The sequence below is a fragment of the Amblyraja radiata genome, chromosome 26 (genome assembly GCF_010909765.2).
Source record: "Amblyraja radiata isolate CabotCenter1 chromosome 26, sAmbRad1.1.pri, whole genome shotgun sequence".
Classification (NCBI taxonomy): Eukaryota; Metazoa; Chordata; class Chondrichthyes; order Rajiformes; family Rajidae; genus Amblyraja; species Amblyraja radiata.
Window position 1 is genome coordinate 19,111,902 of NC_045981.1, and position 144,179 is coordinate 19,256,080.

Here is a 144,179-nt window from a genome sequence, read left to right on the forward strand (position 1 = left end):
TGAAGGAGATGGAAGATCGGTTGGGCCAGTTGCCAAAGAGCATGTCCTCGCTCTTCCTGCGGTTCATCCTGGCTCCTGTGGCCGACTCAAACTGGTCGCAGACGCTGATCAATCTGCGGACCGACCCTGGATCCGGGCAGACGATAGCGACATTGTCCATGTACAGGGAGGTTTTGACCCGAGTCTGGCAATGTCACTCCTCTTATGCTCGCATCCTTCCTGATGGACTCGGCAAAAAGTTCAATACAACAGACGAACAAGACAGGGGAGAGAGGGCAACCCTGCCTGACTCCAGACCTGACGGGTAAGCTGTCTGATTCCCACCCATTGATTTGGACTGCACTACAGATATCGGTGTAGAACAGTTGGATCCAATTTCTGATTCCCTCACCAAACCCCATTTTGGAGAGCACGTCCCTCATGTACGTGTGCGATATCTTGTCGAAGGCCTTCTCCTGGTCCAAACTGACTAGGCAGGCATCCACCTGTCTGTCCTGCACGTAGGCAATGGTATCTCTCAGCTGCGCCAGGCTGTCTGAGATTTTCCTGCCAGGAACAGCACAGGTTTGGTCCCAGCACAGTGTTGGGGAACTGGAGCAGCAGTTGGATGACCTCAGGGCCATCCGGGAAAACAAGTTTCCTGGACTGGACCTACAGTGAGGTTGTCACAGCAAGGATACTGGAAGAGCGAAGGTGGGTGACTATGAGAAAGAGGAGTAAAGGTGGCGTGCAGGAGACTCCGGTGGCTGTATCTAATGACAACAGGTACACCCTCCTGGGAGCTGTCCGGGCAGATGATGCTTCCAGTCTGAGCGGTGGAAAGGTCAGTAGCTCCAGTCCCAGCGATGAGACTCCACCGGCGAGACCGACGTCGGGCAGAGCCATAGTGGTCGGTCACTCCATTCTCCGAGGCGCAGACAGGAGATCCTGTGGCGGCAGGTGAGACTCGAGGATGGTCTGTTGCCTCCCTGGTGCAAGGGTTCAAGATGTCACCGACTGACTTCAGAACATCCTCGAGAGGGAAGGTGAGCAGCCGGAAGCAGTCGTGCAGGTGGGCATAAACGACGTCGGGAATAAGAGGAAGGAGGTTCTGCAACATGAGTTTAGAGAGTTAGAAAGAAGGCTGAAAAGCAGGACTTCTAGGGTGGTTATGGCTGGATTGCTTCCAGTACCTCGTGCTAGTGTGGGATAGAACAGGGTGTTAGTGGATGTGAATGTGTGGCTGAGGGGCTGAGGGGCTGGTGCAGGGAACAGGGATTTAGATTTATCGACCACTAGGCTCGCTTCTAGGGTAGGGGTGACCTGTACAAAAATGGACGGGTTACACATTAACTGGAGGGGAAACAACATTCTGGTAGGCAGGTTTGCTAGTGCTACATGGGCGTGTTTAAACTAAGTAGCGCGGGAGAGTGGTTGACAAATTGGGAGTATAAGGGTGGAGATAAAGGGTAAAGGGCCTGTCCCACTTGGGCCGTCACTTACGCGACTGGCCGGTAATGACGGTCGCGCGACAGTCCCGCGAGAGTCGCGTGCTTCATCATGCGCCAGCACAGCCGTCTGGAGCGCGTGACGTCATTTGAAGATGGACACAAAATGCAGGAGGAACTCAGCGAGACCGGCAGCATCTCTGGAGAGAAGCAATGGATGATGTTTCGGGTCGAGACTCTTCTTCAGCCTGAAAGAAGGGTCTTGACCCGAAACGTCATCCATTCCTTCTCCCCAGAGATTCTGCCGGTCCCGCTGAGTTACTCCTGCATTTTGTGTCTATCTACAATTTTCTTGGCCCCGCTCTGGGAGTAGGAGTGGGGGCGGATCCGGATCTGCAACGGCCGTGAGCCCCAGGCCGAGATCGGCGATCGTTTGCCTGCTTCTGCTGCTGTTGGAGGTGAGACGTTGCGTCGCGCCAGGGTCTTGGGCCTGTCCCACTTTGGCCGTCATTTTGCGCGACAGACCGGTGGCGGGCGTAGATTTTGTGCAGAACGAAGACCACACTCCTCCACACCATTCCATGTGCCCGTCCCCACGCTACCCACACGCTACCCACACACTACCCACACGCTAGCAGGTCGCGTAAATGGCACGTGAAAGACAGCCAAGTGGGACAGGCCCTTATGAGAGTACAGGAAAAGTTATGAAAGACACCCGAATTAATGGGACAGAAAGTTCAACAACGGATAAGAGAGTATGGTCAGGTGAAATAGGAACCGGTGTGAGAGGGGAGGTGAATGCAGAATTAAAAGTGTTACATATGAATGCGCAAAGTATAGGTAATAAAGAGGATGAGGTTGAGGCTCAGTTAGAAATTGGTAAGTATAATGTTGTGGGAATTACAGAGACATGGCTGCAAGAGGATCAGAGCTGGGAACTGAATATTCAGGGGTATACATCCTATCGAAAAGACATAGACAGGTGGGCAGAGGAGGTGGGGTGGCTCTGTTGATAAGGAATTAAATTCAGTCCCTTGCGAGGGGTGATATAGAATCAGAAGATGTCGTCATTGTGGATAGAACTGAGAAATTGTAAGGGCAAAAAGACCCTAATGGGAGTTATCCACAGGCCCCCAAACAGTAGCCTGGAGATAGGGTACAAGTTGCATCAGGAGTTAAAATTAGCATGTAACAAAGGTAATGCTACCTTGGTTATGGGAGATTTCAACATGCAGGTAGACTGGGAAAATCAGGTTGGTACTGGACCCCAAGCAAGGGAGTTTGTGGAGTGCCTCCGAGATGGATTCATAGAAAACATAGAAAACATAGATTCTTAGAGCAGTTTGTACTGGAGCCTACCAGGGAGAAGGCAATTCTGGATTTAGTGTCATGTAATTAACCAGATTTGATAAGGAAACTCAAGGTGAAGGACCCATTAGGAGGTAGTGACCATAATATGATAAGGTTTAATCTGCAATTTGAGAGGGAGAAGGTAAAGTCGGAAGTGTCAGTATTGCAGTTGAACAAAGGGGATTATGGAGGCATGAGGGAGGAGCTGGCCAAAGTTGACTGGAAAGGGACCCTAGCAGGGATGACTGTGGACCAGCAATGGCAGGAGAGAAGTAAATGGGTATGGTGGTGAAGGAAATTGGTTCAGTTCAGTTCAGTTTAGTTGGGTGTCCACTAAAGAAATGATTAAAGGCTCATCAGATCATTCTGGCATGGGATGGGGGTGTAGAGAAGTTGAACATTCATGGTGAAAATTAACCAGTTAGAATGAGGTGACAGGAAACTGTAAAGAGGTGGAGGGCATCAGATGTATTTTGAATGTAGACACAAAATGATGAAGTAACTCAGCGGGTCTGGCAGCTCCAGAGATGCTACCTGACCCGCTGAGTAACTCTAGCATTTTGTGTCTATCTTTGGCAAAAAACAGCATCTGCAGTTCCTTCCTGCACATATATTCGATGTATGTGGGAAGAAACTGGCCAGGAGAAAGAAGAGCAACAAGGTGTGAAGAGCGGGGCCTAACATCGCCCGGCGCGGCTTAAACAGCCGCGGGACTAGCTAGTGACCGCCGGGGGCTCCAACATCAAGACCCGGAGCAGGGCCTTACATCGCCCGGCGCGGCTTTAAATGGCCGCGGACTTGCTAGCGCCCGCTGGGGGCTTTGACTTCGACTTTGACATCGGGAGAAGAATGGAGAGCTGGGGAGAGACAAGACTTTGCCTTCCATCACAGTGAGGAGGAGATTCACTGTGATGGATGTTTGTGTAAATTGTGTTGGTGTGTGTCTTGGTTCTTTTCTTGTATGACTGCAGAAACCAAATTTCGTTTGAACATCATGTGAGGTTCAAATGACAGATAAATGGTATGGTATTGTAAATAAAGAGAGGATATTGTTTAGTGCATTTCTGTGCTTCCCCATAACTTTACTGGCATTGAGTTTCTTTTGCATCTGAGTTGCTTTTGTAATTATAGTATATGGATGAGTAGAACGGATGAGCTGTGTAGTTTTCCTTGCACAGTTCCAAACTGTGGAGGGAATGTTAATTATGCAAATCATTTTACGATGACAAAGATTTTTTTTAAATCACTATGTAACTTCAGCAAATAATTGGACCTAGAAAGGCCCTAGAAATTCATCAATCCAAAGAATGGCCTACACTAAAATGACTGCACAGCCGACTGTTTCTTTTTCTTTTGGAGCCATTGAGGATGGATTTTCCAAGGTGTACAACGTAAAAGGAGTTGTCTGCTTAAGTGCCATAATTCCAGAGGTTCAGTACACAATTACACAGTAATCATGTCACACACAAAGAAAGCTATGTCAATCACATTCAAATCTATCATATAGTACGTAAAAACATGCTGCATAATAGACATTATAGCCTTTTTTTTCTGAACTCTCTATTTTCAAAGTGCCTTAACCTTCACTGTTCCATTTGCTACCTCTGAAATTTCTTCCTGCACATTGAAATGAACCTTGGAACATACCTATGTTCAGGTCCAGACCAAAGTAATAAGGGAATATGTTAGGCCTGCATTGATTGTGTGCCTGATGAAATTTTCAATACCTTGTAGGTTATTATGCCTTCAGGGCTGGATCTATGGTCTGGACTGGTTTTTTAACATGCAACACTAGCTGAATGGAGAAAATTCTCCATTGACTATAATGTACTATGGGATGACCCGAGGCCATGAAAGACACTATATACTGTAAATGCAAGTCTTGCTTTGTTTAGCACTTCATGCCCCTTGGGCTCCATCTTTGATCTTGGCTGTTCCTTTAGACAAACCTGTTTATGCATGGGAGATTATATGCACAATAACATTCACAGGCACACATGTTCTAATAAATGTTACTTTAAAAAGTACCAATCATGTGCACGTACAAATCGTACAAGATATTGATGTTTTAAACTCGGGCTTAGTACAAATGTTTACAAAATGATAAAAGTCAGCCTTGCATTCATTTCAAAAGCCTGTTTGAAGCTAACTTGAAACCTCCAGCATTTTTATCTTCCGAGCGCAAAAAAAAATAGTCACCTGCATAAGAAATGTTTTAGGCATTTAATTCTCACAAAGGAGAGATATGATAGGTGACAGTGGTCTTGGGAAGGCCGCCATCCTTGTGAAGGACTTGGTGACACTTTAGACTTAAGGAATGGCGAGATCACGGAAGTTAGAAGTTGTGTGGTTGAGGTAAATAAGTCAAGAGCAAGATTGCATATGTTAGTTCTCATTTTTAACTCACAATTTATATGCTTATTGTGCTGTGACACATTTAACAGGTATCAAATTTGAATAGGTGAAAGATGTCAATGTTGGTGCTGACAAATAATATTTTTTAGGAATTTCGAGTAGAAAATTGTTTAAGAAAGGAGTAATGATCTAAGAAAGGTACCTTCCGATTGATTGTCGGAGACAAACATTGCAATTATGCAAGTATTGTCTACGACCTCTAAAAACATGAATATTTTATAGGCTAAACACCAGTTCAAACATTTATAATTCTGTTAAATGACAATTTCCAGTTCTAGCAACTGTTTTTAGATGCCATCATTTTAAAGAAATAAAATACGAGATATATTAAGTGGATCATTCTCATTTAAGTTCACTAGCTAACTGATGGAATAAGAACCATGATTGGTTATACTTAGCCATGTCATTTAACATTATTTGTATGGCTGCATTACACTCCACTTATAAATATTATACAGCTTTAGTAGGCAAACGTAATCAGTATTTATTATACTTTGTTTATGTGCATTCCAGAGTATTGGGGAAAGTTGATTAGTGAGGGCACTTTGTCATTGTGTTAATGTACTTATTGATTTTCTAAATACTCACGATTCTCCCGGGCTTTACTGAAATTGTTCGCTAGAGCTTTGAAAGAACTGGCTTTATGAGCAGTATATAGTTAAATTATGAAATTATACTATTTCATTTGCTTGTTGTGAAGACTGGGATTTGTTTAGGAATTAAATCAATTAGAGTCAACGTTTGATAAATAATTTTAAAACTCCAGTCAGTTCTACAGAAAGATTGATTCAGTGTAAAAAAATGAAGATTAGAAATGTCTGATCTAAGTTTGCTTAAGTTAAGTTAAGTTTGCTTAAGTTAAGTTAAGTTAAGTTAAGTTAAGTTAAGTTTGCTTTTGCTCAAACCCCTCAAAGGAAAGGACAAATTTACATATATATGGTGCTTTCATGCTGCTGAGGTACTTCAAGAACTGGAAAAAAACTTTGCAAACAGTGAAGAATATTGGCCACACCGTCACATCTAACAGTATTGCTGCTTCACAACTCCATTAATCTCGATGCAATCCTGAGCTCCAGTGCCGTTTATGAAGGAATTTGCACATTCTCCTTGTGACGTCGTGAGTTTCCTCTGGGTGCTCTGGTTTCCTCTCACATTCCAAAGACCTGCAGGTTAGTCGGTTAATTGGCTTCTGTAAATTGTCTCAGTTGTGTCACTGAATGGTAGAATCTGGGTGTGGAGGCGGAACGTTGTGGGAATGTGGGGAGAATAAATTATAGGGAAAATTAGCGTTGAGTAGGAGGCAACATTGACTCCATGGGTGAAAGGGCTTTGTTCAATATCTTACAGAAATATAGACATTTGCCACTGAAGTCTTGCATGAACAGTAACTGTGTAGTACTTTAGAGAAATCATATCTCATTCACACTTACTTTGTTACTAGGAGATATGTGAGAACACAGAAATAGAAGAAGGAGCAGCCCCTTAACCTGCTCGATATGAGCTACTTTTGAAAAACATGATTGATTTTTCACCCACTGGCATGGACATTATCGGAGAAGATTCTTAGGGGCAGGATTCATTTGTATTGGGCAGAACATGGCATTATTAGGGAAAGTCAGTATGCCTTTGTGCGGGGGAAGTTCGGTCTCACAACATAGAACATAGAACAATACAACACAGTAACAGGCCCTTCAGCCCACAATGTCTGTGCCGAACATGACGCCATGTTAAACTAACCTCCACTGTCTGCATGTGATCCATATCCCCCAATTTTCTGCAAATTCATGTTCCTATCTAAAAGCTTCTTGTGTAAACGTAACTATTATATCAGATTCCACCACCACTCCAGGCACCCACTGCTTTTAGTATGAAAAACTTGGCACAGCCACTGATACTCCATAGAAAAGAATCCAAGTTTGTCCGACCTCTCCTTACAGCGAATAGCCTCTAATCAGGGCAAATCTCTTCTGCACCCTCTCCAAAGCTGCCACATCCTTCCGACAATGGGAAGTCTAAATAAGATTGAATTTTTTGAGGAAGCAACAAAGATGATTGAGAAGTGTTGGGCAATGGACATTATCTACATGAACTTTAGTTAAATACTTGACAAGGCTCAACAGGTATTCTGACACAGAGGGTTAAGTTGCATAGGATCCACAATGAGTTAAGTTAGATACAAAATTGGTTTGGCCATAGAAGACATGAGTGGTGGTGGTGGGGTGTTTCTCTGACTGGAGACCTGTGACCAGTGGTGCTCCACAAGGATCTCTGCTGGGACCTGTTGAAAATCTGGACAGAGGAAAGGTGGATAGAGTTTATTTTTGTGTTGTGTGCAAATTTACTAATCAGCCCACCTCCATTTTCATCTCATATATATCAACAGAGCTCAAAATACTGATGTCCGCAGAACACTATTGATCACAGACCTTCATATCCATCACCACTACCATCTGTTTTCCGTGACCAAGCCAGTTTTGAATCCTATCTTATACCGTGCACCTTAATTTTTTTCATAATCCTATCATGTAGGATGTCGTCAAACGCTTTACTAAAGTCTATGTATACAACATCCAGTGTCCTACCCTCATCAAACACCATCATCGCCGGCTCAAAAGCTCACATGTTTGTAAGACATGAGATAGATACAAAATGCTGGAGTAACTCAGGCAGCATCTCTGGAGAGAAGGAATGGGTGACGTTTTGGGTCGAAACCCTTCTTAACCTAGTCACCTAGACCTGTTCCTAATAAATCTATGCTTCTCCAGATGTGAGTAGATCCGATCCCTTAGAGTTTTCTTTAATAATAAGCCACCACTGATGTAACGCTCACTGGCCTTTAATAAGCAGGTTTGTCCCTATTGCCCTTCTTAAATAAACGTACCACATTGTCAAGACCCCAGCAAACTCCACTCTAGCCTCTCCCATTAATCTGATATAGGTCTCATCAGATCCTTACGGACATCCTCCTTAATCTTCTTCAAGAGACCAACACCTCCTTCTTTCTATCAACATGGTATTGGGGGTTCAGTATTGATGTGGATTGAGAACTGGCTGGCAGACAGGAAGCAAAGAGTAGGAGTAAACGGGTCCTTTTCAGAATGGCAGGCAGTGACTAGTGGGGTACCGCAAGGCTCAGTGCTGGGACCCCAGCTATTTACAATCTATATATATGATCTGGATGAGGGAATTGAATGCAACATCTCCAAGTTTGCGGATGACACGAAGCTGGGGGGCAGTGTTAGCTGTGAGGACGATGCTAGGAGTCTGCAAGGTGACTTGGATAGGTTGGGCGAGTGGGCAAATGCATGGCAGATGTAGTGTAATGTGGATAAATGTGAGGTTATCCACTTTGGTGGCAAAAACAGGAAAGTAGACTTTTATCTGAATGGTGGCCGATTAGGAAAAGGGGAGATGCAACGAGACTTGGGTGTCATGGTACACCAGCCATTGAAAGTAGGAATGCAGGTGCAGCAGGCAGTGAAGAAAGCAAATGGTATGTTAGCATTCATAGCAAAAGGATTTGAGTATAAGAGCAGGGAGGTTCTTTTTTTTTTTTTTTTTTTTGAAAATATTTTTTATTGGAGATAGGTACATAACCTATTTACATCATTACAGTCTTACATTTTTAAATTGATAATATTGTCAATTATTATTACATTGTCTCCAATACCTTTTGCCTTTTTTTTTTTTAAACTAGATAGAACTAAAGAGATAGATGAAGTAAAGAAAGAAAAGAAAGAGAAGAAAAACAAAAACAAAAACAAACAAAACAACAACAAAAAAAAGAAGAAGAAAAAAAAAAAAAGGAAAAAGATAGTTAAAGAAGAATGGAAAAATTTATTAAAATAAAAAAAACTTCATTCGAGATATATTCGTACATTTCAGAGTATAGCATTTCATCCATTCTTTAGCCCGAGTGCTAGTCAGGTTCCTGTGCTGAACTATTCTGACCCTTTAAGTAATCAATAAAAGGAGACCATGTTCCAACGAATAATTCCTGTTTGTCCAACAGGGAAAATCTGATTCTTTCCATGATCATATCTAATGGCGGTGCAGGCTCGAAGGGCCGAATGGCCTACTCCTGCACCTATTTTCTATGTTTCTATGTAACATCCAAGAGCATTTGCATACTCTTCCCTTATCTCACTCTCTTCATGTCATTCTTTTGGAACTTTATACTTCTCCAGTGTCTCAAAATGATTGTGATGCATTTGAGACTGCATAGAGGTTATGCGAGATGGTGTTACTGAGGTAGGGAAGGGAGTTGTCCACAAACAGAAACATTGGAAATTGTGCTTCGATAGATCCTTGGGAACTGCTCGAGCTTATAGAAACATAGAAAATAGGTGCAGGAGTAGGCCATTCAGCCCTTCGAGCCTGCACCGCCATTCAATATGATCATGGCTGATCATCCAACTCAGTATCCCATCCCTGCCTTCTCTCCATACCCCCTGATCCCTTTAGCCACAAGGGCCACATCTAACTCCCTCTTAAGTATAGCCAATGAACTGGCCTCAACTACCTTCTGTGGCAGAGAATTCCACAGATTCACCACTCTCTGTGTAAAAAATGATTTTCTCGTCTCGGTACTAAAAGACTTCCCTCTTATCCTTAAACTGTGAAATGGGTCTTAGGATGGAAACAAGTGCAGGTAATGAAGAAACGAATGACTGCAGACTCTCGCGGCAGAATGATGGTGGTGAGATGCTTGTACAACCTCCAGCAACCACCTTCAACTAGCATCGCAACCGGCTTCGACTAAAAAATCACCGATTTTTAAAACGGCAGCCTATTTTTAGTCGCGGCAGGTTTTGAATTTTTTGAAATAATCGCCGGAACATGGAAGAGGCGGAAACCATTTTCCACCATTAGGTAGACTGACAAAAACCTCCGGGAACCGCACGGAAACCTTGGGTGGGGCGCAAAGTCTCCAGAGGTTTCCGTTCAGGTTTCCTAAGTGGGACAGGGGCATTAACAGCACAGCGGCAGCAGGCAGTTGATAGGACTGAGTCTGAAGAAGGGTTTCGGCCCGAAACGTCGCCTATTTCCTTCGCTCCATAGATGCTGCTGCACCCGCTGAGTTTCCCCAGCAATTTTGTGTACCAGTTGATAGGACTGTTGGGTTCTTTTGTAACTTTGTCAGCGCCAACAAAGTGTTTCACTGTACCTAGGTACCCTAGATGCACGTGACAATAAAGTATCATTCATTCATGTTTGGGTGGGACCAAAGATTATAGAGGAGCTCCTCTATAATCTTTGGGTGGGACCATCAGTAGGCGTCACAAGTCCTCCCGTCCACCAGGGCGGCGTTGTAGGTGCTGGAGCTGGGGGGGCAGCCCATCCCATCCCATGCTTGTTGTTAGTCGGGGACTTCCTGGAGACGGGAGTTGGGGGGGGAGGCGGCAGTGGAGTCATTAGGCGGTAACCCGGCGGTGGGCAGAAGTCTCCCGGTACTGGAGGGAGCAGGACCATTGTGGGCCGCAGAGGCTGGCGTTGAATCAGAGCGGCGCGATTGAGTGAGAGCTGTCGGTGTTGCCGAGGCGTCCGGGGCAGGTGAAGGTTGGCCCAGGTTGCGGCGGCGGCAGCGGCGGCGGCAACAGGCGCTGTCACTGGGGAGCTGAGCTGAGCCAGACCAGGCCGGGCCGGGCAGAGCTGAGCGACTGTTTGTAAACACAGAGCCGAGCTGCCGTGGCCAAGTCCACGCTGAGCTACCGCCACGTCACGGAAAGTCCTGCCAGCCGCCCCTCCACACCCCTTCCTGTTCCACATTTGCGTTTATTTTGCATACTTTTTATTTTCTAATTTGCTTATTGAAAAGAAACTTTCATATTTTTCCTTTGGCGAGCTTCACAGTCTTTATTTTATCTTTTTTTCAGTAGCTACTCATGATTGAATTATTTGGTATTTGCCACGTTATTTCCATCATGTTTTGACTAGTAAACCACTTTTACTGTTTGTGTAAAAGGCCAAAGCTGCAGGATTTGATGTCACAGTGCCGATGCTGTTCTAACTGAGGTTTTTGGGTGGAGTACCATCATTTATTTCCCTTCATGTCAAGTAGTTTTTTCTTTACGTCTCAGTAAGTTTTTTGAGAGCTATACAAGTTGTAATTATTTCAACTTATAGTTTGGACACTAGAATATTTTGTATCCCAATTTGTCTTAATATTTCAATATGGACATGATAGGCTGTTCTTTCCCCTTTGACACTTACTGACGCTCAACACGAATAATTTTGTCAGTAAAGGGAGGAATAATCTATAGTGGGTCAGCTTTTTTTTTCTTCAAATCTTGAGATTTTGTGTTACCTTCCCTGCACAAAACGAATTAAACATGACAGCGTCGAACTGGGGCCTCATCATGAACGTTGTGAACAGTATTGTGGGAGTCAGTGTACTCACCATGCCATTCTGCTTTAAACAGGTGAGTGGTGACGTGTTCTGTTCCAGCAGAGACATTATTCCTTTAGTTTGTTGAATATTAATAAAATGTGACAAACCATTCATAATTTAATTGTATATGATAGCAAATATGTTTCAGTCAGATGGCTGAGGTTTCATGATGGATTTGCAGATAGACACGCTGCAATACTTAAGCATTGTGCTGGAAGGAACTCCAGATGCTGGTTTACACCGAAGACAGACACAATGCTGGAGTAATTCAGCGGGTCAGGCAGCATATCTGGAAAAAAGGAATAGGTGGCGTTTCGGGTCGAGGCCATTCTTCAGACTCGACCTTGGTCTCGACCCGAAACGTCACCTAATTCTTTTCTCAGGGGATGCTGCCTGGCCTGCTGAGTTACTCCAACATTGTTTGTCTATCTTCGGTGTAAACCAACGATTGCAGTTCCTTTGTACACAAGTTTTGTAGATGATTTGCCCATATATGTTGAGGATCAGAAGAGGTCAATATGCCTTCATACACCCACACAAATCTTGTTTCCACCTATCACATGGCAGCCTCATCTCAACATTTCCCTGTGCCCTATTGTTGAATAATGAAGGACCCTGAAATATTGTTTAAATTGTTCAGTACATATAATTACTAGCAGTTTTTATTTGTTGTATTGTTACTGTAAATGTGAAAATTTGAAATTGTTGAAGTTACATAATTTAAATCCTGTGTTTATTGTTAACAGGGATGTTAGTTTCTAAAAACAATATGGTTTTTATCAGTGGCTGCATCAACTTAAAGTTGCCAGTCAGGTATCATGCCAACATTATCATATCAATGATTGCACTTTTCTTTTATCCATTCTTGTAAAAGTGAATGAATTGCTTTTTTTTTTAAACCAGAGTTAAGTTTAGTAATTGACCCAGGCCATTGGGCCCACCAAGTCCATGCTGATCATCAATCACCTCTTCACACTAGCTCTATGTTTTCCCACTTCTGCATTGATCAACTCCCTACATACTTGGAACAATTTACAGAGACCAATTAACCTACAAACCTGAGGGGTAACTTTTCACTCAGAGGAAAGGTGTTACATGGAACGAGTTGCCGGTGGAGATAGTTGAGGCCGATACTTTAATTCCATTTAAAAGACACTTGGGCAGATAAAATAAGTGGGTGCAAACTCCACACAGGATAGCTAGCATCCAAGGTCAGGATTGAACCCAGATCTCTGGCGCCATGAGGCAGTTGCTCTCCCAGCTGTGGCACTGCATGATGCAGAAGGGGCATTATTTAAAACAGGTGATTGTATTAAATTGCAATGTTTAAAGAATGCAGAAATATTTTTTTGAAATAATGATTTCTACTTAATGCAAAGAAAATTAATTGCATGGAATAAGTGGAATTATTGAGCCTAATTCAGATAAGTGTGAAAATCAGCTTTTTTTAATGTCAAACTAGGGCAGGACCTTCTCATTGAATAGGTAGGGCCCTGAGGAGCGTTGTAGAGTAGAGGAATCGAGAAAAACTAGTACACAAATTCCTGAAATTGTTGTCGTGGGAAGATAGGATAGTGAAGAAGGATTTTGGCTTGCTTGCCATCAGTCAGGGAATTGGGTGTAGAAGTTTGATATGTTACAGTTGACAAGATTGTGGTGGTGAGGCCACACGCGGTATTGTGATCAGTTTTGGTCACCCTACTACTATATGAAAGATGCCATTAAGCGGGAAAATTGCAGATAATTCATCTACCCTGGGAAGAGTCTGTACATTCACCTTATCTATTCCCCTTATGATTTTATACACTTCAGAGGTCATCTTTCAGTCTCTTGTGCTCTAAAGAATAAAGTCCGAGCTTAGCAAACTTTTGCCCGATAACTTGGGGTCTCGAGTCTTGGCAACGTCCTCAAAATTACTTGCCTTGGAGCACAAGAGACTGAAAGATGACCTTATGAAAGCACAAAATCTTGAGGGGAGTAAATAGGGTGAATGTACAGATGTTTTCCCAGGGTAGGGGAATCAAGAGCGAAGGAGTTTAGGGGAAAGGGAAGGGGAAAGGTTTCATAGGAATCTGATGGGAAACTTTTTCACACAGATGGTGATGGGTATATGGAACAAGCTGCCATGGGAAGTTGAAGCAAGTACAATATAAACTTTTAAAGGACATGAATAGTAAAGGGGTCTTAAGGGGTTGGACAGGCTAGATGCAGGAAGATTGTTCCCGATGTTGGGGAAGTTCAGAATAAGGGGTCACAGTTTAAGGATAAGGAGGAAATCTTTTAGGACCGAGATGAGGAAAACATTTTTCACACAGAGTGGTGAATCTGTGGAATTCTCTGCCACAGAAGGTAGTTGAGGCCAGTTAATTGGCTATATTTAAGAGGGAGTTAGATGTGGCCCTTGTGGCTAAAGGGATCAGGGGGTATAGAGAGAAGGCAGGTACAGGATACTAGTTGGATGATCAGCCATGATCATATTGAATGGCGGTGCAGGCTCGAAGGGCCGAATGGCCTACTACTGCACCTATTTTCTATGTTTCTATGTTTGTTTGTAAAGGTTTACAGGGATGCGGGCCAGGCATGGGCAAATGGGACATCTTAGTCAGCATGGACGAGTTGAGACGAAGAGCCTGTTTCTGTGCTCTATCACTCTATGATTATGACTCCAAGTGGTCAGGAACTGCAAGAGGGAATGTGAGAAATCGTAGAATTTGCTTACAACCCACTGTGGTCCAGTGGCTTTGGAGCAGCATTAAATAACAATAAAATAATTCAGCTAAACATCTGTAAGATTTGAATCCAATCTGTGTTTTTGAAGCCAGTCGCATTCTTATTTTGTGTGTACAGAAAGCTTAAAGGGCCTGTCCCACTGCAGGGACCTAATTTGCGAGTTTAGAAGAGTTTGCGCTCGACTCAAACTCGCAGCATGGTCGACACGTGGTCCTAGGAGGTCTATGTAACTCTCCTTCATGCTCGAGAGAAGTTCCCGCATATTCGAGGCCTCAGTTTGGTTGAGGAATATTTTTTAGCTTGCTTAAAACTGTCCGCAAGTAAAAATTGGTCGGCATGGAAAAAAATCGATATTTTTTACTTGTAGGTTTAGTCGAAGTAGGTCGGCATGTTATTCAAAGGCAGTCGAAGGTAGTCAGAGATAGTGATAGTATAGTCGAAGGTGGTCGGCTTCACTCTCCACTATTCTGTGTCCAATTTTCCCGAAGCTAGTCGAAGCTAGTCTTCAACATAGTCGAAGGAGGTCTTCAACATAGTCGAAGGAGGTCTTCAACATAGTCGAAGGAGGTCTTCAACATAGTCGAAGGAGGTCTTCAACATAGCCGAAGGAGGTCTTCAACATAGTCGAAGGAGGTCTTCAACATAGTCGAAGGAGGTCTTCAACATAGTCGAAGGAGGTCTTCAACATAGTCGAAGGAGGTCTTCTACATATTCGTAGGAGGTTCTCTATATAGTCGAAGGAGGTCCTAGGAGGTGTTCTACTTCGGCGATACAACAAGACCATGACACTTTTTTAAACTCTTCTAAACTCCCAAATTAGGTCCCCGCAGTGGGACAGGCCCTTAAAGCAGCAAATAAGGATTTGTACCTATTATCAGTAGTGTGGGACGGGGAACACCAGGTGAAATGGGCTCTTCAGGTTAGGAGAGAAGGGAGAATGAAGGTCACAATACAGTATAGTTAAAGACTTGGATAAAGTACATTCAGGGCAGTGCTTTGAGTTAATTACCACAAATTGAAAGGGGTGTTGGTTCAAACTAGTCAGTATTTTTCAGTTTGTTCACACGAAAAGAGCTTGGATGAGAAAATTAAGATTAAACTTGGTACATTTGTGATAATGTGAGTCCCGTAGGCCTTGAGAAGTTTTGATGTCCACTGAAAGTTAATGTCCACTGAAAAATCTTATTTTAGGCTTTTGAGCAATTTAATTGTTGGGTTATTTCACTTTGTAGCATTCTGTATGTTAAGTCAGACCTCGGGTTCAAGGTCCGCAGCAAACATTTGATATTTTGCTGAAAGTGTGTCTTTCTAATTGAATATATTCCCGTAATGGCCGCCTCGCCAACAGTCTGTCGTCCCTTCTCTGTTTTTGTTATTTTGAGTATGTCTTGAATGTATGTTTTATGTTGGGGGGGGGGGGGGGGGGGAAGGATCAGGGGAAACTTTTTTCAGCCACTTACCTTGACGGAGATGCGATTTTTCTCCGTGCCGCATCCTCCCCCCTGCGGCCTAAAAACTTGGTGCGGCCTTTCCTGGAGACTGGCCTAGAGCTTCAAGCCGCGACTTACCATTGTGGAGTGGGCGATCCTTTGCCCAGGATCACCAGCGAAGGTGCTCCGACTGCGGGGCCTGTGGACTTTAACACCGTGAAGCCGATGAGAAGAGGCTGACTCAGGAATGCCATGCCGCGGAGTGTTCCAATCTGTCCCGACGCCGGAGTTTCGATCATCCCGACGCGAGGGCTTCGGACATCGGACCGTCGGCAGCAGGCGACTGCGGAGGGTTCAAAGGCCCCGACCACAGGTGGACAAAAGAGGAAGATGACTGAACTTTATCACTGTGAGGAATGTGGATTCCACTGTGCTGGATCTTTATGTTGAATTTTATTTTATGTGGCTGTGTATATTATTGCTTTACACTTAGTATGGCTGTATGGTAACTCAAATTTCACTGTACCTTAATTGGTTAAGTGACTATAAATGCAAACTTAAACTTCTGTACTTGATTTAAATGTTGTAGAAATCATGGTACTAATTTGATGAGGAAGTTCTGTGTTTTGGCCGATATTCTCTCTTTTGCAAGCACCACATTATTTGGTTATTTTATGCATTGCTTTGCACAAGCAACGATCTTATGGTCTCCTGGCGCAGCAACTGCACATAAACGCAACTTATTATATGAGAACTTTTTGGGAGGTTTCTGTGATGCGCAATAAACAGTATGTAAAAATACATTCCTTTTTCTTGCATGTTAATGATGAGATTAGTTTATAGCCTTCCAAACATCCCCTGATGTCTATAATTATATTGAAATTTGTCCACTTAAAATGGAGACGCAAGAAACTGCAGATGCTGGATTCTTGAAAAAGATTCTTCAGTCTGAAGAAATATCCCGACATGAAATGTTGTATACCCATTTTCTACTACAGTTGCTGCCTGACCTGCTGAGTTTATCTAGCAGTTTGCTTTGGAATAGTTTTTCAAGAAAATAATCTGTGGTGCAATTCATTCTAAATGGCATTGTTTGACCTATTTGGAACTTTGGAGCGATTCCCTGGTATCATAATGTTGCTGGTATGGCTGAACTGTCCATGCCACAGGTATTTACTTTGGGTTTTATTCCAAATTTCATTGAAGATATATTCCCGAACCCTCAAATTTATCAAATTTAAACTTGCTAAACACAGAATTTTCCTCCTTATTTTATAAAGTTTTAAAAGTAAAAGTGTTCTGGGAATATAATCAAGGTGTATCAGTAACGTAAACTCCTTTCATGGTTTATAGACTTGGATAATGTTTCATTTCACTATCTCAGCCATCTTTTTTTATTGTTAATGCAGTTGCCATTACGGTTGTATATTGCCTCGCTGGTATTTCACAGACTTTATCTTGCCATCTGGCTTCAGCTCGCATGACAAAAAGAGTATTTTACTGAAAACTAATCTGTGTTCCTTTGTATCCATAGAAAGGGTAATTCTACTGAAAAGTGGTACCAACGAGTTTCTGTTTTGTTAAACATAAGATCCTCGGTATTCAAGAGAATTGCATTTTCATTGTCTCTAATCCATTCCAGCATGGTTTCTATTTGCCTTTTAAGCCCATGAGCAACACAAGCCTTCCCCAATGTAGACAGTTTTAGTGACTCTTTCAGAAGATTCTAAATAAGAAAAAGATTTTGGCATTTGTGGCCACCTTTTTCCATTGTGCCCTGTTGACTAATGTTATATATGAGCAAGAAATAGCATGATGTGTCATTGTGGATCTTATTTTAAACTTCAGCAGGCGGGAGGATTGAAGGGTGTGCGGGGTGTGGTTTGAGCAATTATTTTGAGGTCAACCAATTCTGTATGCCAGGATTGACCCAAAAACAGACTAAATTATCCACAGAACATTTGGAATTCCCGATTGCTGCTTGGATTGTCTCTCTGCTTTGTTAGGCAAATCTGGTCTTCACGCTCCATCATCACTTCATCCTTTGAGTTAAACCTGCATAAATCTAGAGCCCAGCCTGATGGTTGGTCTAGTTCTGCAATTGCATCTACAGTTGTGCATTTATTAAAAATAAAATTCTTAGACTTGTTTACTTCACAATTTCTCTCCCATGTAGATGGAAAGGGTTAGGTGAAGGTCTTGTCATTTGACTTGCAGCCTGGTTGTGCCAGACCTGCAATGTTAGAATAGGAATGCAGATGGTAATTTATGAAGTCTGCATGAATATATACTTGGATGTTGACCTTGAGAGATTGTGGCGGCTGCTACCATAAAGTGCAGAACTTGCAGTATTCAAAAATAGACAGTGTTGGAGTAACTCAGGGGGTCAGGCAGCATCTCTGGAGAACACGGATAGGTGATGTTTTGGGTCGGGACCTTTCTTCAGATTGATTGTGGTCGGGGGGGCGGGGAGAGAGGTGGGGGGAGGATAAAGCATGGTCAGTGATAGGTGGGAAGGTAGCCACAGAATGCTGGAGTAACTCAGCGGGATGGGATAGGCAGCATCTTTGGAGAGAAGGAATGGGTGGCGTTAAGGAATGGGTTAACCAATTGGTGCATGTGACAATAAATGTCTCTTGTCTTGTCTCTTGCCTATCCCGCTGAGTTACTCCAGCATTTAGTGTCTACCTTTGATTTAAACCAGCATCTGCAGTTCTCTCCTACAGTGATAGGTGGATACAGGTGATGGGGGGGGGGGGGGGGGGTGATAGGCAGATGATTGGACAAAGGCCAGAGATGAAAAGACAAAAAGTGCGAGATAAGGTTAGGAGAGGCGTGAATTGTGAAACCAGAGGAAGGAATGTGGGTGGAAGGTGACAGAGGGGGGGGGGGGGGAGAGAAATGCAAAGCCAGGAGAGGTGGTATTGAAAAATAGATTTCAGTAGAGCTCCCTTATACTTTAAATCTCCACCTTACATAGGTTTTTGTCATGCCCCATTCTGCCAGTAAACACCTGAAAATAAGGATGTTCATCAAGGAGTAGAGATGTCATATAATTTATCTGCCAAGCAGGACATTTTCTAATTTTCTGTTTTAATTTTGGATTTCCATTGTCCACAGTCTTTTTAATAGTCAGAACTATTTAAGAACTACTGACTTTTGGGATGTGCACCTTGAAATTGTGCTCTTTGACAGGATTCCATTTGTGCCACATGATCTTCAATTTGTTCTGTTTTCCTTGTTCGTTCTGATGAAAGTGCATTGAAAGCATTTTAATTATTCTAACATCTAACAATTTTTTCCTTTGCTTCATGAATGCAGTTTCTTTTAATTTTTTTATTAAACATTGAAAAATAGGTGCCAGAGTAGGCCATTCGGCCCTTCGAGCCAGTACCGCCGCCCAATATCATCATGGCTGATCATCAAAATTCAGTACCCCATTCCTGCTTTCCCCCCATATCCCTTGATTCCTTTAGCCCCAAGAGCTAAATCTTGAAAACATCCAGTGAACTGGCCTCCACTGCCTTCTGTGGCAGATAATTCCACAGATTCACAACTCTCTGGGTGAAGAAGTTTTTCCTCATCTCAGTCCCAATTCTTAAACTGTGAAGAAGGTTCTAGACTCTCCCAACATCAGGAACATTTTACCTGTTTTTCTTTCTTACCATTGCATCTGACTCACCCTTGGCTAAATGGCAGAAAAACCAGCATATTGGACTTCAAAACACCACTTTTATAATAGTAACTAGGAAATTACTCAAAAAAAGAAAATGGATTTGTACAACTGGTTTTGCTTGATTTCATTTTTTCAAGGATTACTATGAAATTCATGTTTAAATGTCTGATGGCTGTAACATTCTACTATGGCACACGGTATTGGGGGTTCAGTATTGATGTGGATAGAGAACTGGCTGGCAGACAGGAAGTAAAGAGTAGGAGTAAACGGGTCCTTTTCACAATGGCAGGCAGTGACTAGTGGGGTACCGCAAGGCTCAGTTCTGGGACCCCAGCTATTTACGATATATAATGATTTGGACGAGGGAATTGAATGCAACATCTCCAAGTTTGCGGATGACACGAAGCTGGGGGGCAGTGTTAGCTGTGAGGAGGATGCTAGGAGGCTGCAAGGTGATTTGGATAGGCTGGGTGAGTGGGCAAATGCATGGCAGATGCAGTATAATGTGGATAAATGTGAGGTTATCCACTTTGGTGGCAAAAACAGGAAAGTAGATTATTATCTGAATGGTGGCCGATTAGGAAAGGGGGAGATGCAACGTGACCTGGGTGTCATGGTACACCAGTCATTAAAAGTAGGCATGCAGGTGCAGCAGGCAGTGAAGAAGGCGAATGGTATGTTAGCATTCATAGCAAAAGGATTTGAGTATAGGAGCAGGGAGGTTCTACTGCAGTTGTACAGGGTCTTGGTGAGACCACACCTGGAGTATTGCGTACAGTTTTGGTCTCCTAATCTGAGGAAAGACATTCTTGCCATAGAGGGAGTACAGAGAAGGTTCACCAGACCGATTCCTGGGATGTCAGGACTTTCATATGAAGAAAGACTGGATAGACTCGGTTTGTACTCGCTAGAATTTAGAAGATTGAGGGGGGATCTTATAGAAACTTACAAAATTCTTAAGGGGTTGGACAGGCTAGATGCAGGAAGATTGTTCCCGATGTTGGGGAAGTCCAGAACAAGGGGGTCACAGTTTAAAGATAAGGGGGAAATCTTTTAGGACCGAGATGAGGAAAGCTTTTTTCACACAGAGAGTGGTGAATCTCTGGAATTCTCTGCCGCAGAAGGTAGTTGAGGCCAGTTCATTGGCTATATTTAAGAGGGAGTTAGATGTGGCCCTTGTGGCTAAAGGGATCAGGGGGTATGGAGAGAAGGCAGGGATGGGATACTGAGTTGGATGATCAGCCATGATCATATTGAATGGCAGTGCAGGCTCGAAGGGCCGAATGACCTACTCCTGCACCTATTTTCTATGTTTCTATGTGATGTTTAGGTCACGTTCAAAATAATTTCAGCACGAGGCAGACACCACAGCACTACTGAACTAAATTATTGATAACTGCACTAAAATTGTTAATGCATTTTCTGTATGGATCAATTATTTTGTGGTTCATAAGCATGCTGGTGGCTTGTTCTTACTAAAATTGATTTATTTTTTAACCCTACAGTGTGGTATTGCATTGGGTGTCGTGCTGCTCCTCTTCTGCTCCTGGATGACTCACCAGTCCTGTATGTTCCTGGTGAAGGTAGCAAATACTAGTAAACGAAGAACTTATGCAGGTCTTGGTAAGTCATGTTTGAACAGTACTGAGGTTTCATTTTTAAATCTGCAATCTGGATCTTGGCGCCATTACAGCACATGGAAAGCAACTTGACGTAATGTGTCTTTAGTGTTCAAGTGAGTGAAATGAACGCTAATTGAGTACTTCTTAGAAAGCAGGTAGACAAAAAATGCCGGAGAAACTCAGCGGGTGAGGCAGCATCAATGGAGAGAAGGAATAGGTGACGTTTCGGGTCTCTAGCATTTTTTGTCGACCTTCGATTGTTCCAGTATCTGCAGTTCTTTCTTAAACACTTCTTAAAGCATTTTGAAATAACATTCATTCAGATTAACTGGAATTACTGATATCGGATTACTCTCAAGACATGTAAATCCTAAAGGCCCTGTTCCACTTAGCGATTATTTTCAGCGACTACCGGCATCACTGACTGATGTATCAGGTCATCGAAAAATTTGTGGTGTGATGCGTCATGACGTGGCGTGATGACGTTTGACACGCGGTGTATTTTCAAGTATCGCAACATTTTTTTGTCGCCGCTGGATTTTGAAATGTTTAAAATCCTTTGGCGACACTGAAATGAAGCCGGCAGTTGCCGAAAAAATCGCCAAATGGGACAGGCCCTTTACAGATTAGAAATCGTGGAAGAATTCCGAGAGCGGATTGGATTTTTAGGGTGGTGTTGGGAGTAAAAGCGGCTCCAATCGTTTCCTTTTTCTTATGTAACCTGCAGAAAGTTAAGAGAGCAGACAACCAACCAACTGAGGCTGTATAGTGTTTTTAACAATGCATTGTTGAATTAAAATGTTAGAATTTCTTTGCACTTGAATTAACTGATGTTCTTTTTCATTGGGCATTGAGTAGCTTGAGGGTCAAGCTGTTTCCTATTATATCATCAATTTCTTTTACCTTCAAAATTATATCCTCTTGCCCTTGCTACAACTGTGGTTTACTTTCTCTGCAGCTCTTTGTGACATACCATCCTATATGCTATTTATCACATGGAACATTTTAATTGGCTGGAAATCAAGAAGCACTCATGTGAACTTTACAGTTAAAGTCACGGGGCTAAACCACATTGTACTGTGAAAATGAAAACATGTTTTCCACAATCACCTGTATCTCTGGCCAAGAGATTTTTGAGGTTGATTGTGAGCGAGATCATGTGCAAGGCCAATAAGTGGTTTGTATTTACCTCATGTGGTGCACATGATCACATGTACCTCAGGTGGAAACATCCTTCCCATTGTTCTGGAGGCCTTGTCTTCAAATACCTTGAGACTGAGAAATCCATGCTCTTAAGCTTCAGGTCAGACTCTTCCTTTGGACTACCAGGATAACCTGTTCCACATTCTTTAATTGTCCCTACGGATCCAAGACACATAGAAATAATTAAGATTGCATTTAAATAAAATATATTTATTGAAATTGCACTTCTATAAAGTTTAGGAACCAAAAGGGTAACATATTTCAAGTTTATTTGAATGAACAGGTCTAGTCTAGATTCTACAAATAGAGTTGGTGTAAAGTGGAGGAATCAAATCTTTCTCCTCAAAATGTTCGGGTCCAAACCTGGACTTGATGATGAATACAGGAGTGAATGAGAACTGAGGGGCACCTGGCTACCAGCATATTTTGTACTCTATTCTGCAATGTGTAGGCACAGGCGTCTGGAGCTGACTGATATGTACCCTGCTGTTTGCTTTTCCATGGAGTTATCAGTGCAATCAAACCTAATTTATTAAAGCATTCCAAAGAGGAAAGACAGCTGAGATAAAGTGATTATGGTTGTTGGAAAGTATGTAATATTAATTGACAAGGGATGGTTGATAATTGTTTTGAAGGGTGTGATCCAGCCTCTGTTTGTACTGAGTGATAATGAGCACTGGTACAAGGAAAAGGCAGTGTGTATTTGGAAAATTGTCAGGGGAAAAGTGGGTGGTTAATGATTGGGGAAGGGGTTGGGTGTGGCACCAGGTCATGCCATCGAGTTGTGTTTTAATTAAGGACAAGTGGTTTAAAAATGGGAATAAAAATTGGGCTGGGATTTCTGGTAATGAGAGAACATTTCTTTAAAGAACAGAAGTTGGGAATAGCTTGTCCTTGGGCAGTTCATGCAAAAGATAACTTAATGTGAGGAAAATAACTAAAACCTGAGTAAATGGAAAAGGATAAAGTTCAGGTAAAGCATTAAATCACATTGCATAGGGAATTACTGAGGTAAAATAATACAAATAATACTTAATGAAGAAACTATAATTGGGCAAAGAGAGACTGGAGTTTTTAAAGAAGGCCGTAGGGGTAGGAATTTAACACAATTGTGACCTGATTGATGATTTGTATGGGTTTTGATCAAACCAACAGTTTTGTATGACCATATAAACTAATATTCTGTGTGCTTTTAACTTTTTAACCTGTAACCCTGTCTAAAGATCAGTGTACATATTTAATTGAAGAAAACAACGGGGACATATCACTAATAAATATTTACCCATAAACTTAATGTTTGCTATTTCCTTCTTAACTAGGCATTTATATCCTGTTGCTGTACATGATTGAGAATTTTATCACTTGGGTAATAGTGGTGATGATATCTTTTGTTGGCTGAACTGCCTCCTGTTGGCTTGTTTGCTGAACCTGTCTTTAGTATTTAAAAAAAAAATCATATAACAGGTGGTATCACTTACTGAGCTTTTGAGAACGTTAGCCTTTAGATTGTTCAACAGACAATTTCCCTCCTTTTCTGCTTTTTTTTTTTAAGCAGTAACCTACGAATTCACTAAATCAGTGCTTTACATTTGCGACAGTAAAATTTATAACCTGATATCTGTTCATAAATCAGCGGTACAGTATTTGGCTCACTGGGACCCATTCCTTGCATTCACTTTCAATTCACTGGGTTCACTAGAAAATGTAATAATGTGAATTTAAAATGTACTGGTATTAACAGGAGTAATATCTAATTGCATAAGAAATCTGCGCATCCAGCACCATTTAAAGTGCTGAAGGTGACTGATAACCATAGTTTTACTTTTGTTCTCCCCGATGCAAAGCAGAATGGAGTTAATTAAAGCATGTTTGAATACTGCTGAAGTATTAGGTGTCCTGATAATATCGTATGGCAACTTCCACTATTGCCAATGTACTGAAAATGGTTGAGACTGCAAATTTATTAGAATGCATTGATTTGGGTCTAACATCTAATTCTATTTAAAGGGGCTTTTGTTGTTTTGGGATTTATTAAGTGGCTTCTTTAGAGAAAAGGGTATTCCAAAGAGGAATATTATAAGGTTATGGATATTTGTCAATATATTTCCTCCTCTTGAAATAGATTTTTTTTTTTTTTTTCAAATGTATAATTTGAGATCAATAATGGTTAACTTGTCAGCTGTTTTACATTTACTTACCTTACAAAATTGACTTGGTATTTCACCTAAATTTTGCAATTGTAGAAGTCTGATTCTGACACTTCAATAGTGAATATGACAAAACTATACCAGGGAATTGTGTGTTTTTAAATTACATTTCCTTCAGTATAGTTGGGGTGAAAGATTGCGTCCTGAAATGTAATTTATTTTTTAAATTTAATGGAAGTGCCTAAATTTAATGGTACATGCTTTCTAACAAATGCTTTTTAACTTTTTAGCTTTCCACGCCTATGGAAAAGCAGGCAAAATGCTGGTGGAAACAAGGTAAACTTTGTTTTAACTTTTACTTTGTCAAGCTTACTAGGTAACTGTGCTGCAATTTCACGGCCGGAAGTGAATTGCATAATGTATTAAATAGCTGACCGTCATACCACCCCTCACTCTAAAATAGTTTCTTTTTAAGTAAGGCTTATTATTCCAGATTAAAACAATATTACAAATATGACGTGTCTTTAATACATGATTACAGAAAAAAAAAACTAGTTCTGAAGTGTCTCAATTATGTCATGTCGAGTATCTCAATTCGTTTTATGTTGGAGGAAAGGGACCAGCTGAAATGCTTTTGGTTTGGATAATCCCCCTAATATGAAAAGACTAATTGGTTATTCTTGGTAAAAATGTCATCTGTACAACCCAATAGCAGTGTGAATTAGCTCATTGGCCTTTAACCTCTGGAACCTGGGATAAAATCAGATTAGGATTGACTGCAACGGTCCATTGTGTGTAAATGAATTAGGCATAATGTTGTCTTTCTAGTTATGGATTTCGCAGTTTAAGCTTAGCGTAAAATTTGCCACACTTGAAAATGTTACTAGTTTGGATCTGGTGTTCTATTGAGATTGGGGCAAAGTGTCAGGGAACTTTGAAGGAAATCTACCACATTTCACTGGTCGGTAACTTGTTTGGCAATGTTTCCTTTTGATACTATATTCCTGATGTGGGAAAGCCTCCTATCCCACATATAAAGGCTTTTGGGGAAAGATTAATTGTTTAGGAAAAATAGTGTTGGACCTTTTTTTCCTGGATTTTAAACATTACTAGAACAAGGGGGGACCGCTGGGTCCCGTCCCCTGAACGCGGGTTGCGGCCGGGGGGGCGGGGGCTGCGGCATCACACGCACAGGCACACGCACACACTCTCACACACACTCTCACACACACTCTCACACACACTCACACACACACTCACACTCACACACACACACACTCACACTCAAACCTTCCTCTACACACGAGTGGGAGGGGGAGAGAGGAGGAGAGGGGGTGGGGGAGGGAGGGAGGGGTGGGGGAGGGGGGGGAGAGGAGGGGAGGGTAGAGAGGGTAGAGAGGGTAGAGAGGGTAGAGGAGGAGTAGAGAGGGGGTAGCGAGGAAAGGGAGAGGAGAGGAGAGGATGGGGAGGGGAGAGGAGGAGGAGAGCCGGGCGAACGAGGGTGCTGCGAAAAGTGGAGATAGAGCCCGGGGAGAGAGAGAGAGAGAGAGAGAGCTGTAGTACAGGGCCCGTCTCTAGTACAAAGCTCTCGGCAACTCTCAGGTTCTCTCGGGAAAGCCGAGACTCGAGTGTATTGCGTGTTGCTCTTTGCGACGTCATCACTCGGATGCTCCTCGGCATCTCTCGGGTTCTCAATGCAGAGACCTGAGGGGGGAGGGCTGTGGGCGGGGCGGGGTGCTACGGCCGGCCGCACTCGGGTGCTCCTCGTCATCTCTCGGGTTGGCCGTCGGAGTGCGAGTTATGCGGGGGGGGGGAGTACGTAACTCGCAGCTCGTGAAAAACAGTGGCCAGCAGGCTGTGCCTTGAAAAATCTGTGCAGCTCGCCGCGAGGAGCAGAGGCATTGTGACGTAATCAGCCCGTTAGCTTCAGCTTCAGTTAGCTTTAGCTTCAGATTGGTGAAGAATTTGAAGAAATAACTGAAGAAATAATGAACCAAATTTTCAGATGAGGCAATTTTCGACATCATGAGGTAAATCTCAAATTTCACCATTAGCGCGTCGGGTTTTCAAGACGATGTGAATCACACAGAAGCATACAATTAAACGATCAGGGTTTTATAAGTAAAAAGATTCCACCATTTCATTGACGGTCAGAAATGATCAAAATAGGCATGGCACAATCCAGCATTTTAAAAGGTAAATCTCTGCCGATTCTTTTCAATTTCTTCCAAAAGATAAATAGACTGCATTATTTCCTCCAGAGAAGTAGACATATTATTTGTGTCTTCTTGCGTACTTAATGTATTCTTCATAAAATGACATTTAACTTTTAATTGTGGATTGTATAACTGAATGTTTTGTGCTACTGTTTTGGATATACCAGAAAAATTCTGATCATTGAGCCATCTAAGTTTGAAAATGTATGATTTTGATAAGCTGCTGCAGTTGTAATGCAATTTAACAACGACTATATTCACTGTTCTGGCTGAGATACTTAATTTTAAGGTTAGCTTAAGATTTTAAATAAAATATTAGCATTATGTTCCAGTCTTAAATGTTCTGAAGTAGACAGTATATGGACAAGATTGAGTCCTGTGGAATTAATACACAGAATTCAGTACGAGTGTGGAACAAGTTGCATTCTCAGAGATAGTGGGTTGTGAATGTTAATGGTTCATCATATTAAAAAGTGGAACCATCTGTGTTTGAATAATGACCTGGGTATTGCAATGTTTGGCTCTTGTACGCTCATTGGTCAATACTGCAAGGCTATTTCAAAAATAAAATATGGTGTTTAGATGTATAGTCTGGACTTGGGGGGGGGAATTCAAGCTGCCTTGTCTTCACTATTGATAACAATTTCAGAACTTCTTGTAAATATGGAAGTCCTGAACATGTTGACCTGGTTCTTCTGGAGGTTTACCAGCATGGTTTGACATTGAACTCTATAAGACATCCAGAAGTAGTGTAATAACTTGTTGAATTCCCCAGCAATCACACTGAGTTTGAAATTTGATTTGGTGCAGGAACACAGTTTATTCATTTGAATGGAGAGGAACGACTGTTTAATAAAGTAATCCACAGTTTAAATTGCCTGCCTTCATGTTTACTATGGAAGTGTTTAAAATGGTTGGTTTAATTTGTGTTGGTTTTTAATACTTTTATTATTTAATTGCTGTTTAATGGTTTTTGAATATCAGACATTCAATCTTTTTGCTGACTGTCAGGTCTTGTTTTGTTTTTTTTGCTTCACATGCAGAATTTGTTTAGTGCACATTATATTGCACTAGGATGGCCAATTAAAATTCAGTCTTTCCTTGCCTACAAGTTGATATTAGATTGAGGAGGTTATATATATGGAAGTGATGAATAATGAAGCGATCTAAGCACTAAGATAAACATTTTAAGTTGGCAGTTCATAGGACCAGAAGGCAGAGCAGGTCAAGGTTGATGAAAAGTGGGCTTTGTTGATGGTTATGATATGACATGCAGACTTTTGATTGTTTCAACTTGGAGTGAAGTTAGGAAAACTGTCAAGGAGACCATTGGAGTAGTACTTGAGAGGATAAAACTGCACAAGGTAGGTTTGTTATTGTGGGATGTGCTTCTCAGTCGCTACAGATCTTAATTGCCTCAGTCTTGCAGTGAATTCTTCAGACTATTTTTCCTATCTTGGCCAGAGCTGTTTGCCTCTAATTTTCCCGGGGAGCTACTATAGAAGATACATAATACTATTATAGTGAGAGTTTCATGGACTAGTTTGCATATGTTTTTGGTAAAATCTAGAAGTGCAATATGCCTACTTGGTGAAAAGCAGAAATGTGCAATATGCAGCTTTAAAAATAAAATAAATTTGTTGTGATGTATTCAGAGTGGAAATGGGGAATATGAGATAGAAGGCTCACAAAATCAAACAAGCTTTGATTTTCAACTGATAACGGTTAACAATTGCAACCTATTGAAACTCTGATCACATTACTCCAGAGGTCGTTTACAATTTTAAAAGTAATATTTCAGTCTTGACATCTAATCTATGCAGCTTAATAATTGTAGAGCACTGTTCTTAGCTAATTATAGACTTCCTTTCTTCAGTAATTAGAGTGTAATTGCCTCGGGCTGAAAGGACAGGCCTCTACTGCTTGACATCTTTTTTACATCTTCAGTTGAAATACAGTTTTGTAAAATTGTAGCAAAAAAAGTATTTTGGAATTGTCTCGCCGCAGTTATATTCCACGATTCCATTCAGATAAAATAGTGTAACTTGAAGTTTAAAATACTGACTTGGGTGTATTTTGCCTCATTGATATTTTGTTCTAGTTGGTGACGTTACACATTCCAGCTTTACACTGATCTCGTGGCTGATGGAAACTCTCAAAAAAATGTTCAGGCAATCTGGAATGTTTCAAAGTTAAGGCAAAGAACTTTTGATGCCATTCTGTTACACACTGAGTATAGGAAACAAATTGACTTGTATAGAACTAATATTTTTCCACGAAAGGACACAAAGTGCTGGAGTAACTAAGCAAGTCGGGGAGCATCTCAGGAGAACATAGATTGGTGATGTTTTGGGTCGAGACCTTTCAGACTGATTGCAGTGGGAGAAGAAAGCTGGAAAAGCATCACATATTTTGCTACACTGGTTTAAAACTCAATTGTGGGCAGGTTGCAACATTGGTTTATGCATTGCAATCTACGTTTATACAAAAAGTTGTTTATTACATTACTATTTGACCGTTTCAGGCTAGATATCCTATTTATTTTAGTATATGGTATTTTCCAGATTTTCCCCCCCCCCCCAGTGTTCTTGTGAAAACGGGTTGCGTAGGCACAGGCAATGAATGGCGCTACACTAGTATCTGCTGAAATTGATCAGCCTTGTCAATAACTGAAGATTGCAGACAACTGAATATGCTTCTGAATTTTCTGGCACTTATTTTGATGTTAAAAATGTTGAAATAATTCCTGTATTTTAGCATCTGCAACTAGTATTAAATGCCCTGGCAGATCCACAATTGTGCTATATCATTCAAGGATGCACTAGAAATATGCAAACAATGCTGCATCATTTGATTACGGGGTAAATTTGATTTCAACTTGTTTGTTAGTGACGTGATTGAACTTGTAGAGCAAATATTTTATTTTCAAATTATAAAAGCTTGATATACCAGATTTGGCACCAACATATTCAATTTTATTTAGTCGTTTTATCATTACCATTTTCTTTTTTTCTTCCTCATCTCAACTATATTTTAAAAACAATTCTGACTTTCATTTCAAGACCCTAGTCTGTTTCTGTTGCCCATATCTGACTATTTTTCTATCTCACCTAGCCATATTTAATTCATGATACTAAAATTGGTATAGTGAGGAAGAAAGGTCTGTGCTACAAGAAAATATCACTGACTGGTCAGACAGTCACAAATGTGGCAATTGACACTGTCTGGAGAAGCATGTTGGCTAATGCTCTGAATTGAAAATGTATCCTTAAAGTAACTATGTGAGAAACTAAAGAATCAGAAACTTACATGGATAGATGCCAGTTCACACATTGAAGATGCCATAGTATTGGTATTGGTTTATTACTGTTTAGTGTACCTTTAGATACAGTTAAAATGTTTGCCTGCTATCCAGTTAAATCTCATTCATTTCATATTACACAAGGTAAGGCAGAACTGGTACAATTGCTTACAGGGCATGAAGCTTTTTTTTAATTGTTGGGACATTGATTGCAATTTGCTCTGTTTATCTTATAGCTTGATTGGCTTGATGTTGGGGACGTGCATTGCTTTTTATGTTGTAATCGCTGATTTGGGATCCAATTTCTTTGCTCAGTTGCTTGGTCTTCAGGTAAGCAGGCTTTTTCTATAGCATATTAACAAGAAATACTTCATTTTGTGAGAGGTGCATACATTCACAGGCAATTGGACCAAATTCAGTAGATCAATTAGCACTAACTTACTAGACTTATTAAACAAAGCAGGACCAGCACTGGATAAGGAAGTCCCTGCAATCAGCTTAAATGTGTGTTCTGTACAGTAAAAGCTGAGAAGAACTACACATTTTTTCATTACAGTTTTCTTTGTGACGAGAGGTTCTTTTCTCACATTAAAGAACGCTAAAGTCATATTGCGCATATACCAATTAATTTACAGTGCCCTCCATAATGTTTGGGACAAAGACCCATCATTTATTTATTTGCCCCTGTAATCCAATTTGAGATTTTTAATAGAATCTGCACATTGTCAGATTTTAGATTGTCAGATAATAAAGGCAATTTTTATACATTTTGGTTTCACCATGTAGAAATTACAGCAGTGTTTATACATAGTCCCTGCAATGAATTGTTTGAAACATCATTAAGAAGAAAGAGCACTGGTGAGCTTACTAATTGCAAAGGGACTGGTAGGCCAAGGAAGACCTCCACAGATGATGGCAGTAGCAAAATCCCCAAACACGTGTCCGACAGATCAGAAACATTCTTCAGGAGTCAGGTGTGGATTTGACAATGAACAGAAATACAGAGGCCACACTGCAAGATGCAAACCACTGGTTAGCTGCAAAAATAGAATGGCCCGGTTACAGTTTGCCAAGAAGTATTGAAAAGGGTAAGCACAGTTCTGGAAAAAAGGTCTTGTGGACAGATGGCACAATGGGCTAAGTGTTCGGCTGGCAACCGGAAGGTAGCCGGTTCGAATCCCGCTTGGAGTGCATACTGTCGTTGTGTCCTTGGGCAAGACTTCACCCACCTTTGCATGTGTGTGAGTGATTGGTGGTGGTCGGAGGGGCCGTAGGCGCAGAATGGCAGCCACGCTTCCGTCAGTCTGCCCCAGGGCAGCTGTGGCTACAGAAGTAGCTTACCACCACCGAGTGTGACTGAGGAGTGAATGAATAATGCGATGTAAAGCGCCTTAAGTATTAGAAAGGCGCTATATAAATCCCATCCATTATTATTAGATGAGACGAAGATTAACAAGAGCAAAGTATGGAGGAGAGAAGAAACTGCCCAAGCTCCAAAGCATACCACCTCATCTGTGAAACACAGTGTTGGGGGTGTTATGGCCTGGGCATGTATGGCTGCTGAAGGTACTGGCTCACTTATCTTCATTGATGATACAATGGTAGTAGCATAATGAATTCTGAAGTGTATAGACACATCCTAACTGCTCAAGTTCAAACAAATGCCTTAAAATTCATTGGCCGCGGGTTCATTCTATACCAAGACAATGATCCCAAACATACTGCTGAAGCAACAAAGGAGTTTTTCAATGCTAAAAAATGGTAAATTCTTGAGTGGCCAAGTCAATCAACCAATCTGAACCCAATTGAGCATGCCTTTTATATGCTGAAGGGGAGTGGCCCCCCAAAACAAGCATAAGCGCAGACTTCAAGCACTCATTGCATGCAAAGGATATGCAACAAAATACTAAACATGACTACTTTCATTTACATGACATTGCTGTGTCCCAATCATTATGGTTCCCTGAAATGGGGGGGGGGGAGAACTATGTATAAACACTGCTGTAATTTCCACATGGTGAAACCAAAATGTTTAAAAATGGTCTTTATTAAAATCTGACAGTGTGCACTTTAACCGCATGTAATTTTTTTCTATTACAAATCTCAAATTATGGAGTACAGAGGCAAATAAATGATGGGTCTTTGTCCCAAACATTATGGAGGGCACTGTAAATCGCATGACACAAGTTCAAATTTTAAACTTCAAATGATCGTCAAAAGCTGAGCTTCACTGCCCTTTAACTCATTTAAGCCATGGAATTTGCTGTTTGAACATTTTATGGTTAAGTAAATGTTTTTTTTTTTTTAAAGGTCCAAATTTTAATTTATTATACTTTTCGTGTTGCACTTAACTGACATTGAACATTTATTTAATGAAAATATTAAATAGAATGCAGTTTGGGATTTCAAGTAACAACCAAAAAATATTTCATATTCACTTTGCTTGGTGTTTTATCTGAGTAAATTATAATTAAGCCCGCCAGTTTTGTTTCAAACGCATTTCAGATTTTTTTCATCTACTATAGGAAAATATCCGAGAAATCCACTTGTAGACTATGGGTAAGAAGAGATTTACGTTCTAACTTTGCTGTTTTTTTTTTTTTTTTTAGGTAACACAGGGATTCCGTGTATTCTTTCTGTTTGCTGTTTCTGTGTTTATTGTGTTGCCTCTGAGTTTGCAGAGGAACATGATGGCTTCTATCCAGTCCTTCAGTGCCATGGCTTTAATATTCTACACGTTCTTCATGTTTGTGGTAAGTCTCCTCATTTATGTTCTGATGTCCAGTTCTCTAAGGTATTTTCAATTCTCATTTATGTCTGGTCACAGCAATTCAATGTGCAGCTTTTCAACATAACCGATTAAGTCTGAGTTGTAAATGGAGCTAACATAGAACTTTAAAAAGCAATTTTGGACAGTTAATTTCCAAAATATATTACCCATATATTCAGAAAGTTGAATGTTAAATAAATATTAATGTATTTAAAATGTTTGATTACCATAGCCATGTTAGGTTATTCCCAGGCCAGCAGCTGAATATTTGAATACTCGCGTCTTTGCAATAAAAACCTACAAATAAAGATTTGACACATTTGAAAAAATAAGTACTAAATTGTCTCAATAGCAAAATAAGTTTCCTAATTATTTAAGACTACCAATTTCTGTAATTGTAGAATACTCCAGAGTCATAAATCAAAGTTTTTTGGGAGAACACATTTAATGTCATATAAACTTAGAACATTATTATTTTGGTAATACTATTTAAAAAAAAAAACCCAACTAAACTTTCAAAGCAGGTTACCATGGACAGAACCACTTAAATATTTCTATAGTTAACTAAAAATATTTGCTGTTTTTCTGTTGCATCGCAACTATTGGAAAGGACGTTAGAATAACTTTGTAGGCAGGTTTAACTGAAACTAGTACAAATGCCACCTCTATAAAAGAAGAAAAAGACAATGGAGTTAAGAGGCGGGGAAAAAAGCATGAGAAAGCTTGCTGGGAATATAAACACTGACTGTCAAAGCTTCTTTAGATATGTAAAAAGAAGATTAGTGAAGACAAATGTAGGTCCCTTACAATCAGAGACAGGTGAATTTATGATGGTAAACAAGAAAATGGCAGAACAGTTAAACAAGTAATTTGTGCTTTTTTTTTAGTGAAGATGGAACCAGAAATACTTGGGGATCGCGGAACTGAAGGGAATTCACATTAGTCAGGAAATGGTGTTAGGTAAACTGTTGGGACTGAAGGTATATAAATCCCCAGGGCCTGATGGTCTGCATCGCAGAGTACTCAAGGAGGTGGCCCTATAAACCGTGGATGCATTGGTGATCATTTTCCAATGTTCACTCAACTCTGGATCGGTTCCTGTGAACTGGAGAGTAGCTAATGTCTGTCCACTTTTTAAGAAAGTTTGGAGAGAGAAAACTGGGAATTCTAGACCAGTTAGCCTTACATCGGTAGTGGGGAAGATGCTTGAGTCGATTATTAAAGATGTAATAGCAGCGCATTTGGAATTAGGATCAGTTAAAGTCAGCATGGATTTATGAAGGGGAAATCATGCTTGACTAATCTTGTGGCATTTTTTGAGGATGTGATAATTAGAATGGATTATGGAGACCCAGTGGATGTGATGTATCTGGACTTTCAAAAAGCCTTTCACAAGGTCCCACACAAGAGATTAGTGTGCAAAATTAGAGCACAAGGTATTGAGAGTATGGTATTGATTAGTTGGCAGATAAGAAGCAAAGAGTAGGAATTAACAAGTGCTGCAAGGCTCGCTACTGGGACCCCAGTTGTTTACAATATATAATATATATGATGAGGGAATTAAATGTAACATTTCCAAATTTGCGGATGACACAAAGCTGGGTGGCAGTGTGAGCTGCGAGGAGGATGCTATGAGGCTGCAGGGTGACTTGGAAGAGTTGGGTGAGTGGGTAAACGCATGGCAGATGCATTGTAATGTGGATATATGTGAGGTTATCCACTTTGGTGGCAAGAACAGAAAGGCAGATTATTATCTGAATGGTGTCGGGTTAGGAAAAGGGGAGGTGCAACGATACCTGGGTGTGCTTGCACATCAGTCATTGAAAATAAGCATGCAGGTACAGCAGACAGTGTAGAAAGCTAATGGCATGTTGGCCTTCATTGCGACAGGATTTGTGGTTAGGAGCAAGGAGGTCCTACTGCAGTTGTGGTGAGACTGTACCTGGAGTATTATGTGCAATTTTGGTCTCCTAATTTGAGGAAGGGCATTATTGCTGTTGAGGGAGTGCAGTGTAGGTTCACCAGGTTAATTCCTGGGAAAGTGGGACTGACATATGATGAAAGAATGGGTAGACTGAGTCGAGTGGGCTTGTATTCTCTGGAATTTAGAAGGATGAGAGGTGATCTTATAGAAACATATAAAATTCTTAAATGATTGGACAGGTTAGATGCAGGAAAAATGTTCCCAATGTTGGGGGAATCCAGCACCAGGGTTCACAGTTTAAGATTAAGGGGTAGACCATTTAGACTGAGATGAGGAAAAACTTTTTCACCTAGAGAGTTGTGAATTTGTGGAATTCTCTGCTACAGAAGGCAGTGGAGGCCAATTCGCTGGATGTTTTCAAGAGAGTTAGATTTAGCCCTTAGGGCTAAAGGGATATGGGGGGGAAAAAGCAAGAACAGGTTACTTGTTTTAGGTGATCAGCCATGATCGTATTGAATGGGAAATGGCGGCGCTGTAACGAGCTGTCTGTCCTTTTTTAAATTTTTGTCCCGTTTGCTGTGGTTTTTATATTTTTTTAATATTGTTTTTAACTGTGTATATGTGGGGGGGGGTTGGGGTGGGGGAAACTTTTAAACCTCTTCCCTGCACGGGAGACCCGACCTGTTCCCTGTCGGGTCTTCGTTGTCGTTGGGGCCTAGCACCGTGGAGCAGCCTCCAGCAGAACAACCTGGGGGCTCCAGTTGCGGAGTCTGCCTGGAGCGTGGAGAGCTGTGGTGGCGCGCGGCTGCGTCCAGACTTCGGGGCATCGGAGGCTCCAGCTGCAGGCCTGTGGACGTTGACATCGGGAGCTCGCGGGTCCCTGGTGGGAGACCGCCTTTCAGAGCTCCCGTGGCGACAGCTTCTCCCGCCCGAGTTGCGGGGTTGAAGGAGACCCGGAGCGAGGCCTGACATCGCCCGGCGTGGCTTTAACGGCCGCGGGACTTGCCATCGCCCGCCGGGGGCTCCAACATTAAGACCCGGAGCAGGGCCTTACATCGCCGGCGCGGCCTTAGCAGCCGGGAGCTTTAACATCGGGAGAGAATGGAGAGCAGGGGAGAGACAAGACTTTGCCTTCCATCACTGTGAGGAGGAGACTCACTGTGATGGATGTCTGTGTGAATTGAGTTGGTTGTGTGTCTTGTATAATTGTTTCTTTTTGCTGCCAAAGGGACTAAAGATGGAAATTAGCTATTGGCTATAATCTTGCATATTTACATGTTCATCAATATGCACTGTTCCTGTCTATGTAGAGCAAGTTAAAAGAAAAGGAAAGATCAGAAATCAATGCGCTTTACATATAATTTCATCAAATGACTGGACCATGTTAGGTAATCAAGCAGGCCTTAGCCGTTCAATGTCACACAAAACATTTAGTCGAGTCTTCATTTTATTTCATTAATGGAGCAAAATTACAAATAGTAAGCTGCAAACCAGAAAACCGGAACAGTGCATATTGATGAACATTACACTTGTTCATCAATATGCACTGTTCCTGTTTAAATTTTTTTAAATTATTTATTATTATTATTTAATGGCGGTGCTGGCTTGAAGGGCAGAATGGCCTACTCCTGCACCTATTTTTCTATGTTTTTATTTTTGGCTATGGCTTTTTTTCTGGTTTGCAGCTTACTATTTGTAATTTTGCTCCATTAATGAAATAAAATGAAGACTCGACTAAATGTTTTGTGTGACATTGAACGGCTAAGGCCTGCTTGATTACCTAACATGGTCCAGTCATTTGATGAAATTATATGTAAAGCGCATTGATTTCTGATCTTTCCTTTTCTTTTAACTTGCTCTACATATCTCACTCTTAAAATCAAAAGTACTGAACTGATGTTTCTGAAGCAATTTACTTTTGATTGGAATGCAACTTGTTTGATGAATGTTTATTAAGGGTATTGTTTAGTTTTAGTCAACTATACTTCTACCTTGATTTTCTCCAAGAAAAGATGATTATTTCAGTGATGTAACATTGTATTTTAGTTGAGATAATGCTGTATTTTATGTGATACATGTGGAATGTAGCTGAGAAAAGATGTGGAGGTTAGGAATTTTAAAGAACCAATGAGACAGTTCTATAAAGATAGAAAGTGTCACCACTTCCCACCAAGGATGGCAGTGTATTGTTCAGGCAGTAATTAAAATTGTAAATTAAGTGGATGATTTAATGTGATTCACTTTAGTGAATTTAGAAAGGTTTAACATTCAAAAATGCAGAAAATGCTACTTGAATAAAATGGTATGAAACCATTATAAACAATGAGCCACAAAAATGAGCTTAATTAGCTGCCATGCCGTATGGCTGATTTGTAGAAGTTGATAAGAGTCGTTGGAGACAGGCCAGACTTTCTTAGTCTTCTGAGGAAGTATAGGCATTGGTGTACTTGGCTGTAGTGGCAAGCAATGACCTTATCCAACAAGAGAGAATCTAACCACCTATCTTTCACATTCAGTGGCATTGCCATTGTTGTGTCCTTCGCCATGAGCATAGCAGGGGTCACTGTTGATCAGAGTTTCAACTGGACCAGCCAGATGAATACTGCTGCAAGAAAAGGTCAGAGGCTGGGTATCTTGGGAAGAATGGCTAGTCTTTTGACTCTTGAAAGCCATTTCATTATCTGCAAGGCATATGTCAGGAACTTAATGGAATGGTCCCTACTTACCTGGAGTATCTAAACCTTTGACCGCTGCTTCCCAAGAAAGCCCAGCAGCAGATGGTGCAAAACTCCACTACCTGCATGTTCCCTCACAAGTTGTGCATCATCCAGACTTAAATCCTTTGCCATTGTTACTAAATCTAAATGTTGCAACTTACTACCAATTGTGTATTGGAGTATATTCACCAAAGGTTTTGCAGTGGTTCAAGAAAGTGCCTTGTAACTACCTACTTGTGGGTAGTTGGTGATGGTCATTAAATGCTGGCTTGAACAATTGCATCCAGGTTCTAAAAAATACACAAATTGGATTAACTGGTTACCGTGGCAGGATTTACGGATTTATTTTACATTTTTATTTACTGGTTATGGTGCTGTGAGGTTTATGTTGAGAATCTTAACTTGGATGCAGATTATTACAATAAGCAAGTTCGGTATTCCGACTGCGCATGCCCAGGTCGTAGGTCACTCGCGATAAACATTCTCGGGAGCTGTGCTGCTGCATGTATACAGACCTGCGTTTCATCCGTAGTCAGGATCGAACCCGGGTCTCCGACGCTGTAAGCGCTGTTGAATTGCTACTGGACCGTTCCCGTCCCCTCCCGAGTGTCCCATCCCTGTGCAGGGGTGGCCGGAGATGTCCAGGGTGACCCTGGACTGACGGGACACTGGCCCGAAGCAGTGGCAACCCAGGCTTACAGCCAGTGCGGAGAAGATGTGCTAACTCCAGCTCAACTCTGCCTGTCCCGCCGGGTTAACCGACAGCACTGGACTGACTGGACACTGGCCCGAAGCAGTGGCGGCCCAGGCTTACTGCCAGAACGGAGAAGAAGCGCTAACGCCACTGCTCCGGGTCAGTGTCCGACGGGACAGGCAGAGTTGAGCTGGAGTTAGCGCATCTTCTTCATCCCAGACATCCCCGGCTGCCCCCGGACAGGGATGGGGAAACTCGGGAGGGGACGGGGACAGTCCAGTAGCAATTCAACAGCGCTTGCTGAGCCAGAGACCTGCGCCAGAGACTACGGATGAAACGCAAGTCTGTATACATGCAGCAGCACAGCTCCCGAGAATGTTTATTGCGAGTGACCTTTGATAAATCCCATGATTCCTTGCGTTTTTTGGAATACCGAACTGGCTTATTTATCGTTGTCACATGAACCGAGATGCAGTGAAAAGCTTTTGTTTAAGTGTTATCTAGTCAAATGAAATCAGGCAGTGTCAGTTCCAACAAGACAATGTGTTAGTCACAGAGAAAATGTCCAAATTCCACGATAATATAGGTTAGAAGATTGGGTGTACTGTTCAGTAGTGATAACATTAGGGATGAAGCTGTCCCTGAATCTGGTGATACATGCCTTTGAGCTTTTGTATGTTCTTCCTGAAGGGAGAGGGGATGACTGGGGTGAAAAAAAAGCAATGTTGAATGCTGTCTTGAGGCGATGTGAAGTGTAGGAAGAGTCTACAATGGAATCACCAATTCCTACTCACTTTTACATTTTATCATAATCCCAGTCCATTTAAGCATAATCCCAGTCCATCCTACCACACATCACCTATGTCTCTCCTTCTGTACCCCATTTCAGAATCTTAAAACTTTGTATAATTTTTCCCAATTCTGATGATAATTCATCCAGCTGAAACTTAAATGCTGAACTGCATGTATTCTAAACATTTCCATTATTTTAAAAAGTTATATAATTCAATTTTTCAGAAAATCTCATTGCCCCCCCCCTCACTCCCTTGAGAGAAAGTGGGTTTTTAGTCTTCAATGGTGTGAAAACTACTTCTTGGTGAATTTGCAACAAATGTCCTTAATGGTAATTTCAGAGTGCTTGAATTTCACTCTTAGTCCATATAATTACATTGGATGAGGAATCTATGCTGTAAAGAAACGAGATAAAATAGCAGTCCATATTGGATATTGTCAGGTCTACCAGCAGGTTAAGATTTTGTCCGTCTGGCTTTAAATTGTACCTGGTTTGACAACAATTTGCATTTGTGAATTTGGTATGATATTTGAATGACTGCAGGCAAATTTCAGATTGATTTGCTTTGATATAGATATAGCTTTAAAACTAGAAGTAACCTTTAAAATATTTTCATAACATTTTGAATCATTTTCCTTTCAGCCCATATAAACACAGGTATAAAAAGCATAAGATTTTTCTTCCATGATTTTCCATCTACCATAAGAAATGACCTGCCCGAGCTATTCACTTCAATCTTCCCACATGAAATCCCAAGATATCCCTAGATGGCCTGCAATTCTTTCAATCCTGTTGGGGGTTAGCTTTTAAACTTAATGCAATATATCGCCATGTGCTTCAAAGTTCCTGCATTGATCTGCAATACATTTAATACTTTATAGTAATCAGTGGTCTCCTTGTGGACGAATGAATAATTATAATGCTTCAAATTATGACTGTTACAGTGAGATGGAGTGCACTTATGAAATATATCCAGCTAATGTTGGGATACAATTGCATAATATTTTAAATGTATTGGATGTGGTGTGTTTAGTTTTTAGCTGCTTAATCTGTGTCGATGAAATAATGGAAACATTTTGAAATAGCTGAATGGCAGTAGGCTCAAGTCACAAACTTTATAGTTAAGTGTTCATGCTCAATGTAATGCATTGATAAGAGTTGGACAATGCAAAGACCAGGCGCAAGAAATATTTGAATTAGTAATTACTAATGGAAGTTAAGCCTAAAAAAAATCATCAGTGGTGCCCTTACGAATGTTTTAAGTAGTGTAAGAAGGATATTTCCCTATTAAACTCTTCACTTTCAATGTGTCTGAGGCTCAAATTGTTCAAAGTCAGATGGAGGAAATGTCAGGATTGATAAATAGTCAACCCACAGAATAGGCTCCCAAGTATTATTGGGGTGAAAACTCAGGAGTCATTTTTATACAATGATCTTCAGCCATTTTGGTTGATGGATGAATGAAGACGGGCCCAATATCTATCCTTGTTTATAATTTTCTGATCAAGATCATATGTCTGCAAAATAAAAAACACTGCTCAACACTTTAGTCCATTAGCTGCTAATTTTGGTGTTGCTCTCCCACCACAGATTGTGCTGTCTTCATTTAAACATGGGCTCTTTAGTGGTCAGTGGCTGAAACGAGTCAGTTACATTCGCTGGGAAGGTATTTTTCGGTGCATCCCCATCTATAGCATGTCATTTGCCTGTCAATCGTAAGTATTCTGTTTTCTCAATCTTTGTTCATTGAAGAGTAACCAAACACTTGGCCAGAGACAGAATTTAAGACGGGAGCGTCGGGGAGATGGTGGAGGATTTTAGTGTTGAAGAAAATCATGTATTTAGCTTGTGTGCGAAAGCTTGATTATCAAAGAACAGGGATGCTTAAAACGGAGTGGAAAAATCTGTTGTTGGAAAGGCTGAGTGAAAAAAATATAGCGAGGGGTATGATCGCAGGGATTTAAATGAAGACGAGAATTTGAAATTGGAAACATAGGAAGATATTTCCACTCTTCCATACGTAGTTATCCTCCCTTTTTTTAAAACACATTTTGCTGAACTAATATCCACCAAGATGAAATCTTGTATAAAATTCAGATCCACTTATCAATGTACTTGTTTATAAAATATGTATTAAGTTTGCTTGTTAATAATGTGATGCATCCTATTAAAATATTGTTATGTCCACAGTAACCAAAATGCTTCCAACCTATACTCCTTTTATCCTGATTTAATTAATCAAAATGGCTGAGTCACTTTCTGCAGTAGCTCTAGTCACCCAAAATCTTTACTAAAATTTGTTTAAATATAAGATTGCTTTTTAAAACTTGCATGCCAGGTTGTGTATTAATGTGAAGTTTATCTGAAATTTGTTGAAAAAACAAAATAAAACTTTGGCTGAAGAGATCCAAGATCCTACAACCAGAATGTAATTGTAGAACAAGCAAGTTTTCCCCAGTCTCTTGGCTAAATCAACATCACAAACCAATTACCTGATTGTCTAATTATTATTTGTTGGAGCTTTCTATCTACAAATTGTTTATCCCACATTACAACAAGTTATGATGGTCTAGAGGTTTTTCATTTGCTGTTAACAAGAAAGTGACAGATGAATAAGGTGAAAGACATTACAGCCATAGACAGTCTTGCCCTAAATTCAGATTCAACATTTCCTGTAAAGTGATTTGTCATTACAAAAAACATTTAAAATGTCCCAATTCTTGAATATTTTATACTCTGAATGATTTTAATTGTTATGTAGGCAAATACAAATCATTCTTTGCAAATCATAATCCTGTAAAGTGTGTAAGAAAAGATTGATTACTTTTTTAACTTTTGTAGTTGAAAGAATGGCTGCCTGATATCAGGAGAGTTCCATACATTTTATTAAATGGGACACAAATTTCCTCCTAATACATAATGAGTGAGAAATTTAGCCGGCAGTATAACAGGAACCTAAAACATTCTCTGAAATTAACTTTCTGGTCATTTGCCAATTTAAATGTAATCTTGTCTTTTCAGTTATGTCTGCATATTGTTGTGGTTCAACTTTTTAATCTAAAGGTACTTGCCAAGCTTTGGGCATGATAATATTCATAGCACCGACTACTTATCCAATGAAATAAAATGTGACACGATGTTAGTACCTGTATTTGGGATGTAATGAGGCATATTAAAGATAAAGTGGTGGAATATGTTAGTTCCTCCTTTATATGTTGTGAGATCTAGATTTATTTTCACTTTTTCTACATAGCCAAGTATTGCCGACATATGACAGTTTGGATGAACCTTCTGTGAAAAGAATGAGTACTATCTTCTCATCAGCCCTAAATGTGGTTAATACCTTTTACGTGACTGTAAGTCTTTTGTTTTGAGTATGTGTATTTTAATAGAAATATATTCTATTAAGAATGAATTGTAGAACATGTAATATAACATTTTATATTGGTAAATAACCTAGGCAATGGCAGCAATTGAAGTAAAAAAAACTAAATCAAATATAGTTCAAAAATGAGCATGAATTTGTCTGTTTTGCCAGTATGATTACTACAAATATTAAACATTAAACAAACTACAAACATTAAGCAAAGATCTAAGAGTAATGTAGGAAAACTGGATATTTTCACTTTCAGCAAATAAAAGGATAGTTGAAATGTTAAATGTGATGGAAATCTTTTTGATAAATCATAGAATAATTTTTTTCATGGTTTAATAACTTTGCTGTAACATAAACGGGCATCACATTTGCACAGATTTGTAGGGCTGTTGTGCCAGAGAACTGGGTTCGATCCTGACTGGCAGCTTTCTGTGTGGAATTTTCATGTTCCTCCAAGCCTTCTGGTTTCCTCCCACATCCTAAAGACGTGCAGGTTTGTAGGTTAATTGGCCTCTGTAAATTGCCCCTAGTGCATGAGAAAGTGTGGTAACGTAGAACTAGCGTGAAGTGGTGACCCAAGGTTGACGTGGGCCCTAGGGTGTGTTTCCATGTTGTATCTATCAATCAATAAATCCCTTATTGTATCTGTAATCAGCTATGAGATTCAGATTCAGATTCAACTTTAATTGTCATTGTCAGTGTACAGTACAGAGACAACAAAATGCAGTTAGTATCTCCCTGGAAGAGCGACATAGAATATGATTTCAATAAATAAATCTTTTTACATGTATACAGACATAGTGTTTGTCCTGTGGGAGGAGTGTCCGTGAGGGGTGGGGGGTGATTGGCAGTCACCGAGGTACATTGTTGAGTAGAGTGACAGCTGCAGGGAAGAAGCTGTTCCTGGACCTGCTGGTCCGGCAACGGAGAGACCTGTAACGCCTCCCGGATGGTAGGAGGGTAAACAGTCCATGGTTGGGGTGAGAGCAGTCCTTGGCGATGCTGAGCGCCCTCCGCAGACAACGCTTGCTTTGGACAGACTCAATGGAGGGGAGCGAGGAACCGGTGATGCGTTGGGCAATTTTCACCACCCTCTGCAGTGCTTTCCGGTCGGAGACAGAGCAGTTGCCATACCATACTGTGATACAGTTGGTAAGGATGCTCTCGATGGTGCAGTGGTATAAGTTCACCAGGATCTGAGGAGACAGATGGACCTTCTTCAGTCTCCTCAGGAAGAAGAGACGCTGGTGAGCCTTCTTGATCAGAGTTGAGGTATTGTGGGTCCAAGAGAGGTCATCGGAGATGTTGACCCCCAGGAACCTGAAGCTGGAAACACGTTCCACCTCCGTCCCGTTGATGTGGATGGGAGTGCGCGTGCCGCCCCTAGACTTCCTGAAGTCTACAATGAGCTCCTTGGTCTTCTTGGAGTTAAGGGCCAGGTTGTTGTCAGCGCACCATGCTGCTAGGCGCTGGACCTCCTCCCCATAGGCCGACTCATCGTTGTTGCTGATGAGGCCAATCACCGTTGTATCATCTGCATACTTGATGATGGTGTTAGTATAATAATAATGGATGGGATTTATATAGCGCCTTTCTAGAATACTCAGGGCGCTTTACATCGCAATGTATGTTGGGAATAGAACAGAATTGTTCTTTACAGCATGGAATTAATGTTGAGAAGATGGGGCTAGTTTACATAATGATAATGCACAGTACAGCAACATTGTGGTTAAGATTCTCACTTGTACCTAAAAAGCTTTTCTGGAGACCCGAGTTTGAATTCTACCAGAGAGTTCAAAAATGTAAATTCAAATAATTAAATAAATCTGTTATTTAAAAAAGTTACATCTTAGTACTAGTGACTGCAGAGATACCTGACAGCACATGCAAACCCACATAACTCAGTAATGCCCTTTGGTAAATGAAATCTGTCATCTTACCTGGTCTAGTCCATCAAATACAAACCCATGGATGTGATTGATCCATTGATTTCTAAAATGGTCCCACAAGACAATCGGAATGGACAATAGAGTTAACCATGCTAGTGTTTATGACTTAGCATGGACCTGTTTGTTTTATATAAAAGCAAACCTCTATGTGAGATATTTATCAACCAATTTTAATGCCAAATCTTTCTTTCAAATGAGAAATGAACAGTTACCTGAGCTTAAATGTAGAGTGATCCACAGAATCTTTTTAAGTACAAATAAATAAGTTTAATATAAGTTCAATTTGTATAATTGTACAAGGTGTATAATTTTGAGGAAACAATAATTTACCTTAATTTTTTAGTTAAAAACTAAATGTTATTTTATAAAGAACTTGGAAATCCTGCATGGCATGAAATCATTTTTATAATGCTGCTTTTACATTATAATCTTAAACAGAATTATTGTTCTTTTTACTTTGAATTTTGAAGACAATTTGTTTTTCAGTAACGATTGATGTCATTCTCTCAGATATTCCTTTAAAGTAGACAATTCTCCAAATTGAGTACACGTCCTCCCCAGAGCTATAGCAGGGTTCTGTTCCTGTGAACAGTTGATAAACAGGACAATTCAAAAGTATTAAAGTAGACGCAAACAGAGTTCACGCATGGTGGAAGATGCCTGCTGCCCTGCTCATCCATCCTGCTGGTATCCCCAGCATTTATTATGTACAGGCATACATAAATCAGGCATTCATAAGATGGAGGGGACCTATAATTCTTTGTTAATCCAAAAATATATTTACTTGTAATAAAGGTACACACAATTGCTGGGGAAACTCAGCGGGTGCAGCAGCATCTATGGAGCGAAGGAAATAGGCGACGTTTCGGGCCGATACCCTTCTTCAGACTGATGGGGGGTGGGGAAAGAAAGAAGGAAAAGGGGAGGAGGACAATTTACTTGTAATAAAGCAGCTCTGTCAGTATTTCTAAGCCTGCAGTGTTTTACACTGGTTGCATCTTCATAGATCACAATCAAAGGTGTATATAATTTAATAATTGAATGTTAACATTAAGGCAACAGTTGGAATCTCTAAACAGTTCGTTCTCCCACAGGTTGGATCTTTTGGTTATATCAGCTATACTGATAATATTGCTGGCAATGTTATGATGAACTTTCCCTCCAACGTGGTCACGAAGATGATTCGTGTGGGATTTATGATGTCTGTTGCCGTAGGCTTTCCAATGATGATTCTGCCTTGTAGACAAGCTCTGAACACTTTTCTCTTTGAACAATTACAGGTAAATGTACAGCACCCAAACACAGCAGTCTTAAAAGATTATGGACAGGATGAGATTGACTTGAATGAGGATATTAATGCATATGTTTTTCAGCTATTTTAATTTTGAAGCTCATTGTTTCACATCGAGTTTGCTTGGCTTGCTCCACTGCGAGGGGACATTGGCTTTGCCACGTTAGCTTATTTTTCTGCTTATTAACAATGTCACAATTGGGAATCATTCCAGGACACCAACTAAAGATTATTGCAATAACTGGTATGATAATGGAACAGTAAAAAATTGAATCCATATTGTAAGTGAAATACACTATGGGGAAGCAATGTATAACTTCCATGAACTCTAATAGTTTTATAGGTGCAACTTCTGTCTTGTTTTGTTCCATAGTTGCACATTTTGATAGAATTGGATAGAGACATGGATGGGTAGATTTTTTTGTCCTTTTCCCCAGGGTTGAAATTTCAGATACCAGAGGGCATAGGGCTAAGGTGAGTAGTGGGGAGGGGGATTTTAAAGGAGATTTTGTATTGCGTACCTGAAATCTTCTTCCAGGGGACTTGGTAGAAACAGATACAATTGCGCCGAGTGGGGCTTTTAGACCTATGACCAGGCAGCTAACAAAGGAAAGTGAACCATGGGAAGGTGGAAGGGATTAGTTTAGATTGGAAATTTTCTAATAGAGTGCTGCATCCTATGGTCTAAATGTGGTCAGGTGATCTTTTGGACAGGAGATCAATCACAGATCTATTTCTTTGTAAATGCCAAATAGACATGTTTAAAATTGATCGCACTCAGTACATAGTGCAGGATTGTGTTCAGTGTTTTGCCAAGCACAAGTTTAAAAAAACTTTTGTAAATCATTGGTTAATTTGGTTATTTTGCGTGAGGGGTATAAAATAATTCACCATTGATTTTTCAGCAGAAAGATGGCACTTTTGCTGCAGGAGGGTACATGCCACCGTTGCGGTTTAAGCTCATTACAGCTGCTATAGTGTTTGGCACCATGTTGGGTGGAATTCTCATTCCTAATGGTAAGATTGTGCATGCAGAAATGCTGTGTTTTAAATCGTAATGTTGAAGCTCTACTTGCTCCTGGCTGTGGGAGAATACCCTTTCTCATTTTTCCCTCTGATAAATTGTTAATGGAAAAAAGAATTTAACCTTTCATCCAACACATGATTCTCCGACATTTCTGCCACTTCCATGATCCAACCTAGTCATATCTTTCCATCTCCACCCCTTTCCACAGATTCACCAGCCTCTGACTAAAAGAATTCCTCCTCATCTCCTTCCAAAAGGAAAGTCCTTTAATTCTGAGGCCTTTAGTCCTAGTCTCTCCCACTTCAATTCTTATATCACCCTTTCCTTTTCACCTCTGGCCCTTGGCCTCCCTCTCATCTGTCCACCTGTCACTTGGCAGGCTTTGTCCTGCTTCTCCTCTCTTCCAGCCTTCTACCAGTAGCATTTCTATTTGAGAATCACTATAAATGTTGCTGTCTATCAAGATGTATTTTAATTTTTTGCATTGTAACAAAAGAAAATGTAGTTAACTAACGAAACAAACAAGAGATTCAAACATTGATTATAGTACGCATTTTTTAAAGATGCTGTGGGAAAATTATAGGATGTTCCTACAAATATGACAAGATGTTCAATTGGGTAATTGAGAAGAAACGACATAAAAAAAATATAGGCAGATTTATCCCCATTTCTGTTTATACTATTATTTGTATCCTGATTATAGACCAAATATCATAAGATCAAGTGATAGGAGCAGAATTAGGCCATTCGGCCCATTAAGTCTCCTCCACCATTCACTCGTGGCTGATTCTTCTAACCCCATTCTCCTGCCTTCTCCCCATGTCCTCTGACATCTGTACTAAGCAATCTAATAATAATAATATTCAATAATATTTATATCAGTATTAGTACATATTTATTTCTTGAATCTGTTACTGACTTTACCTGATACCAAGTGCAATACAACGGCTTATTGATGTATAAAATACATGGTTTTAAAGACTCTTCACTTTTTTGACCATTAGTTATTGAACGTCAAATAAACAATTTCTTTAAAGTTGTCTTGTAAAAATGGCATCCAGTGCTCAAATCAATGAATTAGAATTGAACAGAATTTGCACACTACCTCTTTTTATGCTGCAAGGGAACACCTCATCATTGAGCATATTTTTGCCATGTCTGAGTGTGTTGTGGCTTGCCTGACAATTTTTCTCCACTGAATGAAGCAATTATGTTGTTTGCCTTTAATACAAAATTAAGGAGTATATCCAGCAAAATGCAGTTTTGCCTCTATTCAGCCCACAATCCCATTTGATAACCATTAAAGGTACATAGAATTGTGGAATAAGTGTTTCCCCTATTCCGCAGAAGTCCATCAGGAATACACGTTACGGTCATATGGAATCATAGCTTCCATGTTGCTAAATATTAACATCACAGTTTTGAATACAGAGCCTCTCTGATAGGTTTAATATGAACAAATGTGCACTCTTACTGCATTAACTTCAGGCTGGCAGCACTTGTCAAGTGGAATATCATGATATCCGTTCAGTCTGCGGTTTTCTTGCAGCCTGCAGGGGAAGACATCTCACCATCTTGAATGGGATTGCAGAAAATGGAATCTGTATAATTAAGTACAAACTTCACCTGAAAAATTAATTCACCAGGCAATCAGTAAAGCGGAATTACCACAAAGGGATGTATTTCAATCATTTAACTTCATCACAATGCTTTTAGTTGTCAGCTTTCACTCAGTTCATGTATATGATGTACTCTTTGAAAATCAGCCACATACGGCGTCCTTCCCTCTCCCACAAACCTAAATCTTTGGCTGGGAGAGGATCCAGCCTGCCCTCTGTGTGCAGTTCCAGCAAACCTCAAGCACATCCTGGTCGGTTAACACAAGGCAGATACACCTGGCGACCCACCAGGTGCTGAGGTGTTTGGCAGCTGAACTCGAGTGCAAGAGAGTTACCACCAACACCATGCCTATCAATGCCCAGATAACATCCCCGCAAATACCATCCTTCATCCGGGAAGGAGAGAAACGGAGGACTAACCCCTCGCCTCTCAACGCATGCCCACTGAATGCAGCCAGGGACTGGGAAATGCGTGTCGACCCAGGCCAGAGGCTTTCGTCCTAGTTGAAATCGTAGTTACCAACCTGCGACCAGACCTCGTTCTCTGATCCGAATCCTGTCGGCGTGTTTTCATCATTGAGCTGGGAGGAGGCTGTGGATGAGGCTTATGAAAGGAAAAAGCTTTGATATTCAAACCTTGCAGCAGAGGAGAGAGGTTGGAGTGTAAGGGTGTGTTCAGTGGAGGTGGGGTGCAGGGGCTTTGTAGCCAGTTCCACCGCAAGGCTCGTGAGGGAAATAGGAGTCAAAGGGCAGGCACAAAGGAGGGAAATAAAATAACTGGCCAATGCTGCCGAACAGAGCAGTCACTGGCTGTGGCTGAAGAGGAAAGATGCTGTGTGGGCTACCACTTGACCATCTAGAGGCTAACAATAAGACACATCCAGGTCGGATCAACCTGCGGTGGGCCTGTCTCGACTGAGGGTGTCTTGTGATAAAAGGCTGAAACACTCAGTGATGTTGAGGTACACAACTGAAGGTGTGCCTGATTGTTAGCAAATACCAAGAATGTCAATTGTAGTGAAATCTTAGGATTGTCACTTCCAGTCCTACTAATCAATCAAAAATTTGAAAAATCATTCTTTTTTAAACAGAAAACGAATTAATTCTACAAAGGTTTAGAACTCATTTGATTTTGAACATTTGGAATTATTAATTAAACAAATTCAGTATAGTGAAAATGTTCTCTTTTGGTTGACTTTTTTTGGTAAAAATTAGATTTTGCACCAATTTATAGAACAGTTAAAGTTACATAACTGAAGTATGGTTGAAAGGGAAAATACGATCAAAAATGTGTTTAATGTAATATGGAATTTTTATTTTGTGTCCTAGTATATTTCAGTTTGAATAAGAGGAATAATGCACCTGTTAAAGTTGCTGGCCATTTGGCAATTGGAAGATAAATGCTTTGTAGTACAACGTACAGCTAGAACAGCATCAGGAACCAAGGGAAACTCAGTGCAAGGAAAATGGAAATATGTGCTATTACATTTGTGAGGGTGTTTATTAAAAAAAAAAAAAAAAGCTGAACAAACCCTAAAATAATTTTATGAAGTGGCATTGTTTTGGATTGCACTGCTTGTACAGGGCACTGTTTAGTTTAGTTATAATTTTGTTTAGAGATACAGCATGGAAACAGGCCCTTAGGCCCACGGAGTCCACGCCAACCAGTAATCCCCGTGGACTAGCGCATACTGCACACTAGGGACAATTTACAATTTTACCAAGCCAATTAACCTTCAAACCTGTGTCCTTGGAGTGTGGAAGGAAACCGGAGCTCCTGGAGAAAACCCACACAGGTCACAGGGAGAATATACCAACTATACAGACAGCACCCATAGTCCAGATCGAACCTGGGTCTTTGGCGCTGTAAGGCAAGCAACTCTACCGTTGTGCAATTGTGCCGGTGGGAACTGATTAAACGGTAACTTTCAAAATAAAGTTTTGAAAGTTTCTTTCAATAGTCTGAGCAAATTTACAGGGCTATAGGGATTGATGAAACAAGTAAGACTAGTTATATTGTCTTTAAAAGATTCAGGTGATGGAATGGTCATCTGTTGCAAGATTTTATGAAACTGAATTCCACTGAAAGCAAACAAAAATATCAATAGTGATATTGAAAAGAGAATGCACCAATTCAGTGCATTTTCAATCTTCTGAATATCCCAAAGTCTTTCACAACTAAATTGGTCACTTTGAACTGTAGAAGAAAATGTATTAACGCATTTGCTTATAAGATCCCACAATGTAATATGAGCGGATAATCCAATTGATTGGTTGAGGTGATGAATGTTGGATGGAATCGGTGTGTAGTGAGGATTGACTGGAAGATCCCCTTGCTGAAAAGACACAAGACTTTCAACTTGCTTAAAGATGCTCTTAGATTAAGGTTTTATTGATAAATAACACTTGGCAGTCCAGTATTTCAATACTGATTAATTGAACTTTATTGCATGAGGATTTCTGAAATCTGAATTGAATCCAAAGATTTCTAAATATGGGAATGTAGCCACTGAGCTAAGGCAAATGGGAGTGTTACTTGTGTAAAGTATTGTAAATAATTGTGTAAAAAATGTTGTAAAGTATTAAAAATTACAAAAAGAATCAGTATTTTCCTTGAAGTTATATTTTTACCCCTCAGATTAATTTAAGCATTATAATCTCAACGCTAGGTCGGCTTGTAAAAGTGACCTGTTATCAATAATTCGAAGTTGTAAAATTATCTTCATGTAGAAAGAGATTTATTGGTGTCTTTGACCAGTTTTACAAACCCGTCATAGAGCAGTCAACCTCAAAACTAATTTATTCACTTCCTAGTGGTGGTACAGACTTCTGAGGCATTGTTCTTTGTGTTTTGTGATGCTATTGATATTATTTATTATGGGTTCCTTGTTAATATAGTGTCTTGAATGTGAAAATCCAAAGGCTTTACAAAAGTGTAGTAGAAAAAGTGGTCATGGCTAAGATATGAACTTGATGACCATTCACAAAGTATCAAATGGTACTGCAAAACATGAAATTGAATGGATTAGCTTGAAATTTCCACATAATTATGGGCTAGAACTTGCCACAAAATGAGCTGATGGCAGCCTTGACTGACCTATACTGTAAACTTCAATTGGTCATCATCACTCTCTTGGTTGAGTTGCTGTCCAGAGCAGTCCTAACCTAGAATAATCTCTAGACTCTCTATAGTTCCAGGCCTTTACATAATGTAACAGTAATGTTTGTTGCCCTGAATAAACTGTACAACACAACAAAAAACTGATAGCTGGCCGAGCCCCTGGCCAACTTCATTGCATTGGAAAATGTAAAATCTGTCAAGGATTTTTGACTGTTGACAATTCAATGGAAGGAGGAAACCGGGCTTCAAAGACTTTTTAAACAATTAACATTTGAATAAATTCAATTCATTCAAAGTCTATTTTGCCATATAATTGCGTTATCTCTCGCAACCATTCCGATCTATTTTAAAATTTTCTAATTGCTGTCCATGCTTTTTGGTGCAGGTTACTTTGGCAGTTAGTTTTGAGCCACAGGTTTATTTATAACAAAGCTGTCTTGGAATTGCCACTAAGAGAAATTAGCAAGTCCAGTATTTTGGATTTGACATGAATTGTGGTGGTGCCTACAATGAGAAGTCTTGTAGAATTGTTGGCATTTCCAGAATTTAGCCCAATACTTTAATTCAGACAAGTGTTTTAATGTATCATGCTTCTTTGACGATTAGAATTGGTGATTATGTTGATTATTTATGTTAGAATCTTATTGAATTTTTGCCTGGCAAATTCTATGCCATGTTTCTCATTTCGTTTAAATTATATGATTGGCAGGAAACAGGACTAACTTTATGGATGGAATCATTTAAGATGGTAATTGTCCTAAACATTTGTAACAGCTTTTACCTGCAATTGTAATCACAAGGAAGTGCCTAATAAACAAGCACAAAATTTGTAGTAAATTTAAGGAGAGAAATTTCTGTGAAATTCTTTTGTCTGGGTGAATAAAGCTAATTGAGCAGAGTATCTCTTGTCACCATAAATTGTCCACCTATTTTGATGCTATGTAGTGAATCTGAGATAAAGCAATACCTGTAATTTTCAGTATATGTGGCAGCATCTGCATTGCTTTCAGAATTATCAATCAATGTCCACTGCCTCTGGGGGGATAAAAGACGCCCTGCTCTAAATTAGTTTTTGCTCTTGCATGATTTTAATCCATAACTCTATTCCTCTTTGATCTACCGCATTGAAATTGTTATGGTGTCCTTATTACCAATACCTCTTCAGAGTTTTTCTGGAAAAAAATCTATTTTAAAAAAAAAAACAAAAAAACTAATCGCAGTAACTGGGGTATTTTAAGGCAATAAGTGTGCTTTTCATCTGTCCAAAGGCTGAGAATCAAAACTTAAATTTCACTTTCGAGTGAGCAACTCCTCTTTATGACCATTCAAAAGCTGATGGATGGAAACTGGTTATTTTATGTCTTGGTGCCATGAAAAGTCTACATTGTAGTGATTGGATATGACACAGATTTTTCATGTTTGCTATGAGTTCTCTTGCTCTGAGCTGCTTCAGGACGGACATAAAACTTCCAACAAATCTGATGTGTTCATTTCTCATGCTGAGACAATGCAAATGCCCCAAAACTGTTAGAAATGATTCATGTTATATGCTTGTATAGGTCAGCATTAATTGCCACACCCCAATTTCTCTTAATATATAAGTAAAGAAATCTCTTGGTTTCCACTGTTAGTCCTGTTTTATTTCCTCCTTGATTCATTCAGCAGTTTACAATAATAGTCATGACATTGTTTTTCCTGGAGACACCAGTGATCATCCTGTTTTGCTGTAATGCTCATCACAGTTACTTGATGTGATGCTGTTCTTCCTTGCAGCAACTACCTTGTAAACTGGTGTAATATTCTTGCTGAAATCCATCATTATATTGCATTTTTCAGTAGCCTTTTTGCAACATTGGTTTTGCTTCTCCTAGAGGCTAGGCGCAATAATGAAGGTTCTTCCAACAGTCTGCCGATCTATTCTTTTGCTGCTATACCCATCTTGGAAGTGATTTTTATTTATTTATTTATTTATTTTTTGCATACACTTATTTCTTGTAGCGATTTGTCATGAGTTTTTCTCAGAATTGTTAAAATGCATGAAATACCTTTTGCTTTTGCTTTGCTTTTTCTGACCTATAAACTTTAACATGTGACCTCAATATATTCAATTTCAATAATGTTTACCAAATAATTAGGTAATTTCTTGAAAATTTGGTTAAGTTTGTGGCAAAAATTACCAGTTTATGAGGTGGTTTAGCTATGTAACTGAAATACATTAAATCAGAATTACTAGCAACCAGTTGGAAGAATATTAAGAAATGGCAGGGATGCATTTCATTGGAAAAGTTTTACTTAAGAAATAGTTCTCGTCGTTATTTTGTAGTAATACAATGAGATGTTGAGTAAATCACAAAGTGATGAAGTGACTCAGCGGGTTGGGCAGCATCTGTGGAGGGAATGGTTAAGCAGCATTTTAGGTCAGGTCCCAATCTGAAACGCTGGCTATATTCTCCCCCCCCCCCCCCCCCCCCACACACATTGGTGCTGCCCAACCGATTGAATTACTCCAGCACTTTATTTGCGCAACAGTCTAGCATCTGCAGTTCCTTGTGTCTGCAGTGAAATCGTGTTCTGCTTCCTGCCTTGGTGAACGAACGGCTCACCACTTCCCTACCTGCAGCTACAAATTAGTCACCTATCCTTCCTGCTGTAATTTGCAAATGCAGCCCTGGAAATGCTTTGACAGCCTGTTGAAGCTGACAAAAGGCATTGAATATGCACTAATGCATAACATTAACAAACATTGAAAAATATTCTATTAAAAATTAATCATGCTTTTAAAACATTTAAAGATTTAAATTAGTTTTTGACAAACTAAATCTCTAGAAAACACTTAAACAATTACATTTATATTAATTCAATTAAAAAACGTAAATTACCTGGAATGTGCCTTTCTCCCATGGAGCTGTCCCCTTCTATTAAAATGAGTTGCTGAACCTTCAGTGGGCAGATTTTGCTACTTAATTGCAGGGAAAATGGAGGATATTTTTCCATCATGAAGAGGACAACTTCTGACAGTAGTCAGAACTTTGTTGGTGTGTACCTTTTTGGGAATTCCAATGCTTCTGTGTTCTTATAAATGTCTCTGAAATTAGATTTATTTTACCGTTGTTGTGCGGCATGGGTATACTTGCAATTTTTGCAGCTTTATGAAGAGTGTGTAACTTTTTTGGAAGGGTTTTTAACTTTTCAAATCTTGTGGAAGATTGAAAAACAAATTATAATTTAATGTGGTATAATGGAATCTAGGTCATAGACTTACAGTGTGGAAACAGGCCCTTCGGGCCAACTTGCCCACATTAGACCCATCTGCCTGTATTTGGCCCATATCCGTCTAAACCTGTCCTATCCATGTACCAGTCTAGGTTGCCTAGTATATGAAACCGTTACTATGCGTGTATAGCAAGTAATTATGAAGGTTACTGGAATGTCAGCCTTTATTGTAGTGTGGAGTATAAAAGTAGAGTTTGGATGGAATTTCAGGATGCTGGCATGACTACACCTGGCATACTGCATACAGATTGGGTTTCCAGGGAAAGGTTATACTTGCGTTGGGGGCAACACAAAAAAGGTTCAGAAGGAAAGGCTTGTAAGTATGAAGAAAGGTTTGGCAGGTTTATTTGAAGCATGTGAGATTTCAATATGGATTGACACTGTGGCTGCTGAGAGGATGGTTATCCTTGTGTGGATATTGAGAACTAGGTGGCATCATTTCAGAATGAAGTATTGTCCAATTAAGGAGGAGATGAAGAATTTCTTAAGGTGACATTTTGGAATTCTTTATCCCACACAGCTGTGGAGACTGAATTTTTAAATATATTCAAGGCTGAGATTCAGATATTTGAACCAGAAGGAAATCAGACAGTGGAAGGAGGAGTAGAAAGTCACGTTCAGCCAAGATTGCATCAGCTATGAAATTGAATAGGGAGAAGACTCAAGCGGTTAATTGGCCTGTTCTTGTTTCTTATTTTCTAATCCTTTTAATCTTTTTTAGTTCATTACATGTTGCATATATGGAATAATTTCTAAGTAGGACAGTTGTTTTCTGTTTTTTCTCATTGATATTTTGGGAGGTACATAGATCTATGAGCATGCGTCAATTTACAAATGAACGAAACAATATATGTCTTTACCAGTATACAAATAGCTACTCTCCAAAAATATTGACTATATGATTGAGAATTGCCCATACTGTACATACTTATAGATGTTAGTTGAAGGATAGCAGAATACAAACTTTGCTACCTCAATAGAATATATTGTTACACAGTACTCTAATCTTTTGCCAAAATGGCAATTCCTTGAATTGCAATGCATTTTGAGTTTTGCCAATATAAATTCAAATATATAGCATAGCTGGCAACTTCTTGGAAATGTCAGCAACTATGCACAGTGGGAACAGTTTAATTTTCAGTACCTGTATGAATAATTTAAAGTCTAGTTTTCAGTTTGTTTAACGTTAGTATTGAATTTAAGTACTACCATCAAAATGGTAGGAAATAATATTGAAGAAACAAATGTATGCCTGAACTAATCAGTGTTGGCAGCTGCATTGTATATTTAAATGTTGTTGTTCACTGTCAAACCTCAAAAAAACAATCATTGTTCCTACTTTTGCATGTTTCACCATAGTTGGATTATTTGTAAGTCTGCTTCTTAGTGTGTGCCAATGCCATAGAGTGTCTGCTCCACCTTTCTATGCTTATGCAATTATTTGTCTGATGAGCAGACTAGGATAAATCACAATTTTTCGATAAAATCTTCGTTAAGGCTGATATTTCTGTGATTTGTTCTAATGAGGGAACTTGGAACTGAAACATTAACAGTTTCTCTTTCCACAGATGCTATCTGACCTGATTGTTTCCGCAATCTTATTACTTTTATTCCATCATCATTCTATCCTGTTACTAAAACACCGCTCTCTTTGTCTGATTGACAGCTTCCTTTTTGTTGGCTTCATCCAGAAATTCCAACCTTTTTACCTCGTCAATGTAGAAACAGTCAGCTTCCAATTCTGTAACATAGCCCGACTCTGCCCCACCTCAGCCTTCAGACATCCTGAAATCCTTACCCGTGCCTTTGGAAAAAGTCAAGTCTCATTCTCTCCTGGCTGTTCTCCCATCTTCCAAGTGAACTGAACAAAACCTATCCTACCCACATTCTCCTGACTCATTACTCTGCCATTACGGAAGATTTTCCCTGATCTTGAAATTCCTTCCTATTGTCATCTTTCTCTGTCTGAAATTGTAATTGTCACCATCTGAATCTTTTCTTGGGTCAATGAAATGTACTTGACGCTTCTTACCAATACAGATTGTGAATTGTACAACACAATTCAGCCCATGATGACAGTCAAATCAGCAAAAGATTGGCATGGGCATTTTCACCTTTTGAATCAGATGATGTTTTTAATCTTTTTTGGGGGGAAAAACATGTATTGTACAGTTATTATCACTTTGCTTTTTCTGTGACTTGTGTACTGAAATTGCTGTCAAGTACCTTCTGTGACAAATATACTTTATTATCGATGAAGTGCTTGGGGATGTCCTGCAGTCCTTATAACTTTGAGTGCAAATTTTTGTCGTATGGATTGTGTGGGAAGTAGATATCCGACACTTCAAAGGCTAATAGAAATCTAAACATTTAAGTGTTCTTTAAATGTGCACATTATCCAATGACCTTTGGATTCTTTTTTCCAAAAGCAAGAGTTTTGCTTGATATCAATAATGCATGCGTGAAGCTGTTGCATGTATTTTGCACAAGTTGCATTGATGCAGAGAATTATTGACATGGAGAACATGCATTGCATTTTGAGAAAAGCTAGTTACTGGTATTGAATGCTCAGATGTGTGCCACATTCCCATCAATAATAAATGTCATGAAAACTTGGTAATAGGCAATAGGTGCAGTAGGCCATTCAGCCCTTCGAGCCAGCACCGCCATTCTCTGTGTTCATGGCTGATTGTCCACAATGAGCACCCCGTTCCTGCCTTCTCCCCATATCCCTTGACTCCGCTATCTTTAAGAGCTCTATCTAAACTTGTAATAATGCATTGGTAAATCTGTTATACGTTTCATTTTCAGATGTTTGTCAATTTTGGCTAGCTTATTATCAGGATAATTTGTATATTTATCCAAATGAACTATGAATTGGGGTATATGGGTTGTGAGTCTCCTGGACAGTTTTATGCTTTCAGTTAAAGATACAAAGTTATTTATGTCAGTAATAGAATATATGAATACAAGCTCAAATTATTATACTTCATTAGAACAAAGAATATCCCATTTTTATCTTACACTTTCCATTTTCTTGCTAGTGGAAACTATCCTTGGATTGACGGGTGCCACCATGGGGAGTCTTATCTGTTTCATTTGCCCAGCCCTTATCTACAGGAAAATCCAGAAAGGTGGTTTCTCTGCACAGGTTAGTTTCCTAACTACAGATGAAATTGGCACAGTTTTACTTTTACTCTGTATCTTTCCATTCGATAGATAACTGTTTTTACTTTGCCATTTAACTACAACGGTTTGAAATCTTCATTTTGTCTTTGCATCATATGATTTGTGAAATATCATTCATAAATGAATGTATTATATAATACTACATTACCAGTCTTCCAGAAATGATCTGCCTCAAGACTTTATTAATTATGCTGGTATTGGAAATTTACCTCGCTTGTTGTGTGAATAATATCAGTGTTTTTACACAATATCTGGAATTGCATCCAGTAGTCCATACCTTCCGATTTCACTCCTTTGGAGGCAACAATCAACATGTTGCTTCCTTTTCTAGCTGTTCCTTTGAAAGGTTATATTCTAAAATATGTTGCTTCCAGTTGGTGTTAGTTTCTGAGTACAAACACAGTTCTGCATATTATTGAATTCCTGGTCTAATGAGGAAAAGTTCATTTCTAGATCTTTCATTGGAGTAGGTTAGTTACTTCTATGCAGAAGGGGATTCTGTAGCAGAACAGTTCCCAATGGCAGAAGGGAAGTTGAGCATATCCCTCCACTGGAAAAAGTACCCTTTCTTTTCATTTATTTTGGAATGGTATAGTCTGGCATATCTTTGAGAGAAGCTTTCTAAAACGGAGGATCTTTTGCAGTGGGAGAGACCAGATGAATAGATTGAAACCTCAAAAATACTGTACAGTTTTATTATCAGTAAAAGCTATTGTAGTTGCTTGAAGCCATTTTATTCAAGAGGACGGAATGACAATGTAAGAAAACTAGTATTTTTATTCCATTTGTAATAACTTGAATTATATCAATGTCACTAAATATATTCCTATATAATCTTTCTGGTTTAATTATCCTTTGACATGAAACTCTCCCTAGGCTACTGGTTTTGTTGTCTTAAATGACAGTCAAAATATTGTGAGGACCAAATGGGATTTACAGCATTTAGAAATACAGTGTACTTACTTGCATTTTAATATGTAATATCAAACAGGTAGTTGTGAAACTGTTGACAAGTAGGATTTAAGAATTTGAACTTGGTATTTATAATTACAAAAATGATTTTCTCATCACTTTGAGGTAGGATTTAAACTGTTTAAATTAAACTTGATTAGATAGATAGATAGATAGATAGATAGATAGATAGATAGATAGATAGATAGATAGATAGATAGATAGATAGATAGATAGATAGATAGATAGATAGATAGATAGATAGATAGATAGATAGATAGATAGATAGATAGATAGATAGATAGATAGATAGATAGATAGATAGATAGATAGATAGATAGATCGATAGATAGATCGATAGATAGCTAAGCTAGATCGATAGCTCGCTCGCTAGCTCGAATCGCTCGATATCGACTCGCTCGATCGCTCGCTAGATCGCTAGCTCGCTCGCTCGCTACTCGATATACTAAGTAGAATGATGTTATCAGAATACTAGACTGCCTCTTCCCTTCTGCCGTCTTCCGTCGCCTGCTTTTCCCTCTCCACTGGTCTCTCTGGCCGTCATCACCCTAACCCTCAAGAGACCTGATGAAAATGTTGACTTTTAACTGCATCCGTTTGCACCTGCTTGTGTGCACAGTTTATTGCAATGTTCATTTTGCCTTATACACTGCAAAGGCATGCTTACACTCTGGCCGACAGGATATTGAGGTTCCGGTCTGAAAAATGAAGATATGGGTCAGTAAAGGCAGCTAGGATCAAGTGAATCCCTGTGGGTGGACAGGATATGCAGGAGACTACATCAGAAGAAAATCATGATGGTAAAAAGATAGCTCAGACAGAGAAGGTTAAGGAGAATCTAATGAAATTTTAAGTATATCAATAATAAATAAAGGAAAAGGGGTAACGTTGGATGGCAAAATGATTTGAGTATAGGAGCAGGGAGGTTCTACTACAGTTGTACAGGGCCTTGGTGAGACCACACCTGGAGTATTGCATACAGTTTTGGTCTCCTAATCTGAGGAAAGACTTGCCCTAGAGGGAGTACAGAGAAGGTTCACCAGACTGATTCCTGGGATGCCTGGACTTTCATATGAAGAAAGACTGGATGGACTCGGCTTGTACTCGCTGGAATTTAGAAGATTGAGGGGGGATCTTATAGAAACTTACAAAATTCTTAAGGGGTTGGACAGGCTAGATGCAAGAAGATTGTTCCCGATGTTGGGGAAGTCCAGAACAAGGGGTCACAGTTTAAGGATAAGGGGGAAGTCTTTTAGGACCGAGATGAGAAGGAAAAAAAATATCACACAGAGTGGTGAATCTGTGGAATTCTCTGCCACAGAAAGTGGTTGAGGCTGGTTCACTGGCTATATTTAAGAGGGAGTTAGATGTGGCCCTTGTGGTTAAAGGGATCATGGGGTATGGAGAGGGGGCAGGTACGGGATACTGAGTTGGATGATCAGCCATGATCATATTGAATGGCGGTGCAGGCTCGAAGGCCATTTTTACACAGGCTGGCGAGTGCCTGGAATGCGCTGCTGGGGGTGGTGGTGGAGGCAGGTACCATAGTGGCATTTAAGAGATTTTTGGACAGGAGCGTATACAGGCAAGAAATGGACGGACATTGATTATGTGGAGGCAGATTAGAGTTACAGTGCCCTCCATAATATTTGGGACAAATTCCCATCATTTATATATTTGCCTCTGTGCTCCACAATTTGAGTTTTGCAATAGAAAAAATCACATGTGGTTGAAGTGCACATTGTCAGATTTTAATTAAGGCCATTTTTACACATTTTGGTTTCACCATGTAGAAATTACCACAGTGTTTATACATAACCCCCCCCCATTTCTTGGGCAGTTCCTTCTCTCCTCCATACTTTGTTCTTGCCATCACTCTTAATATAAGTTAATCTTCATCTCATCTGTCCATCTGTTTTTCCAGAACTGTGGTTGCTTTTTTAAGTACTTCTTGGCAAACTGTAACCTGCCCATCCTATCTTTGCAGCTAACCAGTGGTTTGCTTCTTGCAGTGTATCCTCTATTTCTGTTCATGAAGTCTTCTGCGAACAGTGGTCATTGACTAATCCACACCCGACTCCTGAAGAGTGTTTCTGATCTGTTGGACAGGTGTTATGGGATTTTTCTTTATTATAGAGAGAATTCTTCTGTCATCAGCTGTGGAGGTCTTCCTTGGCCTGCCAATCCTTTTGCGATTAGATGCGATGGCTGCAACGGGGCTTTGTGTCCGGCTGAAGCTGGTTGCAAAGGCCTGTTGCAGCCGTCGCATCTTCCTGTGACCCAATGTCCCTCTCCACGCCTGGCCCTCTTCAGCTCTTATTCTCCCACCCACCGGGGAACAAGGGCTGAATAGGGCCGGGCGTGGAGAGGGACATCGCGTCACGGGAAGATGCGAGGGCTTTGTGTCCGGCTGGAGATGGAGATCGGGGGTAAGTAGCCCCAGCCCCAGCCCCAAAGATAGTTTTAGTCATCTCCATCACGCGGCGCTCCCAAACTCGATCATCTCCACCATGCTGAGTCATGTCCGTCACATGAGTATTTTATGCTCATAATGTGTAAAAAAAAATAAGACAACAATTACCATAATTATCAATTGTAATTGATAAATGAACAGTATGCTTCTGCCTATTCATCTGAAGTTAATGTTGTTTGAGAGGAAGTTGGTGAAATATTATGTGAAGGTTACCATTCTTGCTGAAAATCACCACTTTTTTCGGCAGTAAACTGTTACGAAAGTTTAAAATCAATGCGTTAGACTGAATTATTTTTTTTGGTGGTTTATTTGAGGAAGATACTCTATAATTTGAAAGACAGCGACAAAAAAATGATTTATATTCTTAAATCAGTTATTTTGCTGTGTTGTTCATCATAAAAATATGACGGATATGACTGAATGCAATGTGTAACCTGGAAAAAGAAGAGCCAAAAAATAAATTCAATTCTCTAAAAGATTGCGCCAAACATATATTTTTCTCATAGTAGAGATGTTCATCTATGTATAACAACATTCAAAGTTTCAAATTAATTTAAAAAGAAAATTATTTTCGGGTTTCCAGAAACTTAAAAGTAAACACTTACTGAAGAATCACCCATAAACAGCTGTAATTTCTACACGGTGAAACCAAAATGTAGAAAAATGGCCTTTAATAAAATCTGACAATGTGCACATGTGATTTTTTTTTTTCCTATTATAAATCTCAAATTGTGGAGTACAGAGGCAAATAAATAAATGATGAATCTTTGTCCAAAACATTATGGAGGGCACTGTGGTTGTGACATGTTCAGCATTGACATAGTGGGCCAAAGGGCCTGTTCCTGTGCTGTACTGTTCTATCTTCTGTTTTCCGGTTGACAATATTGGTGATAAATTGAAAGTGTATCCTCTAGCAAAGATGTAATCCATTTCTTGAGGTTTCGCCGTACTGTAGAGGAAAGTTGAGTTAATAAACTGGTTCAATAATATAAAATTTTGATTTGGCATTTGGAATTTTGTACATTTGACATTCGATGCTGCAACTTAATCCACTAATATGAAAAGCAGAGAGCTTTTTGAAAGTTTACTGTTGTGTGCTGGGAACTGCTAGATATTAACATCCTAGGAGTACCATTTATGCCAGATTGGAGCACCTCTATTTAGGTCTTTATAGTTTGGAAAGCCTATTTTTAAAATGGTCTTTGCTAATTTCAGCTCCTCGGTTTGAAGATCTGTGGTCATAGTGATACAATTTATGCTTATTATTACCATCCCATACAATGCTTTGAGGGTTTAGCTTATTTGATACAGACAAATTATGCACTTTGATCTATAATCAGGATAGCTTGGAACTGAAATTTCTGCATTGTGGATTCAGTATTCATATTCTATTTTCCCCAATGAATCCCGTTCTGCAACTGCATTTTTTGTACATAAGGAAGAAATTATATTAATCCACTGGCACGCCGTTGTGCATAGACCATTGCTCTCACCCTTATTTGTTTTTCTTTGGTCTGTATCTCCGCTTGCTGGTGGCACCTTGCTCGTATTACATTTAATTCTCAGTGAATGTTAAATTGAAGTATTTATCACTCATCCTGCTGCGACAATTGATATTACAGCTGGTGTTTAAGGATGAATTGCTTTTAGAATGTTGGTTGAGAGTGCCAGATACACGAGTGAAATTCAGATATTTTCACATCTGGTTTAAATGGGAAAGTTTGTATTTGGGAAGTGCTAATACCCAAATATTAACGCACATCTATATTAACACCACATTACTACATAGATGTGCTTTATAATAATGCTATAATTATAAACTTGCTTTCATCAATGCAGATTTATCAACTATTTTGGCATAATTTTCATGACTTTCTCATTAGACATTTCCTAAACTGGCAGGTGGATTTGGAAACGAGTAGCACTGGAACATTCAGAGGCTTGTAGCAAACTGGTTTAGAAAGCCAACTGCATGTAACAATTAGCTAACAGAGCAATCTTTATACAACTAAAATTACTCTGATTTCTTTTTCAAGTACACTCTGAAGAAAGTATGGTTTTATTGCCAGATTCCTTGGATCCAGGTTGGAATTTCACCTAACCTGCACCTTCTGAAAGCCATTTATTTTCTCTTCAGTCAATCTTGGGTGTGGCTAAACTAGGCTATTAAATTTATGGGAATTTAAAGTGCATTATATTTATGAAAATTGGCAATGTTTAAAGCTATAAATTGAAATATATCATGTTACAATTTATAAAGGAATTGTTAAAAGAAAACTATGGCTTTATGACATATTATTTACTGTGATTTTCTGTTTCCTGCCTTGAAATCCAGATGTTTCTCTTGGCTTAGCAACTGCTATATATCTGCCAGAAAGCAGTCTGTTTTTGTGACAGCTGAGTTCCAGCCTTTGTTTCATTTTCCAACATGGAAGTGGCATCCATGCAAAACATGCAAAATACATTGACACATGTATTAATATGTTGCTTTGGGGGGAAATCCAACTAGTGGACTGTTCAGTCCACTTAAAAGAGTAATGAGATTTTTACCTTAAATCCACCTACTATTGCAATTTTAAATTATGATTTTGTTCAAGGGATACAAATACAGTCTGAAGGATTTTTAAAAATTCTGGCAATTGTCAATCTTATTAAAAAAAAAGGATAAAAAATGAGCATGTATTTCAAACAGTTGAGGAAGGAAATTCAGGCTATAAACCCAATCCATTTTGGCAGATGAATTGCAGAAGTAAATTGTGGTTTCTGAGTAAAAGTATTGTTAATGGGCAGTAACATTTCTAATGGTTTCTGATATTTCCTTAAGACCAAAGTTGGGGCATTTTGTGAATCTCGCAACTCAAGATTAATTGGATACTGACATATTTCAAGGCATTTCTTTAATTATTATTTTACTACAAATTGTTTCTAAGCTTTACTTTTTGTGATAATGTATTGTTTTATGATGTCAGATAAGCCTCTGGATTATAAGAACAGTATAGGTGTAATGAAAGTCTCAAATTTTCTTCTATGAACCTGAAAGTTGAAGATAGAAAATATTGCTATTTGATTAATAATAGAAAATAATTTGCTCTTTGCTCTTTCTTCTGGAATCCCAAAAGGTGCTTGTGTATCTTTTATGTGTGTATCAGCAATGCTTCAGCACTCTGTCTGCCAGGCTGGGTGTAAGTATTGCTAGGATATTTAAAAATGGGTAGATAGAGCCACAGCCATATCTTCTGTTAACTTTGACTCTTCATTTGACATTGGAAAAAAGAGTGCAGACATTTAAGAATGTAATATCTGCTGAGGTGCTTGTTGTTTCCCTAATTAAACTGGCTTCAGGCTAATCAATGGCCTCTTCCCATTGTAAATGTCAAGTCCTGGCCACAGAATGGATTTAACAGTTGGTTAGGTCCCATGCTGTGTTAAGAAAGGTTGGGCACAAAGCCTTAATGGTTGGCACTCCACAATATGACATTGAAACCTGAACTTTGTACTTAAATCAAGAAATATAATTAAATAGCTTTCAGATGTAATGCCTGAAATATACTTTGAACATAGTTTATAAGGAGAGTGTTGCAAACCTTGAGGGCTTGGGTATGTTCACAAAGAACAATGGGATTTCCTAAAGAATTTGTTTGAAGTCCTTGGTCCTGTAGGCGGCGCGACTCTCGTCAGCAGCGGCCTCTGCAGTCCGTCTGCGTTTTTATTATTTTATGTCTATGTTTTTATGTAGTTTTTGTTATTTTTTGTTGGGGTATGTGTGTGTGTGGGGGGTGGGGGTGGTGTGGGGGGGGAGGGGGTAACTTTTAAATCTCTCCCTGCACGGGAGACCCGACCTTTTCTTTGTCGGGTCTCCGTTGTCGTTGGGGCTGCAACGAGGAGCGGCCTCCAACAGGAAGACCGGGGGCTGTGGTGCCGACTACTCACCTCACCGTCGCGGAGCTGGCCGAGTCCAGAGCGGGTGGAGCTGTGGTGGACGCTGCTGCGGCCCGACCCCCGGAGATTCGGTGGCTGCAACTGCGGGTTTGGCGGACAGTGACACCGGGAGCCTGTGGGTCCCTGGAGGGAGACCGCTTTTCCGGGCTCCCGCAACGGCGACTTCTCCCGCCCGAGTTGCGGGGTTGAAGAGCACCTGGAGCGGGGCCTTACAACACCGCCCCGCGCGGCTTGGAATGGTCGCGGGATTGCGAGCGCGCGTCGGGGGCTCTAACACCAAGACCCGGTATGCGACCTTGCATCACCCGGCGTGGCTTTAATGGCCACGGGACAATTCGCCATCGCCCGCCGGGGGCTTTGACTTTGACTCTGACATCGGGGGGGGGGGAACACTGCTTACAGGTGGAACACAACCTGCAGGTAGAGCAACGTGCATACACCTTCGTATGCAGCAGACACAACAAGAATTCTTACTCGTGCATGAGCTTCTCCTGCTGGTGCAACTCTCAGCAAAGTGAGAACCTGCTGGCTAGGAAGTTGTGTTCAAATTGTGTCATCTTTAATGAATCCCCCCCCCCTCTCCCCTCCCCCCCCCCCCCCCCTCTTCCCCCCCTCTCCTCTCCCCCTCCCCCCCCCTCTCCTCTCCCCCTCCCCCCCCCTCTCCTCTTCCCCCCCTCTCCTCTTCCCCCCTCTCCTCTTCCCCCCCTCTCCTCTTCCCCCCCTCTCCTCTTCCCCCCTCTCCTCTCCCCCTCCCCCCCCCTCCCCTCTTCCCCCCCCCTCCTCCCCCCCCCCTCTCCTCTCCCCCTCCCCCCCCTCTCCTCTTCCCCCCCTCTCCTCTTCCCCCCCCTCCTCTTCCCCCCCTCTCCTCTTCCCCCCCTCTCCTCTTCCCCCCCCCTCCTCTTCCCCCCCCCTCTCTCCTCTTCCCCCCCCTCCCCTCTTCCCCCCCTCTCCTCTTCCCCCCCCCCCTCTCCTCTCCCCCCCCCCCTCTCCTCTTCCCCCCCCCTCTCCTCTCCCCCCCCCCCCCTCTCCTCTTCCCCCCCCCTCTCCTCTCCCCCTCCCCCCCCTCTCCTCTTCCCCCCCTCTCCTCTTCCCCCCCCTCTCCTCTTCCCCCCCCCCTCTCCTCTTCCCCCCCCCCTCCTCTTCCCCCCCCTCTCCTCTTCCCCCCCTCTCCTCTTCCCCCCCCTCTCCTCTTCCCCCCCCCCTCTCCTCTTCCCCCCCTCTCCTCTTCCCCCCCCTCTCCTCTTCCCCCCCCCTCTCCTCTTCCCCCCCCTCTCCTCTTCCCCCCCCCCTCTCCTCTTCCCCCCCCCTCTCCTCTTCCCCCCCCTCTCCTCTTCCCCCCTCTCTCCTCTTCCCCCCCCCCCTCCTCTTCCCCCCCCTCTCTCCTCTTCCCCCCCTCTCCTCTTCCCCCCCCTCTCCTCTTCCCCCCCCCTCTCCCCTCTTCCCCCCCCCTCTCTCCTCTTCCCCCCCTCTCTCCTCTTCCCCCCCCTCTCTCCTCTTCCCCCCCCCCCTCTCCTCTTCCCCCCCTCTCCTCTTCCCCCCCCTCTCCTCTTCCCCCCCCTCTCTCCTCTTCCCCCCCCCCTCTCTCCTCTTCCCCCCCCCTCTCTCCTCTTCCCCCCCCTCTCTCCTCCTCTTCCCCCCCCTCTCCTCTTCCCCCCCCTCTCTCCTCTTCTCCCCCCCCCCTCTCCTCTTCTCCCCCCCCTCTCCTCTTCTCCCCCCCCTCTCTCTTCTCCCCCCCCTCTCCTCTCCTCTCCCCCCCCCCCTCCTCTTCTCCCCCCCTCTCCTCTTCTCCCCCCCCCTCTCCTCTTCTCCCCCCCCCCTCTCCTCTTCTCCCCCCCCTCTCCTCTCCCCCCCCCTCTCCTCCTCTCCCCCCCCCTCTCCTCTTCTCCCCCCCCCTCTCCTCTCTCTCTCCCCCCCTCTCCTCTTCTCCCCCCCTCTCCTCTTCTCTCCCCCCCTCTCCTCTTCTCCCCCCCCCCCCTCGTTCTCTTCCCCCCCCTCTCCTCTTCCCCCCCCTCTCCTCTTCCGCCCCCCTCGCCTCTTCCCCCCTCATCCTCTTCCCCCCCCTCTCCTCTTCCCCCCCTCTCCTCTTCCCCCCCTCGTCCTCTTCCCCCCCTCTCCTCTTCCCCCCTCTCCTCTTCCCCCCCTCAGTCCTCTTCCCCCCCTCTCCTCGTCCCCCCCCCTCTTCCTCTTCTCCCCCCCCCTCTCCTCTTCTCCCCCCCCTCTCCTCTTCCCCCCCTCTCCTCTTCCCCCCTCTCCTCTTCCCCCCCCCTCCTCTTCCCCCCCCCTCTCCTCTTCCCCCCCCCTCTCCTCTTCAACCCCCCTCTCTCCTCTCCTCTCCTCTCCTCTCCTCCCCCCCCCCCCCCTCTCCTCTCCTCCCCCCCCCTCTCCTCTCCTCCCCCCAAGGGGGGTAATTAGCGTGAGTGCGGGGGGGGGGGGATAGTTAGTGTGTGTGACGCTGCATGCCGCCCCCCCCCCCCCCCCCCACTTGGTCTAGTATAGTTGTAGAGTGTGGAAGCAGACCCTTTTGCCCACCTTATCTATGCCAACCAAGTTGGCATTCTGGGTTAATGACATTTACCAGCATTTGGCACACATACCTCTGAAACCTTCCTATCCATGTATCTGTCCAAATGTCTTTTGAAAGTCATTATTGAATTTGCATCGATTCCAGATACCCGTGTGTAGGAAAGAATTGCAGATGCTGGTTTAAACCGAAGATGGACACAAAAAGCTGGAGTAACTCAGCGGGACAGGCAGCATCTCTGGAGAGAAGGAATGGGCGACGTTTCGGATCGAGGCCCAGTCTGAAGAAGGGTCTCGACCCGAAACATCACCCATTCCTTCTCCAGAAATGCTGCCTGTCCCATTGAGTTACTCCAGCTTTTTGTGTCCAATTCCAGATACCCAGAGTGAAAAGGTTGACTCTCAGGACCCTATTGAAAAGGGCAACACGAGTAGCAAAAAAAGGCATATGGTATGCTTCCTTTCATAGGTTAGGGCATTGTGTAATAATCAGGAAGTCATGATGCAGCTTTATAAGACTTTGGTTAGGCCACATTTGAAGCATTGCTTGCAGTTCTGCCCCCCCCCCCCCCCCCCCCCCCCATTACAGGAAGGATGTGGAGGCTTTGAAAAGGGTGCAGCGGAGGTTAACCAGAATTATACCTGAATTAGTCAAGTCAAGTCACATTTATTTATATAGCACATTTAACAAACAACTCTCGTTGGCCAAAGTGCTTTACATTTGTTATAAGGATTAGGGATTATTAGCTACAGGGAGAATTTGGGCAGACTTGGATTTTGTGCTCTGGAATGCCAGAGATTGTGTGGAGACCTGATAGAGTATGAAATTATGAGAGGTATGAATAGGGGAGACAGTCAAAACCTTTTACTGGATGGAAAATCTGATTCTAGAGGGCATAGCTTTAAGGTGAGAGGGACAATGTTTCTCACTTAAGGGGCAAGTTTTTAAAAAGTTTTTTTTACAGAGGGTAGTGAGTGCCTGGAACAAGTGGCCAGGAGTGGTGGTTGTGACAGATAGGATAGTGACATTTAAGAGACTTTTGGATAGGTACCTGTATATGGATTTGCAGAGAATGGAAGGATATGGATTATGTGCAGGCAGATAAGAGATGGTCTCATCATTAATAATAATAATAATAATAATGGATGGGATTTATATAGCGCCTTTCTAATACTCAAGGCGCTTTACATCGCATTATTCATTCACTCCTCAGTCACACTCGGTGGTGGTAAGCTACTTCTGTAGCCACAGCTGCCCTGGGGCAGACTGACGGAAGCGTGGCTGCCAATCTGCGCCTACGGCCCCTCCGACACCACCAGTCACTCACACACATTCACACACAGGCAAAGGTGGGTGAAGTGTCTTGCCCAAGGACACAATGACAGTATGCACTCCAAGCGGGATTCGAACCAGCTACCTTCCGGTTGCCAGCCGAACACTTAGCCCATTGTGCCATCTGTCGTCCCATTATGCTCGGCGCGGGCGTGGATCAAAGGGCCTGTTCACGTGTTGTACTGTTCTATGTTCTATTAAATCATTACCCTCTCACCTTAACCCTGTGCGCTCCAGTTATAAAATCTTCCACCCTGGAAGAAGACTGAGCGTTCATTTTAAAAATCTATGTTCCACATGATTTCGCACACTAAGATCACCCCACAGCCTTGCACGCTCCAAAGAAAAACGTCCCAGCCTCCCCCTACAATGCAAGCCTGGATGTCCAGGTAAACATATGGTGAATCTTTTCTTCACTTTTTCCAACTTAATGACATCCTGCCAATAGCTGTATGATTATCTTGCTTTTTCTTGCTTGCTATTTCGATATTTTATTTTGGCTTGGTTCATTTTAAGTCATGGATTTTCTTTTGTCTGTTTATGATGTTAATTGGAGGCTCCATCTTCCATCACGAAAGAACAGTGCATTTATCAGTGCAGCGTTGATTTAATATTGAACTGAAGTGTCAAGCTAGGTTATATGTCTGAACCCACACTCTACTGATTTGATGGTGTTGGTAGATGACAAATGTTACAAAGCTGACGCAGCTATGTTTCTGCTGTTGAATGATCTCTGTTGAACGATTGCTTATATAAAGGATTGTGCTCAAATTGTACCTGTACACCTCAAACTCTCAGAATTCACCACCCACTTGGCATTGATGTCCATGCTGATAAAGCTTATAATAAATATCAAACTCTGTATATTTTCCGGCACATTGCCAAGGCTCGCACTTCAGTGGGGTAGCTCTTTTTCACTGGATTAAATCTACAGAGGATTAGATTAAAAATTGCTGTTTTTATCTATAAATCTCTTTAATTATTGAAAATATAATTTGATTATCAAATGAATTTGAAAACAGTGCTGATTTGCATTTACTAAGTGTTTGAAGTATGATCTCTTCTGCTTTGAAATAGTGGCAAATCTTCTCTTTCCTTTCTCCCTGGAGCCAGTTTCAGTGCAATCTCATTCACTCCAGAGCTGAACTTGCTCTTAACATAAAGTCACAGTGATACAGTGTGGAAACAGGCCCTTCGACCCAACTTGCCCATGCCGGCCAACATGTCCCAGCTACACTAGTCCCACCTGCCAGCATTTTATTCATATCCCTCCAAACCTGTCCTATCTATCCATAAACATGGCAACATGATACATTGTTGAAGGGCATCTTAACAGCGTGATACAATTTAAACTAGTTATAAAAACAAAATCAGAAAGGCTGCAAATTCTCAGCAGGTCAGGCAGCATCTGTGGAAAGTGAAACACTTAAAATTGCCTTTATTAAAATCTGACAATGTGCACTTTAACCACATGTGTTTTTTTTCTATTACAAATCTCAAATTGTGGAGTACAGAGGCAAATAAATAAATGATGGGTCTTTGTCCCAAACATTATGGAGGGCACTGTAGTTACGAGTTATCGTTAGCTATTGATGTTTTAAATATACAAATGTCAAGTTTGATACAGCTTTGTTTGTAATATTTCAGATTATTCTCTGGATTGGGCTTATTATTCTGGTGATCAGCACTTTTTTAACTCTGACTGCAACGAATGACCAGCTGGTCGTACCTGAAAATCCACCTCAGGACATTAACCACGAGAAGCTTCAAAATGACATTAACGTGCAGCAGAAAATTTCAGGTAAGTTGGAGAGAAGGGGAGACCTTGGTGTTCTGAAGTGCTAACCCCTTTGTGATCAATTGATGTATAGGAAAAAATGAACAATTTATTTGATGGGTGTTGCACTTAAATTGAACTATTTATTTGGGCCAGAAAGTTAAATACTGTGTATAAGCAAGACTGTAAAATAAAATTAGTGGGATTTTGAAGGGGTGGCTGAATACTCTTGAATTGAATTCAACATTAATGACAAGGATGTCTGTGTACCTTGATACTAAATTAAAGAATTTTTAAAAACTGACACTCATTGTTCATAGGTTTCTTCAACTCCACTCTTATCCCAAAGTGATTATTTTGGTGAAGCAACCATGGGCATTAGTGGTTAAAACATCAATTTTTAATAACATCCAATGTTTGTGATGAGAGAGAAGAAAGTAGGAGTATGCAAGTATGGACAAAGGGCAGGGCGAAATAGCTTATATTTGCACTGACTGAAAATAGTGGATCCCATTAACGCTCAAGAAAACATTGTAGAAGTATGTTTTCCTGACATGGCAAGTATTGCCTGCTATATTAAAGTTACTGAAATTCTTCTGGTATAAATTTCCAACTGCAATTGTAATCTTCCAGAATTAACCCTAAATTTCCACCATTTTAATCATTCGGCTGAGGAGTGTTTCAATTTAAATACAAGCTTGTTACAATTCTATGTACAATATTCTCTTTCAAATATTTATTAGCAATTTCTGCATGTGACCTGAGAATACTTTGATAGGTTGATACTTCCAATTTTCAGGATTAAATATAATTTCATTCTATGTTGCAACACTATGGATTTATGAACATTGTTTAAAGTATTGTATACATTCTTTTTTCAGATTTTAGTTAATTTAAGTGAAATTACAAATGAGGCAATGTTATAAACATAAAGCAAGGGGGATTGTGTATTGTGTATTATTTGAAAGAATGCTTTTAGCTACAGGAAGAGAACCCTGGAATGTCCAGGAATGGTAAGTGTTATTACTTAAAATCATAATGGAATGTATTTAATGTAACAAAGCACAATCTAATTACATCAATTTCAAGCATTTGAAAATATTCTTGCAACAGTTTGATACATGGATTTAAAATTAGTAACTCTTGAAATTGAATTCACAGACTGAATAATGTTGCATCTTCAAATTGTCAATGCTGGACTGGTACATGTGCAAGTGTATGCAAATCAAAACCAGCGTTAAGATTTGTATTGCTAATTAGGTTTGCATTCTGTTTGCCAGTTTTCTCTTAATTTATGGTCTAAATTTTCTAGTCAATTGCAAGCCAAATCACAACTAAGTCACACGCCAAGAACTAAGTTAGCTAATTTGCATCAGTTTTTAATTTGTTGGATGAAGGCGTCCAAATCCTTAGTGAGTTGTTAAGCTATGAAGAGATTAACAGTATAGGCACTCTGATATTTAGAAATATTAAAAAACAAACTAAAAAATATTAAAAAAACAAACTACTACAAATTAATTAATAACAAAAAATGAAAACATTTAAAACGAAAACATTTAAAACTCCTAATACTTAAACAATTAAAATAAACATAACTAAATTAAAGTCAAGAGAAGTAAACGTCATACTTGCCTCTTCCACTGCAGCAATTGCTCTCCAATGAATGGATATGGAACCTGGAATGGCTTGCTTAAGCAGCATCTGTAGAGTTGTTGCAACTTTGTGCTCTGACACCGACCGAACTATATGTTTAATACCTGATAACACAATTGAACATTTTGGATTTTCAGCATTTGTTGCAAAAATTGTCCATGACAAATTGTAATCCAACTTTCCTAACGATAAGTGGAACTATTTATAAATCAGAATATCAAAATCATCTGAAATCATTTATGTTAGTGGAGCTGCTGCCTCGCAGCTTAAAGCAATCTGCATTCAATCCTGATCTATGGATGGAGCAGACATTTGTTGGTCATTAGTGTAAGGGTCTGTTTCTCTGCTTATGATTCGGAAATTGTTAAACTGGTTGATCTTGAAGGTTGCATTGTGATTTGCTGAAAGATTGACTTGTTCCAGAAATTTGTTCCAGAACAAAGTAAAGTAGCTTAGAGATTCAATGTAATAAGTAAATCAATAACTACTTGCAGGTTATCAATATACTTCTGCATAACACTCAAGGGATATGGGGAGAAAGCAGGAACGGGGTACTGATTCTGGATCAGCCATGATCATATTGAATGGTGGTGTTGGCTCAGAGCCAAATGGCCTACTCCACCTATTTTCTATGTTTCTATACATATCTTGAGATTTAGCGAACATCTTTGGAAGTGGTTGTCTGCAATACCCAGACTTTGTCAAAATCTATGTAATTTAATTGTCAATTTTTGTCTCTGAAGTATTTGGATAGTAAAATCTAAGATTAAACTTATGTGCTTGAATCTGCATAAATTGTTAGTTTGTGCAGCAATAAAAGATCAATGCATCAGCTTTAAACATATTTGCCACACAGTTTTAGGTGTTAGTAGCTTAATTTAAATGCAAAGAATTATTTTGAGATGACAAAAACACAACAAAAATGTTGGATCGCCTTTACTTCTCTCCTTTAAGGTGGTCTAGTTATCATTCCCAGGTGGAGTGTATGTTTCTTATTTCTTTGGGCTAGTTGTATTAAAATGATGTCCTTGATATTGTCATATGTGAAAGATAAAACGCTTTATTGCTATCTCCCATGCATTCTCTAACACTTTAGCTTTAATTTTCTGCAGCAAACAGTGGCAGAGGTGCACGTGTGATGAATGGTGGGAAATTCCTTTCTAAACATGAGCATTAGTCAATTCACTGTAAGATCCTCTCAAAGTGGGATTGTTGCATTCATGAGAAAAATGGATCCCGATGCAGCTTTTGCCTTTGCTATATTTGAGCAAACCTTTTCCGTGTTGGGTGATGGACACTGTTTAAAAAAAAGAGGTGGGGGGGGGGGGGGGTGGGGGGGGTGGCGGGTGGCAGTGTCTGGCAATTCCAAAATCTTGATCGGGATAATGTGAGCTTTTTTAGAAAAGCCACTGTTCAGGTGTTACCTCATCTTGTCAATGCAGGGTTTGAAGCTGTGATCATATTTGAACCTGCTAAATCACTCAACATGTAATTAGCAAATCCTGTATCCCATCCTAAAACAAATTCTGGTGTTTTTGTTCGGATAGTTCAAATTTAACCTTTGTTTCTATTTTACTCTCAGTTTATCATTTTACTGTCAGTATCAAAGACATAGCAGATTGAAATACTGCTTTTGTCACTGAATTTTGTGTCTTAAATCTTCAGCAAACGTTTTTAGCTATTACTGTGCATCTCAAATCTTTTGATGTTCCATCACCCATTGCAAATTGAAGGTGCTGGATTATTCCAGGTTTGGAGATCTTAATTATTCAGAATTCACTCAAAAGAACAGTGTCTACAAAACAGACCTAGGTCTAGGGCACTTGCTTCAACAAAAGCCTGTCAGCAAGGTCTTTATAAGCAGGTGCTATGTGACTCAGCCTTGACCTTCACCATCTGTGTCCTGTTTTTCCTGATGTAAAAATACTTGCATTCAAAAATTTTGCATTCAAAACAGCAAATGTAAAACATGCATCCTACGGATTATCCTAACATTGGGGCTTTCACAATAATTGATTACCAAATTAACCAGTCTTGATGAGACAAAATATTGATTATCTTTAACATAATTATGGTAATGTTTAATGTGATAATTGTATGAGCTGTGGCAGTAATTGTCAGTATGTTAATTATCTAAATCCTATCACGTGGCTTATCCTGACTTTCATGTTTTTCTAAGTGAAGAGCAAAAAAGTACTTGAGTTGATACTGATTTTGGTATGGAAGTTTGCAGTAATTTCTGCTTTCAATAATTTTTATACCTTTGTCCCCTTCATAATGTGATGGATAAACAGCTTTGAATCTTTCTATTTAACCATAAGTACTTCCATACTGTGGCAAGAATCAGTCAAGGACCACTATCCACTCTGATGAGTTTACTATGGGTGCCATTTAAAAAAAATCAAAACACATTTCTTATCATATGATGTTTTGATGTTGTAAATGGTCAAGGTAGAATTTGTATGCAAATCCAATGACCCTTATGGCTGGAATGACCAATTTAAAAACCCAAAAGTGGGGGGGAAAAAAACACTTGCAGCTGAGAATAAGATCTCATTTGTTTAAATGGTAAGAGTATTGAACTACCACAAATGAATAAAGCTGCTTTAAATTTGAAAAGTTTATGAAAATACAAATATTAAAAACATGACCTATATTGCTCAATTAAACAAACACATTCATTTTAAAGCTTTTAGCTAAATATAGTATTTATTGCACAACTTGGAGTAGAATGAACCATCCCGTCTTCTAAATGTTTAACAGCTGTGACTTTAACAGCAATTCCCCCAGCTACCACACTACCACTATAATTGATGCTGAAACTGAAATGTTTTCTGTAATTGCACCTGTAAGAGGATGTGATTTTTTTTTTTTTTCCTTTAAATATTCTTTGCTTTGAGAAGAAGAGATCCCTTTTGTGATAGAGAAATGTTCCTGAAACGTATGTCTCAAGGATTCAAGAGTTTTGCAAGAAGTGGTTATGGGGATATGGAAGATTTAGATATCTTCTCAAAGCTACCACCTTGGATTCTCAACTGGTTCCGATAGATTAGAACGTAGCAAATGTGATCCCACTGCTGAAGGAAGAAAGGAAAAAAAATTAAAAGGGAACTGAACCTTTTAGTGTGATATCAGTAGTTGGAAAAATGCTGCAATTTATAATGATGTGTTGTCAGGAAGGTACATAATAATAATGTAATTGAGCAGAGTCGTCAATTTATAGAATAGATAAGAAGGAATTAATATATGTGGCATATTTTAAATTTAAGAGGTTTTGATAAATTGGCAAACAATGTGAAGTAAGTTAATTCACTGATGATGGATCTTTGGGATTCTGTTTCCTGGAGGCTGGAAGTAGTTCAGTCACTATGCATTCAATACTCAGATTAATAATATCTGATCGTTGGAAGAATCAAGGGATCTGGTGTAGCAAAATGATGTTTGCGATAGATTATGAGACACAATCTTGTTACATTTCAGAGCAGGCACGATGAGCCATATGGCCTTTTCCTGTTCCTATTTCTCACTTCTCATTTATTTAGATTTGTGCCATTCAGCCCACTGAGTCTTTGCCAGCTCTGAACAATTCCAATTATCCTCCCTTAGTTCCCAACAACTCGTGCATCCAAACAGACATTTGGGCAAGTGGGACTAGTGTGGATGGGGCAGCTTGGGCAAGTTGAGCCGAAGAGTCTGTATGACTGTGGAATGACTGTTTCTGTATGATTGACTCGTTCCGTTCAAGTCTATCTCAATCTCCTGCCACTCACATACGTCAGATGTAATTTTACAGCAACCAGTTAACTTACTGATCAGCAAGACTTTTGAAATTGCGAATAAACTGGAGAAATCATGTATTCACAAGGAGAAAATGCAGACCGCACCAGAGGTCAGGATTGTATCCCTCTAGACATGTGAGGCAGCAGCACGACCCACTGTGCCACTCATTTTGCTGTGTTCAGTTGCTTTAATCCAGAACTTTTATTACAAAATTATAGGTCTGTCCTTTGTATGTATCCCATATAAAATCTGCTTAAACAAGCCCAATATCTTAATATTCAGAAACCAGGAACTGCAGATGCTGGTTTAAAAAAGACAGACCTGGAATAGCTCAGTAAGTCAGGCAGCATCTCAGATGAACATAGATAGGCGCTGTTTCGGGTCGGGACTGTTCTTCAGACTGAATCTTAATCAGTTTATACTCATATAATATTCATATTATAAAATTATCTTTGACTAGTGCTTTTCAGTCATTATGCTGTATTTGCTCTTTGCACAAACAATAACCATTGACAAGTTGTCAGGAGAATAAATAATTGCCCATAAAGAATACCGACCCATAGTTTACTCATTTTGTAAAAAGAGTCTAAAAATGTGAAACAAATGTACATTACCTTCACAAAAACCTTACTTTTGATTGAAAGTTTCAGCTACCTTTGCTTAAATTGCATGTGGCACTTCCTTCAAATGAAACATTAAAGCTGTGTGTGCTTGCTCTCTTGCCTCAAGTGGAGCATATGTACATGATATTGATCTAAGCAGCTTTCTTTCATGGAGCTCTTATCAATTCCGCTAAAACTTAATTCTAAGGTTTCACAGTATTTTATATTTGGAGGTTTAATGTGTGCAAAAATGGTTACTGTACTTGCCTGCACAAGACACTGCGCTTCAAAGTAATTAATTGTATTTAAGCTATTGTCAGTTATTTCTGAGCAATGTGATGAGCTAATTATATGGATACAAGTTATCATTTGTTAAATGACTTTGCATACGGCAGAGCTCTTGACATGTTTTGGGATTTTTGATCTTTTAGTTTCCTTCAGAGTAGTATAGGGCTATGTTTAAAATGGTTTTGGGAACTGTATAAAGTCCAATTAACTGTTCAATTGTCAGTGTTCGTGCATATTAACAGGATGGTCCTCTGTCACCTATGAGAGGTTTGTCAGTGAAATTCAATTGAATCGGCAAAACCCAGTCAGTCCCAAAAACCTGTAACATATTCAGAGGTAGCACCATCATATTGCAATTGGTATTGTTGTTCGGTCAATGGACATGTTAAATAATCTTGATCACTATCGAGCATCAAGAAAGAGCAATGGTTTCTAGTTTAGTTTAAAGATACAGCACGGAAACGGTCTCTTCGGCCCACCGAGTCTGCGCCAACTAGCGATACCTGCCCACTTGCACTATCCTACACACACTCTGGACAATTTATAATTATGCAAAGCCAATTAACCAACAAACCTGTACGTCTTTAGAGTGTGGGGGGAAATCGGAGATCCCGAAGAAAACCCACGCAGGTCATGGGGAGAACGTACCATCTTACAGACAACACCCGTAGTCGGGATCGAACCTGGGTTTCTGGTGCTGTAAGGCAGCAACTCTGCCGCTGCACCACCATGCCGCTCACAATTACTTTCAGTGGATCTCATTCATTCCACTGCTTTTACAGGTAGCGTATCATATTCTAGTCATTTTGCATATAAATATCTTAGGAGGTAGCCAGCCTGATGCTTAATTCCCTTCTCGTTGAATAAACGTGATTCAACGAAAGAGGGTTTGTCATTCTTTCCAATGAATAAGTGTTCCTATTTCTCATTGGATGTTATTTCTGTATTCTGGGTGTTGGCCTTTGTTACAGTTATCTGGAATTGACCTCGGGCAAAATAGTTGGCACTGCACCAGAGCTCATTCTAGCTCCCAATGCTACCACACAGCTAAATTTAAAAATACAGTGAGAATGTTGGCAGGGGAGAGTATCTTTTTAAACTGGAATTTGATCAGTCGGTAGAATACCTTTCAGGTTTCTCAATGAATAGGAATGCTTCTATTATTTTTGAAAAATACTTTATAGATATCATGTAATAAAAAAAATAACTAGATACAATGAACCTATTGTGTTCAGAAGGCTGAAAAGCTGCAGTAATCGTCCAGCACCATGGAAACATTTTAAAATTTGGCGAATTCTCCATGTTGAACAATTAGTGATGAATGAGTCAAAAGAATTACATATTTTGATTAAAAATATAGCACAAGATCTGGAATGTTGACTATCTGCCAAAGCAGCCACTTAACAAAGGTCTGATAGAATCATTTTTGACAGGCATATCCCAAGCTTCTTATTTCTTTTGTATAAGACTCTGTGCAAATCGAGATAATTTGCTTAAAATCTCCAAGTTCAACCGGTCAGAAAATACCAGAACTAGCTTTTCTTTCAGGGGAAGTGTAGACATAGAATTGCTAAAGAAACTACATGAATGACATTGTGCAAAACAAAAGGTTCTTCCTATGACTAGCTTTATATATTATAGAACTCAACTGTTAGAGCTGTACTTGGAAAATCACTGTGGTGACTCATTATTTACACTGTTACATTTCAGTTACAGTGCAATTGAGGGGAATGGTTAATCATATAATTGAAGGGTGGAATTTGCTTGTGCAGGTGCCAGCCTCACTTCAATGTCCCCATCTCTCCCTTTTTTTTTGCCCACATCGATCATAGATCACCTCTAATTTGGTATTTGCAATTTAGTTTATTGTCACGTGTACCGTGGTACAGTGAAAAGCTTTTGTTGCGCGTTAACCAGTCAGCAGAAAGACAATACATGATCACATTTGATCCATTTGCACTGTATAGATACATAAGGGAATAACGTTTAGTGCAAGGTAAAGCCGGCAAAGTCCAATCAAAGATAGTCTAAGGGTCATCAAATGGGAAATAGTAATTCAGCACTGCTCTCTGGTTGTGGTAGGATGATTCAGTTGCCTGATATCAGCTGGGAAGAAACTGTTCCTGAATCTGGTGGTGTACGTTTTCACACTTTTATACCCTTTGCGTGATGGGAGAAAGGAGAAGAGGGAGTTGCCAAGGTGCGACTCGTCCTTGATTATGCTGCTGGCCTTACCGAGGCAGCGTGAGGTATAAATTTTGTTTAAATACATAAATGTGATGGTATTACCATAAGAAAATTCTTCTAACTACCTATTTTGTTCTGACAATCCATGACAATCACCCCACCTTCCTGTGTTGATCTATTATTGCCGCTTTTAAATCTTTTTATTTGGTCCTCTGTTCCCTATATGCTTCAGTGAGAAATCGCTTTTCAAAAGGCTCTTTTAATAATAATTTCTTGTGCTGGTGTTTTTTTAGTAAATTATTCACTATACCCACTGCATGGCTCTAATATCCTGCCTGAAGCTAGACACAATACTCTGAATGTTATCTAAGTATTATCTTTTACAAATTCAGTGTCACTTCTTTGACCTATTATTAAGTGCCTCATTATTAAAATCCTGTAATTTCCCTATTATTAAGACCCTATAATGCCCCTATTATTAAAATCCCATAATTCCATTACATTTTTGCAGCTGTCTCTAGTTTCATTGCAACCTTTTAAAAATCTCTCCATACACCACCCTCGATCTCTGCACCTTTTATGCTATCTAATTTTACCATTTATGCTGTACATACCTTTGGTGCTTTTCCTGAAATGCATTATTTCACATTCACCTGCATTGATTTGTATTTGCCATTTATCTAACTACTTCATTGACCTGTCAATGTCCTCTTGCAAATCTTCCTTGTTTTTGATAGAATGTAATTTTCCTCGTTTCAGTACAATTCAACATGCCTATATTTGAATTAAAATTAAAATCAAATGCCTGTAGTTGCAGCTATCTACATGAAAACAATCTGAAAAATAGATATTTAATTATGCTGTAGGAAAGAACTGCAGATGCTGGTTTAAATCGAAGGTAGACACAAAATGCTGGAGTAGCTCAGTGGGACAGGCAGCTTCTCCACTTCAGTCTGAATATTATCTTCAATAGTAGTTGTCTTAATTTGTAAAATCTAATTACATTTTGGATCTAATTATATGTCTTAACACCCATTTGTAAATATCAACCACCTTTTTCATTTGTGATCGTCTGATCATCTTAAAATGTAGTTTCATTGAGTAATCATGATCTGTTTTTGGATCAATACTAACTGTCCTTAATTATCTCCTGTCATCCTAAATGTCTAGTAATATAATTTCATCTTTTACCAGAGGTTTATGGACACAATTACTCTTTTGCGGGTTTTAAACATGAATACATTTGTCTTAGTTCATTTCCTATTGGTACAATTCAGTGGTCAATTACTCCCTTCCAACTGATTCCAGATCATCTTGATCTAAAACCATAGCCAAAGGGATTGTTTAATACCATTTGTTTTGGAAAATGTATCTCCATTAGGTGCTCGGACATGTACTTCCTGTAGCTTTCAATCTACTTTTTAGTGGTACTTGCTTCTTAAGCATCACTGTGATCCCATAACTCCTTTTGGTTTACACTTCAATTTGTGTTAAAGTCTTCTATTTCCATTATCCTCCCCTTTTGATTTATATTATTCCTATTTATCATACCTTCAAGAGAAAACTTAACTTTTGCTCTCTTTTGTATGGAACTCTGTCTTACAACTTTGTTCTTTTAATTTAAACTGTGCTTGATCCTTTTCCTATTGAAACAGCACCCATTACTGGTCTGCTCTGACTAACTTTAATTAGACAATTTAATCCAAGCTCTGTATCATGGGAAAAGATTACCACAGGCACAAAGTAATAGATTTGAGGATTTACACAAAACCACCTTCAGGAAGAGAAAGCCTGATGGTCCTGGATTCATTTTTTAGAATGCTTCCCAATTTGATCATAAGCATTTTTAAAATCTATTTCCAGATAGCTGATGTCTATATATTTACAATAGCATTAAATTAACGCCAATGTACTCCAGTTAGTTGGGAACAGTTTAGTGGATAAAACTTTATTACAAATTAAAGCAAGTTAAAGTATTAAATGAAAATTAAAAAACTAAGATATAAGTTACTTGTATCATCTTAGTTTTTAATTTTCATTTAATACTTTATGTGCATGTGTTAACTTGTGTGCATGTGTTCGTTTGAAAAGGATTGCTTCTTCTTCTTGCGTATGGCGTGCATAGCCTAAAGTTGTAGGACAACTTGTTCTATTTGATCTTACTTGATTGTGCACGCCAGGTTGATTGCATTCGTCGAAACAGGGCGGACCACGTGAAGGTTGCAATCTCCCACCCCAAAAGGGGTGCTGAGACTAACAAAACAGAAGGATGTGTTGCTTTGGTGCTGAGGAGCTGGATTGGAGTCCATTTGGCCGCTCTGCTCAGTCTGTTCCACAGTTGGATTCGCTGTTTGGGGGATTACCTGCCCCAGCATTTGAATGCATAAGTGCTGAAATCAGATGATATGAACACTGTAGAGAATGGGCAGTTAAAGATAAATACAATTTAGGCCCTACAAGTTACAAGAATTCTAATACCTGTATTTTCTGTAATTGTGGGAAAGTTAATTTACAGAAGAAATAGCGCAACTGATAAGAAAAATTAAGCAGTAAACAAATGTAGTCCGCTGAGTTGATCTCAAGGGAGTAAGTCATAAAATCCACTAAATGTGAGTACTAATGGTAATATGGTGATGTTCTCTGTTCATTAGTGTGTAGCTATGGGAAGAGAAAGCGCTGACTGGTAGTAAAACTTGAAGTCCATTTCCCAGCCACATCCTTGAGGCTTTATTTTAAAAAGAATTTGCAAGCATGTTTAATATCTTACATTTAATTGTGCCCTCCCAGACAACTTTACAGGGCAGTGGATAGCAAACCCTGGTTACAAATGCATAAACCCCAAGGTGGTTATGCTCAGCGTAGATGCATCTGAGCTAAGTGTTACAAATCCAGTCGAGGGCTTTTAATTGTGTAATTTTTGTTTCACAGAACAATATTTTCTTGCAGTTAGATGAAATAAAATGAGCTTAGTTCTGGTAAATCAGGTTTGCTTTTTGTGTACTTTGTCACAGTAATTCAAAGAATTTCAGAATGTACTACAGCAATTTTAACAATGAGGTGGTATTTGCTTGGGGAAAAAATTATGAATTTCATTCCCGCTGAGTGATGATTTGGCTAACTTTTGTATGTTTAGGGAAATCGTGAACCTTTATTGTAGCCTGCAGACAAAATAATTATATCAAAGGCTCAATTTGATTGACTATATTTAAACTACTCATAAAAGGAAGTATATTAAAATTTGTAGTTCAAGTTCTTTTTGCCTTAATTAAGCATTAATTGGAATAAAACAAAGATCTAATAAAATACAATTGAACAGCTGACACAGGGGAAGCCTGTTAAAAGAAGTAGTATGAAAGGTTCTGTGATGACTCTAAAGATCCATATTATTGAGCTGTTCAATGGGTATTTACTGTACATCATACAAAACCGTGGTGTAGTTGATGTTAATTCTGGCACTATATGGGTGGAAGAAGTGGAAAACGAATTTCAGTAGGTCAGCAATTTTTAGGATTAATTTTAAAGAACATTGAACATTCTGTATTACATTTGCACAGTTGAGTTATGAGAGCTTTTTTTTTTTTTTAATTGTGATCTTATTGCATTGTGTTTATACAATGGAAAACTGAACAATTTTTTGTGTTATTTTTCATACGAGGAAAATCTTTTTAACATGATTTAAACTTGAAATATCATTGTTCTGGCACTGTGCTGCTGCTTTAGTGTTGGTCTGCTGGGGAAAAGTATTAAAGTAGCCAAAGGGCTAACAGCCTGAGTAAGTTAAACCACAATCGGATCTCTCCCAACTTGAAATTGCAGCTATTATGGATATGCTCAAGAATCTGGGAAACATCTCCATTCTGGATAATAGCGAGTGCACTCTAAACCAGCACAGCTTTTCCATCACCTGTGCCCCTTAATCAATAAACATCTGTTTCCCATTCAATTTACACAAGCTTGTTTTGTATTAACATGTGTTTTTACTTTGAACAAGTACCTTGTTTTTGCTTTGTGGATTGATTTTTAATTAATAAGCTAGCTGGTGGAATTGGTTAATGTTTTGTTAATGAAGAATAAAAATGAAAGCAGTCATCCTGGCCAGAGCTATTTGGCACTGCTTTATGGAAAATTTGCATGAAGACAGAGAGGGGAACCCCCCCCCCCCCCCCCCCCCCAGTGCTCCCGTATATTGTTTAAATCATCTACTTTTTTTAGGAAGTATGCAAAGATATATTGCAACACTTTGTTTCAAGTCTCTATAACTGTGCAAATTAAAATTGATACTGTATAATAACAAGTAGTTTTGAGACCACATTGGTGACTAATCTGACATCAGGGTAATTCATGAAAAATAAAACCCGGCCATGCACGACTTTGAAGCGAAACCACACCAACTTCATTTATGACATGTCACAAATTTGGCATCTTGCTTCTCTCTTGCCTTCCAACAAACTAATTTCTACTGTTGTGCCACAAATAAACAAATTCAGTCCACAATGAGCACGTGTTCCTTGCATCAGGAAAACTAAATCTATCAGTAATTACTAGTATAAGTGTTTAATTGTGGCAACAGCATATATGAATTACTTGGTGGGGTGAGGAAGTAAAATGCCAAATCCTATTTCATTTATATCTTGGATAATATTGTGATATCACTATCATTTTAAGAATATCACCTTCTACCATCCCTTTGCTAAATTAAGGGTTTTGGGGTTCAGAGTATGAGATGGGTTATCTCAGAGACACACATTCCAACTCCCCACCTCCATTGGGCATTTTGAGGACAATTATTCCTTACCATCAGCTTCCACTGGATTAATGTAATAAAGTTAAAATCCCAGCAGACACAGGAGACTGCAGGTGCTGGAATTTTGAGCAATACAAAGTGCTAGAGGATCTCAGCAGGTCAGGCAGCACCTGTGGAAGTGATGGACAGGTGACATTTCATGTGGGGATCCATCAGTCTGAAAGGGTCTCAAAAATCTAAATCTAATATAATATTACATGATTAAAACTATTCACATTTTTCAATTTGAATAAATCTCTGTTGCTATTATTGATGTATGTTTGTGCTGTATTGGAAGTTAATTTGTTCTTGCCACTGCCGAAGAATTTAACTGCTGTCCCCAGGCCATGCCACAAAGCCTACCATACTGTTGATATTCCTTGTCCTTTTCACTCTTGATATTTGGGTTCAGTTTGATTAGTACGGGTGTCGGGGGTTATGGGGAGAAGGGAGGAGAATGGGGTTGAGAGGGAAAGATGGATCAGCCATGATTATCAGTCCAGTTAGAGGCGTTGTACATTGTTCCTGTATTTAATGGCCTATTTCATTTAATTGGATGATAAGTGTAGCTTTCTGTTCACTGATAAATAAACGAGGGAAGTAGGGAATCGATGATGGTGGGATGTCAATGATTTGATATACTACCTCAAGCACTGTTTTTCCAATTTTCTGATTTTTGAGTAATTTCTCCATTTACACCTCCAGAAAGATTAGCTGCTATAATTAGCACATCTTTTCGCCTCCCGTCTCGCCTATAACAGGCAATTCACTTCGTTTGTCTTTCTTCCCCTTCTCTAGAGCTTAAAGTATGCTTGCTTTCTAAATTTTCCATTCTCCCAAAATATCTGTATGAAACAAACCTTTTCACATTTACTTCTTGACCTGCTGCGTATTTTCAGCATTTTTGTTTCGGAGTTGCAAGTTTTTTTTTTCGTCTTTAATCTGTTTTCAAGGTTAGGATTTATTTCAAATACGATACCATGTTTTACAATTTGGTTCTTGCTAACTTGGTTTGAGTATATTCTATTGAAGCAAAATCTGCATGAATTGTATATCCGCAGGCGGATGCAATATTGCCAAGATGTTCATGTTTAAATTAACTTAAAATAAATTAGTGCAATACATTTATTCAGTTACTTAATTAATTTTTTTAGTGTATTCTTTAGTGTAGATTCAGGTCAACTAAGTTAAGAGAGCAGTGGGTATAGGATAAACCATTCTCAAATCAGCAATCCATTAGGAGGATGCTTGCAACCCATAGTTTAAGATCCACTGATTAAAATAGTGTAACATTTTTTAGATCTTTGGCCAATTCATGGAGAATCCATGGCACAACTAAACTTACCAAGGATCGTCATACATGTTCTCATGTGTCATGCTTATGGGTGTTTCTGTAAATACAGCACTCAGTAGTGAAACTGAAGGTTTTCAAACTTCCAGGTTATTTTCCTGTTTTTTTGTAATATTCCCATTGTTTCATATCCTGTATTTTAAGTAGTATAGATCAAGGTGTAGAGCCAAAATAATGAAATGAAGCAAAAATAAATAAATCTGTTTTTACAAAGGAAAAATATCAGAGATGTTCCTGTGTTTTCTTGCCCTTTTTGGTGACTTTTTTCAAGCAGGATTTCATCAAACGTTATGCTAATTTATACCAACAAGATTACATTAATTTTGCAATTAAATACTCCATATAAGCCAATTTCTGATTATGCTTATGATTTTTATAATTTATCACCCAATAAGATGGTCTTCTGATGCCCAAGTTTTTTCAGCAGAACATGAGTAGCAGTGTCCATTTGGTCACGTGTGAATTGTGTGAATTAAAAGCAGAGTAACCGTTTTTTATATTTATTGTTTCTATTTTATTGTTTATATTTTGTGTTTAAGCTTTCCAATGAAATACTTAATAATCACCCTGGCATGAACTACGGGCCTCGTGGTGGGTTAGGTGCCGACATTTCGTAAGGGAGCTTAGAAATCAGTAAGTGTCCCATATGTCTTGTATTTAAAAAAAAAAAAAAAAATTTAAATCTTCTATCCCAGATTTTAAAGTATTAAATTTGGATCGATTTTGATCACAAATTAGGTCAAAAGAATCATAGGTATGCCCATGTTTAATGCTATGGTGTTTCATTATGATTTAATAACTTTCAAATTTGGCTACCCATGTCACAGGTTGGTACCCTTATTTACGGAAACACCCTTACATATTTTCACAAGGTGTTCGGAGGAGCAACTTTTAAATGTACATGAGTGAAACAAGAGGATTGGGTTAAGTACTATTTAGTAGTTAGAGGAAATTGGTGATATAGTTTGGCACTCTTCCATCACAAGGAGTAAAATGATACTCAGCTGAACTGCATTAGAAAGCACTTGGCCAAAATGCATTAAATGGAAATTATTACAAATATCTGGAAAAGGCGCTATCAATTGGAATGTAGCCTTGCATTCGCCCCAGCTCGATGCTAGCATAGACCTGTGCAGCTACAATTAGTGATGCAGGTCATGCTTCAAAATAATTTAAGGATAATCTATATCTGCACAAGGCAAAAACTAAGGGTTTCAATTACATAAACATAAAAGAGCAGTATTAACTGCTCAGAGGGTGGTGGAGGCAGGTTCTCTGGATGCTTTCAAGAGAGCTAGATAGGGCTCTTAAAAATAGCGGAGTCGGGGGATATGGGGAGAAGGCAGGAAAGGGGTACTGATTGGGGGTGATCAGCCATGATCCCATTGAATGGCGGTGCTGGCTTGAAGGGCCGAATGGCCTACTCCTGCACCTATTGTCGATTGTCTATTTATCAAGTTTGAGCCTTGTTAATGCATATATGAGTAAAACTCTTGCTCACAGCGCCAGCAACCGGGTTCGATCCTGACTACAGGTGCTGTCTGTGCAGAGTTTGTCGGTTAATTCGTTTCTGCAAATTGCCCTTAGCACTTAGAACATAGAACCAGTGTATGGGTGATCAATGGTCGGCATGGACACAGTGGGCTGAAGGATCTGTTTCCATGCTTTATCTCTGAAATGGAAAAAAAGCCTTTTTGCAAATGTAAAGGTAAAAAATCTTTTAATTTACCTACAGTTTGAAAACAATTTACAATTAAAAAAATCTGGGTAGTTTCCACCGCAGCGGTATGAACATTGACTTCTCCAATTTCAGGCAGTCCTTGCTTTCTCCTTCCTTCCCCTCCCCTTCCCAGCTCTCCAACAACCTCCTGTCTCCGCCTCTTTCTTTATTTTTCCCGCCCATCCTCCGACATCAGTGTGAAGAAGGGTCTCGACCCGAAACGTCGCCTATTCCTTCGCTCCATAGATGCTGCCTCAACCGCTGAGTTTCTCCAGCTTTTCTGTCTACCCTCAATCAAAAAATGTCAGTCAAAATAATCTCTTCAAATTACTGTTTTACTCTTAACAGAACACTTTAAGGAATTATTGCCTTGAATTTTCAAAATCAGCTTTGGATTTTGGCAAATACTTGACTTTAAATCTAAGTTTGCAGCATATTCATAATCCTTTTGCCAGTGTTATCTTATGTAAACAGATTTAGAACAAAATTGAAGTTTGCCTTTGGATGGATACATATTTCTATGATATTGTTCTGCTCCTGCTCTGCTGCAACTCCACCAGAGGTAGCTGTTCCACTTCTAATTCCGTGTTTTTATTACTGTTGTGCTTATTCCCCTAAGAACGTTACTACCTCAAGATTATTCAAAAGGGAATTACTTTCCAGACCTAATCACTTTATAGCTTTCTAAATATGCAAGTTTCACATTTTCAAAGATAATGTTAATATTTATTGTTGAATATTGTAAAATTTCATCGATAGCCTGCTGATAAATATAAAGCTTTTATGTTCAGCAGAATGCTGCCCTGATTTTTTTTTATTTTGGTAAATGTTATTAATTTATGAGATCTGCAGATAAGATGAGCAATAATGGAGCAGCCTTCTAGTTGTATGTGACACTGCTCCAGGATTTTGCTTAGCCTGTAAGAATTTGTTGATTGTAATTCCAGGAGAAAGCAGGTTTTATAGTCCAACTCACGCAGCTTGTAAAAGCAGACACACTCATAAAGTCTTAAGTGCCACGCTGTTTTGCCAACATTATACAAAACAACCTCCAGGGTGATTTTTAGATTATTGTGATAATTATGTATTCTAACTTGGATCGTTTCTTATGAGATGAATATAGCTCCTTGATGATCATTTAACTCTAAGAACATGTTAACTTCCATCATCGTACTCTCTTTAATTCTATATATTGCTATGGAAATGGCTAGCTTGAGAGAATTATGTGTGGTCACAATGCAGTTTACACGTTTGTAAAATATTTTAAAGTAGTGGTTAATATCCTTGCATAACAATGCCTTTGAAGTGCCTTTCGGAATTGTCATTGAAATGAAAATCTACTGCAATCTAAAATGTAGGTTATTAAACATTACTGGAATTTTCCACAATATTGTTTTACAGTATTTGGAACGAAGGATTGTCTGGTTTCTTGTGATGGGTTACAGATTTCACTAACTACCTCACTGATGCCTTGTGGATGATCACTTGGTTTCAAATCTCCATGTACAGACTAAAGAGCAGAATTGCAGGGGTGACATCAGAGTGATTCTTTGTCACTAAAGTAACATTTGACAGAGGCCCTGGTAAATCTAAAGTCAGTGCCCATCAAATAACTGGAATCATACTTTACACAAGGGGAAAATAATTGTTGTCAGTGAAGAACATGTGCCTCCGGAGTTTCTTAGCACTGTGCTGGTCAATGAACAGGACGAAAACTAGAAAATCCCTTTAAGATTGAATCTAATCAATCAAACCAACATTTACCATGACTTCTTAGGTTGGTTGAAAATTATATCAAATAAAGAAGAAGCTATCGAAGTGGATATTATTATGAGTTATTTGAACAGATATGAATAAGACGGATGTAGAAGCCTATTGGCCAATTGTAGACAAATGGGATATCCTGGTGTGCCAACTTGATCGGCAGGGACAAAGTAGGCGAAGGGCCTGTATCCATGCTGTATAGCGTTGCGACTTTCTAAGAGCAGGAGTACCTGTCGAAGATAAACTAGTACATACTTCATAAGTGTCAACCTATGTCACATGTTATGGTAGCCTATCCCATCAGGCAACGGGTATGGAAGTGTGAAGGAACAGTTTTTTTCCCAGCTGCTATCAGTCAACTGAACCATCCTACACACAAACTGAGTCTGAAGAAGAGTCTTGACCCAAAACATTGCCCATTCCTTCTCTCCAGAGATGCTGCCTGTCAGCTGAGTAACTCCAGCTTTTTGTGTCTATCTCTGAGCTGCTATCTACCTCATTGGAGACCCTCAGACAATCTTTAATCGTACTTTAGTGGACTTTATCTTGCACTAATTGTAATTCCCTTTATCCTGTTTCTGTACACTGTGGATGGTTTGATTGTAATCATGTATTGTCTTTCCGCTGACTGGTTAGCATGCAACAAAAGCTTTTCACTGTACCTTGGTAATCTAAACTACTGTCTAAGATGTTACGTCCCTTGTATACTCTGCTCCTGATCCTACCCAACCCGTCTCATTCTTTTATTAATTTAGACTTCAGTCAAATCACCCCTGAATCCATACTGTGGTAATACATAGAAGCCCATTTAAGCCAATGCAGCTCTTTAAAATTTACTGAGTGGCCAAAGCCTCTTAAACAGGAAGCGATTGCAGCAGCTCTGCTAACCTTTTTAAACGGAGGAAATGTTATCACCTGTGCAGTTCTTTGAATCTTTATGACCGTTTCTTTGATTATTCCCACTCTTATAGATTTTCGTGTATTTTTGAGAACATTTACAAGGTTATATGTGTGTACTTATTGCACGGTAAGAATATATGAGGTTGCAAGTTTCCATGATGTACAAGGTTAGAAATACATGTTATTTTGCTTTCAATGAAAATAAAGGGTTGGGACAGAACATAAGAGAGGTATAGAGAGCATTTCAGCTGTTTGGTTATGCCAAACTTGATTTGAATATAATTTATTACTCTTCAGTTCACCTTCACTGGGTGCATATCTTGTTTTGCCTGTTAGTTTTAAAAATACACTTATCAACATCCTACAAATTTGAAGCCCAGCAATAGCCTTGACAGTTAATCTTATGTTGATGAGGTTATCAATAATTTCATTTTAAATCGGATTCTACTCGAGTGCTGCCAGCATATTTTGTGGTATGTAAAGATATCTCCCAAATACTTAGTCTTGTTTTTCTAATTTACACCATCAGTAGAATTTAATCTAAAGTAGTCTGTTTTTGTTTAAACTGAGATGGACGAGTCAGATGTAGATCATTGAATCTGAACAATGTCAAATAGAATTCTACAGAATTTACAGAGCCTAGATTTACAGTGCCCTCGATAATGTTTGGGACAAAGACCCATCATTTATTTATTTGCCTCTGTACTCCACAATTTGAGATTTGTAATAGAAAAAATCACATGTGGTTAAAGTGCATACTGTCAGATTTTAACAAAGGCCATTTTTAAACATTTTGGTTTCACCATGTAGAAATTACAGCAGTGTTTATGCATAGTTCCCCCCCCCCCCCCCCCCCCCCCATTTCAAGGAACCATAATGTTTGGGACACAGCAATGTCATGAAAATGAAAGTAGTCATGTTTAGTATTTTGTTGCATATCCTTTGCATGCAATGACAGCTTGAGTCTGCGAGTCATGGACATCACCAGTCTTCTCTGGTAATGCTCTGCCAGGCCTGTATTGCAGCCATCTTTAGCTTATGGTAGACGAAAATGCTGGAGAAACTCAGCGGGTGAGGCAGCAATTATGAAGCGAAGGAAAGATGCAACGTTTCGAGGTTTCGACCCGAAACGTTGCCTATTTCCTTCGCTCCATATCTGCTGCCTCACCCGCTGAGTTTCTCCAGCATTTTTGTCTACCTTCAATTTTCCAACATCTGCAGTTCCTTCTTAAACATCTTTAGTTTATGCTTTTTGGGGGGCTAGTGTCAGTTTTCTCTTCAGATTTTAAAAGGCATGCTCAATTGGGTTCAGATCAGTTGATTGACTTGGCCATTCAAGAATTTACTATTTTTTAGCTTTGAAAAACTCCTTTGTTACTTTAGCAGTATGTTTGGGATTATTGTCTTGCTGAAGAATGAACCGCCGGCCAATTAATTTTGAGGCATTTAGTTGCACTTTTGCAGATAGGAAGTGTCTATACACTTCAGAATTCATTATGCTGCTACAATCAGCAGTTGTGTCATCAATGAAGATAAGTGAGCCAGTACCTTCAGCAGCCATACATGCTCAGGCCATAACACCCCCACATGTGGTCACAGATTAGGTGGTATGCTTTAAATCTTGGGCAGTTCCTTCATTCCTCCATACTTTGCTCTTACCATCACTCTGATATAAGGTAATTAAATACACATGAGCGATTCCAAATACCTGTGAAGCCATGTGTCCCAAACATTATGGTGCCCTGAAATGGGGGGACTATGTATAAACACTGCTGTAATTTTCACATGGTGAAACCAAAATGTATAAAAATGGCCTTTAATAAAATCTATCAATGTGCACTTTAACCACATGTGATTTTTTTTTTTCTTTTACATCTCACATTGTGGAGTACAGAGGCAAATAAATAAATGATGGGTCTTTGTCCCAAACATTATGGAGGGCACTGTAGTAACCATTTAGAAAACAAATCGCTTCCTACACTTTGTTATTGTAATAAAGTTATTACCATAGGACCCTGCTTACCCTTTCACTACCAACAATATGTCGTGATTTGAACGAACAATATTCCTGAATCCACCTTATATAGATCTAATCTGCAGGCTATTTAGAACTTCAGTATCGCTACTGATCATAAAAAGTTATGGACAGCTTGTAATAGGGAATAAACATTGACTTGCATGTGTTTTATGCACTTGTGCCTCTTCAAGTGAAAATAGTAAGCAAAATAGTTTATTTCAAATTATTTGCAATGTTTGGTAAGAAACCATATTTGCTTGAAATTAGAGTTCTCGGCTCTGAGTAATACCAAAACTAAAAAAACCTGTGGCAGGCAGGGACTTTGGCAGCTGACATGCCATTCCAATTGGATTGATAAGTTCTCAGCTTTTGGTCCTTCTGTATCAGAAGGGATGCAGGAATCTACAGCTTGAGCTATACTTACAGTGGAAAGCTTGCCTGTAAGGTGCTTGCTTTTTCAAATTATCTGAGTTTGGGTAATGTTTCCCTTTGAACTTGAGCTTTTCATTGCCAGTTGGATGTCAAATACAAAACCACCTATCAAGCAACTCTTAATACTTTAATTTAAAATATGTTGACTTTAAGGAGTGAAACCCTTTTACAAAACTTGTAGATTTAACAGCTCTTCAATATTTTGTGGACTATTCATATTCTACATATTTACTAAATTGTTAACAGATCACAAAAACGCTGCTTCTAAATAACTGGTGCACGTAAAGTGTTTGGCTGAATATGGGATTTAGATTCAACTGATCCGAAGCTTAATTTGGGGAACAGAATATACCAATGTGTATGTAGCCTGTGACCAACTTTGAAGCTAACAAAATCTGACTTGGGGTTAATGTTGATGCCTAAATGCCTTGAAAGGGCACAGACAGGAGATCCAAGATTCTGGGAAGGATAAATCTGAACTGGATGACATAAACCAACTAATACTTTTCAGTAGTACAGGATAATCAGCATATGCCTGCATCATTTCTAAAAATATAATCACTGCAATCACACGACAATACTGTGGTTTAGAGAAGGTAAAAAAAGATTTGAGTAAAAATTACTTTGGGATGCCTTGTCAATGGAACGTCTTCCTTCTGGGGAAAGCATTGTTGGAAGAATGATTAAAGCAGCTTGCCACATTTTGGAAAATGTATTTCCATTGGAAATGTAGAACTATAATGGGAGTATTGGAATAAGTGAGTTGAGGGCAGCTTCATATTGTGTTTTCCTCAAGATTATTAAAATCTAACTTTCTTGTCACATAAGAGCAGCTTTTCTGTTCTTGGAAATCCTTTGTGCATAGATGTGCGTTGAGGCTGCACCTCTTGAGCCATGCACCACAGTGAAGGATTTTCCTGGTTCTATTAAGCCTTTCTGTTTTGTAATGCATAAAGGGTTCTGGTTTTGTGTAGATTCCTGCCCTTTTTCAGTGTGGGGGCCTTGTTAGAATGTGCATGAAAGCCGTATATGTCATTCTGAATGTATGTCACTGATGAAAAGGTCAAAGGTTGACTGGTCAGGAAGTTCCTCTGTGTGTGGCTAAGATTCAGAACAGTGTATGGTTCATACTGTTTAAAGCTTTGCGCATATTGAAGTTCCCTAAAATCTGTCTACGTCAATTCGTTTGAAGACTTAGCATTTTAATTCATTTTCTGTTAACATTTAACCCTTTGTGCACTATATGTTCTTAACATTTTTCTGGAAAGCGTATTAAAATAGCATATCCTTTCCTATTACTTCACCAACAAACATGCTAAGAAACAGTGACAGCACTGATAGTATAATCCTGATTACCTTTCACAATGAAAAGTCCACATGGTAACACATTTTTAGCACTTCAATTGTTCCATGGGACAATCTTGAAATGTCTACGGTTGATATGGGGCGTTTTTGGAGGAGTATACATCAATAGAAACCACAATGGATACGTTATTTTATTTATTCCTCATCTATCCATTATCGAACCAATTAATATGAATTTTTGGAAGCCCAGTACTTCAGGTTATTATATTTAAATTAGTTCATTCTTGATGCAGCAATCTTGTATTGTATTGTATTCAAATTTATTGTCATTGTCTCAGTTAGAGACAACGAAATGAATTTCCCTTACAGGCAGTATCATAAAAATAAAAATAAATAAATAATAAAACATATTAAAAATAAAATAGAATTTTAAAAAAAGCACAAACACTGAAAGTCCACGACACAACATAACACAGTGGCACCAAGGTGAGGAAGGCACCATAGTCCAGCCAGCCTCCCCTCCGTTCTTCCCAGATGTTCACTCGTGGTCGAGGCCTTCCTAGCACTTCAATTGTGCTGTTTGTCTCTAATTTGAGTGTTTTATCTTGGTTGATTGCCTCAGTTCTGCAAATGAACAAAGCTGCATTTTCGGAGATCCTGTATTTTAAATGAAACATTAAACTGAACCCACGTTTCTCAAACTTCTTTTAAATAGTATGTTTAACATGAGTGCAAACAACTGCAAAGCAATGGGGAATTAGTCTGATTCTGAGCCTGGTTCTCGAATTAACTGGATACCATGAGCAAATTGCTTATCTTTTGTATTGTTGCGTTCTGAGTCTCTTGCTTCCAGATCTCTAGCAGGGTTGTGATGGACAAGGTACATGCACTGGTCCACCTGACACACTTTGGCCTTTTTTAATTTGTTGGGGTGCATTTCATGTACTCCAAGCGGTTCTGCATTATTGCATTTGGTAATGAAATCAACATATGATCCCTGGTACCGGAAGCAAACATCTTTGTGAAAAGAATAAAAAATGAAGATGGTGTCACCTAACTGTTAAAGTTTTAAGTTACTGAATTCTCAGAAGAGTTTGGCAACAGAAAGAACACATTTTTTTACACACAAACATTTGTTTCTGGTGCCAGTGATTCGTGGAACTTAGGACAGTAAAGCATAGGAACAGGCCCTGTGGCCCTCAATGCCTGCAATGTTTGCAATGGGGGAAAAAAAAGATGATTGGAAAATTATACAGGAAAATGAACATAGTAAATTTTTGGAGTGCAATTGAAATTCCCTTGGCAAAATGCTGCTTTATAAAACATTGTTATCCTGTACCATGCCACATTAAAGCCTCATTGTTACAATAGGACATGGGTATTAACTGTCACTGCAAAAATAAGGAATTGATTTCTAAGAAAGTAGGTACTTTTATTACATTGCAGTGATCTGAGCAGCTGGCAGACTTGAAATAAGGTTTTTTAAAAAGATCAAGTTGCTAACAAATTAATCTTCATAGTTACACATAGTAAAATTTTGTAGCCTTCTAAAGAACATTGGGATTGGCTTATTCTTGTCATGTGTAAGTTACAGTGAAAAACTTTGTTTTACTGTTATCCAGGCAAATTGTGCCGTACATCAGGTAACGAAAAAGAGAAATTAAACTGTAAGAGTACAGAATGTAGTCTTACAGGTGCAGAGAAATTGCAGATAGAAAAGTGCAAGGACCGTAACGAGGTAGATAGGAGGATTGGGAAATACATCCCTAGCACATGAGGTCTGGTCATGAGTCTGACAACAGCAGGGAAGAAGCTGCTCCTGAATCTGGTGGTGTGTGCTTTCAAGCTTTTGTATTTTCTGCTGGATGGGAAAGGAGAGAAGAGTGGTGTGTGTGTGTGTGGTCCTTGATAATATTGACTGCTTTCCTGAGGCAGCATACAGTATAGATGGAGTCAATGGCAGGGAATCTGGAATGTGTGATAGATGGGGGTTTATTCGCAACTCTTTCCCTACCAAGCTGTCATGCATCCAGATAGGATGCTTTCTATGATGCATCTGTACAAATTGGTAAGAGTCTTTGGAAAGATGCTGGATTACCGGAGCCTTCTGTGGAAATAGAGGCATTGGTGTACTTTCTTGGCCATGGTGTCAATGTGGTTCAAACTAAGATGTTTACACCTAGGAGATTGAAGCTGTTGACCATCTCCGCTTCAGCTCTATTGATAAACACTGGGCCTTATACTCCACCCAAGTTAATGAAGTCGATGACCAGCTCCTTCATTTTGCAAAACTGCAAGTTAAACCATATCATTTTGGATTTCCTCAGATTAAATAGGGCTCATCATACACTCCACACTTAACATAAAGGTTATAAATGGTTGTGTTGAATTGGGGGATGTTTGGATTGGGGCTTTTAACTACAAGGAGAGGTAGGACAGACTGGGATTGTTTTCTCTGGAATGCTGGATGTTGCGGGGAGACCTGATAGAAGTATATAAAATTATGAGTAGCAGAGATAGGGTAAACAGTCAGAACACATTTCCCAGAAAAATCAAATACTAAAGGGCATAGCTTTAAGATGAGAGGAGTAAAGTTTAAGAAGATGTGTATGGCAATTTCTTCACACAGACGGTGGTGAATGCCTGGTACACGTTGGCAGGGTACACGGTGGAGGCAGATACATTTGTGGCATTTCAGGGACTTGTGGATAAGCATGTGGAAATTCAGGGAATTGGAGAGATTTGGATTATGTGCAAGTAGATAAAGGTTGGTCTTGTCATCATGTTAGGCACAGACATTGTGGGCCGAAGAGCCTGTTCCTGGGTACTGTCCTATGTTCTATGCATCGTTGGTAACTGCAACGGGCTGGTGTACCGTCAGTCCAGGGTCACCCCGGACTTCTCCAGCTGCCCCCAGACAGAGATGGGACACTCGGGAGGGGATGGGGACGGTCCAGTCGCAATTAAACAGTGCTTGCAGCACCGGAGACCCGGGTTTGATCCTGACTACAGATGAAATGCAGGTCTGTATTCATGCAGCACAGCACAGCTGCCGAGAATGTTTATCGCGAGTGAACTATGACATGGGCATGGGCAGTCAGAATACCAAACTCGCTTATTACAAATGCTTTGTGTGACAACTTTACTTCAAGAATAGTGTTTAATTGTCATATGCACCAAGAATGAAACAATTAAATTATTTTAGTCATGCAGCGTGGAAACAGGCTCTATGGTCCATTGTGTCCATGCTGACCAAAATGCCCCATCGTAGCTAGTCCCATTTGCCTGCACTGGACCCCTCTAAACGTTTTCTAGCCATGAGCCTGTCCAAATGTCTTATCCAAACGTCCCATATTACCTTTCCTTTCATGTGTCTTATAACGTTTACCTTTAAAAAGTTACAAATATATTGATTTATTACGCAAGCACACTCTATTATTCTGTGGCAAGTAACAGCATATTCATGCTATAAATTTAACATTCATGCAGAGATGTGGAGATCCTGTCATCATTAATTTGTGTTATGGTGATTGGATGTCAAGGTCCAAAGTGACTGAAATGAAGTAAAACCATGATATATGAATCACCATGTTCGACTTTGCTCCAGTGTTCACGGAAGTTGATTACAGTTTCAGCTGTCCTCGCACTACTTTGATGCAAACATTGAAATTGCCAGTCTTGAAGTAGGTGTGATGTTCTTCCACAAATTTAGCAAATACTGGTAGTTAAATTATAATGTACCAGTCTAATAGAAATATAGTAAAATAAGAAAAGATTTTAGAAATACTTTTTGGAACATCTTTTATTTTCTCTATGTAATTTTGGCTTTAACACAATGTCTATAACACATTTTCTGCATTAAACTCCTTGGATTCATTCACTAATGATATTAACTTGGCCAGGTCAGCAGGAATGGAAATGTTTAGCCTTTCAGTGAGTTTGGAATGTTGTTCTCGAACCAGCAAGATTGAATAATATATTTTAATGCATGTTCTGCATTAGAATTAACTGAAGGACAATTGAAAGCACAAGAATAATCACTGGCTGCTTTAACCACAAGGTTGTTTGTTCCAGGATAGAAATTCCTGGATATCATGCATGTTAAAAAATATTTATTTAAATTGTTCTAAGTGCATTGTGATACGTCGATTCTTAAGGATGCATGTGGTACTTTTATGAAATTCATTGCTGTATAGGGCAGGACTTTAAATGGTCTACATTTTAGTTTAGCCATTACTATAATGAGCTTATAACAGTATTTCTGAAATGATGTGTTTGTCTTCTAAAAAAATGGATGATTAATTGTCCAGAAAACTTTATTTTGCAATAAACTAGTGCCTTTGTACATACCTGTAGACAAGACTGGCATGTTGGGAAATGGGCTGAAACTTTAGTGTTTAATTTTGTTGTAATTTTTTTTTTAAGTGCTTTATATAATGCTGTGTTGATCTTGTACAAATCTGCCAAGAGAAGTAATTTTCTAGAACTTGGAAAGTGGATTTGGATAGCAAAGTTATAACTGGCCAGAGCACAAGCTATGATGCAGGTCTGTGCCACGATTCTACAAAAGTGGTGTTCCTGTGATTAAATCATCTTGTCAGCAAGAGGGAGCTACAGGAAAGTCCTTCCTGGCAGCTGGTTAAAGGATAACATTCTCCTGATAACACGATGATATTCTTGCAGAGCAGAACAATGTACGACATTAGAAATCAGCAGCAGCGCAGTATTTTGAGAATAAACTGAAACTTGTTTATTTCCTCAGTGTGCTAACATCAACAGGTCGTAGGATGGTCACGGTAGATACGGTCTTGATAATTTTGAACCTTGGATCCACAGAATCTTGGCTATATGTGCAAAAGCAAACATAACAAAAAACTGAACTTGTCTCTGAAACTGTCAGAAGTGGAATGAACTCCCGAATGACAGGTTGTGCTATGGTCCATTAGCCTGTTTCTACACGTGTGGTCTGTAATGCTAATGGGGGAAACCATCAGAAAATAGAAATCCATTTGCCTTCCAATATGTAGCAATGTTACAAAATTTTGAGATTTTAAAAATCAAGTCTGCAATTTATCCCATCAGATAAAGCATAAAAATAAGTTTAATTTGACACCTAATTCACTTTCATATCTCAAGTATTTAAAAAGTTATGGCCATTTTCATACTCGGAAATTAGCATCTTGTTCCCTATTGATTTTCTATGGACATAACAAAAAAGCTGTGATCGTGGACAGTCTAAAGCCCATAACTTTCTTAAAAATTAAGAGAACTGAATGAAATTTTCAGTTATCATAGATTGAAGCATTCTGAAACAAATATAAAATAATCTTACTTGGATGACCTGAAATTAAAGCATATAGTTAGTTAGTTACCCAATTGTAGCTAATTCCAAACTTCAATTACTAGATCTAAACATCTATCCATTTCTTAAGAAAAGATTAACATTTTTAAATAGCCTAAGTGTCCAAATAATATTCACAAAGAATTCACAATAAAACATGATTTTTAAATCTCATTGACATTAATTTATAGGCCAAATGGAAGGAATTTAGTGTTCAATTGCTGTAAATTAATGGCATTTAAATCAGCTTTCGAGTGGGGAATCCTGTGGAACGCGCTGGTTTAGAACGTTCACATTGCGGTAGATTTGTGCCCCCAAATGCCCAGAAAAATACTGCGGGATATAATGGGCCCCAAATTAGCTACTCGCAACATTACATTTTGTATAAAGGGATCTTAAGAAGCCCTTTTTAACGTAAAAATAAACAACCTACCTTCCGTTGTCCCCTGTATGAGATCCGGCCCGTTGTCGGCGGTCGCGGGTTTAGAGGTTAATTTTTAACCTACTATAACAATACTATAAACCCCTTAAAACTAAAAATAGCTCAAGCGACCGAATCTTCCAGCGATTTTTCGTTAATAATTAACTAGGCTGAACATCCTCAATTTGAACAGCCTAGGGAAAATCGCGTTTTAAACCCGCCCCCCTCTAAATGGCGCCAAAATCGCGCACACGGGCTAGGACAGATTTTCAGCGACGCTTCAGGTACGTTTTGCAACATACCTACAATATGGCAATTTATGATTGTCATATTGGAATATGTGTTTCAAACATCAACACAAAATAGCTTTGGGGAAAAAAACATCATCTGTCCCATGAAAGGTACACAAAGAAGTACAAATTTAGAATAAATTCATTAGATTTGAATGATTTAAATGTTTAGGCGTAAAAATTCATGAAACTTTCTTGAGCACATTTTGAACTGCAAAAAGTGTTTAATATTCCAATTAAGTACGACAGAGTTAGTTCCGTTATTTTCCTTTAATATTCTTTTGGCAGCATTCGGATTTTGCAATTCGTTCTGGCACCATTCTGCTGTTTTGTGCCTGTATTTATGGTTGTATTTCACATTATTGTAAGTTTGCTGTTTACTCTGAGCTTCACGTGAGCTGAGCATTTCATTGCAGCCTGGTGTTCGTGACAAATTATTCTGAACCTGAATCAGATGTTAAATTTCAGGGACTTCTATTGCATTCCCACTCGTGTAGTAGTGAACAATACCACCTAGAGTTCATTTTAGGGACTGTTCTTTCATAAAGTAAATTTATCTCTCTCTCATAGCAGTTGGGGGGGGGGGGTTACAAACAATTTTAGCCAAACTGTCGAAAACTAATAGGTTTAGAACAACCGGTTCGGTCGTTAAATTTTAAAGAAGGGGGACAGGGGCTTTGTCATTGTGGACATTCTGAACAATTTAAAAGCTCAATTACATTGAATGTAGTTTTGCTACTGTAGACATATGGAGGCTGAATTGAGATTATGTCAAAGCATTGCCAAAATATTTCACAATAATTATTCAAATCAGTGAGAATTTGTAAAAGCTGAATAATGGCTTTTTGTTGGATTTCTGTATTTTTAGCTGAAAACGGTGTGATCAACGAAGCGAATGATGATAGAGACCGTCCAAAATTGGAGAAAGATGTTATAGAGCAACCTCAGATAAAGGTCCCAATAGAACCACATGAAGATAGAGATGACAAGGGTGAAGAGGTCCAGCTGGATCGCCCTGACCAAGGTAATGCAAGGGGTTACTCTGTGCAAATTAACTTAGAATGGGAATTGATTTTAATTATCAACTGGTAATTTGGATCTGACCTCTGACATACTAAATTTTGTTTGGTTTTGAATTTGTTCTCACTGTTGTGACCAGCACCACTGCGTCGCTAATGTTTTCAACGATGATGAATGAATGAAATGTGCTGATTGTGGGGTACTGATTGTGGATGATCAGCCATGATCATATTGAATGGCGGTGCTGGCTCGAAGGGCCGAATGGCCTACTCCTGCACCTATTGTCTATTGCTAAAACTTTATTTTATCATCATCGGAGAAATAATTTCTATGCTTTTTTTTTTGTAAGGCAATTTTTATATTTGTTTTTCTGTTGCACAGGTTAACCGCGGGAAATTTGCAAAGCATAGCTTAACTCCCCACCAGCTTTCCTCCTCAATATAGGGAAATGACAAACTTTGCATGCTCTGGAGCGATTGCAATATTGCACTCATGATATAAAATTAGACCAACTTTAGGATTACTTGAGAAGAAAGTTTATAACCTTGTGCAAGAGAATGTCTTGCATATCCCAAAGCTTTTTGACTAATATTTCCTACATAATTCAGAAACTAACCTTTTATGGAGAAAAATCTTTTACTCGTATTCAAGTATTAAAAAATACCTCATTAAAAGTAACAGCAACTGGAGTTTGATGTCATGAAGCAAACAAGCACAGACACAAGTCCTGAAGTGATATCTGCATGTTTTGTAACCAGAAAATATTTCTATTTGAATGTAGAGAGCAACCAAAACTTTAGGAGAAAAAAGTTTAGCCCATCTATTATTTTACCTCTGATTTATCGTGCAACATTTGAGATCGGTTGGTTTCAAATAGTAGCCCGGATGTAGGGTGTAAGTTGCAGCAGGAGTTAAAACTGGCATGTAACAAAAGTAATGCCACTGTGGTGATGGGGGATTTCAATATGCAGGTAGACTGGGAAAATCAGGTTGGTTCAGGACCTCAAGAAAGAGAGTTTGTAGAATGCCTCCGAGATGGATTCTTAGAGCAGCTTGTAATGGAGCCGACCAGAGAAAAGGCAATTCTGGATTTGGTGTTGTCCAATGAACCAGATATGATAAGAGAACTCGAGGTAAAGGAACCGCTTGGAGGTAGTGATCATAATATGATTAGTTTTAATCTGCAATTTGAGAAGGAGAAGGTTAAATCAGAAGTGTCAGTGATGAACAAAGGGGACTATGAAGGCATGAGAGGAGAGCTGGCCAAGGTAGACTGGAAAGGGATCCTAGCAGGAATGACAGTGGAACAGCAATGGCAGGAATTTCTGGGCATAATCCGGAAGACGCAGGATCATTTCATTTCAAAAAGGAAGAAAGATTCTAAGGGGAGTAGGAGGCCACTGTGGCTGACAAGAGAAGTTAGGGATAGAATAAAACTAAAAGAAAAGATGTATAACATAGCAAAGAATATCCGGAAGCCAGAGGATTGGGAAACTTTCATAGGACAACAGAAGGAAACAAAACGGGCAATAAGGGCTGAAAAGATGAAGTATGAAGGGAAGCTGGCCAGGACTATAAAGGACAGTAAAAGCTTCTTTAGATATGTTAAAGGAAATAGAGTAGCAAAGTCAAATGTGGGTCCCTTGAAGGCAGACACTGGTGAAATTATTATGGGCAACAAGGAAATGGCAGAAGAGTTGAATAGGTACTTCGGATCTGTCTTAGGGGCCACAGTCTTAGAATAAAGGGTAGATCATTTAAGACTGAGGTGAGAAAAACATTTTCACCCAGAGAGTTGTGAATTTATGGAATTCCCTGCCACAGAGGGCAGTGGAGGCCAAGTCACTGGATGGATTTAAGAGAGAGTTAGATAGAGCTCTAGGGGCTAGTGGAGTCGAGGCATATAGGGAGAAGGCAGGCACGGGTTATTGATAGGGAACGATCAGCCATGATCACAATGAATGGCGGTGCTGGTTCGAAGGGCCGAATGGCCTCCTGCACCTATTTTCTATGTTTCTAAGTATTTATCAGCGCAAGATAGACAACCATGCCGGCAAGATTTACCCTGAGTTGCCGAGACGCAAGGTTAATAAGCATGTGTACTACCACATGGCCGGAAAATTATATCATGACGTTTAACTTTTTAGAGATATCAGTAAGCCATAACGGTGTATGCCATCATGAAAAAAATACAGTCTAAAATTAACTAGACTGCATTTCTCGAGCCCACATTGGCAATAATGATAGGAAGCAGAAACATAATGTGAATACTTAAATAGACCTTGATCTGCTTTCTTGTAACACATAATTTGTAATTAGATGAGAAGCATTTAGGGCGGCACAGTGGGGCAGCGGTAGAGTTGCTGCCGTACAGCACCAGATACTCGGGTTCGATCCTGACTGCGGGTGCTGTCTGTATGGAATTCGTACATTTTTGTTGTGACCGCTTGAGTTTTTTGGCTTCTGTAAATTGTCTCTAGTGTGTAGGATAGAACTTGTGCACGGGTTATCGCTCATCGATGCAGACTCGGCGGGCTGAAGGGCCTGTTTCCACGCTACATCTCTGAACTAAACTAAATAAAGTGAAAAAACATCCCACATTTCGTTTGAAGTGACAACTAAGATCTATGTAAATAAAAAAAAAATCCCAGGTGTGGGTTTCTGAAAAATTTGTTGGGTTTGCATCTACCTTTTGTCCTTTTTACTTTGCAGGGGTTGCTCATCCCGTCGGCGAGGCTCATCGACACGAACCACCAAACCCACACGATGAAGTTATTGTAGATGAAGGTATGGATGGTGATGATTCAAATGAAAAGTAACTACTGATAGTGAAAGCTGAGCAGGCAGATGGTGTAAATCAGGAAGCTAAAATAAATATTAAGAAAAAAGAGGTAAAAGAATCAAACTATGAAGCCAAAATTAATTTTGCAGTAAAAGAAGAGGACGGCAGAATTGGAAATGAGATCAACAATCCTGGGAATGCTCCAGAAGTTAAACCAGAACAAAAGGAACAGCAAGCCAATGTGGAAGAGGAAATGAATGCAAGAGCTGCAGACCCTCAAGCAGGTGTAGAACTACAAATGATGGATAAACATGGCAACATTCCTGGAAAAGATGACTCAGTGATTCATAATCAAGAAGGAATTGTAGAAAGCATAAACAACAGAGATCTTAAAAATGGTACGTTGCATCTGGTCAGATTCTTCTCAAACCTTGGCAGGCTGCTGTATTATTTCCTGCAGATGGTGTAAATTGTAACTAGTAAAGGGAAGTGGTAGAGTACATTACAAGTTAATTTGCAGAATGGTTGATAAAGTGATCTACTTTGGGTTGCTCCTGGCAATCTTTACAACCCTCCAGTGAAGTATCGAACATTTCTAAGTCATGTAGATTTGCAGGCAAACTTGTTGCATAGAGTTGGAATGGTTGAGTGGTGAGCTTCTCATTCAAAAGAGTTTAACATCTGCACTGTTACTTTAGCAGGATATTCATTTGATTTGTCTATTTCAGTTGACTTCTGATTACACGTGACCTTTCTCTTCTCTCATCCTGTCCACCCAATTCCAGAATTGATTTAAAACACAAAGTGCTTTGAATGAGGCAGCAACTGGAGAGGGAATAGACAGGCAATGTTTTGGGTCCATTCCCTTTCCAAATGCTGCCTGACCCACTGAGTTCCTCCAGTACTTTGTGTTTTGCACAAGATTCAAGCATATGCAGTTCCTTGTGTTTCCAGATTTAAGTTGTAGGGTTTAGCTATAGATTGTGCTGTTTCCACCTCCTTTCTCTTCACTGCCATGCTCTATTTATTTGCCGTGCAAGTAATTCTGCACGGTCTGAATTTTGGACATGATATTAACACCAATTTATGAAAAACTGGGAGAGATTGAGCAATGTAAAAAAAAACAATAGCAGCAGTCTATTTGTTGAGATTTGGTTTTCCTGTTTGGATGGTTCAATTGAATTAATCCATTCATCTAATTGTTTCCTGCAGAAATTGGACATTTCCTCAATGACTGCTGATGCTTATTTTGGCCAAAAGTGTTTTGGTATCAGTTGGCATGTTAACAAAAATGGTTTTGTATTTTAATTTGCTGACTTCATTTTATTTTTCTACACGGCTAACATCAGCAAAGCTGCACCCTTTAAGGCCCAATTGGTCAGGGCAGAATCTGAAGTGAAGTTGGGGATAGATAAACAATTTAGCTGGCCCCTGTACTAATAATCTGTTAACGGATGTGACAGCAATATTGCTGCCATTTTAACGATGCATGACAGTCTGGTTACTTCTGAAATATTATTTTACATTACTTAAATATTTTTGAGCCTGTCATAGAAAATGGAACTATACAGCACAGGAACAGATTCGTCGGCCCTCAATGTTTGTGCCAAACATGATGCCGAGTTAAACTAATCTCATTGCCTGTACATGATCCATATCCCTCTATACCCTGCACTTCCATGCACCTGTCAGCCTCTTAAACGCTGCTATCGTATCTGCCTCCACCACCGCCCCTAACATGCATGCAGGTGTGCGTGCGTGTAAAATGTTGTCCCACACATCTCCATTAAACCTTCCCCCTCTCACCTATAGCTATGCCCTCTAGTGTTGGACATTTCCATGGGGGGGGGGGAGAGGTTCTGACTGTCTACCCCATCTATGCCTCACAATTTTATACACTTTTACCATGTCTCCACTCAACCTCCATTCCAGAGGAAACTATGCATGTCTATCCAATCTTCCCCTGTAGCTGAAAGCCTCTAGACCAGGCAACATTCTGGTAAACTATCTCTGCACAATCTCTAAAGCCTTTACATCTTTCCCATAATGGGGCCACCAGATCTGCACGTAATACTCCAAATGCAAGCTAACCAAGGTCCTGTCGAGCTGCATCATGTCATCTGTTGAGTTTGTTGTTCATTTATTTTATTAATTTACTGGTCAAATTTCCCAAAGACATTTCTATATTTCCATTTTCCACTGTAATTTTAAGTGCATTTCAACTTTTTGTGTAAAGACTTGGTGTCACTACCCAAAGTGCAATACCTAGCTCTTGTGAGTTCACTACGGGACGGTCACTAATATCTATTGGATGGTTTGTTGTCTATTGACAACAAACTAAAAACTACAGGCTCAATGTGTTGCACTATTAAAACTTGCAGATTAGGTTTAGTTCCATTTGCACAGAATGGCATTGAATTTATAAAGGACATTTCTGCCCTCTAGTGTCACCAAGCAGTATTGCAAAAATTTAGCAACTAATTAAAAAAAACTGACAGTGCTGGAGTAATAATGGGTCAGGCAGCATCTCTAGAGAGCGTGAATAGGTGACGTTTTGGGTTGAGACCCTTCAGACTGAATTACTTTTCACTGAAGACGGGACCTGACCTGAAATGTCACCTACCCGTGTTCTCCAGAGATGCTGCCTGATCTGCTTATGTAATGGCTCTTTATTGTCATGTATGCTCCAGCATTTTTGTGTCTTTTTTTTTTATAAACCAGCATCTGCAGTTCCTTGTTTCTACGTTCTAACAGAAGGAAAAATAATTTGGACAGTTTTTAATGGAAATTACAATTTCCTGCTTGAACAAAACAAAGTGCGACACTTGCAGTTAAACTTTGAAATCCTGAAGGTGGTTCCTTCCCAGCCATTTTAATTTGGATTCCCCATGGAGTCCAGCAAAAGAGCACAAATTAGTGGCAGTTCCCCAGCACTTTGCACTGTGGAATCCACACACTTATCCCAAAATAAATTACATTTGGTACAAGGACAGCAGTTTTCAATGCAGAAGAACAGTTCTTTTCTAGGATTATTGGGTAATATTTTTTGAACTGGTTGAAGTTAATTAATTGTTTTTGTGTTCTTGTATATTCAAGAATTTTAGTTTCACTTTACATTTTTACTAAGTTTTGATGATTAGAAGATTAAATATGTTGGAGTATCCGAGACATTTCTAAATGTCCAAAGTCTTCAACAGGTTTTGCAGCCTGGTAGTACAGCACCTTGGTGATGCCAGCTATCTGATTTTTCCAAACGTTTGATGGGGCGTTGTGAACGTATTCTCTGTACAATAGCATTTTGCATACAAAAACAGGAAATGCTGGATAAATTGGCTGTTGGTCTGACCGATGGTGATAGACCTGAAATGTTTCCACAGGTGCTCTCTGATCAGCTGTATTTTTCCACCATTTTCTATTTTTGCTTCAGATTTCCAACAGTTTTATTTTGATTTAGCATTTGCGCACACACGATACATTGTTCATTGTAATGGTTTCTGGTCAGGTAGTTGATAACTGCTACACAAAAAAGCTGGAGAAACTCAGCGGGTGCAGCAGCATCTATGGAGCGAAGGAAATAGGCAACGTTTCAGGCCGAAACCCTTCTTCAGACTAACTGCTATATTGGCAAAAGGTAACTTTGTACCTATGGTAGAAACAAGGAACTGGAGATGCTAGTTTATATGAAAGCTAGACATGGTGCTGGAGTAACTCAGTGGTCAGGCAGCATCTCTGGAGAAAAAATATGGGTGACATTTCAGGTTGGGACCCGACCCAAAATATCACCCATCTTTTTCTCCAGAGATGCTGCCTGACCACTTAGTTACTCTAGTACCGTGTCTTGGCACCTATGATGTAGTTCAGCATCTACTATGAATAGCTAGGTGGTAAAGGAAATTCTGGCTAGTGGGTAATTCTATCTGCTTTTTAAACTAAATTGTTTGGCATTTACATGTAGTTTAGTTATAACGATTTTTTTCTCTTCCCATCACTTCCTGTAAAGGCAATAAGAAGGACTTGCCATCATTGGAAAAGATTGATGTTGCTGGAGAGTCCCAGCTACACATCCGAGATGAGAGGGACCGTCAAAATGTAATTGTGGAAGGCAAGCAAGATGGAGAAGCAGTAGAGGGTGAGTCGTGACAAGAAATATACTAGTTATGGAGTTGTACACCACAAAAACAGGTCATTTTGCCTAGCTCGTCCATGCTAACCTGGTTATATAATCGAGCAAGTCTGATCTGCTTGCATTTGAAACAAACCACGCTAAACACTCCTGTACATCAGCGAGTCCAAGTACAGGCTCGGCGGTCATTTCGCTGAACACCTCCGCTCAGTCTGCCTTAACCGACCTGATCTCCCGGTTGTTCAGCACTTTAACTCCCCCTCCCATACCCAATCTGACCTTTGTGTCTTCGGCCTCCTCCATTGTCAGAGTGAGGCCCAGCTCAAATTGGAGGAACAGCACCTCATATTTTGCTTGGGTGGCTTACACCCCAGCGGTATGAACATTGACTTCCCTAACTTCAAATAGCCCTTGCTTTCCCTCTCTCCACATCCCCTCCCCTTCCCAGTTCTCCCACCAGTCTTACTGTCTCCGACTACATTCTTTCTCTGTCCCGCCCACTCCACTGACATCAGTCTGAAGAAGGGTCTCGACCTGAAACGTCACCCATTCCTTCTCTCCAGAGATGCTGCCTGTCCCGCTGTTACTCCAGCATTTTGTCTACCCACTCTAAACACTTCCTCTCCATTTATGTCATTTAAGTATTGCCATTGTACCCATCTCAAGATTCAAAAGAGTTTATTGTCATTTGTCCCAGATAGGACAATTAAATTCTTGCTTTGCTTCAGCACAACAGAATATAGTAGACATAAATAAATACAGAACGGAACTGATCAGTGTGGATTGAACTTCGGACCACAGGGCCCACGCTGACCTGATCATACTAGTTCTATGTTATTCCCACTTTCCCATCCACTCCCTACACATTAGGCCCAATTTAGAGGCCAATTGAACTACAAACCCACATGTCTTTGGTATGTAGGAGAAAACCGGAGCACCCAGAAGAAACCCATGCAGTCACAGGGAGAATGTGCATATTCCACACAGACAGCACCAAAGGTCATGATCAAACCCAGGTTTCTGGCGCTGTAAGGCAGTAGTTCTATTATCTGCACCTCTCTGAAGCTTCCTCTGGCTTGTTCCATATATGCACCACCCTCTGTGCAAAACAATTGCCCCTTGGGTCACTAAAATCTTTCTCTTCTCATCTTAAACCTATGCCCTCTTGGTCAAGGCTCCTTTACCCTAGGGGGAAAAAGGCTATGACACTTCACCTTATCATTGCCTCTCATGATTTTGTATACATTTATAAGATCACCCCTTGACCTCCTATGCTCCAGGTGAAAATGCTCAGCTGCTGCTTACAACTCAAGTCAAGTCCTGGTAACATGCTAGTAAATCTTTAATGCACCCTGCCTAATGACATCATTCCTTTAGCAGGGTGACCAGAACCTGCGTTATCCAAATGTGGTCTTGCCAAAATCTTGTTCAGCTATAAAATGATATTCCAGTACTTAATAGACATCGATAAGTGCATACGTGCCAAAATCTATCTTCATCTCCCGGTCTACCAGTGTTGCCACTTTCAGGGAACTATGCACCTGTACTCCTAGGGCGCTCTGCTCCATAACACTCTCCAGGACCCTACTATTTACTGTGCAAGGTCTGCCCTAGTTTGATTTATCAATGTACATCACCTCCACTTGGTCATAGGCCCTCTGTGTGAAAAGTTCCAGGCAGTTTCTTCTCTAACTTCCCACAGTTTCCAAACATATAGTAAACTGTGGATTTATCCACCTTGATACTCTTCAGTACCACAGGCACCTCTTTTGAATTTGAGATATGGTCCAACATATCACTAGTGTCACTCAATTCTTCAGAAAATACAGATGAGGAGTATTCATTTAACACCTGGTCCATCGCCTGTGGCTCGACATACAGAAAATCGAAAATAGGCCTATTCTTTCCCTTACCCATTTGTTCTTAATGTACCTTAATATGCCTGTAGAATCTCTTGGGATTTTCCATTATATTGACTGCCAGAACTATCTGAGCTATAAAGCTCTTGGTTTTTAAACAGATGCTATTTTAACTATTTCTAAGCATTTCATGAGACAATGTCCTCAACAGAATTAAAATTTATGACTAGACAACCATTGTTTTAAGGTTTTTGAAATGTTCTATTATACAAATACAATATTTCCCCCCCCCCCCTATTTATCCTCTGCATAACCTCCATCATCTTTAATCCTATCACTACCTCCTCTACCTATTCACCTTTCAACTTTCTATAGAATTAATAATGGAGCTTTTTTCCTCTTCTGCTAAAACCTCTCGTAAAATCATAAATAGCTCGTTTGTTGCTGCAAACAAAAATAGAGTGAATTTTTTAATGCTGGAGTTTATTGATGTCTACCTGCCCGGTAAACAGAATGCCCAAAGGTGATTAATGTAGTACCTAACTGTCTCCTTTTATGATTCATAACTCCTAGCAGATTAAGAAATAAAACAATAGTTTGTAGTCTGAAAGTTGCACTCAACAGAATTTGAACGAGGTGCAGAATTCATATTTTAAATTATTTTATGGTTTTAGATCCTCACTTCATTATGCTGTTTAAAATATTGAAAACTACAAGCAGTTGGATGATATTTCTTTCGAGCTCATGGACAAACATCAGTAGTTAGTTAGCTCGTGTGCAAATGGAGAATCATAAACATAACCACACCTCTTACCACACTTTGGAAACTGAAATTTTGATTGTATCCTTATTATTTTAATGGACCTTGAATTAAAATGTTGCCCTTACATCAACGTGCTGTTTTATTTCCTCCACTATTGAACCCCCAACCACTCCGCAATTCTCAAAAATATTGCTTGATAAAAGTGCCATTGTGGTAATCTGTAAATTAAATAAGTGAGGATTTTGCACTTCGTATAGAATTTTGGTCAAGTCCCAGTATCTTGTCTCAGGAAAGGTTTATTGTTGAGAATTCCAGGAAGACGAGAATAATATTGGGGCTTAGATTACTAAATTAAGAGTATAAATTACTTAAACTTGTCTCACAGTCCCTTGAGTTTAGATCATTGAAGACTGAACTGGTGAAGGTGTTTAAAATGTGAAAAGGAATGGATGGGGTGGACGCAAGGAATGAGATTTGTCTGGGCTTGGGTGGGAAGAAATCAAGAACATGGGGCTATGAACATAGAGCTAGTCCATTTAGAGCTATGCTATTCAGAGCGAAATTAGAGAGCATTTCTCTGCACCTGTTGAAAATCTAGAGCATCTCCCCAGGAAAGACTATAAAAGACAGAACAATGGAAGTTTCAAGCTGGTAGACAGCTTTTGTTTAGTAAAGGTATCATAAAATGTCTAAGTGAAGTTTAGCTGCCGACCAGTCATGCTCTGATTGACTGAAAGGGATACTCTTGTTCTTAAAATTAATCCAAAGATTGTAGTTGTGTGGGTCAAACATTTAGAGCAGGGTGATTTTGCTGAGAAATATTTGATTTTTTTTCTTTTTTTTCTAATGCAGGCGACGAGAAACTTCTGGACCATGTAGTTTTACTGAATGTGATCAAAGAGCAGCAGGAACAGCAGAAGCGCCTATTAGACCAGCAGGAGAAACTTTTGGCTGTCATTCAGGAACAACACAAGGAGATACACCAGCAAAAGGCTGACGATGAGGACAAAGGACAGCTGGGTAAGAGTCATTGCAAAGAACAGAATAAAGTTAGGCAGTGCTTTAACACTGGGGCAGCACGATGGCACAGTGGTTGAGTTGCTGCCTTACAGCGCCAGAGACCCGGATTCAATCCTTACCACAGGTGCTGTCTGTATGGAGTTTGTACATTCTACCCGTGACCTGCGTGCATTTTCTCTGGGTGCTCCAATTTCCTCCCACACTCCAAAGACATACAGGTTCATAGGCTAATTGGCTTGGTAAAATTGTAAATAGTCCCTAGTATGTAGGATAGTGTTAATGTGCGGGGATCGCTGGTCGGCGTGGACTCGGTAGGCCGAAGGGCCTGTTTCCGTACTGTATCTCTAAACTAAACGCTTTGAGAGGTAAATTCTTCCAACATTCTTCAGTTTGGGTAATTTTTACTAATATTCAGAGTTAACAGATGCAGCATGGAAACGGGCCCATAAGCCCACCGTCCACGCTGACCATTGCTCTCTCATTCACACGAGTTCTATGTTATATCATTTTTGCATCTACTCCCTATACACTAGCAGTAATTTAGAGGCCAATTGGGTTTAAGGTGAAGGTGAAACGATTTAACAGGAATCTGAGGGGTGACTTATTCACACAAAGTGTATGGAACAAGCTGCCTTGAGGAGGTAGTTGAGGCAGGGATTATCCCAACATTTAAGAAACAGTTAGACAAGTACATGGATGAATATGGACCAAATGCAGGCAGGTGGGGCTAGTATAGCTGGGACATGTTGGCTGGTGTGGGGAAGTTGGGCCGAAGGGCCAGTTTCCACACTGTGTCACTCTAACCCATAAATCCGTGTCTTTGGGATGCGGGAGGTAACCATAGCCCCCAGAGAAAACCCATGCGGTCATAGGGAGAACATTAAAACTCCACACAGACAGCATCCGAGGACAAGATCATACCTGGGTATATGGCGCTGTGAGGCAGCAGCTCTACCAGCTGCACGACTGTGCTGCCTGACTGCTCCACTGATGCAGACCAAATGAGGGAACAGATTAATTGAAACTAGTCAATAGTTTCCATTTGGCGTGATGCAACTGGCAAAGGATTTTATTGCTGCAAAGTGGTCCTGAACATGGTGCTTACCTCTGGATTGGAAATTGCATATTTTTCTACTAGTTGAATCTGTTACATTAATCATTTTATATGAATGTTTTTTGTTAACAATATATTTTCCATTTAAATAGTTGGGCTGGCGTGCTTCTGTGAAAACTAAAATTGTTAGAAGTTGCTAAATTGCAGTTAATATTTGCTCTGTTGGCATTGAAAAATCCACAGGAAAACTAAACAGCAATTCATAAGAATTGTTGTGCTAGAGAAAGACTTCTGGAGATAGTCATACAGCACAGAGATGTTTTGCTTCAGTTATTATTGAAATAAATAGATTTGAAGGGCACCATTGTTAAGATGAAGATGATAAATTAAGTGGGTATTACAAAGTTGTTTGTAAGAAACTAGGGATGAGATTTGCAGTTGAGTGATCTAAAGGTAAATTAATTTATGTTGTAAATGATCGCCTTGAATACTTAGTTTGTTGAGTGAGTTTAGCTGATCCCTGCTTAAGTGCAAAGTTGTGGGGGACAAAACGGGAATATCCAAGTATGAGTATAAAATGTTTGACCATTTTTCATGCCTTTGCTTATTGTACTGTTCTAATAGTCTTGTATCTCTTTTTATCTTTTTTGTATTTCTGTAGACAATGAGTATCCTGTGAAAGAAAAAACAGGTCAAGGAAATGAAGATCAACTAAAAAATGTTGAGGCTGTGAATGGGCAGAAGGCAGAGATGCCTCATGTAATCAATGCTAATTTGCAGGGTGATTCTTTTAAATTTGATCAAGGTCTGCCTGCAGCCGATCACAAAAAGGATAATGCGGAACATAAAAATGTTTTGCACAAAGCTCAGCGAAGTGCCCTCGAAAATCAGGATCACGTTCATGATTCTAAACGAGACGCTGAAGTTCGCAAGATGGCCCCTCAGCTGAAAGATGGATTTAAAGAACTTGACCAAAACTTTGGGGCTCCAGAACATCTCTTGAAAAGCAAAGATGGTGGAAAGGTGATGCTACAGAATGATGCTGAGGTTCCAAAGATATCGCAACAAATTGGTATACCTGAAGCAGGACCTGGCCAAGAACGTGGATTTAAACATCCAAACGTTCCCTTGGATAATGGGCTGAGAGTTCAAAGAAAAGAGGCTGAAGCTGGGATTGGAAATCTGAAGATGCCAGATATTGTGGCCAATGATCCAAAGTTGTTTGAAAGTCTCAATGTTGAAGCAAAGTCAAAAAATGAAATTCATGATTTTGAATTGAAAATCGAGCGCAATCCTTTAATAGAAAAACCCGAGGGTGATAAGATTGAAAAAGTGAGAGCTGGAGCTAAGGAGGTATTTGAAGGAAGGGAGGACGGGATGGATAAAATCGAAGGGCCAGTGAATCCACAAATTCAAAGAAATCCAGAGGCTGATCTCAACAGCAGAGCACAGGAATTTGACAACAGACACGTTGCAGACGATTCATTGAAAAGTCATAAAAAAGTTTCAGATGACCATCTGGGGCCAGACCCAAACATTGTGCCTCAACACAAGGAGAAGATTCCAGACCAGAAAAACGGTGAACCATACAAAGACCTGAAAGTTGATGGAGGTGGGGATCTGCGTAGAAAAAAGAGAGACATAAAGGCCCAAGTGGATGAAAATCTCCAGGATGATGGAGATAAACTAATCATCAACCTTGATCCAGTGCCAAACTTCAAAACCAACGACCTCCGAAGTGCACTGGAGAGCCAGCTTAAACAGGTGGCAGGAGGATCATTCCAGATAGTTCAAAGCCGAAAGATGAAGCAAGTGACCAGTAATGAAGCCGATACATGAGTCCGATCTAGTCCATTTTCCAGAGGTTTTTTGAGGTTCAAATAAAATATTTCTCGGTTGGTCCTAGGATTCCTTTGTGCGCCATGTGCAGCTTTTGCAGTGTCTCCTCTGCATTGCATTGTGTGAATGAAGACCACTTGCAAAAAATCGATAGGACTTTGAAAAGATTTTTAAAGTAATCCAGAAGAAGTTATTGGAATTTAGTTACCTGATAAATAAATCAACGATGCACCAAGGAGGTTACTAAATGACTGTCTCTGGGTCACTTGATATATTCCATGTACAAGCTGATATTGGATAATCAAGAAATTCTGAAAGAAACATCTGAATTGCATACAAATTCAGTCCTGTTGTGCATCTATTACTAGAAACTACCAAGAATGAATAAAAATAAACTCTGCAACCCGTTGGGATTGTGACAGCTAAATGTACCATTGATTGTATGGAGGCCACTTTCAAACCTTAGAAATGCGACTACCCATCAACTAGTATCTTCAATTTCCTCTCAGGGACAACATGCATCAATGAAAACAGCTAGCTTTTCTTATGGGATATTTCTAAATGGGTATTCATTAGGGCAGTTGATTGTATATTTTAATAATACAAAGATTTTTGCAATTAACGCCTATTTTTTTTACACGTGTGCACGAGAAAATTGTCATCCAAACTCTACGATACGAACTTTATTATGGCTGAAATGTCAGTACCTGTATTTGACACCTATCCGTTTCCTGCTAAACTAAATCAGATTACATTTTATTCCTTAAATGTGTTCAATTCTACATTAATCCAATGTGCATTGAATGGCTACCTTAACATAATGTTTGCATTCTAAAAATATATTATTTTAAGAGTTCTTTCTACCAGAGTGCTTTGAATTATGTAATTTGTTGGGCAGAAGGTGCAATATTTAATTGTGGCCATTTATTTAATTCTTACACGATGTACCTTATTTAAAAAAAAAAGTATGTCAGCTGTTATGCCCAGAAAATTGAAATGTATATTTTAGATCAATAATCCAGAATAGATTTCCGAATAATGCATTATTTATATAAAAAATACTTTTCATGAATTAACTTTTTAAAATGTAATCATTATGTAATTGTTGTCTGGCTGCCAAACTTATTAAGAGTTTAACCATTAGTTTCTCAATTCACTCTGTACACATGACTTCACTTGTATCTCCTATTTCCAATTGCAACAGTATCATTTCACGAGTCAGTCACTATTGGAACATAATGTGTATAGAAATGCCTTAAGATAGCTGATTCCAAGTTTCTTTATTCTTATAGAGCAGGGAGATAATAAATGTATTAAAAATAAAATACTTGCGTTTTCAGATATAATCCACAGGAATACAACTCCTTGAAATTGCTTGTATTTAATTAGGTGGACTTCAAAAAATACCATGCTGGCACTAACACAAACTTGCTTCCTTGTAGAGACTTTTCACAGATCTTTGTTTTGTTTGATATTTACAGTAAATCAGAAATGTCCTATGTTCAAAGTTCTATAAACTCGGCACACTTGTAAATAAAGCATATGATACAATAGATTCTAGGCAAAGTTCAGAATAGGCAATTTTTAATTTCCAAATCATTTTAGAATATCAGTTTTATTTATGGAAACCATTCAGGGCAGAGAAGTAAGCTATTTATAATTCTCTGGAGTAATGTGGCCTAAATATAGTGATTATTTTTGAAAGTATTTTTAAGCCACAAAAATCTTCCAATGTCAACTTTCCAGTCGGTCACTAAATTACAAATATAATTGCGTAAATATTTCTTGGAAAATATTTATTACTCATTCATTTATTTTCATTGACATCTGTTCATTACCAATGCTACAAGGAATCAAAATCATCCATGTCCCAACAACTACTGCTATTTTTCATTTTTGATGTGATTTAAATTGATGCATGCATTTCTGTATTCTTTATCAATGTTACAAAACTGTAGAACTTGTGTTACCTTCATACAAATAGTATGATACCAGTTAGTTTACTTGTGCATATATAAAAAAAATACATTGTGCAACGTCTCAACAAAGAGGATAGATAGTCTATACACAGACCTTGGCTTACTGTTTCTGCAGCTCCCCGTTGGAAAACGAGGGGAAATGTTTATTGTCCTGCCATCTGAGTTCATTATTTCTTGTAGATAAGTGCCTGCGTTCCACCTGGTGCCTTCTCTCGAAGTGTTGTTAGTCAATGAACAATCACAAAGGGAGTGAGAACCATACTGCTTCTTGTAGCTTTTAATAAGCTCATATTTCTTGCTGGATATATTTGAATCCAATTTCCAAATGTAACAATTTTTAAAATCTTGCTGTTTATCATACTTTCTACCTTAATAGATCTGTTATCATCTAAATGCTGTCTGTAATGAAACAAAATGATGGCAAACACTGATCTGCTGGAAAAGCTTTAAAACGTTGGATCAATTTTCCTGTGTGTTACTGCATCTGAGTTTTGTAAAGTTGAGATGAAAGTGAAGGTTTCACATTCCTCTTGGAAGTTATTTAAATGTTATCTTTCATTGCGACATTTTCATCCAATCCAGATTTTGTACATTGAGTAACTTATGTGCTGTATTTAAATATTTCCCCAATACTTGTGGTCAAATCTTATGTGAAATCCGATTATCATTTTTGCTAATGTTTGAAGTGCTGTTGCTCAGTAAATTCAGGATTACCCTTTGAAAGTTACCCTTCACATTTGAAATAAGGGATGGATTACAGTTAAGTACAGAATCCAACAAAATGAGACTGGCTGAAAGTGAAGTGGAACTAAATCATTGTCAATTTAAAGTTAGAAAACAGCACTGATACAAGTCCAAGATAACATTCCAAATTAATATTAACTACAGATGGAGAAGGAAATGGAACATGCAGATGCATTGTTATAATGTAAAATGGTTGGCTTATCAATAAAGTGCGATTAACAAACCATGGTGTTGAGTTGTATTTACTGTTGTTCCTGCAAACGTTGCAACTAACTGTACAGTTAGTAAAGAGCCTGTCCCACTTACGCGTTTTTTTTGGCGACTTGCTGGCACCCGTCATAGTCGCAGCAGGTGGCCGAAAGTTTTCAAAACGTTGAAAATCCAGCGACGACCAGAAAAAGGTACGACTCTTTGGGCGACTACTCGCCACCAAACAGGCGTCACCCGCGACATTTCTGGTCGCCGCTGGATTTTCAACATTTAGAAAATTCTCAGCCACCTGCTGCGACTATGATGGGTGCTGGCAAGTCGCCGAAAAAATCGGGTAAGTGGGACTTAAAACTTCATTTCTCTGTCAACATATTTATATTCAAGATATTTATAACAATTACATTTTCCTATCTGTGCTGATATTGTTCTCCAAGATTTGTTTCTAGCAATTCTACAGCAAATTACTAAACTTTACAACTTAATTGTAAAATTAAAAAATAAGTTTAAAAAAATAAAATTGTCCCTAGTGTGTAGGATAGTGCTAGTGTACGGGGTGATCGCTGTTCTGCACGGACTTATTGGGCCGAAGGGTCTGTTCCCGCGCTGTATTAAATTGTCTTTCAATTAAATTGTAAATTAAATTAACTGTTTTACAATTAGATTGTTAATTTTGGCAATTTGCTAGTGAATTGTTAGAAACAAATCTTGGAGAACAATATCAACAGATAGGAAAATGTGAATTTAGGTTGGTATAAATATAAATATTGGTTGTTTTCATTCCAAATTTATTCCATGGATACAAGTTTTAATTGTAAAGTTCAGAAAATTGTGTCAAATTCTGTGAACCTACACATATAGAATTGTAATATTGCATCATGTAGTTTTACCATCTTTGTCCTGCACAAATTACAATGACAACATTCACATCTCAGGTAGAGAATGTGTGGGTCAGGTTGAGTAAGCAGTAGTTAGTGATTGTGAAGAGAACTAGTATTCAGCGACTCAGGGCAACAATGCTTAATATTTCAGTGGCCCCAACTGAGCCCATGTTGAGTGAGTGACATATGCCAAAGCTTAATTTTTTAATATAATCACCAGCCCAATCATGATGGGGTTCCCTAGAAAGCTCTCGATCCAAAACATCACCGATTTCGTGTCTCCTGAGATGCTGCCTGTCCCGCTGAGTTGGTCCAACATTTTGTCTATCCTCAGTTTAAACCAGCATCTGCAGTTCCTACTCATGATGGGGTTCCTCTGTATGGGGAAAATCTGTCATTGTGATGCTATGCCTGGGTCTGAACCTCCATTTGTCCTGTGAGGGGATTCCCAACATGAAGGTTAAGAAAATAAGCCAAGTTTGGTTGGTTTTCATATACACATTAAAGTTACCTGCTTGTACCATTCTGACAGCACCTCCCGAACCATAGGCAATATAAGGCAATATAAAAGCCTAGGAAAACTTTTTCTTTATTAGTGTAGATCAAACAGTATTGCTGATTTGATCCCTGTCTGGTTTTGCTGCTGATGACCTGATCCATAATCCATGTCAGATTTCCCACACCATCGCCACCTCGTGCATGTGGGCAGCCATGTTGCGTTTTTTGGTTTTTAATTTGCGATTCAGAGCCTACAGTACTCATCTCAATGGTCTCTGTATGTATGCAAATTAAAGTACTTGTATGATATATAATGACTCTGCATCAAGTACTTTGCACATGGTGTCAGAAGTGGGATCACGTGGAATGTTGCGGAGATCGAGAAGATCCAAAAACACGTCAGACCCGGCCCTGCTGGGCTTCTCCATGACAGAATCTGCCTGCTGCAGAAACATGAGAGTTACAGGATTGTCTTTCAGCTGTGCTGTTGAGATGACAGAAATGTCAAATGTATATCCAAAACCAGTGCAAATTGTTTTAACTTCCTTGGGCAAATGTGCAAATTGAAAACAGAAGTAATATTTATTACTGCAGGAAAATAATATTTAGAGACTAAAGCTCATTGCTGGGTAGAATTAAAGATCTGAGTAAAGAAGTCATTGAGTTCCTTTCATCTCTGAGAACAAGGTTATTCTCCAAGCTGCAGTAGAAAAATAAAAGCCCTTTCTAAAGCTTTAAAGCTAAGACAGAGCAGCTTTGAAAAAAAGGTTATATATAATTGTTGAACTTGATGTAGTGATGTATAATGATAACAGTATTTTTTTTTAATGGAAATATAATCCCTTTGGGTTAAATATCAGGTTCTCGAACAGCACTAAATATGGAATTGTTGTAACATATGGAATGATCAAAATTGTAATTTAAAAAACTTCCATTAGCACAATGAAGATTTTGCACAATCACATTGTGGACCTGGTTACAACAGCCACTTATTTTGTTTTAAGAGAATTACATTTTGTCAAATCTAAAGCATGATTATGAGGCTCATATTGAGATGAGTACACTTTGTCTTCACAGTGGCACCCTAGCCTGATGCTGTGCTCACCAATCCTTTGCCTTGCATGGTATATTTGGTATTCTCACTGAGTATTAGCCTATCCACAGACATGATGGCACCAATGCTAAAAAAAAATCAATTAATTGTGTGTGCGTGTGTGTGTGTCGGAGGGCGGATTGAAAATTAAACGGGTTTTTTTTGCCTGCTTTGTTTTTAAATAATTATGCTTTCTCTGAGGTACCATGTGCTTCTGAGCTTGAAAACATTTGCCTCTTAATGTGCTTAAAAAAATCTATACAGAAGAGATTTACATTTTCTCTCCCGACCCAAGTCTGATCTCAATCGCACTAGACCTTGGCTCATTAATGTTTTCCCCTTGCCTTAAACCGACCCTTGAAGCATACGGTGTCTTGTCCAACCAATTATTTCTATTCCACTGGTCCTTTTGCATGATTCTCCTTGAACCTTTTGAACTCGTATCCAGATAACATTCTGTCTTCACCCCAAGAAGTGTTCACAAGTTCTAGGAGTAGAATTAGGCCATTCGGCCCATCGAGTCTACTCTGCCATTCAATCATGGCTGATCTCTGCCTTCTAAATCCCATTTTCCTGCCTTCTCCCCATATCCCTTGACACGTGTTTTAATCAAAAATTTGTCTATCTGCTTTAACAAATCCACTGATTTGGGCTCCACAGCCCTCAGTGGCAATGAGTTCCACAGATTAACTACCCTCTGACTAAAGAAGTTCCTCCTCACGTCCTTTCTGAAAGAGTTCCCTTTAATTCTGATGCTATGACCTCTTGTCCTGCACTCTCCCACCAGTGGAAACATCCTTTCCACATCCACCCTATGCCTTTAATTATTTCAAGTCATTAGAGACATACAGCATGGAAACAGGCCCTTCAGCCCACCATGCCTATGCAGACCACATGCCTATCCACCAATCCTACTTGCCTGCATCAATTCCAAATCAATTTATGACTTTCCTCAATTGTGATGTCCATGTGCCTCTTGAATATTGTCCCTGCTTCCACTGCTGCCCCCAGCAGCTCATTCCATATATCAATTACTCTGTGTGAAAAGGATGCCCCTCGGATCCCCTTAAAATTTCCCTCTTACCTTAAATGAATGCCCTCTAGTTTTAGTCACCTGCACCATGGGAATCATGGACTGAATCAGCAGTCACTTGGACAAGCAAATAATTAGAGAAGGCCAAATCGGATATTAAAAAATAATGATGTTTAAGCAGTTTATCAAGTAACATTGGGAGAAGTATAAACAAGGATTTTGTAGGAATGTCAGCAATACTGGCATTGCCGACATTTATTATCCATCCTTAATTACTCGGAGTGATTGCTATGCCCTATCAAAGTCAACAACAAGGCTGCAAGTCTGGAGTTGCATTTAGGCCATGCCAGATAAGGACTGCAGGTTTCTTCCCCTGAAGGGCATTACGTCATTATTTTTTTACAATAATCCAGTACTTTTTTGGACATAGAGTTTTTTTATGATTCCAAATTATTAACTGCATTTAAATTCCATAGTTGGGCATAGTAGGTTTTAGTACATTGATTGATTTTTGAGTTATTTGTCCAGTAAATTAACATCTGTATCACTCCACAACTGAAAAGGCATTTGAAAGATGCCACAAATTAGGTGTGTCTCAAGACTGAATGCCATGGAATAAAAGGGGCTGTAGATGCTTAGGATATTTTAAAAAATGGTAAGTGGCAGGAAACAGAATGACAATTAAATAAAAGACTGAGATAGAGTGGATATGGAGAGGATGTTTCCAGTAGTGGGAGAGTCTAGGATCAGAGGGTACAGCCTTGGAATAAAAGAGTGTACTTTTAGAATTATTTTTTTAGCCAGAGGGAGGTGAATCTGTGAAATTCATTGCCACAGGTGGCTGTGGAGGCCATCATTGGGTATTTTTAAACCAGAGATTGATAGGTTCTTGATTAGTAAGGGCTTCAAAGGTTATGAGAAGAAGGCAGCAGAGAGGGGAAAATAGATCAGCCATGATTGAAGGGCAGAGCAGACTCGATAGGCCAAATAGCCTAATTTAACTCCTATGTCTTATAAGGTCTAAGTGTCCAAGGCTATTGGTCTTTTTTTACATAACAAAGATTTGGATGCAGTTCAGGATTCCAAATTCCAAATTTACAGATGAGCAGCAAAGCGCCAAGCACATTGGTGCAGCAGTAGAGTTACTGCCTTACAGCACTGGAGACCCAAGTTGGATCCTGACTGCGGCTGCTGTCTGCACGTAGTTTGTACGTTTGCCCTGTTATCATGTGGGCTTTCTCCAGGTGTTCTGGTCTCCACCCATACTCCAAAGACCTACAGGTTTGTAGGTTAATTGCTGATGATAAAAGTGTCCCCAGTGTGTGGGATAGTGTACGAGGTGAGCGCTGGTTGGTGCGGACTCAGGGGGAAGCCAAAGGGCTTGTTTCTACACCGCATCTCCAAAGTAAAGTAAAAAACTGGAAGGATGGTAACAGGAGATGTAAACAAACTGGTGGAATAAACTGAGAGGTGGCAGATGAAGTTTAATGCTGTGAAAGAATGGGATGAGCTCACATAAACAGGGAACAGAAGGGGAACAATTCTGAAAGAGATTTGAGGGTAGTCAAATATATAAAGGATTGTTCGGAAACACTCCACAGGATGCTGCCTAAGCTGCTGTGTTTTTCAGCACTTCCTGTGTATGTTTGAGATCTAAGAGCATCTGTGCATTGTTTCCTTCAAGGGCAGAGCAGGTTAACTCAGTGGTTAAAAAAAACCCTGAGGGATTCTGTTCTTCATAAATAAGGACATGGATGACAAGAACAAAGAAAGTCACAATGAATCTTTATAAAACACTAGATAAGCCACACATGTATTGTCTCGAGCTCTGGGCATTGTACTTTAGAAAACTTGTGACGGGTTGAAAGGCTGTTTATCAAAACAATTAGATGTTTTGTTTAGTGAACAGACTGAAGATGCTAGGGTTTCTCTTCAAGGAGCTGAGAGGAAAACGTGAGCAGATCTAGTAGACACTTAAAATGAGCAAGACTTCAGATTGGACATACAAAAGGAGTGATCTGTTCTGAGTTATGACAGAATGTTTTGTGAACAATCTTTCCCTCGAGCAGACTCGGAATTGTTGAGAAACCAGGCTTGTTAACTTCTCAAAAGGTGACAAAGGATTCCTGCTGACACTGCAATCTACTTCACGTCTTCAGAGACCTTGCAGCTTCTTTATATGTTGGGGATACATTTGAAAGCATTTTTTTAGTGCTCTTTCCCCATTCTCACCACATCATCATCCTCCAGCCTCATTGTGACCTGTAAAAGGCCCCATATCTTTGAATCCAATCAATATCATTCAGAGTTAATTTACTTTCTGTGCAGGTAGGAACTGCAGATGCTGGTTTACACCCCTGAAATGGGGGAGACGATGTATAAACACAGCTGTAATTTCTACATGATGAAACCAAAATGTATAAAAATACCCTTTAATAAAATCTGACAATGTGCACATAAACCACACATGATTTTTTTTCTATTTCAAATCTCAAATTTGTAATGTACTTCATAATAATAATAATAATATCTTTTATTGTCATTGCACGTCAGTGCAACGAGATTTAGTGTGCAGCTCCACTGATGTACAAGAAAGGTAAATAAATACAATACATAAATAAGCAAGCTGAATTGATTGACGTGACCATCTGAGGGAGACTGTCCAAGGGGGTGGGATGGGGGGGGGGGGGGGGGCACTCATTAGGGCTGGTTCAGAGCCGCTATAGCTCTTGGGATAAAACTGTTCCTGAGTCTGGAGGTTCGGGCGTAGAAGGCCTTGTAACGTCTGCCGGAGGGAAGCAGTTGAAACAGACCGTGGCAGGGGTGTGATGAGTCCTTATGGATGCTGAGGGCCTTCTTGAGGCACCGCGTGTGGTAGATGCCCTCCAAGGCTGGTAGCTCTGTCCCGATGATCCGCTGCGCTCTGTTGACGATGCGCTGAAGAGCTCTCCTCTCCGCGTCCGTGCAACTGAGATACCACACAGAGATGCCATACGTTAATATGCTCTCTGTGGTGCAGCGGTAGAACGTTGTCAGCAGCTGGTGGAGCAGACCAGTCTTTTTTAATGTCCTCAGGAAGAACAGTCATTGCTGTGCCTTCTTGACCAGCGCGGCGGTGTTCGTGGACCATGTGAGGTCTTCTGAAAAGTGAGTGCCCAGAAACTTAAAGCTGGACACTCTCTCCACACTTTCCCCGTAAATGGAGATTGGGGTGTATTCTCCAGAATGAGACCTCCTGAAGTCAATAATCAGCTCCTTGGTCTTGGAGGTGTTTAGTGCCAAGTTGTTATTGGCGCACCAGTCCGCCAGGTTCTGCACCTCCGCTCTGAAGTTTGTTTCATCACCGTTGGTGATCAGCCCAATCACTGTTGTGTCGTCTGCAAACTTCACGATGGTGTTGGTGTCGAATGCAGGGACACAGTCGTGAGTGAAGAGGGAGTAGAGCATGGGGCTTAGTACACAACCCTGTGGTGTGCCGGTGCTCAGGGTGATGGTGGAGGACAGGTGCGGGCCCAGTCTCACTGCCTGCGGTCGCTCCAGTGAGAAAGTTCAGGATCCAAGCGCATATCGGTGAGCTGAGGCCTAGCTGGTGGAGTTTGGTGGTGAGCTTGGTGGGGATGACCGTATTGAATGCAGAGCTATAGTCAATGAAGAGCATCCTCACATACGTGCCCTGTCTGTCCAGGTGAGTCAGGACAGTGTGAAGGGCCAGAGAGATGGCATCCTCTGTCGATCTATTTGCCCTGTATGCAAATTGATGGGAGTCCAGTGAGGCAGGGATGCTGGATTTAATATGGGAGAGGACCAGCCTTTCGAAGCACTTCATGGGGATTGGAGTCAGGGCAACCGGCCGGTGGTCGTTGAGGTTGGTGATTTTGGACTTTTTCGGCACCGGCACTATGGTGGCTGTTTTCAGGCACTTGGGGACCGTTGCCAGAGATAGAGATAGATTGAAGATTCTCGTGAATACCTCCGCCAGCTGTCCAGCACAGTCCTTTAATACTCTTCCCTGGACTCCATCCAGGCCTGCAGCCTTGCGTGGATTGATCCTACGCAGAGCGCACTGTACCTCCTGAGTGCTCAGTGTTAAGGCCTGTCCCTCCGCAATGGCCGGGGTTATTCCACACCTGGTGGTGTTGCCAGTTTCGAACCGGGCAAAGAAGGTGTTTAGTTCGTTGGCCAGTGTGATATCACAGTGCGGTATTGAAGTGGTCTTCCACCCTTTGCCTGTGGATGACTTTGGCCTTTTTTATGCCTCTGTTCAGGTTCGACCTGGCCGCACTGTAGGCAGAAGTGTCCCTGGATTTAAAGGCATTGTTGCGTGCCCTTAGCAGATCCTGAACCTCCTTGTTCATCCAGGGTTTCCGGTTTGGGAACATCTCTATTTTCTTGTCCACTGTGACAGTCTCCACACAGCAGTTGATGTAGGAGAGCACAGTGGATGTGTACTCCTCCAAGTCTATCTCTGTACCACTGGTAGCCTGTTGTGCAAACAGGTCCCAGTCGGTGCGATCAAAGCAGTCCTGGAGTTGTAGGGTGGCGTCCTCGGGCCATATTTTGACCGTCCTTATTGCAGGTTTGGTCTTGCGGATGAGGGGTCTATATGCAGGCAGTAGAAACAGTGAGAGCACCTAGACCACCAGGGGACCTATGCGAGGATTTTGTTTGTTGATTTTAGCTCTGCATTCAACACCATTGTGCCAGAGCTACTACATGCCAAACTTTCCGAGTTGACTACCTGAACCCCTCTGTCGGTGGATCTCAAGGTGACTGACAGACAGGAAGCAGCATGTGAGGCTGGGAAAGCACATCTTGGACCCGCAAAGCTTCAGCATAGGAGCAGCGCAAGGCTGCGTACTCCCCTCTCCTCTACTATCCCCACACCAATGACTGCACCTCCACTGACTCCTCTGTCAAGCTTCTCAAGTTTGTGGATGACACAACCCTGATTGGACTGATCCAGGATGGGGAAGAATCTGCCTAGCCAGGGATTGTCACAGATGGCATCCTGGTGCCATCGCAACAACTTGGAGCTCAATGCTCTTAAGACAGTGGAATTGATGGTCGACTTTAGGAGAGCTCCCCTTCCCCTCAACCCACTCACCATCAACAACACCACAGTCACATCTGTGGAGTCTTTTAAGTTCCTGGGAACCATAATCTCCAAGGACCTTAAATGGGGGGCTACCATCGACTCCACAGTCAAAAAAGCACAACAGCTGAGGAAGCACAATCTGCCACAGGCAATGATGGTCCAATTCTATACGGCCATCGTAGAGTCTGTCCACACCTTCTCCATCATGATCTGGTTTGGCTCAGCCACCAAGCATGACATCCGGAGGCTGCAGCGAATCGTCTGATCAGCTGAGGTTATTGGCTGCAACCTTCCCTCCATTGACGAACTGTACACTGCAAGGGCCAGGAAGCGAGCGGGTAAAATAATCTCTGACCCCTCTCACCCTGGCCACAAACTCTATGAAACACTTCCCTCTGGAAGGCGACTCCGGACTGTCAAAGCTTCCACAGCCAGACATAAAAACTGTTTCTTTCCATGAGTAGTTCTACTCAATAACCAGAAATCTGTAGTCTCCTTTTGCTCTGGTATTTTATTTAAATCACATGTTTAATCAATAATGTTTTATTACTAATGTTTAATGTTTTATGTGTCATTCCTAACTCACTGTCTGTCATGTTGTCAGTTGTGGGCGGAGCACCAAGGCAAATTCCTTGTATGTGAATACTTGGCCAATAAACTTATTCATTCATTCATTCATTGGGGTGGAAGATTGCAACCTTCACGTGGTCCGCACTGTTTTGACGATTACAATCAAATAGAACAAGTTGTCCTACAACTTTAGGCTGCTAACCAGCAGCTGTCCGTTCAATTCACTTTTTTAAATTAGTTTTTAGTGAATTTTGTCCCATGTTTGTTGGGGAATTTGACTTTTTTATGTGGGGGGGAAGGGGGAAACTATTTTCTAGGTCCCTACCTGGTCGGTGAGGCAGCTTTTTCCCCGGGCTGTACCGTCGACCCGTCCTTGCGGCCTACCAGCGGGAGTGGAGCGGCGTTTTCCTGGCGGGGACCGCCCAGCACCTTCAGCTTCGGTGGCGGCACAGCGCTGGAGCGCTATCGCGGAGCATAGCGGGCGATGCCTTGCCTGGCTCGCCGCGCTGGAGCTCCGGTATGCTGAGACCGCCGTGATCAACACCGTCGAGCTGCGGGACTGTGGAGCGGCCAGCCGCGGGTGGCGGCGCCGACTTTAACATCGGGAGCCTCGGAGCACCAACCGACGCGGCCCTGTCGGCTTCGGAAGCCACGGACTCCGGTAGGGAATCGGCCGTTGCAGCCGCTGTGAGGACTCTCCCGATGCCGGAGCAACACCACCTGGCGAGAACGGCCAGGAACATCGGGCCTCCGTAGAGGCAACTGTGGAGGCCTCAATAGCCCTGACTATGGGAGAACTGGGGATGGGGACTGGACATTGTGCCTTCCCCCACAGTACCATTGTGGGGGGATGTTTTTTTGTGTGTAAATTATTATTTTATTCTGTGTCCAAGATGGCTGCCGGAAGGGACAGTGTACGCTGGCGCGCTTTAGCTGCCGCTGCTCTCTCTTCATATTGTGTTTTTGATTTTTGTCTTTGGATTGAATTCTGTCTTTAATTTGTGTACTGGTGATGTCTTTACTATTTATTTCATTCCGCTTACATGTTTTTACTCTATTTGCTAAATTTTGTAAGGTGTCCTTGAGACTCTTGAAAGGCGCCCATAAATAAAATTTATTATTATTATTATTATGCTCGCCATACGCATGTAGAAGATTCATTTGAATTGTGGAGTACAGAGGCAATCAAATAAATTATGGAGGGCATTGTATACAGTATACATTTACTCTGTGATTATATGAACAAGGAATTTCATTGCACCCTTGTGCATCTGACAATCAACTAATCTGGTCTAATAATTGGGTCAAATGCTGTCTTTGACAATTATTTTCAAATCCTTGTGAAATTCTCACATAGAGTGCGAGTTCATGAAGCACGGATGTACTGTAGGATAATGTAATTCTAGGGAGGTCAAACTGATTTCATGTGATGGGTGTGAGGTACCAGCCTGGCATCTGGATGAGTCATATTCAACAGAGTCATATTGGGGGTGGGGATATTGCAGTCGAACTTAACATTTCTGGGCGGCACGGTGGTGCAGCAGTAGAGTTGCTGCCTTACAGCGAATGCAGTGACGGAGACCCAGGTTCAATCCTGACCATGGGTGCTGTCTGTATGGAGTTTGTACGTTCTCCCCATGACCTGCATGGATTTTCTCCAAGATCTTCGGTTACCTCCCACACTCCAAAGACGTACAGGTATGTAGGTATAATTGGCTTGGTAAATGTAAAAATTGTCCCTAATGCGTATAGGATAGTGTTAATGTGCGGGGATCGTGGTCGGCGCGGACCTAGTGGTCCACTAGGGCCTGTTTCCGTGCTGTATCTCTAAACTAAAAAAACAAAACTAAATTTGTCTCATTCACTTTGTTGATATTATGACAACTGAATACTGAGAGATGGTCACAGGTAAGTTTCTGTGTGGAAGGATGTTCTGCATTATTTAGTCTGGAAAATCAAATCTCTCCTGAGATGCATTTAATAATCAAATGAATAGTACTTTCATGAAATAGTCTCAAAACAATCATCAACGTTTTTATTGGCAACACATTATTTGATAGGCAAACTATCAAATTGTTGTGTTTGTTCATTCTATTCTTTGACACAATGATAAATTATATTGCACATCAATGTTCAGATTTATTGGAGGAAGGGACTGGAGGTCCTTTTAACCAGCGATGTCCTCAAAGCTCCTTTCTTGATCTCAGGATTGTTTTTACCATGCTTTCTTGGCCTGAGGGAAATAAAGCAAAATTCAGCATTGGTGTTACACAAAATACAAATGCTATATTGAAAGTGTTAGTCCAGCATGCTGTGAAAAGCAGTAACAGAAGGCGAGTGCTTAATCACTGGAAGCAGTCAGTACAATCACAGTGAACCTTGCATGGTGGAAAAGGATGGAGATGTCAGAGGACAGGATATCCAGATTGCTGTTAGTGCGAGGCCTCAATCTACAAGTGTCAAAAAATCTTGACACTGGGAGTTCTAACTTTATGGAGGTATTACTGTGGATCAGGAGAAGAAAAACAGGACTTCTTCACTAATTGTTTTCTTACAATGATTGTTAAAGAGTCTCAGCATTACCCTGACTGGAGTTTTATACAAAATGAAGAATGGCAAAATAATGAAGTTACAAATAAACCTCACGTAGCCTGTGGTGATGCATTTTTTTCCAGGCATCCATTTTTTAACGGTTGAATTGATGTTTTATAATATGGTTTAAGCTGCAGAATATTCCTCTATTGATTATTCACTTAGACCATACATTTTGCAAGAACCAGGGTGAAAATGGTTCGTTTGGTCTGAATTGTCATGAGGTCTAATAATTTGGCAAACAGCCTCATCGGACCAGTACAAAAGCAATTTGATTTAGTGAGGTTTGAGTTAAGTTATTTCAGCTGAAACTGCCCTATGATGACCAGCACACAAGAAAATAAGAAAATCAGAGCAGGACTTCACAAGCCTGCCCTATCGTTCAATATTATCGTGGCTGATCTGTCCCATGTCCCATCTCCCCTTCCGTATCAGTCCCCTTTGCCTTCAAATTCCTGATCTTTCAAAAAATGTATCTGCCTCCTCTAAATACCACTAACAAATAATTTCCGCAACCCTACTGGGTTGAGAATGCTAGAGATTCACTGCCCTCTACGAGAAATTCTCTGCATCTCAGTTGTGACTGACTCCCCCGAATCTTGTAACCCCCTTGGTTTGGCATTTCCCCACGAGTGGAAGTATCTCAACCTCGACCATGTTTACACCTTATATCTTTCTTTATGAATATATATCTAAATTCTTTAACTGGTTGTGATATGAATGGGCTTAATGAATTTCTTTGGGACTGCCTCCAATGCAAAAAAGGGGACCAAAACTGTGTGCAGCACTCCAGACATGGTCTTACCAAAACCCTGAACAATTGTAATAATACTGCAATCTTTCTCCACTGGATAAAAGTCTGCCTTTTGATTCCAGTTACTGAATTGCACGGCCTCACACTTTGTCAAATTAAATTCCCTTTGCCAGGTTTTTCTCCACTCGCTCAATCTATCCATGTCCTGCTGCAGAGGCTAAATATCCTCATTGTGACATGCTCACCCGTCTATTTTTGTGATTTCCGTACCCTGGGCAGCTAACACAATGTCCCTCCTCCAGGGCATTAATATAAATCAAATACAATCAATAGCCAAGAGCGAGCATACCACTAGTTACATCCTTTCTGCTTGAAAAAGACCTGTTTGTTCTGACCCTGTTTCCTATGAGATAACCAATCTTCAATTTCTGCAGTTCCACTTCCCCCAATACCATACTCTCTTATCTTCTGCACCAGAAGGCACCTTGACAAATGCCTTCCTAAATCCAAATATATTAAACACACAGGTTCTCCTCTAATGACTCTGCTTTTGCATCCTCGAAGAACTCTGGCAAACTTGTCAGACATGATTAACCGTTCATCTCTTTAAATATGGCCACTATTCACTTAGAACTTAATACTCCGTTCGCAATCACTTGAGCTTTTAAAACGACTGGAATAATTTAGTATTCAATAAAGTATTCCAATCATTGATACTTTCATTTGCAATTGTAAAAATATTTCACAAAGCTTCAGTATATAATATACAGTCTGTTACACAGTTAGAAATTAGATAGGGTTGATATGCGAAGGAACCTAGGTGTACTTGTCACGAATGGGCAAAATACAATTGCAGCAAGGGTTTAGGAGGGGAGATGGCACATTAGCCGTTATAATGAAAGAGTATGATCAGGGCAAAGAAGTCTCATTGCCTTGGTGTGACCGCACCTGGACTACTGTGTACAGTTTTGGTATTTTTTTACCAACGAAGGGATGTAACTGCTACACTTGGAGTGCAGTGAAAATACACTAAACTAAGATGGCAGATCTGTTGGATGAGGAAAAATAGAACTGTATTTTTAGGATAACAAATCTCACTGAAACATACATAATCCAAAAAATTGCTTGATTGGCAAAATATGTGGAGTATATAGACACAAAATGCTGGAGTAATTCAGCGACTCAGGCAGCATCTCTGGAGAAATTGAATAGGTGATGTTTTAGGTCAGAACCCTTCTTCATGTGTTCTTCTATGTAGAGGATGTTTCTCTTAACTGAAGAGTTGAGAACCAGAGAGCAGAGTTTGATAACAAGGTAAATCAATTCAAGACTGAAATGACTGAATATTCAAGAGGATGAATATTTGGAATTCTCTGCCATAGTTGTGGAACCTGTACCTCATACAGGTGCCAATAAAAACTTACATTTATCGTAAAACATTTCTTAAAGGCCTGAAACTCTTTGGCGCACATGTTCTTTCTGAGGTCCTGGTTCTCTTGAACAATTGTAGCCACACATCTCCCATATGCTGATGCCTTTAAATCAAGAAAAGAGAGATGGTATGAGCAGATAGATATGCTGCAGAAAATAAAAAATATCACCGTGGAAGGTGTATAGACTAAACAAGTACAGCTCAAATATAAAAAATTTAAAATGGTGAACGTATCAGGATAGACGGGATATTCCATCAACAATTATTATGACCAAATTAACATTTTAGACATAGAACTGCAACACTGAAAAGTCACAAAGTCATAGGGTGGAAGAAAACTGGGGGCAACAGCGATATAGAGTATTCAGAAAATAAAAAGACTACAATTAATTAAAAAACAGCAGTGCAAAAACATACAATTGGAACACAAGTCCATGGCATTGCAAGAAGTCCATAGTGTTCTGCTGCTGAGATAGGATTAGGGTTGTGCAGGTCTGTTCATGAACCAGACAGTTGTAGAAAAGTAGCCGTTCCAGAACATGGTGCCGTGGCAATACAGGCTTCTATATCTCATGCCTGACAGTATGCACCTTAATGTTCTTCAAGAGCCTCATCACCACCTCCGTCTTAAACTAAAAATACCCTGGCATTTTTATGTTCTCAACACTGATCTTGCAGTCATCCAAAACCTTCTCCCCAGTGAATTCAGATGCAAAGTACTCACTTTGCACCTCACCTACATCCTCCGATTCCAAGCACAGATACCCTCCTTGAGCAGTCTTACCTTGCTCCAGGTCATAACCTCTTGTTTCAACATACTGTTAAAAAGCCTTGTGATTTTCCTTAATCTGACTCACCAATGACATTTCATGGCCCATTTTGGCCCTTCTAATCGCCTACATGAGTTATTTCCTCGTATGAATTTGTATTCCTCGTAAACCCCACCTTAACTTTGATCTGCTGGTCTTAGAACTACTCCCACATGTCAAATGTGGACTTGCTCAATAACAAAATGCTCCCAATCTACCTTCTGTAGCTGTTGCCTGATGAGGCTGTAATCTGCTTTGCCCCAATTAAGAACTTTCTCTCAACATCCAGACCTATCCCTATTCAAAACAATCTTAAAACTTAAGGATAGGAAGGAACTGCAGACGCTGGTTTAAACCGTCGACACAAAATGCTGGAGTAACTCAACGGGACAGGCAGAGTCTCTGGGTTTGAAGTAGATGTCAGTCAATAGCCTGTCTCCTGTGATAGAGACAGAGATTAAGAAAGGGGAGAGAGGTGTCAGAGATAGGCTGTGAAGTTGAGGACAGGGTGATAGGGTTAAGGTTAATGAAATCAACAAAATCTGCGTGAATGCAGGAGCCAGCCCTGATGCAGTTGTTGATGTGGTGGAGAAAGAGTTCTGGGGGGGGGGGGTTGCTAGTGTACATTTGAAACACAGACTGTTCGACGTAACCAACAAAAAGGCAGTCTTAACTGGGGCTCACGTCTGCATCTTTTTCCTGAAGAATGTGAAAAAAGTCAAAAGAGTAGTTGTTGAGGGCGAGGACAAATTCCATCAGAAGAGGGGAATCAATATTCCCTAAAGAAAGGATATCTCCAATAACAGAGTATGAAACATCTCATCTTGGGAACAGATGAGGTGGAGATGGAGGAATTGAGAGTAGGGCAGAGCAGTTCCTCATATTTTGCTTGGGTATCTTACAACCCATTGGTATGAATGTTGAATTCTCTAACTTTAAGTAACTTTATCTCACACTCCCTTCTCCCTCCTAGCTCCCTTCTTCCACCCTAGTTGTTTTACCATTTCCACAGTTCTCCATTGTTTCTCTTGAGATCAAACCTTACTTAGCCAACAATGGGTCTACCAGGCACTGCTCTGCCTGAGGTCATTTGCGACTGGTCCTAATTGGTCCTGGTATTTTATCATCTCCAGCTCTTCACCGCCCACCCCTACTTTCAGTCTGAAGAGTGAGTCCCAACTCAATTTGTCACTCATCCATTTTCTTCAAAGTTGCTGCCTGACCCACTGAGTTACTCCAGTTACTTTGTGTCTATCTTTGGTATTAACTAGCATCCGCGACTCTTTGTTTCTACAATCTACTTTCTAGTTGGATGTATGACATCCATGTAGGAGAACTTGCAGCTGGCAACATCCACATATACTGCTGTCCGTGATTTTCTAGACAGTAGAGGTCGCATGTCTGAGGGGTGCAGTGACAGCAGCCTAAGTGAGTAACTACTGCCACACTTTTCTTCCAATCCATACACCATTCTGATTTAGAAAAATTGTGTTTCACCTAAAGGACTGCATGAGTTCAAATTGGCAGCTCACCACATTTTACTGAAGCACAATAAGGGATAGGCAACACGTACTGGTCTTGCCAGCGACGTCCAGATCCTGAAAAATGAATGACTATAAAAAGTTATCTCACCCATACTGTCTCCCAATCTTTACCACATATCTTCCTTTCAAAACAGCTGCTGCCTCAGTGATTACTACTTTAAATTTATGGATCATCGTTCCGCCAGGGGCACTGAAGACAGGTTATTCTAGAGTATGTAGGAATGAACTGCAGATTCTGGTTATGCGCCGAAGATAGATACAAAATGCTGGGATAGCTCAGTCTGAAGAAGTCTCGACTCGAAACGTCAGTCGTTCCTTCTCTCCAGAGATGCTGCCTGTCCAGATGAGTTAGTCCAGCATTTTGTGTCTGTCTTATTCAAGAGAAGGGCTGCTGACACCATTAGTCGAGATTATCTCGATGGGAAAACAATTTTGTGCACCTAAATAAAAAGAAATCATGAACCCACTTCCTCAGAGCACGCTGCCACGAACTGTGGGAACCTCTTGAGGCGTTCCCTGGTGCGGATCCACACTTCACTGCCAGCCATGATCCCCACTAGGGCGCCGCCATCTTGGCACTGTCCACCACCGCGGCCCGATGACGCACTTCCTGCTCCAGCAAAGCCCGCCCCCGCCCGCCCACGGCCGCTAATTGGCGGAGAGGATCCGAGTTGAGGGGGCGGCGGCCCGCTGATTGGACCGGCCAGCTGTCGGTCAGAGGGCGAGGCGCGGCTGCGTCGCCGGTGATGGCAACGGTCGGGGAGAAGCTGGGCTTTCTGCACAGAGTGAGTGGGGACCGCCGGCGGCAGCGTGTACCGGGAGAGGGCTCATTGTACAGGCATCTCCACCTTATACCAAGTCGGAGAGACCTTGTGCAGCGCGGGGCCCAGACCCAGGCGCGACTGTGAGTGTCTGAGGGCTGGAAGCTGCTGCCCCAATACATACATCGGCGAGACCGGGCGATGAACAGTGTAGGAAGGAACTGCAGATGCTGGTTTACATCTAAGATACACACTAATGCTGGGGTAACTCAGTGGGACAGGCAGCATCTCTGCATTGAAGGAATGGGTGACGTTTCGGGTCGAGAACCTTCTACAGATGAACACCTCTTGTCCGCCTTGGCCTGCGCAATCTCCCGATTGCCAAACACTAACTCCTCCTCCCATTCCCACACTGACCTTTCTGTCCTGGACCTTCTCCACTGTCAGTGAGGCCAAATGCAAATTGGAGGAACAGCACCTCATATTTCGCTTGGGCAGCTTAATAGCCCATAGGTATGAATATTGATTTCTCTAACTTCGTGACACTTGCTTTCCATCTCTCTCTGCCCCTCCCTCACCCTAGTCCTCTTGCTAATGTCACCGTTTGAATTCATTCGTTATCAACCCGTCCCCAGCCAACAATGGACCATTGTGGGCTCCACTTTTCCACGTCCCCAATCAACAACGGACCACTGTGGGCTCCACCTTTCCTGTCATCGATGCAGGCTCTGCTTTGTTCTGTACCTTCTCATAACTCTCGTGTCCCCGTCCCTGACCCTTAGTCTGATGAAGGGTCTCGTCCCGAAATGTCACCTCTTCCTTCTCTCCTGAGATGCTGCTTGAATTACTCCAGCATTTTGTGTCCAGCCGCTGCCCAGTAACTCAGTTGTGAGGGGACGGGATGGGACAGGGCTTTGATGAGACAGCCCTCTCTTTGGCAGTCAGAGGCCAGATTGTGGCCAGTCAAAGCCGGTAGCCAATCTGTACAGCAAGATCCCAACAGCACGGCCCACGGGCGGGCTGTGTGTTCTATCACTGGCCCACGTTGTCCATCAGTCATTGAGCACTGTTCCGACCCCAGGCTGACACACAACAGAGTTTGAATACGAAGATTCAAGGAAATGCAGATGAGGTAATGGAGCACGGAAACAGGGCCAACTTGCACATGCTGACCAACATGTCTCATCTACACTAGTCCCATCTACCAGTATTTGGCCCATATCCCTCTAAACCTATAATTTCCATGCAGTTGTCCAATGTTTATTAAACTCATTGAGATAGCACCTGCCTCAGCTAACTCTTCGGGCAGCTTGTTCTATTTCAACACCATCCTTTGAGTTGAAAAAAAAGTTCCCCTTGGGTTCCTATGAAATCTTTTTTGTGCTCGCCTTAAACCTATGTCTTCTGGCTCTTGATTCTCCTACTCTGGGTAAAAGACTCTGTGCATTTATCCTATCTATTCCTCTCATGATCGTATAGACCTCTATAAGATCACCCTTCTTCCTCCTACGCGCCAAGGAATTAAGTTGTAGCCTGCTCAACCTCTCCCTATAGCCCAGGCCCTTGAGTCTTGGACACATCCTCGTAAATCTTCTCACCCGTTCCAGTTTAGCAACAGATGTTAGAAACTAGAGCAAAACTCAAAGTGCTGGAGGAACTCAGCGGGTCAGGCAACATCTGCCCATTCAGACCCTTCTGTCCATTTCCACAGATGCTGACTGACCCACTGAGTTTCTCCAGCACTTTGCGTTCGATGCGACCAGAGTTCTGGACCACTAGTCTAGACACACAAATTGGAAAACTACTGTGGCAGCTGGGGAAATTTAATTCAAATAATAAAATGTCTCTGATTCAAATAAAGGCTTGTCTGAGTAACAATAATCATGTACTTGCTGGATTGTTATGGAACCCCTTACCTGTTTCACAAATGAAGGGAATTTGCTGTCCTCTGCTGTGGGTCATTTATGACTCCAGAGCTACATATGAATCTGAATTCCCTCCTTGCAAGTCAAGGTGGATGGCAACTGTCAACATTGCCTGCCTTGTTCATGTCTTGTGAAATAATTTACAAAATGGTGGGTGAGTGTAGTTAGAGCAGAAGAATGACCACTGGCAATTGTCTAAGAATGTGATTGTTGTAACATTTAGGATTGGAGGAGTTGTCTCTTTTCTGAAGTTGGCAGATTTAAATTGCTGTACGTGCTCCAGTACAGTTGTTTGAAATGGTCCAGTGTGATGTTTTGTGTCCACGTGAAGACAGCACGTTTAATGTCTCATCTTAAAGATGGAACTTGCAAGTTCCACCAATGCTCCACTGGAGAGTCAGCTGGAATTTTTGAGCTTCTATCACTGTAAAAGGACAAACCCGTTATCTCAAGATTTCTCTCTTGTAACTCAATGATCCATGAAGAGATCATCTCTTCTCTAAATTTGGCTCCTTGTTTTCTTCCAAGTTTCGATCGCTCTTCCTTGAGCATTGATGGTTTCAACTATTAAGGCTCTTAACTCACCTCCTATTCAGTTGCATTGCTACCTCCTTTTTGACTTTATGAAGCATCATGTTTGCTTGTTCATAATTGTTTGGTGATCATCCCCTGTAAATCAAGATCGATTGTGTAGGAAGGAACTGCAGATGCTGGTTTTCATCGAAGATAGACACAAAATGCAGAAGAAGGCAGCATCTCTCGAATGTTTTACTACATCAATGTGTTATTATTACACAATTGGCTGTAAATCATTCTATGGCTAATTTTGTCTGTGCAGCAAAGATTACACTTTCCGTTCAATGTACCTGTCCAAGTGTCAAGAAAATGGATAGGAGAGATTTAGAGGGATTGGGCCAAACACAGGCAAATGGGTCATTTTGGTCGAATTGGATGAGTTGAGCCATGGGGCCTGTTTCCATGCTGTATGACTGTGATTCGATAATGCAAAAAGTAATTTGTTAGTTTAAAAGACTTGGGACAGGATAAGGATGTGCCGAGATGATAAGATTCTTTTTCTTTTCTGGTTATGCATTAGAATAGATTATAAACACTTTATCATGTTCATTTGCAACCTTAATTTCTAGTATATTGCATTACACTGTTGTCCTTGCATATTAATAGAGATTAATTTAATTCTGTAGCACCTTCTGTAGTTTAAAGAGGTGTTAAATTAAGCATATGACAGCCCCTGAATCATTGCTTAATAATGGATTGCACTTTGTCGCCAAGTGTATTTTTGCTCAGAGATGCAGTCCCTAGTACAGCATTTTAATGTGTTAGGTTATGCAGTACAAAATGGACTTTGCAACAAATTATTAAATTATTAGTTGACTTTCAGCACACTTTTCCATCGCCTTCAATGTGATCCCACCACCAGTTACCTCTTCCCATCTCCACCCTTTCCCACCTTCTGCCGAGACTGCATCCGCAGTAACTCCTTGGTTCACGTATCTCATTCCACCCAAATCACCCCCTCCTCAGGTACTTTCCCCTGATACCGTAGGAGGTGTAACACCTGTCCCTATACCTCCTCCCTTTCTCCTCCAACCAAGGGCCCCAGCAGTCCATTCGGGTGAGACAGAAATTCACACGACCTCCTGTACATCAGCAAGACCAAGCATAGACTCTGCTGCTGTTTCGCCAAACACTTGCACTTGGTCCGTTAACCATTTTAACTTCCCTTTCCATTCCCTTTCTGTCCTCTTCCATTACCATTACCACACACTCACTGGAGGAACTGCACCTCATATTCCACCTGGCTCCAATGTTGAATTCTCCAATTTTAGATTACTTCTAACAACCTCCACTACCCCCTCCCCTTTCTCACCCACACCAACCTTTATACCCGCGCCCCTCCCCTGTGCTCCACCTAGACTTCCACTTATTCCTCCCCTCCTACATTCCTTCTTCTGGCCACACAATTTGCAATTGTTCAGTCCGTCTGTCTTACACCACCAGCTTTGATCTCTGGCCCTTGTCCCAACCATCTGTCCATCAACCCCCTTCCCCCCCCCCCCCCCCCCCCCCCCCGATCATCGCCTGTGTCCACCTATTACCTGCCACGCTTTATCCTGCCTCTCCTAACTATCTTCTCTCCCCCCCCCCCCCCCCTTCAATCAGTCTGGTGAAGGGTCCCAACCCGAAAGCTTATCTACCACGTACTTCAGAGATGCTGTTTGACCCATTGAGTTACTCCAGCACTTTGTGTCCATTTATCAATATTAACAAGGGGATATTTTATAAATATTACCAGCAATTTGTCCTGGACCAGCACATCGAAGCAATGGTCAAGAAAGCACAATAGCGCCTCTACTTCCTTAAAAGGCTTAGGAAGATTGGCATGTCCCCAAAAACCCTCACCAACTTCTACACATGCACCGTAGTAATAATTTTATCGGGATGCATCACAGCATAGTTTGGTAAAAACATTCCATCTAAGACCGCAAGAAATTGCAGAGTTGTGGACGCAGCCCAGATCATCACGCAAACCAACCTCCATTCCATGGATTACATGTACACTTCACTCTGCTTTGGTAAGACCACCAGCATAATCAAGGACCAGTCTCATCCCGGTCACTCCCTCTTCTCCCGTCTCCCATCGGGCAAGTGGTACAGAAGTGTGAAAACGCATACCTCCAGATGCAGGGTTAGTTTCTTCCCAGCTATTGCCAGGCAACCAAACCGTCCTCTTGCTAGTTTGAGCGTGGTCCTAACATCCCATCTACCTCATTGGATAATTTTGAACGATCTTTCATTGGACTTTATCTTGCATTAAATGTGTATCCTTTATCCTGTGGATGGCTTGATTGTAACGACGTATGATCTTTTAGCTGATGGATAGCAGGCAGCAAAAAACTTTTCACTGTACCTGGATCAGCACAGGACAGGTGACAATAATAAACTAAATCAAACAAAGAAATTGAGTAACCAGCATCTGCAGGTCCTTGTTTCTATTTTATTTCATCCTTGATACAGACATCAATTAACCAAGAAAAATACATATTGTGACTTTTCTCCTCCTTGGAGTCTGAGAAATAGTTTAAAACTGCCAGACATGGAGATCTGTAAACAAATACAAAATGTAGCAGTGAAAAGTGACTGGTACAGTGATTGTCATTAAAACTCGTCCATTTCAGATGTCCAGTAGTAAGGAAACCTGCAGTAAGGCTTGTATGTAGCAATGTTACAAAATTTTGAGATTTTAAAAATCAAGTCTGCAATTTATCCCATCAGATAAAACATAAAAAGAAGTTTAATTTGACACCTAATTCACTTTCGTATCTTCAGTATTAAAAAGGTTATGGCCATTTTCATACTCTGAAATTAGCATCTTGTTCCCTATTGCTTTTCCATTGACTTAACACAAAAGCTGTGAACAAGGACAGTCAAATGGCCATAACTTTATTAAAAATTAAGAGAACTGAAAGAAATGTTCAGTTATTATAGATTGAAGCATTCTGAAACAAATATTAAACAACCTTACTTGGATGACCTGAAATTAAAGCATATAATTAGTTAGTTACCCAATTGTAGCTAATTCCAAAATTCAATTACTAGATCTAAACATCTATCCATTTCTTAAGAAAAGATTTACATTTTTAAATAGCCTAAATGTCCAAATAACATTCACACAAGAATTCACAATATAACATGATTTTAAAATCTCATTGTCATAAATTTATAGGCCAAATGGAAGGAATTTAGTGTTTAATTGCTGTAAATTAATGGCCATTTAAATCATCTTGCGAGTGGGATTTTGTGGAACACGCTGGTTTGGAACGTTGCGGTTGCAGTGAATTTGTACTCCATGTCGGCATGAAAAATACTGCCGGTTCGGATGGGCTCCAAGTCACCTTCTCGCAACTTAAAATTTTGATTAAAGGCATCTTAAGAAATACTTTTTGATGTAAAAATAAACAGCCTCCCTTGCCTTGTCCCCTACGTGAAATCCGTCCCATTGTCGGTGTTCACGGCTTTAGAAGATGATTTTTATTTTACTCTAACAATTAAATTATCCAGCGCTAATTTTAATAAACTTAATAAAACGGCAGTCAAAGCGATTTTTCTTTAGCAACTAAACAGCCTAACCTAATTTGGATAGGCTGCAGAAAAATCGCATTTTAAACCCGCCCCCCTCTCAAAGGCGCCAAAGTCGCGCACACGGGCAGCGGCAGAACTGCAGCGCCGCTGAAGGTAAGTTTTGTAACATACCTGTAGAAGTATGTACTTCGGAATCATGGTTGATTTTTATTTCACCTGATCATAGCATACCCATCAAAGTACTCATTTGCTTCAAACCCTTTCAGGAAATGAATGGATGTGACATAACCTCTCAAGAATAAATAAAAGTAATACCAGCTCATTTGAATACAAGAATGTTTCTCAAAAGCAAGAAAATAAGTGTCTTAATGATATACCTGTGATGTCTGAGGGACTATTGGCCAGGACGCTCATAAAACTACTTTGTTTTCCATCAGCTATTGGATAAATATGCTACCACCTGAGAAAGGAGCCTTGGGTTTAATCTTTTGCAAAGTGCAATTTCTCAGCACTATTTTAAAATGCCAGCCTTTGTTCAAAGGTGTAAGATATGAATCTTTAATTTTCTGACAGTGGAAAGAGCTACCATCAACCCAAGAATGGCATTCAGCATTTACTTTATTGTATCAAAAACAGCTGATAAACCACGGCATAGGTTCTTGAACATATTACGCATGGATCTGCAGGGTTTTTTTTTGCCAATTTTGTGTTGATGCATAACCAGAAGTATAACTATCTTTAAAGAACAGCAGTGCTGTTGTATTTACTGTCCCCATTTGGCTGTTGGCCAATACCTTTTGGTTTTATCTCATAAACACCATAGGGAGGTATTATTTCTAAATGAATGACCTGTTACCAAACCTTGTTAATTTACACAATGAGCAGACTAGAAAGGAAAATCAAATTGCTTTATTTTTGAAGTTGTTTTTGACCCAAAGCACTTTATATTTCCATTAACATTTGAGATTAAATCAAACGGATGCATAAATATATGCACTGAAAACAGCAAATTAATTCACTCAGTGAAGCTAACCAATATAATAGATGTTTCTTCTATGTTTAAAGAATAAATTTAGCAATACACTTGAAACTCACTCGTGTTTGTAATTAAGCATAATGTAGAGGCTGGTATCATTTCTTTCTGAAATTGAGTGGTTTACACCGAATAGCAGTGAATACAAGATTGCGACATAAGAAATTTAGTTTTTCCTGTTTGTTCCATAGCTGGAATTTCAGAATTTTCTCCTGTCATGCAACTCGTATTGTTTGGCTGCATGGCACTTCCATAAACCCACTCTTTGGATTCTGACATGTTGCATCATGGCCTGGTTCGGCAACTTGAACGTCCAGGAGCGAAAAAGACTACAAAAAGTTGTGACCACTGCCCAGTGCATCACCAGCTTTGACCTCCCCACCGTCGAAGGGATCTATCATAGTCGCTGCCTCAAAAAGGCAGCCAAAATCATCAAGGACCCACACCATCCTGGCCACACACTTATCTCACCACTGCCATCAGGAAGAAGGTACAGGAGCCTGAAGACTGTAATATCCAAGTTCAGGAACAGCTACTTCCCCACAGCCATCACACAATGAATAAGCTATGAGCTCTGAATTGCAAAAGATTATTATTATATATTATTTGCACTGTATTTGTTATTTATTAAATTTTTTCTTTTTCCCCCGTTATATACAATGTTTACATATTCACATATTCTGTTGTGCTGCAGCAAGTAAGAATTTCATTGACCGTCCAGGACATATGACAATAAAACACTCTTGACTCTTGAGATAGACACAATATGTTGGAGTAACTCAGCGGGCCAGGTAACATCTCTGGAGAAAATGGGTAGTTGTTGTTTCGGGACGGAACCCATCTAACAGATTGTAGTAGGGAGGAAAAAAACTGGAAGTGAACAGAGGTAGGACCAATTACGCCAGCATCAGATGACCTCAGGCCAGGGGGTACCCTGATATGCAAATTGTTGAATAGAGACAGGCATGAGCCCAAGAGGGAAGCATAGTTGTGACTGTGATGCTAGTTAACAGACTTTTAGTCGAGAAGGGTTGGGGAGAAACTTGTGCAAGATCAGCCAGGGATCAGGGGATGGGAGTGGCGGGATAAAGTAAGTGTGAAGGGAAGTGGGGGTTGGAGGGGGAGGGGAAGGCAGGAGTCTGTAGAAGTTTGTACCTAAAATTGGAGAATTTGATGCTTATACCATTGGGTTGTAAGCTAGCCAAGCAAAATAAGAGGTGCTGTTCCTCTGGTCCGGGAGGTCCAGTAGGCCTTGGCGGACTGGGAGTAAGTGTTCAGGTGAGCGGTCACACATCTACGCTTGGTCTCACCGATGTACAGGAGCACACATCGGAAACACCGGACGCAGTGAATGAGGTTAGAGGAGGTGCCAGTGAACCTCTGTCTCATCTGGAAGGACTGCCGGGGTCCTTGGATGGAATCGCAGGAGGAGCATAAGGGCAGGTGTTATATCTCCTGTGGTTGCAGGGGAAAGTACCTGGGAAGGGGTGGTTTGGAGGAAGGGGTGAATGAACCAAGGAGTTGCAGAGGGAGCAGCCTCTGGAAGGAGGAAAGGAGTGGAGATGGGAAGATGTGATCAGTGGTGTGATAATGTTGGAGGTGAAGGAAATGTTGGAGGATGATGTGTTGGATGTGGAGACTGCTGGGATGAATGGTAAGGACCAAGAGAACTCTGGCCTTGTGTCTGTGGGGAGAGGGAGCGAGAGCAGAACTCTGGGACACAGAAGAGACGCCGGTGGGGGATCCGTCTATTACAGCTGGGGGGAAACCACGTTCACTAAAGATTGAGGCCTCGTATGAAAAGCCACAACCTGGGATCAGATACGACAGAGACGGGGGGGATTGAGAGTAGGGGATAGCATCTTTGCAAGAGGCTGGGGGGAGGATGTGCAATCAAGATAACGGAGCCAATAGGTATTACTCATTGGTTTCAAGTTGTCAACAGCTTATCGAATACTTTTCATTATGATACAAGCTGTGAACAGTAACACGGGCAATTTACACTATTGCAAAATATATATTGCACTAAGCCCTTGCATAGTAAGAAAACCGTGCATGTCACATCTCAACAACTGGCATTGTCCGTGAACCTATCTTTGTGCAGAGCTGGTCGCTGTCTGGATGCTCCTTTCGCCTCACTTTTACTGTTCTCTTCCAGCTTCCAGTGCTAATGAAAGCAACATCGGATGATGAAGTGCCATGTCCTGGGTATCTTTTTGTGGAAATTGCCAGTATCCTTACATGATTTGTGTAGGATTTATGTAATTCTAATATCATTAATTGAGAGGCACAGTGTAGTTAAATTGAATGCTGTAGTTTTTACATTGCATTTATGAATGCAGATTTGATTGGTAAAGCTTGCAGCTTATATTTTTACATAGTCCCTTTCCAATTGTGAGATTTAAGAATGAATAATCATGAATAATGTAAGCCTATGAAATGCTGCAGTACAATTTGGGAGTCTTTCATTTGGAATGCTAATGATTGCACATGTAAGTAAAGCAATGATGTGCACTTGTGAATACTCAAATTATTTATACAATCGTTGGGGAACGGGTTGCGTTGGGGGGGACCAGGCCTCCCGTGTGACTGGGACCCAACGGGTCCCACTTAGTCTAGTCTATGCATTAAAATTATCAAGCACTGATTGGGGCTGGTCATCTAATTCTGTTATTTAGTAGATCGCTTTTGTTTGTGTGTGAAAGCAATAACCACTCGTAGGTGGACAGGGAAAGTGGAAAGTTCTCCTTTTTTTCCATAACTGAATGGAACTACAGAGATTTCTCATGAATCTGTCGGCACTTGTCAGTGCCTACTCGAGTACCTGCTGGAGCGACTGCAGAGCAATTCCTGTAATGTCAAACTGAAGGTTGGTGGTGTTTTCTTTTGAGTTCATGTATTCTTTGTCCAGTATAGTTGCAAGGTTCTTAATCCTCTGAAAAACCTGCCCGCCTTCAATGATCTGGAAAACACTTCTGGTTTCCGGAAATGTCGTGCAACAACCTGCTGACAAAAATGGGATGATTGGGAGATATGGGTGATGCGTATGATGGTCACACCACTCCATCAACAGATCACTTGGATCACTGGAGTAGAGACCCAAGAGAATGTCAGTACATCAGTTTGATGTGCTTTCTTAAGATACCAGGCTCATTGGTGCCACAACTGC

The 144,179-nt window shown here is 40.4% G+C and overlaps 2 protein-coding genes across 4 annotated transcripts in view; both read left to right on the forward strand.

Annotated features, from left to right (window-relative positions):
• Positions 1-10,513: 10,513 nt before the first annotated feature.
• Positions 10,514-116,906, forward strand: slc38a10 (solute carrier family 38 member 10). 2 transcript variants are annotated; one of them, XM_033044378.1, is made up of 17 exons: positions 10,514-11,614; positions 20,925-21,042; positions 24,682-24,727; positions 30,145-30,238; positions 32,518-32,661; positions 40,397-40,521; positions 42,060-42,162; positions 45,226-45,411; positions 46,328-46,439; positions 57,507-57,613; positions 70,536-70,689; positions 100,368-100,523; positions 103,232-103,306; positions 103,451-103,699; positions 107,302-107,430; positions 110,899-111,066; positions 112,782-116,906. In XM_033044378.1, the coding sequence occupies exons 1-17, from the start codon at positions 11,525-11,527 to the stop codon at positions 113,957-113,959; spliced, it is 3,234 nt and encodes a 1,077-aa protein (XP_032900269.1). In that variant the 5' UTR covers positions 10,514-11,524; the 3' UTR covers positions 113,960-116,906. The 2 variants fall into 2 exon arrangements, with proteins under 2 accessions (XP_032900269.1, XP_032900270.1); XM_033044379.1 differs by lacking the exon at positions 103,451-103,699 and having other exon boundaries at positions 10,554-11,614.
• Positions 116,907-133,896: 16,990 nt separating this feature from the next.
• tepsin (TEPSIN adaptor related protein complex 4 accessory protein) overlaps positions 133,897-144,179 on the forward strand; it is a 38,859-nt gene continuing 28,576 nt past the window's right edge. Inside the window, exons 1-3 of one of the 2 annotated variants that reach the window (XM_033044380.1) lie at positions 133,897-133,975; positions 143,169-143,241; positions 143,788-143,879. In XM_033044380.1, the coding sequence (XP_032900271.1) occupies positions 133,937-133,975; positions 143,169-143,241; positions 143,788-143,879 (204 nt within the window). In that variant the 5' untranslated portion in view covers positions 133,897-133,936. The remainder of the gene's footprint in view (positions 133,976-143,168; positions 143,242-143,787; positions 143,880-144,179) is intronic. The other variant, XM_033044381.1, reaches the window with a different exon arrangement.

Excerpts from the sequence above, each read along its gene's own strand:
- slc38a10 (XM_033044378.1), top strand. The coding sequence starts at position 11,525 with ATGACAGCGTCGAACTGGGGCCTCATCATGAACGTTGTGAACAGTATT. Across the intron at positions 24,728-30,144 it reads AAAATGCTGGTGGAAACAAG|CTTGATTGGCTTGATGTTGG; the intron begins GTAAACTTTGTT and ends TTTATCTTATAG. Across the intron at positions 57,614-70,535 it reads AAGGTGGTTTCTCTGCACAG|ATTATTCTCTGGATTGGGCT; the intron begins GTTAGTTTCCTA and ends GTAATATTTCAG.